Below are 142974 nucleotides of genomic sequence, written 5' to 3'. Positions count from 1 at the left end.
AGTCCTGTTGACCTGAAAACCCCTGATTTTGCCACTCTCACAGCTATGCCAGGTTCAGTCTATAGCTCTTTTAAAATTACATGCCTAAGAAGAGGGCGGTAACAGCCAAGGAGGGGTTTTGGAGATGGCTTGAGCTAATTCACCAGCTGGATGTTATTGCAGGGGACAGTCCAGGCTTGATCCTGCCCTCTTCCTTCCACTGGTGCTGGTGCTGAGCCTTTTTGGCTCACTAAACTGGGAGAAAACCATTCCCCTGAGGTAGCTGGGATACCCACTATAGTGAACTGCTGCCTTTCAGCAAATACACCTGCAACTGTTCACTTACAATGAGCTCAAGAATTTACAGAAAAATAGAAAAGTTGGGTTTTTTTCTTCTTTTTTTTTTTACTTCCGCTGCTGGGTAGCATTGACTTCGATAAGTGGTCTCTGCCCCTGGAAATGTTCTTCTGCATGGGGATGTAACGAAACCATTTTGGGATGTTCACCTTGTGTTTAGGAGGGGGTTTCGGTGTCAGTGAACTGGGTGCATGCTGCCCGTGGTGCCTGGTGGATGTAGCAGTGGAGGTGAATGCTCCTGGTTGCATTCTTGCCCATAATAAAGTCACTGCTGGAGCTTACTACAGTGGATCATGAGGTTTAACAGGTCCCTTACTGCACTTAACTCACATGGCTGGGTTGTAATGAACATGCTGAAGTGGAAAAACAGCCCTTTCCTTAAAACAAAAACCACAGGCACAGAAAACACCCTTTGTTTTTTAAAATGAGTCCATTTGCACTTGGGACTCTAATGGTAAAAATCTAACAGGTGGAACTCCTTGTTCTTCTTTCTTCCCCCCTGCCCCTCTCTTATTTTGTAACTAATTAGCAGTGAGTCTCTCAAGGTTTTTTCATGTGGCTATTTATCATTCAGGGGCTCTCCGTAGCGGGGCATGCTTTGCTCACTGCCGGTTTCCTTCAGTTCACATTGACTTGTTCTTGCTGCCCTTGGAGAGGAGCCATAGGCTCAGAGGGCTGCTCTGCGTTGAGGCTGATGTCTTGTTTGCTCCGAGCTGGAGGCGTGCTCAGCGCATAGGGTTTTTTTTCATGTGGGTGATTGAACCCTTGTGTACGAGTAACGGAGTTATTCCTCATCAGCGGATGGGGAGGATGAATGTGTTTTTCAAGGGGTGGGGAGGATACTTGTGTTTTTCAAGTGCTGGCCCATGACTTGCAAAATGTGGATGTTCTTCAGGGCTTTGTTGCCAACCTACCGCATGACCTTCAGTGAGTTCTTTAGGGCGAAACCTAAACTGTTGGTGTCAGGCAGTACTCATAGGCAGTCTGCAACAGAGGGAAGCAGAAGGCTGCTGAGAGCCTGGAGTGCAGTGAGCTGGAGCTGGAGGTATGACGTTCATAGCAGGCAGAGTGCTTAGCCTTAACGACCTGGTGCATTTTAAGGGTAGAGCCGAAGGAACTGTAAAATCGACTTTTCAGGCATCTCTCCTGTGCGCAAGAGTTTGAACTTCATCTGCACCCCAAACTGGGAAGCCCTGAAATAGTATCTTCTCCTTACATCCAGAGGTGGAAGGTGCTGAGGATCCTCCATACCATGAAGGAAGATGCTTAAAATGAACATTAATCACCTGTCAGTTGTCATTTAGCAGTAATCATTTATCAGTTGTCCCAGCCCTTATAACCTGACTAGAAAAGCCCATATGTTTCTGTAAAAACATAATGTGTGCAAGACGGTGGTTACTGAGCTCTCCCATAGCCCTTGGGTCCTACTGCCATCCTGCTGGGCTTGAACGCAGATGACGGGAGTGATGGGAGTGGTGTGGTGTGTGTGAGGTGGGGGGAGAAATAAAAGGAAGAAAACAAGAAAAATATGTTTTTGCTCATTGGACAGTAAGGACCGCTGGGCTCGTCTCCCAGGAGAAGTGAGCAAAGTACATGTTGACACATCCGTGGTAGAGCTGGGACAAAAAGCCCTGCTGGTGCTCCAGGCACAGCACGACAAGGGGCTGGGTCTATGGGGCAAGTCTCATTTCTCTGGTGGCAGAGATTTTTCTCTGTTTGCATGCTCATATTTTACAGGTAATTGGTTTATAGAGAAAACCGTTAGCTCAAGGATTTTAGGCAGGTGTTCTTGCAGTAGAAAAACAGGTTTTACAGGCGTTTTGAGTGTCATATAGTCATCAAAGTGGCTGAGGTTTGCTGTGTAATTTGTGGGATGTGAGTTATTTTGGGGGATTCGAGTCCTTTTCCAAAATGTTTTCATCAGCTCGGGGGTTTAGGTCAGACCTTCTCCGGCTTCAGTTCATTTAATGGGGAGGAGGTTAGGGACTATTTCATTTCCTAACTCTCCCCATCGCTGGAAAAAAACTAGAAGCAAGGGCAAGGCAATTCAGAGTTCTTTTTCCATGAATTAACAGACTTCAACTGCAACTCCGTTTGCCAGCCTATCTACAGAATTCCAGTTGCCTTGTACTGACTTGCCCTGGGTTTTGTAGTTAACAACCCCAAAACATTGCAAAGCCACAGTATTTTCATGGGTTACGGTGTCGTCCATTCCCACTGGTGGTATTGCGATCCAGGTTATCTTAGGTTGTGGTAAGGCTGCATCTTTACTGCAGAGAAGGCAATTTTTGTTGTTTTCCCTAGGGAGGAAGAAGTTTTGATTCAAAGCAGGTTTTGTACTTGAGGTGATTTAAACATGATCAAAGTCAGTGGAATTTTATTTAAAATAAACACGTGATTCTCCTAATCAACCCTTTAAAGAGAGCATCTGGGCAAAAAATGATGGGGTTTTGTACATCTAATTATTCACTTAATTTTTTTTTTAATATCTGATGGCGTTTCTGTTGTTTGAGGAGAGATAGGACTTTATTGACACAATTAGTGAAACAAATGATTATCACACCTTTTATTTAACCCTGTGCTATTTGATCTATTTGCTTGCACTTTCATTACTCCTTTGCTTGGTTACATTATACAATGATATCACCTTCCTGTGCTGCTGCAGCTAAAACAAAGCAAAAAAAAATCCCCTTTTGGCTCTCAGCTGCTCTCTGCTGTTTTTATTACAGATGAACTAGAAAGCAGTGTGGGGCGAAGAGCTATTTGAGTTTCCTTTCAGTGCTTGCTAGGCATTATTTCTGGGCCTGGCAATTGCCTGTGTTTGTGCAACAGTTTTCATATCTTAAAATAACAAACAAAAATCCCAGCAACTCTATTCCCAGCACAATTAGTAAAATCAGAAAACAAAAAAAACCCCAAACAAACAAACCAACCACCCCCCGCCCCCCAGATTATGATGGGTTTATACACATCAAATACTAGAATCTTTATGACTAATTCCCTGAGTATTTTGAGCCACTTTGCTGGGATGTGTTTATTTTCTTTGAATATAGAGGTGGGAAGCGTGGCTCTGCCTGATAGGAGGTCAAAGAGGGTTGTTGTACTCAGGAGTCGTGTGTTTCTGAGATGTCGGGGGTAGGAACCCGCTGATGGATTGGATTGGGCTAGACCTTGGCACGGACTCCTGATGGTGGATGGACATTCTCCTCTGAAATCAGGAGGGCAGGTGGTCCTGCTGACCTGCTGCCTTACAACCCTTTCCATCCTTCTCTTCCCTGGTGGAGAAAACACCTCATTGGGTTTAGAATGGGTGAGAAAAAGGGAGAGGGGAGGAAAACTGTCTCCTTTCTTTCCTCTGACAAAAAAAAAAAAGAAAGAAAGAGGGTTTTGGAAGGATCTGTTGGTTAGATGAGAACTTTATTTCAATCACTGGCTTGTTGTCCTCCTCCTCTCACATCACCTGGCACCTGTGAGGCATCTGAAGGTGGTGGCCCCATGGCGTGCCTATGCTCAGTGTGACATTCATTTAAATAAACCATGCAAATTGAAAAAAAAAAAGAAAGAAAAAAGAAAAAAAAAACCTAAAAACTTCATACTGTGCAAAAAAAAATCAGAAGACATGAGTTTGCATGGGAATAAACCTCATCCAACGTAGTAAGAGCTGTCGTGTAATGGCCTGTCCCTTTCCTCTCTCTGAAGGTCCCAGCCCCACGCTTCCTACTGGTCCGGAGTAACGTTTGGAGGAGCCCAGCAGCATGGTCCTTTCAGTAGCTCCCAAGGATTTTTAGGATCATGGGATGTATGGACCCCGAAAACCCGCTGGAGAACGTTGGCTGCGGATAAAAGCATCTGGAAGTTCTTACCATCTTTTACCCTGTTTTTTCCTGAGTCACCTTGTGTCATTTGGGAAGGAAGCCTCTCTGTCCTGAGGATTATAGCAAACTGGTCACTTACTGGAATACCTCCCCTTGCATTTTCTCAAGATGGAGCCGTTGCTTTACACAGCAGAAGGATATTTTTTCTTCTCCCAGAGCTTTTCCAGTGCAGCAGTGCTCATGTCCAGCAGGTATGTAGATGGTTTTCTTATTCACTAGCCAATTTGGTTTCATGATCTTTAGGAGTTCAACCATTTTTTTTTCCTTACTAGCTTCTCCTAGAGGTAAGATCTTCTGAACTCCTTGGCACCATGCTCTGAAGGTGGCTTTTCCTCGTTAGGACACAGACCCAATTTGAGAGGCTGGTTTGTGTGGAGCGGTGGGCTCAGCTTCTCCTGAAGGTTTTGATGCCCAACCTGAGCCTCGCATCTGAGGAGGGGGATGGAGGTGCTCGTATCTGCTGCTCCTTATTCCTCCTCCTGGATAGCCCCGGACTCTTGGGCAGCTGCCCGCTGTGTTTGTAACCCACAGCCGGCACCAGCTGCCTGTGGATCAGCTTATCGGGCTTCGTTGTCTGGTTTCAAAGGACATGACACGAGTGTTTAATCCATTTTTCCTCTTCTTAATTTAACAGTATTTCTGCTGAAGAATGTCATTTTGAGGATGACTTATCCTGTAAAAAAGGAGATGGCTTTACATTTTAAAACTAAAACCGTTCCCATTCAATATAGACATGGATAACTCAATAGCTGTAGTGATAACAACCAAATTTGCATTTTTATAGTCATTTACAATGAATGAGATGTTTTTGTGAAGGTGGCAAGCTTTTTTTCCATTTTCTGTAATACCGGAACCGGATCATTGTGTTAGTCTCTGTGGGTATCAACTTGCTGCGAAAATCATCCTTTTTGGCAGTTGTGCTGGTTTGGGTTGAATCCGCTCATGTGTGCTGGCGAACAGATCGCTCCTTCTACAGGGCAGAGAAAAGTTAGCTCTTTGAATTTAGCTTGTTTATTTTTACTATACAAAGAGGAGGTGCTGAAGGGAAGGGGCTGAAAATGCTTTGCGATACATTTATTCTGCATGCCCATCAGCATTTGTGAGGCATTAAAAGTTTCATCTTCTTGCTTCGTAAGCGCGATTTCACATCAGATTAAAGGAAGGAAATGGGGGGGTAGAGCGTGTGCAGGGGAGGGAAACAAAATCGGTTGCCTTGCTCTTGAATTTGTGACCCGTAGGCCAAATGGAGATGGTAGACAGAGATTGAGGAAAAAAAAGTTCTTTAATTAGCAGGAAAGTCAAGTGCCTGCTGTGCCTGTAAGAGAGGCTAGAATTAACCACGGGGATTTGGACACGGTGGGTGAAAAGCAGCGGTGTGCCAGGTTGGTGGGGATGGTCAGTGGTCAACCCCCATGCAACATAGTCATGTGCCAAGAGAGGACCTTCTCCAGGAGGACTGCCTGGAGGCTCAGCCCAGCAGCATCTGCAAGATCCCACCTCTCGGGGAGGATGGAGACCCCCGGCATCGCTTGCGTGGGCTGTGTGCACTGCACTGCTGCAGAAGCATCCCCTGGGACTGGGATGTTCAGCGTTCCACTTCCCCCAGCTGAACTGTGCTCCTGCTTTGCTCACTTGGCATGTTGTAGTCCGGCTCAAATGACGTAGAAAAGGCACTGAAAAATGATTGTATTTCTTCTGCGTGATGCCTCTTCTGTACATCTGAAGGCCTTCTCTGATAGCCAGGAGGGAGAAGAAGGGCAGTTATTTAGGAAATCAGTATTCTGCAGCTGACTCCTCCAGTGACTCCACCTGTACCTCAGGTGAAGTCAGCAAATAATTTTATTTGTTTGCTTGGGTCCGCACGTGAAAGGTGATAATGTTATGTATAGTGGTATTTAAGTTTTCTCTTCTCCCCTTGCTTTTTGTCCTTCAGCACACAAACAATTTACTAAACCCAAATAAACGTTGCTGAGATTCACCTGGGCTCACCAAGCCAAACTCCACTCTCGTTTGCTGGTTTGCAGCTCAGGTTTGGTACATCGCTGTGTGTTGGGCAGCAGAGCTGGAATCGTCCACTGAGATGCCCCTGGCTGGGCTTTCCTCTACAGCTTGGGCATCCCGGGATCTCGCCGTCTTCCCAGCCCTGCTGGGCCTTCTGCTGGTGGAGCCAGAGGGAAGCACGCTGTCAGTCTGTGCAGGATCTGGCCCTGGGTGAGCAGACTGGCGGGTACCACCGTAGAACAGCCCCAGCGAGAGCTTTGCTCAGAGCCTTTGCTCTGATCCTGTGCACCAAATTAAGAAATGACTAAAAATCCAGGGTTTGGCTGTGTCTTTGGCTGGGGTCTCAGCCTTTCATTCGGAGATAAGAGTTTTCCTTCCTTAACCTGAATTAACTTTCACGGGTGGGCAAGCCCCACGGTTTGAGCTGATCAGGAAAGTTGTTCAGCCCATTTTTCTCTCTCAGGAATACAGAACACAGCTTTCCCATCACTGAAATTCCTGGTGTTTTATTAACCACCTCCTAACAACTTCTAAGGCACCTAAGAAAGAAGGATCACTGGCCGCATGAGCTTTTTGTCTACAATTAAAGCAAACACCATTGATAGCTAAAATCCTTTTTTTTTTTTTCAGCCAGCTGTTTGATAAAGTCATTGCAAACCAGATCTCGGCTTGTTCCTGTAAGATGTGAAAATGTCCTTTGTCAGCAGTGTATTGCAGTGGAATGAGCTTTATCTTCTGAATGTAACTAGGAGCTTGGGCTTTCCTCCTTGCAGTCAAAGAAAAACCTAATTAGAATCCTGAACACCTCTAGAAGACTTGGAGCATAGGTGCAAAATGTGTTTATTGGTCTCCTCCTAGCCCTGGTTGCTCAACCTTTTAGGAAGAGCATCTCTATAATTTGATGCAAGGGAGTTCTGTGGGTTTCCTCTTATTTAGAGAGCCAGAAGAGGTGTAATCACCGCTTGTACACAGATTTCTTCATGGATCATGAGTATGAGGAGAGGCGTTGGCTACAGTTGTGGAGTACAAGTAGTGCTCAAGGTCACCCCAGAAAATGGGGTGTCATTTGCTCTGCTCCAGTCATGCACTCGCTTCGGTGCTTCTGGAGATGCCTGTTTGGAGACCGAACAAAACCTGCCCATTACCTGGGTAACCTAGAGCAGCCCCAAGGGTGCTTGCTCTCTGCGTTGCATGGCTCTGCGCTGACACTGAGCAAGGAGAAGAGCCGTGGTAGGTGTACCCCAAATCTTGCGTTCTGCATTGCCCTTTGCAAAGGGAGTCACATAAAACCTTGCAGGCACCTGAGAGCCTGCCGGTACCTGGGGGTGGCCCAAGACTTAGAGCTTGGCGAAGAACTATGTTTCGGTTGCAAATTTACAGCTGTCTTTTACGGGGAAGAAAAATCATCTCGGGTTTTGTTCAGAGCCCGAGTCTCATCCTGCACAGACGTGGGGCAGCTTCAAAGGGAGTGTAATTTAAGGGCTTTCCCCTCGGCCAGCACGAGCATCTGGGCTGGGGGGCTGCCAGGTGCATCCCTGGGTTAAAAGGTAACCCAGTTAAAAGATGGAACTCTATCAGCATTTAAAATATTTGCTGGTAAAATAGCAAAGCCTTTCAGGCTTTTCAGTCAGGGTGCAGAGCGTTGGGTCAAAATGTCCTTTAGGGGGTAGGTCTATGAAGAGATGCATGTTATTAATTAAAAAAACAAAATAAACCAAAACAAAACGCCCAAATGCTTCAGTTTGGCTGCTTGTGAGGGTAATGCATTTGGATGTGTGTTTCAAAAGCACACAACTGGTTATAAAAATCATGGATGGGCTAAGTCAGTATTAACGATGGTTGGATGACAGTGAAAAGCAGCCCTGGCACATTGCAGGGATGTTCTTGTCATGACTAACCCCTCTCACTCTCACCCGAGAGGAATTTTTTAGTGCCCAGCACAGACAAGCACTGAAATTGCAGGTTTGCAGAAGTTTTCAAATCTCTCCCCAGCTGGAAGCAAATAAAGGAATTACAAGTATTTATTGGTTTAAGAGAAAAAAAAAATAACCTCAAAGCTATAAAATAAATTTGACAATGAAGCTTTTTTTAGGGAGTCTTTACTTTCTTTATGGTTTTGTGAGTCAAATGTATCGAAGCCTGGCAAAGGAAGAGGATTTAATCTACAGAGGCTGTCTCTTGCTTGATGGTTTCCTGCTTCTAAAATTACTCCCAATTCTCTGGAATTGGGGCTGAAACTAGTTTCAGCTTTCGGTTTGTGGGCAACCTACCTTACCACTTCAGCAGGCTGGATTTGCAAGGGCTGGGGGCAGCAAATGCAAGTAAGTGCTTTTAAAGATTCGTGTCTTGGCTGCCAGAAGTCCATTTGCCACTTTAAAAATATTTACAGCTGAATCTTTGGATTTGCTTCTTCCTCTGCTTGGGGAAAATGCTGAAGCCACTGATGCTGAAATTTTGCTTCGATCTTTCTTTCCCTGTCCTGCCTGGGGGGGTTTGGAGGAGTGTGCCCAGGGCGAGGGATGCTGATAGACCTGTGCTCATCCTGCTGCTGTTGACCCAGGACCATGGTTTGGAGGATGCTGGCTTTTGGTCACCAGGCAGTGGCGAGAGCCAACCCGAGCAAAGCAAATTAATTGTGGATCTCAGTTCTTAGGTTGTGCTAAAACCTTCAACCCCTTTTGCAGCATGCATTTTTGCTCCTTAGGGTCTGTCCCTCTCTTGGGGCGCTCGCTAACAGCATCTCGGCACGTGCCATTTGTGCCCGAACTTCGTGCCCTCATTGCAGGGCATCTAACTGGGGATACACAAGACCATATTTCTATATATTTCTATAAGTAAATAAATACTTATATATTTTTAAAGGTCTGGAATAATCTTGCTAGTATGTGTTGAATGGTCCTCTATTTATCGCTTCAAGATGTTGCTCGGCGCTTACTTTCAGAATAAAGATCTTAAAGTGTGATCTTTGCTGTTTCCATGAGCGCCTGCATCTGGAGGTGCTGACTTACTATGTGCAGTAAATACTTAACTGTCTGCTGACTTACTGTGTTGCTTCAGGTTGCAAAGAAGCAGTGAACTATCACAAGACGTATCACTGCTAAAGCCAGCAAAGCAAGAGTATCTGCTCGGCTCCCGAATCCTTTGCATTGCTTTGAGAGGCTCTGCAGAGCTGAAGGTGTTGACAGGCTGTTTTCTTGGGCTCCCATCTGCTGAGCAGCATTATGTGGATTAATATTGAGGAACTCGTGGTGAATTTTGTCTCATGCCACGAAAATGTAAAGCCTCCAAAGCTGGCTGGCATCCCAAGTCTGCGAGAGGCCCTTGGAGGGGCCGTTGGTGAAGGTGGCAGGATTTGCGCCGTCCCAAAGCCGTGAACGGGACATGATCTGAAGAGTTCGTAATTAAGTTTTAATCATCTCCAAGCTGGTCTGGTTGCTGATTTCGGCCAGCAGAAAAACTGCCAGGCAGGGACGGCTGCCACGGGGCCAGCCTGCCACCAAGGGAGGGCATCTGCCCAGTCTTCTGGTCCTGCGGCATAGAGCCCAGTTCAGATATACAAAATACTGTTTTGGGCAGTTTTTTATTCTGAGGGTGTTTCTCGAGCTGGAAGCAAATCTCGCACCCATCCTGTTTTTTTCCCTGGCAATGTTTTGGGGATCCTGTGGTTTTGCCAGCTCTGCTTTTGCAGGAAACCATCATTGCGCCGCCTCCTTTTTACCTTTGCAGTGTCAAAGCCAGGAGGTCAGATTAGAAACCTGAGGCTCCAGCAGCAAAAAGGGGACCTGAGCATGTGCTCTGCTGCTGTGCAATAAAAGACGTATATATTTTTATATAGGTTATCGTAGACAAGTGTGGGGAAGAGGCACAGATGCATCCCAGCCCTGGTACTTCTGGAAGGTGGACCCCTGCCCACCGTCCAGCTGGGAGGTCTGGTTCTAGCCCGGGCTCAACACTCCAGTTTGCCTGGCCAAAGGGGAGCACTGGGGGCATTCACGAGGGTGCTGAGCGATGCTGGGACCCCCGTGCTGCCCTGGCTCCCTGCGGGCTACGGGGGCTTTTGTCGCCTTTTGGCTCGGCCGCCTCCACAGCGTGGATGTGCCCTCCCGCCAGCTGGCAGCATCCTTGTGGCAAATGGATGCTGAAGTGCTGTCACCCTCCCCGCTGGCATCATCGCTTGGTTTTTATTAAGCTTTTTGCAAGGAGCAGCTCTTTCTGCTGGGGTCCCTGTGCAGTTTTATCCAGGGCTGCATTTACATCAGCATCAGGTGGTTTTCATTTGACCTTTGCCCTGCTTAAAAATTAAATACCGAGGTATTAGGAAGAGAAGTAATCTCCAGATAAGCATTTTTTTCACTGCTCTTCTGTAATTCACGGAGGAGCTGGGCTTGTCCTGCCTGTGGATGACTAAGGAGGAAATTCTTTTTTGGTTAGGATAATGCTGAAAGTTCACTGGAATTTTTTTTATCATGGCTTTATCACTTCCTCCCTTCGAATTCCTAACTCTTACTGTGCAAGGCAGGAAAAAAATAATAGTGACCACAAGTTATGGAATTTGCCTTCTGTGGAAAAGATGCTGAACAGCTAAACAGCGCTCTCGGGTTAGCCATGGTTTGCATGGGGGATTTGCTCCATATAAACAGGCTGGGGAAGAGTCATGAATATTCTAGCAGCTACCATCTTTCAAATGTGGGGGGTTTTTTGATGTTGGAGTTAATTAATGCTCATATCTCTTGAATATAGGTGAGTGTAAGCCCGCACATTGTACAGATGGGGAGGAGGTTTGGATTTATCGCAGGTCTCTGAGAGATGGCAGGGTCAAAGTCAAGTTTATGTGTAAAAGAGTTTCTGGTTCACCTTGTTAATCTCCATACCTCCCTTTTTTTATAGAGGGGATCTGGATTTGTGTCTCTAGAGAGCACAGATGGAGTTTGGCTAGAGAGACCCTGCCTTTCGGTTAAACACGTGTTTATTCTCGCAGTGTTTGCTTCCCGGTGGTGTTACGGTGATTGCACTGTCGATCCTTCTGCAAAGGCTTGACAGTGCTGCTGAAAAGCTTTGACACTGCAAAGCATTGTTTACTTGTGAAAGTGTTATTATATTTTCAATATCTATTATTCATCTCTTGTGCTAAAAGTGACATTATATCATAAAATTGCTCTTAGATTTCAGAGCTTTGAGGAAAAGCTGTTTTTTGTCCCTGGCTCCCTGTGACAGTGCTGGGAAGTGCTTCAACCTTTGTATCTCTGTAGTCCCCTTTTATGAATTGTGAGTGACAGCAGAAAAATATAAAAGAGCGCAGAGGAGCTGGTTTTGATGTTCATAAAAGGCTTTGATAAAAGATGCAGCATGTAGACTTGATATTATTTCCTATTTTTAACTTCTTAAGAGTAGAAAGCACTCAGATCCAATATTTATGTAAAAGGGGAAAAAGGGGGGGCTGTATTTCTTCTTTTTTTGTCTTCTTTATTTTTCCTTTTTAGGACCAGGTGAAATGAAATAGAAAAGTGTCTCTCTTCTGTGCCCCAGTAAAATTTTGCTTTCTTCCATGAAGCATCTATGTCTGTCTCCCATGAAACATCAGTAAAGCCAACCCCGTGGTGCTCAACGGTGTGGATGATGCTGGAGGAGACCAGCTGCGGTTTCGAAGGCTCCTTGGTCGTAGGCTTGTATCTTCAATCTCCCGGTCACTGGCTCCAGTGGACACACAGCTGCGTTGATGTGCGTGGCGAGACGTGCGCTTCGAATAACGGGTCCCACCTCCGAGACCTGGAGACATAAAACACAGGAAAGCCAGGGCAGCTCCCCTCCTTTCTCTAAAAGTCAGATCACAGTAAAGGCATCTCTGTAATAAGTAGCTTTACTTGCTCCATAGAGATTAGAGGCTGTGTGCAGGCTGGGTAATTGGGGTTTTACTGATGAAAGTGCTCGTCATTATTTCCAGCTTCCATGTTGCAGTCTCCCCTTCAATCTCATCTGCAAGCATGGCTTGCTTGTGGTGGACCTGTGTACTCATGCATATTCATGTGCATGTACATATGAGCACATCCATAAAACTTCATCAGGTGCTTTTCTGTGTGTGTGCATAGGCATGCCCGGATAGAAAATGTGTGTGAGGAGGCATGCGGGTAGTGCGTGCACGCATGGCGTTGGCACAGCCATTTGCACGGGTGGGTTCTTCATCCATGCAAGGGCCTTCATGCTGGATATTGAGATTCCTGATGACGGTGGCGTGCAAACCTGACCTTGAGATCCATCCTCTTGCTCGACCCCGCATTTTCCATTTTATTGGGGCAAAATGCCTTTGAAACACCCTGTGCAGAGGAGAACGGGTCCTGTTATCTCCCGGAGAACCCCAAGACAGAGCAATGCTGCTGAGTCCTACCTTGCTTCAGTGCTGATAAGGAGTTTATCTCGATGGGATGAGCACAGCGATGGCTGTCAGTGAGAGGTTTGAGTTCTTCAGCAATGCGCACTCATCCAAGAGGCCGTTCAAATCAGGTGCTGGGTTTGAAGTAGCTGAACTTGGGCAAAGACATCCCAACCTCTCACCTCTCTGAGGTGAATAAGCACCTTCTGTTCAGTTCCTCATGCAGGAGCTTTTGTGTGAAACCATAAAAACAAAGGGAATTACCAGCCTTGGGTGGTGATTGAAAGATGCTGAGAAGTGTGTTTGGTTGGATGGTGTTTCCCTGCCTCTGATGTTCCTCTGCCAGCTTGCAAAGCTGGACGCTGAACATCTACAGGGTGAGATGCTCCTTTGGGATGTGTTGGCATAGCACTATGCCTGCTTGATAGCCTTGCCTCTTGTGTGCATCTTCATGGTGGTGAGTCCCCAGTTATACACCAAGTGAAAGACTCCAGGAGTGTTTAACTGGGCCCACATGTGACTTTATGGGATGAATAAATTGAAATCACCATGTCTGAAGCACAGTCTGATTTTTTTCTTGGCCCACCCATGACACCGTGTAACACCACATGCAAGAAGGTGCTGTCATCCTCTGCCGCCTGACTTGCTGGACTTGGCTGGCTTATAGCAGAAGCGTGTCGGCACATACAGGTGTCTTTTCAACTTCTGACACATTGTCCAGTTAGCCAAAAAGTTTGGGTGTCCTCAGTTGTTCTGTAAGGTATGGGAGGACTTTGCTGTGCCATTGGAGTGGGCACTACGGTAAATTGGAAAAGCTGTTGCTCAGTCCAGGAGAGACAGAAGGGACAGGTCGGGGTAGGACTTGTTGAGCCGGAGCAACGCTGTGCTGTGCCCCACCTGCGGCAGGTTGGTTGTACGGACTTGGACACTCGGAGTTGTTTGCACCCTGCCTTGGTGCATGCTGTGAAGCAGCTCAAGTGCTTTGGTTGCATTTCCAGAAGCAATCTAGCCGCCTCGCTGCGAATTGGGGAGGAGCAGGCTTTGGAGCGTGCCAGGGGCTCCCCAAAACCTGGGGCTCTGTGGCATTGAGCAGAGCTGTGCCAAAGCATCTGATGAAAGGTGGACCTTGGCTGGCGGGAGCTGGGGTTCCTCTTCTTTTGAAAGAAGCTGGGAAAGGTGCCGCAAAACAACCGCTGGAGAAAGTGTCCAGATGAAAGGTCTGGTAAGCATCAGGGTCCCCTCTGCCGTGTTTTCAGACTCTTCTGTAATCAGTTGTCATTTCGGGATCTGGGCAAATTGGACCTCAGCGAGTACGGATTGAAACTTAAACAAACAGTGACTCTTCTATAAATATTTAGCTCGCACTGTTTAGGAGCTGCTGGGAGCAGGAGGCAAAATAAATTTAAAGTTCATGACTGTCTAAAAAAGCTATTGGAGGATGGCACTCGGTCATCAGATCGGCTGGCACATAGGTTTTGGATAGCTATTCCTCCTCTTTATTTTTCCTGAAGAAAAGGATGTACTTAAGCATCCTTTGCAGAGACACGAGGTTGCACTCTTCCAGTGTTTACACAGCTGCCTTGGGGATTCAAGTCAATGCAAAGGTCTTCTTCAGTTTGGCTGGTTGAGCTGGCTGCCCAAGAGGAGCCACGGTCTGGAGTAAATGGATGGTGTTCCCTGGCCCTATGCATCTTTCTTTGCAAATTTGGACTGGTCATCTGAAGTACGTACATCTGTATGGAAGAGGGAGACGTGTCTCTGAGTGTGTGCTTTTATCTGGCCACCTCAATACCAGGACAGGGGCTTGTGCCCGGGCTGGCTGGGCTGGCTGCTGACCAAGGGGCTGCGGTCCCTGGCGGGGCTAGTGTAGACAGCTCTGAATCTTGGGCTGTCACATTGTTCCTGCTCTTGCAAAAGCCTCGATAGCGAGGAAGACCTGTCCCTGTCAGCCTTTTTTGCCTCTCAAATATGAAGATAATATCCCTTTTTTTACTTTGCAGGGCTCTTGCAAGAATGGGAAAGAATGAAACGTGCTGATAAGAAATGGTATCAGTAGCTGAGATGGGCAGAGGCACACGTGCTTTGAATAAGCAGGGAACTTCACCGTTCACAAGAGTCTGGGTTTATTGATTAAAAAGAAGAAAAAAGATAAATCATTGATTATTTTCTTTCTCCCGCCCCTTCCTCTTCTAATACAAATTGCTTGCAGTTGGACTAGATCATGGTTGTAGGTCCCTTGCAACTGAACTATTTTCTCCTCTCCTCTCCTCTCCTCTCCTCTCCTCTAACAATAAACCCAAAATATTTGGCGTGCCCTGTGAGATGCTTTGCAACTGCTCGCACCACCCTTGCCCCTGATTGCAGCGTTGTGGGGCTTTCTGTACCTGGGTGCTCGGCGTACCCTCTCCCTGTGGTCGACTGCTTTGCCTGGAAGATTAATGGCAGAGGAGCAAATGCGGGGGAAGGATGGGTAAGAAAAAGATAAATTCCTTGTTTGCTAGCTCATTGAAACCACTTTTGGGGTTTGAGAGAAAATGTCAGTGTTTGAGTTGGAGGTGGTGGCGAGCTTGATGGTTTTTCTCTTTCAATAGTTTCTTTTAGTGCTGTTCCTAATTTAAAAGGAGGGGTTTAAATTATTAATGTTTTACCTCTGAAGCAGAGGGATTCCAAAGCCTTTGGCAAATCCCTGCTAAAGCATCTAACGTAGAAAAGAGCCTCATGCTTTCTCCCAATTCCATCTTTGACAGAAGCCCCTCCTTGTGTCCACGAGAAGCACTAAATCTGTGGAGGTGGACAAAGAGCTTGATTTATGTAGAAGGTAATTTTCTCCCATGGTGTTTGGCCAGAAAACATAAAGAAGATAATTATTTTTATTTTTTGGCATAGCCTTTGCAGATCTCTGTGTTTTTGCTGGTTGCTGAAGCAACACTCTGCCATGGGTCCGTGCCAGCACTCGGTCTGGGATGCTTGGGTGCTGCCTGTGAGGGATGGGTGCCCTTACCTGGTCATTTTGGCCCTAATCCCTGCAGTATCCTGGAGGTGAGAGGCAGCTGAGGCTTCAGATATTGATCCTCACCAAAGCTGTAGTTAGAACTCAAGCCTCCCGTTAGATTTATGACATGTTTGCCCACTAAACGTCCCCATTCACTTTGGGTATTTGTCCTGATTTTGTACCAAATCTCCTTCTTGCTACTTGAACTGAAGAATAAGGTATTATAACTTTGGCTTGGGGCAACTGTCCAAGGGATATATTGGGATACACTTGGCCTTTGAAAAGAAGGACTTTAGTCTCCAGCCCTGTCAGTCCCTCTGGCTCCTGGAAGTTTTCCTTCCAAATGCTTACTTCAAACCTCAGAGAAGAAGTTTGTGTTTTTTCAGAGCTATGATTAATACCGTTTTTACGCTTCGTTGCAAAATGCCGCACAATGAATGAGACCAGCAGGGTGGTGGTTTATGGGTGAGAGGAAAAAAAAAAAATCGTCAAACAAGCGCTTTCAGACGCTGTTTTGGAAGAGTGATGTGTGTGTGTGTGTTATATAATCTCCTGCAAACTGTGGGGTTGCGTTCCTATTAAAAGGAAGGGGGGGAAAAAAAAGGCTTAAACCTCATCTATGGAAAGAATGTCAGAAATAGTTGAGAAGTTGAATAATTACAGTCTCTTTTGCACCAGGTCAGTGAAAGCTAATTTAATGTGCAGGATTGCAATGCAGTATGTCTTTGCAGTTACAGAATCACAGGATGGTTGAAGCTGGAAGGGTCAACCTCTGGAGGTCATCTGGGCCAACCTCCCAGCCCAAGCAGGGCTACCGACAGCCGGTTGCCCAGGACCACGTCCAGTTGGCTTTGGAATATGTCCATGGATGGGGACTCCACAACCTCCCTGGGCAAGCTGTGCCAGCGCTTGGTCACCCTCACAGTAAAATTAGACATATTGTGTTGTATTTCAGCAAGTTGGTTGTAGTTTCCTGCTCGTTCCTGGTTGCAGTTTGGAAAGTTTGGGTGGGTGGGTGTGTGGTTTTGCGTTGGAGTTGGCTTGAGCATGTGGAGGACGTGGGTCTACAGCTGAACCCTGTGGCTCAGGCTCGGCAATGCTTGGTTGGGGCTTCGGAGCCAGTTGGGCTTGGTGCAAGGTGCCAAAAATGGTCCCCTCGCCGGTGTGCCAGGAGGCTTGCTGCATGATGGTGGGGTCTCTGAGAGCTTGTGGTCCCTCTGGTTTGGTTTTGAGGCTCTGCCTGTAGCTGTGCCTCCAGCTAGCTCTGCTGGCTTTTGCTTCCCTTCTGTTGACACTGTGTGCTTATTTGCAGTCAGCGAGACACTTTGCCACAGGAATCTGGGACTCATTTATCAGCACAAAATGAGGCTAATTACACCTTTGAAGTGCTCATCATCAGCAGAGCTGCAGCATCAGGTACTTCTCCAGAAAGCCCCGTCTTGGTGGCAGACCCCAGGGAAAGGAGGCCGAGGGGTTTACTGTGCCCAGTGTGTCCCCATCTTGGGGACACAGAGGATGCTAGTGCACGTGGGAGGCCACCTAAACCCCTGTGGGGACAGGGGGGTCAGCACAGATTTGCTTCCCAGTGCTTTCACGTGCATCCCTCACACGTGGAAAACAAAAGCAAAGCCTAGGACTACGCTCGGGATCTGGTTCTTCTGCTTGGTCTCTAGTGTTTCCCCCTGTCCTCCCTCTATGGAAAACAGTAGCCCTTGTTTGTTGTCCTGGGTGCATTTTTTTTTTCCCCTAAGCCACGTTCTTTTCGTGCCGTTTCGGTTGCTGATAAGTGATGGGAATGGCAGCAATGAGATGATGGCTCCCAGTGAACGCTCCCGCTGTCCACAGACGCATCCCATCAGTATGTTCAGCCCTCGTGCCAGTGACAGGGTGTTTTCTCATTAAAAATAGACCACAGACAATGCCACTTCCTGAGGACTGTGATTTATCATTTAATAACAAGTGGTTACTCATTTCCTTCGGAAAACTTTCTGGAAGTGTTTTTTTGCTTTCTCCTCTTGCTTCCTTTTTTTTTAATTTCCTTCAAAGCCCTGCATTACCCTTCAGAGCCACTGCGTCTGTTAAATGAAGTGTTCCCTTTTCGAGTGGAAATCATATTTATGATTTAAAGATCATGAAAAGACAAGTCTTAACCCTTTGGGTGTGAGCTTTTCTTTGTAAACTCCTGAAGCCCTGAAGTCCAAGCTCAGCCAAGGGAAACAGCAACAGAGAGACAGCTGGGTAGGTGAGACTTGAAGAAAAACGGCGATGCTGATCCTGAATGTGGAATGGATGATCTGCTTGATCTGTCTTTAAAGAAAGTTTCAAGCAACTGCAGAACTTGTAACGTCTGAGTTGCCAGCTCTTAACTGCGATACCTCCTGGTGTAGCAAGTTCTCATGAAGGATGGAGGGCTTGTAGAACTACTAGGCAAACTCATACCAAGTCTGGTATTTTAGTGACTTTACCAAAAAAAAGTGCTGAAAGCAGTCGAGTAGTTCTTGAGGAAATCCCGACAGCTTGATAAACAAACTCGGGAAATGTGCTGAAGATGAAATCATCATAAGTGGGTACTTAAGGCACTAAAAGAAATTGTTCACTGTTGGATCAGGAAGGCATTTTGAGGGTCAGTAGCAAATTAGATGGTAGCCTGCAGAGGATACAGAAGGTAAAATGCACCCAGAGACGCTGCAGGTACTTTAGGTGATAGCATCTTCTCTTACAGTTGTCTTAATGACCTGCAGGAGTGGTTTGAAGACAAGAAATTCAATAAAGACAAGTGCAAAACACTTTCCTTGGAAATTGGATGTACGTACCCAAAATAAGCAGTAACAGGTTCACTGCAGAAAGGGATCCAGGAGCTGCAGTGAATCACAAGCTGGTTGTGAATCCACAGTCAGATGGTGTTACAAGAAAGGCAGATCTTGAATAACCCACAGAAAAATAGCAAAGGTAATAATTCAATCTCAGTTGTCATATAAAACCTTGTTTGAAACAACAGTGTCCAATCATACTTAGCCCTTCTATTTTTAATATGAAAGCAGGCGTCTTCGGAAGGTGAAGCTTCTGTTTGGGAAACTTTACTTAGGAGGAATAGCTGGAAGATTTGCATATGTTAAACCTAGGGAAAAAAAAAAAACAAACAACCCACAGGTGTCAGGCCATGGTTTGATAGGATGCTGCCTTCAGCAGTAATTTTGGAGCCAGGTATCTCTGCTCTCCTGGTGCTGGCTCTACTGCGGCTCATCGTGTGGTCAGTTGTGTAGCCACAACCTATATGTCCACACCGTAAGCTGGGACAAGGAACTGTTATTAGTATAGAAAAAGCTGAAAAGTCTCCCCAGAATTATTTCAAAGTATGGCTGCACAGTTTTGCCTGGACAACAGATGGCACGCAGGAGGAAGGAAGGAGGGCAGGGAGAAGAGAGGTGGTTGAGCACCTGGTAGAGTTGAGACGTGAAGGGAACACAGCAGGTTTGAGACATCCAGGACGGTGGTGTGAGGAGTGCAGCACCCAACGTCTCTCCAGGTCTGAGGACAGGACCAGAAGAAAATTGCCTACAGGGAAGTGCTTCTCTGGACGTTGTCTTCCAGAGCATCATCTCCGTCGTGCCTGGTAGCAGCGGGGTAAGCTGGCATTTCTCAAAGCGTAGGTTCCAGCTCCTGGTGGTGGTGGTGAAGGAAAATGAGTGATGCTGGAGCTGGCCCAAGAAGCATTAGAAACCACTTTGTTAGCAGCACAGCAGCCCTTCCCGGATGGTGGGGCGAACGGTGCTCGTCGCTGGGAACTGCAGTCGAGTCCTGCTTCCTTCTTGGCAGAGCTGCGCCGGTGTTGCCTTGGAGAGCGGCACGAAGACAAACAAGCCAAGAGAGGGTTCAGGGCTGGGCGGCTGTTTGATGTCCCTTCTGGGCCAGCGTCTCTGCAGTCCTTGCATCCAGATTTTGGCATGGCTTCTGCCCCTGTCGGTCCTGCTGAGGCCGAGTGTCCCAACACCTCCTGATGTTCTGAATCCAAATTTCCGACATTACTGCGTTGCACTTGGTTTTTCGGCCCCTGGGAGTAGTTTGGTTGACCACAAATTGGTCACTCTGTGCAGTGATGCAAGCTGATGATTTCCTCCCCTGCAGATGCTAAACCAAATACCCCTGCAACTGCCGTCTGACGGTGATGTTACTCGGCTGGTGTTTGCAGCCGGTGGGAATGTTCTGGAGCCATGCAAGCCTAGATGATTCAAGCTGATACTTACGCTTATGATTAAATGCTAAATGCCTGGTCTGTTCTGTCCTACCAGCTGTACCCCCTAGGGAAAAGAGGGGTTTTACTGCAAGAAGAAAGGATATTCTGGTATTGGTTGGTTGATAATGAGAACGCATAGCATCAAAGCTGAAACAGTGTGTGCTGGGTTTTAAAATCACAGGAGGATATAAAAGTGCCTTGAAGAGGAAGGTCATAGATAGGCAGACCTACTGGATACGCCTGGTCTTTTTTTGTAGGCTGCAGAGCTTTCCACAGTGGTTTGCAGGTTCCCTTGCCTTGCTGCATCCCTGCACAGCGCAGAGCACAGCGTCTGTGCCTGCTGTCTTGGAGCATGTAGATGTGAGCCTTGCTAGGAAGATCCAGGCTTCAGTTCTAGCTTAGTTGATGCTAAAATTCCCCTGAAAAAAAACCATATAAATGCTTGCTATGCTTGCTTGTGACATGCTAGCACTGAATCTGACTTGTGTTGATCTAGGTTGCTTAAAAAATAAAAGCAGCATGGTAATTTGTCTCAAAAAGGATACAGAGAAAGTGAAGAGAACGAGCGATTTGCTGTTCAGTGCCTTTTCAAGGCTAACAGGCTGGGGCTTACACTGGGAAGAAGTCAAATCCCCAGGCAGTTCCTACACACCACATAATATCAAAAGGAGTGACCACCAAATGAAGTTTGCTGGATGGTAAGCTTGTGGCAAGGCTGGTGTGGTAGGACTGCTGATAGTGGAGCTTCAGAGCTCTTCAGTACAGTCAGTCAAGTTGTAGGAGCATCTCAGGGACAAGCCTTTGGGCACACGGAAAACCCATCTTCTGCAAAGTGTAGTGGGTGGTTTGGGTGATGCTGAAGGTCTTTATTTTCTTGAATGCTCAGAAGGAGCAGGGTGAGCCTCGAGCATTGGGGGTGAGCTTTTTTTTTCCATGGCTCCTTCCAAGTGTGTACTTCTGGAGCATGCAGAATAATGTCTGTGAGCTTGCTGTGTCTCTTCTCAGTTTGCTTCTTCTTGGTTTGCTTCTTCTCGCTTTCCTTTGGCTGCTCGCTTCCCCAGTGGTGTGATGGATTTTGGACCAGGATTGCCTTCTGCTCCTTTTCCCACCTGTTACCTTCCTCAGTGCTCTGTTACTTCCCCAAAATGAGAGCGAAGGGAGAATAAGCACCCGGCGGGTGCTGAGCCCGGCTCTGAGGTGGTGATGGGGTGCTGGAGGGGAGTGCACTGGCCTTGAGATGTGGGGCAGGCTCACTGCTTGCAGAGCTGCTGTGGGGAGCCTGGATCCCGCTGGTCACTTTTCATGCATGGGTGTGCTATTTGCTAGCATCACCCTTCCCCTGCATTTTCCGGGTGTTTCTCTGTGCAATAACATATGTCATATTAAAAATAAAATAAAATAAAATAAAATAAAATAAATAAAATGGCACTAGCAGGAGCTCTGAGGCTTCTGGGTTGGGTTGGGTCACAGGCTATGCCTGGCTAGGATGGGAAGGAGAAACTCCCCCTGCAGAGCTGCAGCGACCGAGACTTCTGGCAAACAGCTCTGCTTGCGTGCGGTCGGCCAGGGCGCCTTGGGGTTCTGCGCTGAACCTTGTTCTGCCTAATGCACCGTCACGGCCGTGAGTCCTGCTCCCGGGGCTCACGTGGGAACCTCGCTTGGGAACGTCTCTGGAGGACGGGGTCGTGACGCCCTGGCACACCACCGTGCTTGTATTAATGAGTCCATGGGGGTAGTCCTGTCCTGGTGGCTGTGTCTGCTGAAGTCTCTGGCCGCACGCAGCCCTTTTGCCCGGCTCTTGCAAGTGTTAGGGGTTGTCCTTGGGTCCTCTAACCTTTTGGTGCGTTTTGGCTCCTCTCTGGTGCTCCCTGTGTTTTGGCTCCCTCCTTCTGTGGATTTGCACTCCTAAATCATTATTCTCAGCATATTTTAGCAGGGCTCCTGCTGGCATCTGTGCTCTTCTTCTCTGCTTGGGCTTGAAAAGCCGTGTGGAAGAGCCTGCTCATCCCTGGTCCAGGGGAGACCCCATGTCTGCATCTGTCCTTCTACCCACCCATGTCTAATGGGCAGAGGGATGTGTCGGAGGAGAGGAGCTGGGTGCAAGCGAGTCCCTGGGTTTCCCTCTCCCGTTGCCCTCCGCCTGCACTGCGGATGAAGAAGAGCCATTACGGTTGAAGAGCTTCAGGGGAAACTGGTGGTTAAAGCAGCATTTTGTGCTTCGATACAGGTGAAAGAGGGGGTCTCGTGTTAACCGATAAAAGGTTCACTTTGGGAGTGTGGAGGTGGAAGAGGCTGGCTCTGGTCTAAGCTGCGTGTTTCACAGCCCCCATCGTCGGTGAGTGCCGGGTGGGTTTCCCCTGACCCAGGCAGGAAAGCCGCTCATCTAGGGGCAGCATCCATCCTGCTTCACTGCCATCCATCTCACCTCTGCCCGCCTGCTCCAGAAATCGTTCCCGGAGGCTGACCTGGAAGCACAGCAATGGCAGGAGGAGTAGGATGCAGGATCCCAGAGTGGGAGTTGTCTGGTACCTGCGGGGAGATGTTTAATGTTGTTGTTCTTCCCTCCACGCATTTGTCCCAGGGCTGTTCGTGCCGCAAGGCGTGCTGAGCAGGTGGATACCAAACACCGTTTGTACCCAAGTGGATTATCCATCCTCTGCTCGGTTCTCCCGTGAAACCATCTGTCAGGGGGGTTCAGCACCTTGCCTGGGCATCCCTGCTGCAGGGAGCTCTGCGTCATCCTCCCGGGACGGATGCTTGTGCCTGCAGGTCTGCCGTGGCTTTGCTTTCACCTGCTCATCTCCTGGCGTGCTTGCTCGGGGCAAGGCATCGGTGTGCCGAAAGCAGGGGGCCTCTGCTGGCAGCCACGGAACGGTGGTAGACCAGGCACTGTTCTCCAACCCAGCTCTCTCTCACCATTGCCATCCCCAATTTTCCACTTGCCTCCCTCCAGCTCTGCGGCTGGGGGCTGCCGGTGACTGTCCCCACAGTGAAGCCTTGTCCCGGCACCTTCCTCCGCTCTTCCACCCTGCTTTTCACTCCCTCTCTGGCTGCTGGGTTGCTCTAATCAACTTTGGCTTCTCTCCCAGGAACAGCCTCTCAACGCACACAAACCAGGAAGGCTAAAATAACACTTCAAAATTGTTAAATAAATAGCGATTGGGCTCTGCTTAAATGGGAAGCGCAGCTTAATTTGTTAAAGGTTTTTTTGTCCTCCCTCGGACAGGGGATTCGGTCGGGCGTGTGTGTGTGAAGTGTTTCTTGTAGTTTGTAATCTGTGCGTCGTGGCCCCAAGTGGGCAGAGAAGGGTTATGCGACTCCGAGTTACTAAACGCTTACAGTAAAAGTGTAGTCATCCTGAACCTCATCCAAAGAACTTTAGTGGTTTTTTTTAAAACCTTTTTTTTTTTTTTTTTTTACTTTTTTCCCTCTCTCCTGGCAGGATGCTGCTGCGTCACTTGCATTCTTCACGCCGGCCGCCTTGTTGGGAAGGCAGAAATCCTCCGAGCCCAGCGGTAACCCTCACCAGGCTGCCAGCAGCGGTCCAGGCATTTACACCCTGCCCCATTCCCTTTCCCAGAGCTTTGTGCATAGAGCAAGCGCATCCCCTCTCCCCCAGCAAAGGAGCGGCTGCCCACGCAGGCAGAGGTGCCCGTCTTCCTGAAGCCTGAAAAAACCACTCGTTTCTCTCTTGCACCATTTCAGATCTCGAGCAAAAATAGATCAGCAGTTATTGTCACGAGAGAGTGAGGATGGGAAGCTCTGGATAAGTGTTTGGAAAATACCCAGGAAAATGGCTGCTGGCAGAGGCTCTGCTGAGGGGGAGTGGGGATTGACTTGGGTACCAAAATGCATGTGTGAGGGTGAGAAATGCATTTCTCGGGAAGGACACGGGGAACTGGCCACTTCCCAGCGCACACCTCCCTCCTGGGGCTCATTCTGCGAGAACCCGGAGTGGTGGCACTGGGGCTGGTTGTCTTCTGTGCTTTAGCGCTGAACGGGCTGTCCTTGCCAGTTCCTGCTTTTTATTCTTTCTGTCATCTCTCAGAAGAAGCTTCCCTGCCCGCCTGCCTATCCAGCCAGGTTTGGTGCATGTCTCCCCGCTGCCCACGTGCAGAATACATTAGCCTGTCTTTCCCAGGCAGCTCCAAAGGTATCCTGAGGCTCCGTCTGTTGGAAAGCGAGACGCTCTCCGAGATTGCGCCGGCAGTCGCCTCTCTTAAGCACCAAAAGGCACCGCGCTACATTAGTTTAGCGAAGGAGGGATGCAGAAATTGCTGTCGCAGCTGGGGCAGCGGTGGCTGCTGCCAGCAGCGGGGCTCTGTGCCGGGGAAGGCTGGGCAGGCGTGGGAGCGGCGAAGCACCTGCACCCCGCAGAGCTGTGCACCGAGGATGGGGTTCTGCTGCTCTTTGCAAGTCAAAAAAAAAAGAGTAACAGCAAGTGGGTTTCTTTATAGGTCGTTAATTGCACAGTCAGCTCTCCCCTGGCTTTCAGAGGGACTGTTCCTGAGGAGGAGTAGTTTCTGTGCCGGCTCCGTGGAGGTGCCAGGGCTCCGTAGCGCAGGAGCGAGATGTGGTCCTGCCGGGTACCAGGGCATCCGCACCCCCTGTGCAGAGATACAGGGATCCAGCTTTTTGGTTTTTCTGGGTGACACCTTCCCCCCTGCCCTCCCTCACCCATGGTGGGGGTGCGTGGACCTACCTCACCTGGGCTCACCTTCCTCCATCGCTCCTCGCTGCAGCACCGCGCGTTTGGGCGAGTGATGCAGGAGATGCACTGCTACACCGGGACCTGCTGCTCTTTCAGGCTCCTCTACATTTTTCTTTTTTACACGTGGATTATCCCAATCCGCTGTTCTGAATAGTATAATCTTGTGTGTGTTTTGGGAGTCAGTTGTTTCTTATTAACTAGCTGAATGGGGAAAAAATAACCTTTACTCCCTGTAGTGGGAATTGCAGGTGTCAAAATTTTACATTTCCTTCTTCAGATCCCCAAAGCCGTTCATGTAAGGATGAGTTGTGGGTCAGAGAGGGGCTTTGCCCTCCTGCCACGCTAGCTGCGAGGGCTGCAAGGGCTGTCTGTCTGTCTGAATGCGTGATGAGAGCAGAGTAAAACTGCAGTTGTGGCCTGAGTGGGGATACCCAAAATTAACATCAAAAGGAAAGGAAGGAGTTGTCTGAATACAACCTGCAAGCCTTTAATTCTTTGTGGCAGTGATACCCTGAGCTTGGTTATCTTGAGCATCAGTGTCGCTGCAGTGATGGAAGCAGCTGAGTCTGTATGGGAAGAGGAAGGTTTGATAGAAGGTATAATAATCTCTCTTAGATGTTTTAATTTTCCCCTTTTCATCCCAAACTGTAAGTGCAGAGTTTCCTCCACTTGGAATGGGTCTTTTTATGTTGGCCTGCCCTTCAGATTGGGTAGAATCATGTTTCTTCAATATATAAAATTAGTCTGGCAGTCTGGTTTTGTACTTCAGCTTCCCAAAAAGACAAGCAAGCATAAAGCAAGAAGATTTACTGCATACTAAAATGCTCCACGTATTTAAAAAAAAAAAAAAATCCTCTGTGAACATCCTGTTTCAACTCTGCAATAAAACTCACCGGTCAGTAAACGGTGGATCTCCTGTTCCCATGGAGAAAGGCAGTTGCAGACTTAAGAGGTTGCTGTGGGAAAGGGGAAAAAAAAAAAATCAAAAAGATCCACTCTTGGTCTTGCAAACAAAGGTTGCCTTGGATTGTGGTCACATGTTGCAGTTCAGCTGATCTCACTCATGCCAAAAGGGGAAAGATTTCTAGTACTTGCCTGAAGCCCACTGAACTGGTTTAGGGAATTAATTAGAAGAAAATTATTCACCTTTTTTCTTCCTAGCTAGTTTTCTCTTAGGTCCGATTGCCCTGCAATGACTCACCAGGTCAGGGGAGCCAGGGGGAGCTGGGACGGGACTACCTCCTTGATGATATATAGTCATTGTGTGAATTTAACTGTGATTTAAAATTGCACCATCAACAAATGTCTTCTGGCTTTTCCCTGTTGAGGATGAAAGGAGTCTGTCAGGTACTCAAATCTGGGATGCCGCCGCCGAGCTTTGTAAATCGTACCCAATGGCCTAGTTGCATCAAGAATATCCAGGCAGAAGCACCTGAAAGAACATTCGGGGGTTAATTGCAACCTGCAGGTACATCAAATGAACTGATAAACTGGTGTTGGTGGAAACCTCCCTGTGCATGGGTCTGTACTCAGTAAATACTGTTGGCCAGGTCGTGCTGTTTGCCTTGGGTACACCCCTCTGTCTGCGCTTGTGGGGAGATGTTCAGGAGACCCTCATATGGCTGGACATCATGTGAAATTACACAAAGTCCACTGCTTTGGCTTCACAGAGTTGATATTTAGGTAGGTATGTACGTTACATGCATTATACATGGCTTTTTGGGGCAAAGCCAGCATAACAGGTTTAGCTCTCCTCCTGGGCGGTTTTCTCAGGGTTTAGGGCTTGCTTCTGATCTTTATAAAGTGTATCAGGTCCCTGGGTTTCGGAGGGTACTTTCTCTGAGGGGTACAGTCTCAGCAGAGCCAGGTATTGAAATGCTTTCCAGGATTTTGTCACCTTGCCCGTGTTGTGTGCTGGGGCTGGCTGGGTCGGGAGAGCTGCCGGGCTCGCAGTCCCTGGGAATGCCACCGGTCAGCTCAAGCCGGGCTCTGGCCTCTGCGGTCCCCCATGTGTCTTTAATTATTGGGGGAAAAAGTCTAGTACTTGTAAGACCCCCAGACCTGTTCATTTTGAATGAGCTGGTGGTTCTTTTCTTTTTTTTTTTTTTTAAACCCAAAACATTATGGACTAGGGCTGCTGAATTAAAAACAAGAAGTGAAAATCAATTTTATTTTTTTTTTTTAATTTTACAGTGAAAAAGCATATCTCTCTTTCTTGGGTGAGACAGAATGAAATACTTGCCACTCCCCAAGTTTCCTGTGCTCCCTTGTGGCATCGCGTGCTTTGTTCGCAGCACCCTGTGCCGGAGATGAAAAGCTTTGGTGCGTGCTCCCTTCGGGGCAATGTGGATTTCTCCTCAAAACCCTCAGTTCTAGCGACCAGTTTTATAAATGCCTAAAAAATGAGGCTTGTACCTTATCTCTTGGGAGATCGTTGATGGATCCGTTTCTCAGAAAGGTATTTTATTCAGTCCTTTAATGCCATGCCACTCCCTTCATTCAGATGCCTGGAGTCTTTTATCGCGTCTCCTCTTACTCATTGCTTAGCCAAGTTGGGCATATTTAGTTCTTTTAATCTTTCCTTGTAACTCAACTGTCTTTAATCATCCTTCTTGATGTCAGAGCGTTTGATGCCCACTTCTACGGAAAACAAGCCCAGTTTTTTTTTTTTTGGTGTGCGTGTGAATTGGTTGGGAAAGGTCCCAGGAGAGCAGCCGTAGCTCCACGGCTGGTTGCCCAGGCTCATGCCTGGATTCCTCAAAAGCTCCCTCGAACATCTCGGTGTGGGCGCTGGGGAAGATAATCCGGCTCACCTTGTACGCCGTTGGACTTGGTACCCTCTGGGATTAATTAATGTGTTTTTTTGTTGGGTGTGGGCAGCAACACCCCCCCAACATTTTTCATGGGTTGGGTTTCCAGGAGCAGATTTCTCTGGGCATCTGCAGGAGGGTGCAGGTGCTGATGGTGTTTATGGAAAACGGGCCCAGAAAGGTTACCATAACCTGCGTTTCCTTCCTGTACCCGCCAGCAACAAGAACGAGAGAGAGGTTTAATTTGCTTCTACGATCTCAAAAGCAAAGCCTGGTGATGAGATGTTTTTAGGTGCCTGTGCTGCAGGTCAGGGCAATGTTCCTAGGTGCTGCCAGGGCTGGTGACCCTTTCTTGCTGCAGGTATTAGTGCTGTCTTTCCTGAGTAGTTCATCTATTTTGCACCCAAAAATAGTCATTCACAGCTTCTTATGAATGTAAGGATTGCTGCTAGCTGTTACCAAGCTGAGCACTGCATCCTTTCAGGGCAGGGTCTTCAAACTTGGCTATCTGAAGTTGAGTGCCTCCTTCCCTGCATGGAGATGTCCCCAGTTGCCCCCACATACCTCCTGGAAACCTCTTATTTCAGTGGGAGCTGTTTCAGAAAGCCTGCCTCAATCATTTTCTTAAAATAGCCAAGCTGAGGTGCTGCCTCCGAAGGGGTTAAGGCACTGGATCTCCAGGTTTGCTGGGTCTGGGCCATTGCTGTTCAGCTCGGGGTGGCATCCCTGACACGGACTTTGAATTACAGAGCACTTGGCAGGGAGTTAAAGGAGGCCAAAAGCCTGCCTGTCCCTCCCCCACCTCCCGCTCCGAGGGAATGCTTCTCATACTCTCCCAAATTTAGCAGTGCAAATGTGGCTGGGTTAAGTAGGCTGAGCGATGAGGCTGTTCTGATGGTAAGAAAGGTCCCCTTACCCTGCTCCTCCACAGTGGCTGTGTGATATATGGGGTCCCGTGGCCTGAGAGGAAGGAGAGGATGAGGACCTAGATGGTGTGAGAAAGCGGACCACCAGCACCACCACCCAGCACAGCGCTGGGGACCCGAGCAACAGCCTGACGGCTGGCTGGCTGTCCTGGGCAACCCTTGGGCTGTAACGTGGGGTGCCAGCAAAGCCTGGAGGTCACCATGGGGAACAGCCCGCATCCTCTCCCTGATGCTGCCGGCATGCTCTGGGTCATGGAGCAGGGGTCTGCTGCTGCCTCCACACCTTGTCCTCGCAGCTCTTGGCCAGCCCTGGGCGAGCACCGCGAGAAAGGCATTTCTTCATCGTCCCAGGCTCCCTGGCACTCCTGGCTGTGTTTTCTCCCATTACTCTTTAGGAGTGTTTTGAAGGATTGCTTTAGAGCTGACAGCGAACATCTCAAGAGGACCTCGTCAGGCTCGCCTCGGTGCCCCATTGCTGGGTCACCGTGGCTGTTCATCACGGGACAGGCTGTAAGGTCCATCCCTGGTGCCGGTCCATTCGCTACCGCAGAGGAACGTGCTGCTGCCTTGGCCACTCGCGGGGGCCTCCTGTCCCCTCCCCAGTTTATATATATATATATTTAAATAGATAATAAATATTAAATAAATACAAAATATATTTAAATAGATATGTAAGCTGCCATTTATATATAATTGCTTTCCAGTGCAGCCTTGTTTTGAAGAACTGAGGAAATGAAGGTTTTCGGCTGGAGGGAGGGGTCAAGGTTGGGCTCACTGACTTTTCTTTTGTTGTAATGTCATGTAGGTCTCCGTTGATTGTGAAAACGAGAGAGGAGGAGCGTGTGGAAGGGAGGTCTGATCCTGCCAGGGTTTCCTGGGAAATGAGGTGAGTGGTGACAGCTTTCAGCACTTGTAAGCCTGGAGATAAAAGCCCTCCCGGGCTTCTCTGCACCCTTTGGGTGAGACCTCTTCTGTTGAACCTCCAGACTTCATTTTTGTTATGGATTTCCCTGTATTTTGCCTCTTCAGGGCTGATGGGAGGATTTTAGACTGTTGATGTGCTTGGGGGTCTCAGAAGGGCTGGAGACTATCTTGAATATGTTGAGGTCTGTGTATCACACAGACCTTGTCTCTGGCTGTATTTGGGTTTGACAGCAGGAGACTTTGCTCCTCTAGGTTCAGAGACCTCTGCTGTGATTACCTGCTACTGAACCAGTCCCCCGCCCAGCCTCCTTTTACAGTTGCTGGAGGGAAATGGTTATTTTTAGGAAGTGCCTGACCCTGGGACCTGCTGGAGGCATCTGCATGGGATGAGTCGTTCCCTACAAGACCTGCTTCTCCGCACTGTCAGCGCAGCCCAGATGGCTTGTTTGGATGTAGGGTCTGCAAGGTGTGTGTAATGTCTGCACCCTGAGCAGGAATGGAGTTCAGCGTGCTTGATAGTGTTTTGGGTTGTCCAGACCCACTGCATGAACGCTTGGGCCTCTCCTAGGCTTCCCTTAAATTTTCCTCGAGGTTTGGACACAGCTTAAATCTGTGAGCCACTTGTCTGAGCCTGCTCTCAGCATTTATACACCCTGACTGGCAGCATAAGGACGTTCCTGAAGGATAAGGTATGATCGCTGAGGAGGTTTCAGTCCAACTGGGTCATCTCATGCTGGCTGTTGCAGTCCCAGTAGGGACCAGTAAGATGACTCCAGCCCCAGGAGCTGCTGCACTGAGACCTGGTGAGGCTGCTGGGGCTGCCCATGAGCCTCCTGGGAACCAGCCCCAGAGCTGCTCTGGCCTCTGGCTTTTTGACTATTGCGGCTTGTGGCTTCTCAGCCGCGGGAAGGTTTGGAGTGATGCTTACTCTGTCCCCATGGCAGCCTGACACCTGTAGTGGGAGCATCCGCATCCCGGTAACTCGGCTACAGTGCACCAGCCTGCAGGTGCGGTAACGTGAAGAGCTGAGACCTGCTTGTCAGGGCTCTGTTGAACAGCGTCTCCCTCGAGAGCTTTTGTGCACTTCACTGCATCTCCCGTGCAGGGGAAATTCCTCCTCCACTTCACTTCCTTTTTTTTTTGAGGGACAGGAATGTTGTTTTCTGTGTGTGTTTGCTGAGTGCTCAGCCTGTGCTGGCTAGTCCGTATTGTAGCGTGGAGAAATATTGAGTTAAAAAGGTTAAAATTTAGATGTACAAGCTGTTGTACCTAAGCAGATGCAACTCCGGAAGATTTTTGGTATGCTTTTGCTTCTGCTGATGCCCTCAGTATGTTCTCGGAGGTGCAGCCCGTTGAGAAAGAGGGATTGATGTTGATGGTCCATTGTCAAGACTGTCACCTTAAAGCAAGGAACTAATACAATTTGCTGTAGTACATCACTCTTGTTTAGTTTTAAGTGGGTGAAGAGAATGAGTGTGTATGTTTTTCTTACATATGGAGTTTCTTCTGCAATTTACTGTTAGCTTTTCTGTGTTACTAGTCATCGGAGTATTTTCACTGCAGCCCTGGAGAGAGGAAACGCTCCCTTTTATAGCGAGAGAAACACTGTCATGGTGAAGTTGTGTGGTCACTGCCCTTTTTCTGAGCCCTGGCCATGTCCAAGTGGGGGACACATACATCTTCTGCCTTCCATCTGTCTACCTTGGAGACCAGAAGATGTTGCAGGGACTTATGCTGCCCTTGGGTTTGATGCTTGCATCTGCTGCTGGTCAGTTTGGTCTCAGGTCATGCTTGGATTCTCTGTCCAGAGAATAAGGATAAACTGAGTCTTTGAAGTTGTGGTGAGAATAATTCTTTAGGGACGGGCGATGCAACAGGAGATCCTAGTGCTGTGTCTAAGCAGGGGTGATGCTTTCTGCAGTATCAGTGCAGTATCCCAGCAAAGAGCCTCATTTTTACTTGGCTGTTGGCCGCCTGGCTGGCTGTTCCATGATAAAGTTCACTCCAGCTGGCTTCCTTTCTCCATCCCTCCTTTTTTGGAAGCATCTTTGTGCTGAGCTGACACCTTGGACATCAGTGAGAGCGTTCAGGGCTCAGAGATGTGGAGCCGCCAAGCCTGTGACCTGATGTGAGGCTCTCTGCCTTCCTTGGGTTTGGCTTGCTGGGATGCTTTGGGATTCTGGGACACCGTAAGCAGGAGAATGTGCTCATCTCTGTCTTGACCAAGATAAAATGAGCGGCCTGCATGAAGTGAGGAGGGTTTTCCAAGTCTCAGTGACACAGCTAAATATTCAGCTAAATATTTGGAAGGGGTGTGAATTGGGGGTGGGTGGAGAAGGAGGTTTGTCATCTGCTTCCCGGCAACTAAAAGCAGGTGTTCAGTCAACTGGGAGTTGCCCTAAAGGCAGCGAATAAGATGCAAATGACCTGTGAAACATAAAAAGAACCATCTGAATGCCCCTTTCTGCCACTAACGAAGTTTACCTCCACCCTGGGTAATTTGCATGATGCAAGTTGATCAGCCCTGAGAAAAGGCAGTCGGGTCCAACCTGACAAGATAACTCTGTCAAGCCTAAGGGTCTTGTAAAGAGACAAATGGGGCAAAGCCCAGAGGCCAGCCCAGGAGACACAAAACACGACAGGGTGGGCTGTGGCGATGCTGCCCCTGTGGGGAGCTGCGTCCTGGGGCGAGTGGGGTGCTCAGGTGTGGGCAGCATTTTCATCAGCAACTAATTGCTAACAGCGGCTAGTTGGCACTTGTGAGGTCCCTGCAACGGAGCTTCCTCCAGGTCTTGCAGTAGTTCAGCTAAACCCAGCGCCAGTCCCCAGTACAGGAGTGTGCATAGCAGCTTAAAACCTTCTTTGATGAATGCAATCTGAGGAGTGTTGGGTGAGCAGAGCTTGCTGAGCTGCTGCCCGTTGAGACTGTTTCAAGTGCAAAACATTAGATCGGTTAGTTTAAACCTACCTGGAAGGGCTTTTAGGCTGTGCTTTGCCTCACGTTTGATGCAGTAGCAGTACATGAATCCAACCAGTTGCTGCAGCTCAAAAGGTAACTGGTTAAGCGGTGACATCCCTTGGCTCGAAACCACTGTGGATTTAGGACCCTGCTTGGGCAGCGTGGCGATGCGGAGTGCGGTGGGGAGCAGCGCTGAGCTGTCGCTCTTCCTCTCCTGCCCCAATTCTGCTGCTGATGAATTTCACACCCAACCTGGGCTTACGCCGAACCAGGGCTTTGAACGCAGTGAATTTTTTTGCTGTGATTTGGACCTGCACACATGTCCTGTCAGGCGCCGTCAGCTCAGCCCTGGCCACAGACGGCCATTCTCCCCCCATCTCTTGCTGTGCTCTCCTGCGGTGTGACGTGTCCTGCTTCGTTTTATTGATGGTTTCACTAATTTTCCCGATGTTAATGAGCACTTTGTCAGGGCCGCCCCCCTGCCAAAGCAAAGACTCCGACTCTTTCACCATTAGGGTTAAATGCTTATTTATTTTGTGGGCTGCTCCTCCCCCTTTCTGATTTCACTTGATATGTGCAGGATGTGATGATAAAAATCCGTTTGAGCTGTCTCCTATTTCAGGCATTTTTACTTCTTTACAGTAGCTTCGTGGGGTGATGAGCGTCTGGATGCCTGGATGGGGAGGTGGGAAGCAGCAGGCTGGGCAGCCCCTTGCTCTCCGCAGGCTCCATCCTTGCCCGTGTGGGCACCCAGACTTTTGATCAAAGCTTTAGAAGCATTACATCCTCTCAGAGCCGTTGCTATAAATGTGGAAAAAATAAATGGTGGCGTTGTTCAGTCTGGTCTTCCCTCAGCTTGCATTTTCCTCTTCAGGATTCAGCTGCTCCTCATCAGCGGCTCCCAGCATCGACTGGGCCAGCCGGCGGCTTGCCACATTCGGTGGTTACATGTGTCCGTGCCTAGAGAGAGCATGGCATCGGTACAGATTTGTACAGTCTCCTTTACAAATCGCATGGTGTGTATGGCCATGTGGGTCTCGTGTGTTCATGTGGGGGATCCAGTAGCAGACTGTGTATACTTAGTTGAAACAGGTGTTTTCTGGTCTTTTTTTAGGTTTTGCATCAGTGGGTTGTTCAGTTCTGCTGCTTCCTATTAAAGTTAACGGTGTCTATGGATGGTTAAATCATACGCATATAAAAAGCTGCTCTCAGAGGTGGTTTGTATGGTCTGTACGTTTTTCTTGAGTGTCTTCTCAACGTCCCCGTGCTTTTGCCTTCCTTACCACACACAGAGCTGCCCTGACCTTGGTGTCTGCCCAGGTTGTGCACTGTGTTTCCTGGGAAGCTGGAGGACGTGACAAAGGGATTTGAGCGACATCAACCAGATGTGGTCCATGGTGGGGACCTGGGGGACATGTCCTGCAGACATGTCTCCTTTGGGGAGATGTTGTCCTTGTGCAGATCTTTTTCCTTAATAAATTTGACCCTTTTGAAGAAAACCGTGTTAATTTTCTGAATTATGAAGTTGCATATTGAAAACCAATATGAAGCAGACGGGGCTGAGGTCAAGAAGGATTAATTATTAAAACTGGGGCGTATTCCGCTAATGTCCAAGTGCTCTAGGGGTAATGTTTCTTAACCATAATCCTGACTCGTAACTACCCACTCTATTGCAACTTGGAACCAGACCAGTATCGCCTTGGAGAAGGTGGCACACAGGCTGGAGCCAAGAGGCTTGAGGGGTCCATGCTGGTGGGGCTGGCAGGTGTGTGGTGCCAATGCACCTTTATGGAAGGGGGGATTAAAACTCAGAATGGAAAACACACAAACCAAACTGCCCAACAGCTGCATGTGTTGGGTTTGCATTTTTTTTTTTCTTTTGTTCACGTGCGTTTGCCTGAATTTGTCAACTGGATTCCCAAAAGAAGAAGACCTGAGAGGTCTTTAACAGCAATAGATGGAGCTCAGCTGTGGAGGAAGGGGTTGCCCTTGTGAGAGGGGGGGTTTATTGCTCCAAGCAGGCATGCTGGGAGCTGTTGGGAATGACATGGGTGGTGGTTTTCCATCTTGTTGGTCATGACAGGGAGAGCTGATGTTGCTGCAAAGTGGCCATGCGTAATGACATGCCAGGAATACCTCCTTACTGGGTTGCATCTTTCCGTGGGAAGGCATCAGATGTACGTTGTGATGGGGATTAACTCATTAGACCTTACCGTATAGATAATGCTTTACAAATGATCTTTTCCTGGGAAGATTTCCTATCTGGGCATAGTCCCAAAGAGCATAAAGTTGATGGTTCTGGCTATTTTATGTTACTCTCAAATGCCTCGGTATTTTGGATAAACAGCTGAAGCTGCAACCCTTTCCCCATGCTCTTGCCTGTGATGGTGCCGCTGGTGCAGGCAGGGCTGCTGGACAGTTGAGGAGAACCAGGTGGGAATGGGGCAGCATGGGCATTCCTCGTGTCCGACTGCTGGGAAGTTGCATACCACATAGGTTATCGGGGAAGAGATGTCTTGGCAATGGGGGAAAATGGATTGTCTTGCCAAATTGAATTTCCATATTTCTGTAACAGTTGTGCTAAAAAAAAAAAAACTTGATGCTTCTTGGGATTAATTTTTGTGTGTTTTCTGAGAGCACAAATGAAGGCTTTTAAAGCAGTTTCATTTTCCAAAAGGGGGAAGAGCTCAAGCTTGAGCATGGAGCACCCCGGTCCTGGTGTTGGCACATACTTCCCATGTGACCTCAGACAGGTCACACAGCTGGACCAAAGGTGTCCAGAAGTGTGACTTGGCAGCCAAAATGCTGGTCCGCTTGGAGATATACCAGCACGACTGTGCCAGTTGGAGCTAGTATTTAGTGGACTTCGCTGCTCTTGAATGGCTGTGGTTAGGAGTCAGGTGAGGTTATGTGTGAAATCTTAAAAAACCAGTTGGGTTTTTTTGCCCCCAATGTAAGCTCCACTTATATTCAGTGGGAAGAGGGGGAACAAATGATGCTTTGGAGCAGCCTGTTCCTCCATGGACCATGGAAAGTTTCCAGACAGTTGGCTTACATTAGATGCCTAACTTCTAGACAGCTGAGGTTAGGGAGAGAGCACTCCCACCCTTTAATTTCTTGATGTCTCTGTTGCTTGTATGTAAAATGAGTTTAATATTAAGTCCTTGTTTCCCTGAAACAGAGGATAAATATAAAATTAGGAGCTGCTGCCTGGCTACAGCAGCAGATGGGTGATTGCGTTTGGGATAACGGGCTGATCTTGGCCATGGGCAGCATCTTTGAAACTGCCAGCATACCAGGAGTTAATGAACACTCTTGGGTTTTTCCAGATGAACTGATGCGTTAAGGCTTTGAAAGCAATTTTACTGCTGCACGCCACCACAAACCTTTTTATTTTAGATGTTCCTTTCATGAAGCTTCAAATAGCACCCACATCGGACTGAAATCAAAATCTCCAGGAGAGATTAGGACAATTTCACTTGAGGTTTCTGTTGTGGTCGCTTTCAGGAGGAAAAAAAGAGGGTAAGATAACCAAGGTCAGCACCTCACTTCAAGCTGCCAGTGGAGTTTCTCCAGGGGAGAGAGGGATTGAGTTACCCTGTGCCTGTAATTCATCCCTCGTGCCCACAACCAAATAATCCAGCAAAACGGTGGTGAAAAGGATGGGAAAGTTAGGAAAACTTTTTGCTGTAAGCTGAGCTGGGCAAATGATGCTCAGAGCGGCGTTGGTGTCTCGGGCAGATTTATCTTCGGAAAGCGCTGGGGAGGGATTTTACCCAAGGTTTTACAATAAAAGTCCTGAGGTCCTTAAAGTGTGGAGTGGAGCATGCCTCTTCAGATGCACCGTGTTTGCCCTTGCCTTGGTGGTAGGTCTTAATTTCTGGGTGCAGTCATTCTGATTATGTTTTACACTTATTGTTGCTCAATATAAGTGTTGCCTTTATTTGAATTTGATTAATGATTGTTTAATATTGTAGTAGGCTTTATTACAGATTTCTATTACCTTGTATTTATTACTCTTCCCTTTCTAGAGGAGTTGTTAAATACTTCCTAGCTTTGCGATGCTTGCGTGCCCCCTTTGATGCCTTTGGACACATTATCCAATTGTGATAAAAACTCTCCAGCCCATTTTCATTCATTTTCAGTCTGGTTTAGCATTGTAACTTGATTGTTACGAAGTCACTGAGCTAACAACAGTATTACTCTATTCTAATTTATATGCATTTGACATTATTGACATTTTTGCCTTATTTGGGTTAAATCTCAAGGGTGGCATCCTGGTATTCCCTGCCAACATTACTTTCTGTCTAGTTAATGTTGGACTAGCCTTCAAGGAATGGATTTTGAAAAGTTATTTCTGAGGTTCTGCTGATTTTTGCCATGTCAGGGCTATGTGATTTTAAGACAGTCACATTTCAGCAGCAGTCTGGCTTAGAGAGCACACTGGTGCACTCTGTGATGCCCAGGAAATAATTTGCTGCGGTGCCCTAACGCATGAAATCCTTGTTTTTCCTGGGATATCTCCCATGGACCTTCTGGCTGATTTTTCTCTCGTGAGATCCGAGTTGATCGTCGTCTGTTGTGGTATGTAGGGCTCCAAGCCAAAAGTATCCACTATTTTTGAAATGTGATCATTACTGTTCAAAATAGGCTTTTTTTCCATGATCTTGTAAGATTTTGCCACTTCTCTAATAAGCTAATTTTATCCCTTCTTTGGCATCCGTACCCCTTGGTGTTATTTTGGTGTGTACTTTATATATAGCTTATATATAGTTCTGTGCCTGTACGCGTTACTGTATGTGATTTATATACAGCCTGTCTTGCCTGCGCTGTCACGGGGAAATCATTCTCACTTTCGTGGTGGGATCTCGGGTTGGATGTGCTGGGTCCAACCAGTCCATTGCCAGGACTCTCTGTGACCTGTCCCTGTTCACTCCCCTTCATCCCCAAATAAGACCATTGCTCCACCTGGGCAAGAGAAGGCAGGAACCATCCAGCACCATTTCAGTTGCCTGTATGTGAGGGGTGTGTGGTCTTCGTAGCTGCTAGGTGGAAGCCCCCAAATCTCTGAGTTACAGATGCTTGTTGGCTGCGTGTGTGCAAATGGGTGTGTGTCCACAAATGTGGTCAAAGCATATATGGGGAAAATGCCTTTTAAAATGGGGATAAAACTGCCCTGAAAGAGGAGGGGAGATGTGCTGGACCGTGACTAGGGTGTCACTGGATGGGTGAAGACTGGAGGCAGCAGCTGGCGCAGAGGTGGAGTGTGTGATGGTGGGTGGAGGAGATCAGTGGGAAGAACTCTGCACTGGATGGCAAACTTGAAAGGAAAATTCTGATTTGGAAGATCATTAATTGGGGCAAGCTGGTTCACCCGTTTCTTCTTACCTTACTTTGCTACTTTGCTTACTTGCTTTCCTAGTGTGCCTGCTAGGGACATGTGCATGGACTTAATAACTGGGTAGAAGGACTCTGACAGTGCCAACGTGCTTTCGGGGCAGAAAAGGAGCCAAAGTTAACCATAGGGTCAAGTCACGGAGGAAAAGTAGAGCCTTGTGGTCTGCTCCAGCCTGAAAGAACCTGTGGAGCGAAATGCCCACTTAATGCGCCCATCTTTTCGTCCCGCTGGAAGAGGACATTCTCATTGCACGGACATTCATGGCCTTTGTTATGGTGGCATCTGTTCAAGGCTTCCCCATCTACCAAGAAGGCGGTCATGATGTTATCTACCAAAGAGATGGAGACCTGGTCTGTTGTGACTTGGTCGGTTTTACGTATTTGCCTAATATAAATCACAGTCCAGCTGATTTGTGATGGGCTTTGTTGTAGGCTAGTAAAGGTTTCCAAGAAGCTCTAGAGTTTCTAGATTGATGACCTGAAAACAGGCACATAAAATGTGTGAGGTGTAGCGTGTGGAGGATGGCTTTTCCCTTTGAGATAGTTAGGTTTTCACTAGGAGGGGCATGCGAGGCTGAAATTATTACAGGGAAATGCTCCGTGTACCTTGACTGCCAGTTTTGAGGTCGTCAGCTAAGGCAGGCGTTATGCCAGAGCAGGATATTGCCACCTCCAACAAGGGTCTTGGTGGGTCTGGTATGACAGGGTAGACTGTAAACTGGATTTCAGTTCGATTTTACATCAGGTTGCTGGGCTGAAGTAAGAGGCAGCTCTTGGTCTAAGGAGCACTGCAGCTTGCCACCCAAAGGGCTGTGGCTGATCGGCACTGGTGGTCCTCCATCCTCTCTGCTGGGGTTGTTGCTGGTGGTGGGATCAAAACCACCATTTTCCTGCAAAGGAGGAGACCTTACAGTGTGATAAGAGGACACAAATGTGTTAAAACGTTGAGCCTGAGTTTTGTCACTAACTGTCACCATCAATCAGCGAGAGCTCTGAAGATGGAAAGGTTTCGGCAGTGTGAAGTTACTAAAGGAGGGAAGACACTCAACACGATTAGCTTATTATTCACTCAACCCATAGGCAGTTTAGGATGGGTCGGTGAGTGTATGAGCATGAGCAAGCCTCCTGAAATCGGTGGGGGTCGTATCACCAAGGGGGGATTCTCCCAGGTTGGTCCTTACATTCTCCAAGCAAGGCAGGTTGAATGTCATTGTAGCTGACTCTGCAGGAAGGCTCTGGCTGACACCGTGGCAACAACACTCAAAATTACGTATTATTCCCTTCACAGACGAAGCTAGAAGAAGAAAAATGTCTTGTGTCAACCTGGCCTTTGAAATACAAATGAGTAAGACCAACCTCACTTGTAAATGTCATGGTGTGCTTTGTGCACTCGCTTCGTAATGTGGTTGCTTTTCTTTCCTGGATAATGCATTTCCAGGCTTCTGCTTCAAGTGATGCTTCAACAAAAGGGAAAGGAGAAGAGAAGAGAGTCACCGTGCCGCGTGTGGAGTCCCGCAGGGCTGTTTCCCCACTGGGGAGCTGCGCTGACCCTGGGTCAGCTTGGAACCATTGGCACGGGCACTGTGCTCCTGTGAAAGCCCAGCTGATGGTGGAAATACCTGCAGCCTCATTTTCTTATGTTGTCAGATTTTGGGGAACGGTGCATGAAGGGGCACTGCGCAACTCTTTGGCTTGACAGCCTTGGCTTTTTCTGTATGCTGTAAGTCGCACTTAGGGTCTTTTTGTGTCCATCTATCAGGTAGTGGGTGCTTACTGCTGAAACCCATTCCTCCTGTCATAAATATGAGTTATCCTGTACTGGACCACCAGCGAGTGGCTGAGCCTGGCCAGCCAGGCAAGCTTGCTGCAAGCCAAAGCGCCGCGCTTGCCGAGTAGCCTTTGGGGTCAGCTCTTTACCGCCTTTTGCATGATGCAGTTTTGGGTTTTGCACTAACCCATGCAGCTTCTTTGTGGACTTCTTCCCTTCAAAACTGAATCATGAGGCATGTAGAGAGCCAAGACTGGAATAGGATACGTTGCTGCTGCAAAGAAGCCGGTTATGGAAACTAATTGTGTTATTTTGGGCTATACCACGAGGGGCTGGCTGGTTTTGATGATGTTTCTGTTCTGTGTGTGATTAACCTGATGGTGACAGTAAAACAAAAAATAACATTAAAAGTGAATAAAAAACCTCAGAATGATATTTTGGATGCCAGAGGATGCTCATCCTCAAAACGTAATTGTTTTAAACTAATTTGATGATTAGTTCAAGCCAGCTTTACAGACTCCTGTCTGAGTAATGGACATTTCTGTGGAGTTAATCAGAAAGAACTGCAGTTTCTTTTACCGTGAGCAAAAATAGCTCTCAGACTGAGGACAACGTGTAACAGCAATGACTGGATCTGTTGACTTAGCCAGAAATACGCAGCCAGTTAAAAAAAAAAAAGAATAATCATCTGGAAATATCTCACAGGCCTCTGAATCAGTGCTGAAAATCACTCCAGAACTTTGCTTGCAGTTGGTGAATAAAGTTATTCAGAGGAGTAGCGGGAATCTAGGAGTGCAGGAGATGCTCTCTGTGTTCAGGTGGACCAAAGAAATGCTTGTCCTCCTCATCTCTCCCTCTGCCCATCTGCAAGGGCTGAGCATCCCAGGCTGAACTTAACCCCATGTCTTTTTGCTTCAGTCTGAGAGAGGAGGAAAGAAGCCTGTGGGCAAAAAGTAGAGTCCTAGACCAAATTTTTGGCTGATGGTTTTGCTAGATCAGAGCTGTTTTCTAAGCATGATAGAGCCTAGAGAGGGCTCATCCATCCGAGCTTGCTTGGATGCTGCATGGTTGCTGCCAGTGCTGCACAGTAAGTAAATGAAGCGACCCCGCTGGCATAGAAGTGCTTGGGTGCCCAGGTGAAGGGCTTCCCAGGGTATCCCATCAAACCTGCATTATCCAGCATTTGAGGTCTGGGAGATGGACTGTGCTTTCTCCAAATCCATGCCCATCTGATGGCAGGCCAGGGCTGGGAGCGGGGATGCACTTCCCCTTCTCTGCCGTGCTCAAGGGGAGCACCGTGCCCCCCCTGCATCCCAAACCCGGGCTGTCTCTCCAGAGGGTGCATTGGTAATCCAAACTGTGTGGGTTTGACAGGTTATTAGGGTACTATACAGTGTGGAAGGGGCAGCCGTCATATGCATCCTTTCTGGCTGGTTAATACGCTAGCTTGCGGTGAATTTTTCCCCCCTCCCTCTGTTTTCAGCATTTTAGTTAAAAACATAAACAGCCTGTGTTGTGTAACAGGCTGCCGGGGCCGTTGCTCATCCCCAGTGCTCGGCCACGGAGGACACACGCAGGAGCCGATGCTCCAACCCTGTGCCCGGGTGCCTCCCTGTGCATGACTGCGATTTAAAAAAAACGTCATGGGAGCCTTCCCAGACCGAAACGGGCTTCACCTTCCCCGGATGAGCTCAGCTTTTTTTACAACACTCCAAGCTCAGCTTTTTTTACAGCATTCTGCTTATACGGGTTGGTGTCTTTCCAGGAGCCTGGAGCTGGGATAGAGACCCATGGCTGGAGCATCTGCCAGAGCTCCCTGGACGAAGCACCGAGCCTGCTGCTCCCTGGGCAGGAGCCTGCCTGGCAGTTTGCCCATAAACTGCCGGTATTGAGTATGGTAAAATAAGGGTTTAAAAAAAGGTTTAGTGATGGCAGGGCCGTGCCAGTTTTCTTGGTCGTGTTCATAAAATAGTGTTGTCGTTTAAAGGAAGGTGCTGAAATATTCCCCATAGCCCCTTGCAAACAGCCGGTGTGATTGGTGAAGATTTACTGTCCCCTCTCTCCATTTCTCTTTCTGTCTCCTGTCCATCTCCGTTGGTAATTTTGAGTCTTTCTGCTTCGTGTTTCTCTAACTTTTTGTTAACTTAAAAACTTCCAAGGTGTGCTGTTAACTTTATTGAGTTTAAATGCATTTGCCTTTGGTGTGTTGAGCGGTGCATGCCGGTTGGATCATTGCTGTTATCTCAGGTTTCCCCGTGTCTTCCCGCAGGCTGCTTTTGATTTCAAAGATGTATTTGTTGAAAAAAGGAAGATTTCCACAAAAATGCCCATCGCGCCTTCGACGCTTTCAAGCATGACTCCTGTTGAGCATCTATCCTGTTACACGTTAGCAGTTAAAAGCTGATTAAAGGAGCAGGAATCCCAATTTCAGCTATTTTTATTGCACATATGTGACTTTGTATGCACGCTACTTTTGCAGCTGGATGTCCAGCAGACTGGTTGGTGATGGTTGCAGGCACTTTTCACTGCCTGTCGTGAGTACTGCAGCAGCTAACATTGAAGTGCTGGCCCCTCGGGGAGATCAGCAGCAGTGGCTGGGGGCTTTGGGGAAGCTCTGTAGGGGAAACATGTGCTTCGTCTGGCTGAGCCCTCTCCTTTGGAAACTGGGAATAGGTCCAAATTTTGCACTCGCTGCACCTTTTTTGATCTCTTCTCTCTTCTCCTCTCGGATTGCTTTCCATTTCCCAGCCTGCAGCTGACCTGGTCTGGGTAGAAGCATCACGGGCTTCTGTGCCACACGTCAGCCTTGTGCTACCATGCTGACTTCCCTCAGTGATACCCCAAGGGACAGCAATAGTGATAGATACCCTCTCTCAGCTAGCAATACCCCCTCTCAGCTAGCAATACCCCCTCTCAGCCCAACCTTTCTTCACTGGGTGTGTTGCCCACCCTGCATGCAGACGTCCAGCAGAGTCCTTCGAAGTCCGAGCATCACCTCGTCCAGGTGGAACCTCTTTTGGACGTGAATTTGCACATGAAGGTTGGTTGAGGATAGGTCCAAAGTTTTCCCAAATTGTCGTGTTTGGAAAGCATTCCTGCTTTGTGGAAGCTGCAGGGAGTCACAGCTTGATGGCTGCTGCTGTGGGCAAGGTCAACAAGTATTGAGCGGGTGGCGTGGTGGGCTGCCAGTGCCGCCGGCGGAGGCTCCCCGACCGAGGTGTTATCCCAATGGTGGCTGGGGCGAGTCACCTCCAGCACCTTCTCCCTTACACGTGGGGTCTTGGTGGCTCTTCGTGTGCTGCCGTGTGAAATGCTCAGGGCCATGCCGGTGAGAAGGTCTCCAGAGATGCCCCACGTGCATCGTTGGGTTCAGAGAGGAGTGGTGCTTTTTCAGGTGGATGAAGCAGTAAACAGGCCAACTGTGACCTCACTGAAATAATTATTGAAAAAAAGAAAAAGAAAAATCAAACGTTGAAGTGTTTTTGAGATCTTGCAGCTGCTCCTGCCTGGGGCTGAGCCTCCGTCAGTTTGTAGTGTCTACAAGAAAGGGAGCTGGGAAGAGGAGGAGTTCGGATGGGTTCAAGTCCAGAGAAGGTCACTGAGACAGAAGAGCTATCCTTGGGAAAGGTGGGTGTAAAGCCATTTGGTGAAAGAGCAAGAGGAGGGAGTGGATTAGGTGGGCATGTTGTTTCACAAAATGGTTTGTTTCTTAGATTGCAGATGCTTTGTACTATTAGCATCCAAATGGCTCCAGCTGGTCTTTGGAGTCAGCGTCTGTTGAACAGCAAACAGCAAAGGATGTGTGGGGAATACAGCATTTATTTCATTTTTTTTGGTTGCTGAATATATTTCTCCTCAAAGTTGAGTTAGGAGCAAGACTGTACATGGCTTATTTTGGGAGCACTGTTTGAAACACAAAGCATTTATCATTTTTGCCGGCTTTTTTCCTTTTCTCTCTGTTCTTTCTTAATACTCAAACTTGGGTTTTGCAGAAAACAATAAAAAGCAACAAAACCCTAACCTAATTTCTTTTACACCCGCCGTTCCCCAGTGCTCCGGATTGTAAACCAACAGCATCGGCTACCATCTTGTCTCGTTCCTCTTCCGTGTGAAACTGCTCTTGGGCAGCAAAACTGGGCGCTGTGCTGTTTTCTGTTCCCCTGCCCTTCTCAGGCGCTGGTTTCACAACGGTTACAACGCGTTGCTGGCACCGCAGGGTGAGCCAGCAGCATGGCTTTGATCCAGATCAGCCCTGGGCATTCAATTGCCTCTCCGTGAGATCGGGCTGAACTCGCCACGTGAAGGTTATGTTGGCTTGCCGTGTTTGGGCTGGCTTCACGCCGGCCGTGGGAGGACAGATGATACCAGATCGTGTGCAAAATCAGTGGGGCACAGGGGTGATGCCTGACGTGGCTTTACCTGGCACCATTTTTGAGCAGACCTGGACGGGCCGAGCATCACCACCTCGCAGAGGTCCTGCAGTGGCAGCAGGGGCTGCAGAGCCCGTGCCAGCATCCTGCTGAACTGCAGCCTCAGGTCTTGTGTCAGCAACAGATGATGTTATTATACACAAATTACACGGTATTTCTTTTTTTTTTTTAAAGTGACTGAGTGGATTTTACTGTGTCATTTACTGAGGTATTTTCATCCTAGCTTAGATCGTTAATCCAATGAATCTTGGCTGCATGCTGCCTGATTTGCCCTTGTGGTACTCATTTTATCTGCCTTCCCCTGTCTCTGTAACATCCCCATGCTGCAATGAGGCTCCTTCATACCCTTCCCCTATATCCCTGTGTTTTAATTCTTGCGGCTCTTACACCTCTTATAGGATTCTACCATCCTCGCTCTATTTTCTGATGGTTTGGAAACTTAATTGCTTTTTTTTTAACTGCTTGGTTTTCTGCAAGCTTCTTGTTCTGCAGTGCTTCCTTCTGCGTTTGAAGCATCCTCTGCATAATCATAATATTTTGGGAGTGAAGCCAAAATAAAGAGGACCACCAAAACTTGCCTAAAGGAATGAGAGATCTGATGATCTTTTCCACCAGAAATCTTCCAGAATCTGCAATGTCTGAATTCACGTGGTCCATGGGACAAAGATCTTCAGGGAGCAGGAGCTGCACATGGGACACAGCGGGGACATGCTGGACCTCGAGGTCCTGTGTGCTGCAGGTTGGTGTATCCAGCTTTGCTTCCTGCGCAGTGCTGGTGCTCTCCCACCAGTGACTCGTCCTCCCTCCGCCACCCAGGGCCACCGGCGTCGGGTGGGCAGGAGAAGCCGGCACAGCCCCTGCTGCCTCTCCTCCTGTCGGGTACCTGCCAGGCACCTTGCCGTTTGCTTCCAGCCCCTCTGTCCTTCCCCTTAATTTGGGCTCCTCACCTGCACTGCCATGGCAGAGAGCTGTGTGCCAGCCCCTGCCCTGACTCAGCCCTGCTGAAACATCCCTGCTCCCTCGCCCGGGGCTGTGAGTTTCTGGGTGCTTGTTCGGGGCCATTTCCGATGCCCGGTGAAGTCTTTGCACTGAACTCATCACTTCTGACTTGGCACTTGCATCCCCACACCCCACAACCCGACACGGAGCGTGGTCTGCCCGCACCATCGCTGGTACTGTCTGTGCCCTCCAGCTGCAGCCACCGCGTTGTCCCTTTGAGCCTAGCCATGCAAGGGACACATGGTCCAGCTTGACTGGCGGTGGGATGCACGGCACCCTCATGCCAGCTTTACAGGCGACAGCTGATGTGGAATAAAGCCTGATCGTACAGAGTTGTCTTCTTGGTGCAAATGTGCGTTACTGCTGATAGACAAGTTGTGATGAATTTTGTTCAAGTTGAAGTGACCTTAATGAAATCATATACATTTAAAAAAATCAAATAAGAGCATCAGCTGGAGAAGATGGCTCATGGAGCTGGGTCGTGGCCGTGCTGCTCACGGGCAGGAGCACTGGTGCTGGGAGGCAAAGCATGGCCCAGAGGGTAGCATCCCTAATTTGGATCGACGGAGCGGCGGCAGAGCCACACCTCAAATCTGTCGGAGCCCTTTCTGGCAAACCACTTCAAAAAGGGTGTTTCAGTGTGGTTTAATGAACAGAAGAGAAAGCCCAGCGTGGGGCACGCACAGGTTGCAAGGCAGGAGTAACCAGCTGCAGGCATCTGTAGGAGTGTTCAGAGCTCCACGCTCCCATACCCAGTACTATGACGTGAAGGGCACCAGGAGCGACAGCAACTTTCCTGTCTGCTCACTTGCTTTTCTTTCCCACTTGAGTGTTTTGTGCAATTTTCAAAGCATCGTGTGCATGTTCTGTTTCTCTTCTCTGGACTAAGCAGTTGTCTTCTCCTTTTTCTTAGCTGGTTTCTTCAAGCAGAGGGAGGGAGTGGCAAAGTATTTTTTCAGAGATAAAATAAATGTGTTTGTCTGGTCAGGGAGTCTGGGGATGGGTGATACCTGAGAATAGTTTTTGCTGTTTGTTTGAAGCAGCTTGGAATTCTTAAGGAGAATCAGAGGTATCTCCGTTAGGATGAGCTACTTGCAAGTGTCCTGCCAACCAGGCTGAGAAACCCCAAGCAAAACCAAAACAGAACCCAGCACCGTTCTCTTCATCTGCCAGATCTGCATCTGATTTGGGGTTTTAATTATAGGCAGCTTCCCCAAAACAAAATGAGCCTTTTATGTATTATTGTCTTCCCTTCCTCTTCCTCCTTGTCCACCTCTCCCTTTTGCTGCTCGCTGGCTGTCGCCGTTCCTGCCACCGAAGAGGATGGTACCGCTGGCTTCTCCAGCCCTCCTCAGCCCTTGTGCTGGCTCTGGCACTGATCCATCCACAGCTCGCTGTGCTGTTAGAAAGTGAGCTTGTGTCCATGCTGGTAGGTGAGCTGCATCAGCTTCTGGAGGGGTTTGGTGAGCACTAGGGCCAGCCGGGGCTCTGGGGAAGAGGGGAAAGGGTACCTGGTTTTGGCAGTGATGAGGTGTTAGACGCTGAATGGTGAGTTTCAGACCAGTCCCCCTCACCCTTTGAGGTTACGTCCACACGATTTGTAAGATGAAAAAGTTTTGTGGTTTTTTTTTTTCTCTCTGTAAAGGTCAACTGCCTCAAGAGTCCTGAAAGTGCCTAGGTGTAGAAGGTCATTGACTTTTTCCCTCCAAACTATCTTGAAACTAATTGAAGCCCTCCGCAGATAAACACAGCATAGGGTATAATTTTATTTCAACAGAAGGGAAAAGTCTAGTACACCATCAGCTCCTTTTATTTCAGTATATGGTTGTCTTGTCACCCACGTACATCTAGAAATACGCTTTCTTCTCATGTGTTTACTGAGGCATTCAAGCTAAGTAAGTGATTAAGCCTGGTGGCTGCTTGGATGGTTCATTGGGCACTTCCAGGTGCTATCTGTACACAAGGATGTTGGCGATGCAGCATATGGCTCTTTTCCCACCTTTAAGGGACACATGTTGTTGCAGGTATTTTTTGATGATCACTCAGGATCTTAAAGCCATTCTTTGTACATTCACATTTATCTTTGTATTGGCTAAATTTCAACTCACTTTCTTCCCTGTGAACAGCTTCCTCTTTGTTGAATAAGCTGTTCCTCACAAACCATAGCAATGAGGTCACGGCTGTTCTGGGGGGGGTTTAGCAGCTGTTAACACCCAAGGGTGGATTTCCCTTCGTTATGCACCTTCTAACTGGCTCTCCAAACCTTTCTCACCTTCTGGGTTCCTAAATTTTTTTTTTTGATGGAGGTATGGGATCCTTTCAAGGAAAATTAAGTCTTCTGACAATAGAGTTGTGTTACTTGTATTATTTTCCACAGACCCATACAATGTGGTACATGGTTTCCCAAGGACCAAATGACTTGAAAGCCACCCTTCGAACAGGGCAGAGTAGTACACTTAAATCTGTTCTCTCTAATAGTTAATAGTTATGGTTATTAGGGATTTTCTGGCTCGTTCGTGATTTATAACCCTTCCATTCTCATGTAACTGTTGTGGAGGACAAAATCAAAGGTCTGGTTGGTGTTTGCCCACGGCACCCACTTTGGGCATATGAGGTTGGGCAGAGTGTTGTACTAATGTGGCTCCGTGGCTTTTGTCTTAAGCTGGATTGAGTCCCAATCGGCCTTGGGCACAAGCGGAGCAAGCCCAGGTCTGTCTGCACACGTCTAGGTAGACACATCCCACTTGAATCATGTGAAATCCCTGCTCATCGGAGCCTTAGAGGGACCTTCTCACCTTTGGCTGTACCTGTGAACTGTGTAGCACTGGATGTACAAAATAAACAAAGTGAGCCTGAAAATGCCTGTAATGTGAAATTGTTACGTTAATAAAAACAAAGGGAGTTGTGTTCAACCAAGGAGAATCTTGCTGTTTTGCAGTGAACGGTGTTTTCAGCCTTGCACTCCTTGGAGAAACCCCGATCAAAAGTGCTGGCAGCTGACCTACGGGACAGGTGATTGCAAGGTGATAGGCGCAAGCTCTTGCCCAAGAAACATTTTCGTGTGCATATGTGCAAAATGTCTTGTGTGAGCCATAGGAAATGCTTCCCACCGGGCAAGGCAGAGCGTGCCTCCTGCAGTGCAGATGCCGCAGAGTCCCTCCACATGGCGCAAATCGATCCTGAATCTGCAGAGATGTGGCTCAGCCCCAGCAAGAAGCACTAAAAGAGACAGGAGAGCTCTCACATTATGTCTAAGGTCTCTAAGGCCAGTGGTTTATGCCTGGCTTCTCTCATTACAGTGTCAGTTCAGGCCAAGTTCAACTAAAGGATGAGTGAGAAAGGGGGGGAAAAAACCCAACCCTGCTGTGTGTGCATCTCCTTTTTGTGCTGCAATGCACAGGTCTCATGTGGCTATTAGATTTTCATCAGTCAGCGAGCCGGCGGCGCCGTGCCGCACGGGGCTGCTGGCACTGGTGGTGGAGCGGGGCAGGCTCAGCCCTGCCCGCGGCATGGCCAGCCCTGGAGCCTGGTGGAAGAACTTGTCTTGCAAGCCTCTTCTGGACAGCAGAGGGAAAGTCACCTCTGCGTGGGGTTGCTTTTTTTTTTTTTTTCAGTGTCTTTCAATCTGCTAGTAGCATCCACAGAGCCGTGCAAAGCTGTGACTCTGTGCCAGAGCTGCCCGGGGCGTGAGCTGTGATCCTCACAGGTTGTGTTCCTGGCTGGTTGGGTATCTCCTTGATTTAATAGCAGAGATGCCAATGCACATGTGGGGGCCAGAGCTATGGGCAGAGTTTGGACCAGAGCGCTCTGAGGTCTTGCTCGGGGCTGCCCCTGCTCCTGGGGCTGAACAGCAGCAGGGGCTGCTTTGGTGGTGGTCACCTCTGGATGACAAAAGTGGAGGGATGGCAAGGATTCACAGATCCGGACCAGTTCGTCTGGTCCCCAGGAGCACAGTGACACTGGTGAGGGCAGGCTGAGAGAGTTAGGGATGTTCAACCTGGAGAAGAAAAGGCTCCGAGGAGACCTTATTATGGCCTTTCGGTACTTAAAGGGGGCTTATAAGAAAGATGGAGACAGACTTTTTAGTAGGGCCTGTTGCTATAGGACGTGGGGTAATGGTTTTAAACTAAAAGACGGTAGATTCAGACTAGATATAAGAAAGAAATTTTTTACAATGATGGTGGTGAAACACTGGAAGAGGTTACCCAGAGAGGTGGTAGATGCCCCATTCCTGGAACATTCAAGGTCAGGTTGGATGGGGCTCTGAGTAACCTGATCTAGTTGAAGTTGGTGTACCTGCTTATTGCAGGGGGGTTGGACTACGACGACCTTTAATGGTCCCTTCCAACCCAGCCTATTCCATGATTCTATGATTTCCAGTCTAGTAGAGAGAACGTCACTGAAGTGCAGTCATGGTCAAGCAGTCATGGTTGAGTAGTCAGCATGGAGCTTGTGCTTGCAAGCAAGGGTAACGCTGTGTTCTTTGACACGTACAAAAAATCGTCATGGGATGCCTTCTGTGCTACGAGGAGTGGTGTGTCGAGAGATGGTAGTAGTAACTAGGGGGAACACTTTGTGCCCTGATTTGTTTGGGAACAAATAGGATGTTGTTGTAACTAGATGCAACAACAGGGCACCTGGATCTCAGTGCACTGTGAAATGTCCTCGGGTACCTTGTGGCTCCTGGCAACATTATGCAAGTGGACTTATTTGCCACGTTCCCTGCTGTAAACCTGGGGATCATACCTAGTGCAAGCAGACTTGCAAGCAGACTTGATGAGTGTTTAAATGTGTTATTTACATCACTGTGACACTAGGAGGACTAACCGTGCCCCAAAGCCTATCATTCTTTGTACAAATGTTGAATCAAAGGCTGTCCATCCCCTAAGGAGCTTACAGTCTGGTCAATGACAGAAGGTTGTGGTTGGATACGTGTAGATGAGGGAGTAAAATAAAAATGCCAGGACACTACTGATCATCTTGACAGACGCGTCTCAGAATGCCAGCAGCCTCAGAAGTTACTGAGTTTTGTTGTAAATGTCACAGCAAAGAAGAGTTTTGATGAAGTCGATGAGGTTGGTTGGCAGACATTAGAGAGGAATTCCTACTAGACAAGAAAGGGGCAGGAAGGCAGAAAATACCATTCAATATCAAAGATGTTTTCCACTGACTGGTCCAGGAGACCAGCTTCCCAACTAGAAGTCAACATTGTAAGAGTCAACAGCAGATAGTGGGTACTGTAGGGCATAGGATAAGCCTTGAAAGTTAGAGAGCTCTTGTGTGATGAGATAGGGAAAGGGGGCAGCCTTGGAAAGGTGAAGTGGGATAGAAAACATGACCTATGTGGTGGCATACTCTTTGGTCAGGAGAAGTTAGGTTTCTCAGGGAGGGGTAGTTGTGTTGTCTGTGATGTGGGAAAGTAAGAGCTTTGATGACAATGGCAGATTTGGATGCTGGATGAAAGAGCGTCGAAGAGATGTCCTGAGACTTAATTTGAACATAAAGAGACCAGTCTGGAGGAGAGACCAGAGTCTGTGTGGGGGAAGGCTGGATATGTGTTTCTGGTGGAGATGAAGGGGAAGTAGAGAAGGATGGGACCGTGGCGGGAGCCCCAGGTCCCATGGGGAGGGAAGCCTGAAGTTGAATTGGAGGATGCTGAAGAGGTAGGAAGGGACAGATGAAAGATGCTACTGTCAGAGGCAGGTTTGAGAAGCCAAGGCCAAGCAGAGGGATATGTGGATTCTGACCTTTGGCTAAAGACCCACTAAATTTTTCAGTAAAATCATAAATAAATACTATTATTGCTTCCAGACACAGACAGGATCCTCTGCAGATAAACCGGTGCAGATAGTGGAAAGCTTTGGGTGTAACATCATCCTGGGGTGCATCAAACACAGTATAACCAGCTGGTCAAAAGAGGTGATTATCCCACTGTATTCAGCATTGGTATGGCCTCACCTTGAATACTGTGTGCAGTTCTGGGCCCCACAATTTAAGAAGGATGTTAAAGGCCTTGAATGAGTCCAGAGGAGGGCAACAAAGCTGGTGGTAGGGCTGGAAGGCATGTCCTGTGAGGAGCGGCTAAGGACTCTGGCTTTGTCTAGTTTGGAGAAAAGGAGTCTGAGGGATGACCTCATTGCTCTCTACAGCTTCCTGAGGAGGGGAAGGGGAGAGGGAGGTGCTGACCTCTTCTCCCTGGTATCCAGTGATAGGATGTGTGGGAATGGGTCAAAGCTGCACCAGGGGAGGTTTAGACTGGACATTAGGAAGCTTTTCTTTACCGAGAGGGTGGTCAAACACTGGAACAGGCTTCCTAGAGAGGTGGTCGATGCCCCAAGCCTGTCAGTGTTTAAGAGGCATTTGGACAATGCCCTTAATAACATGCTTTAGCTTTTGGTCAGCCCTGAAGTGGTCAGGCAGTTGGACTAGCTGATCTTTGTAGGTCCCTTCCAACTGAAATATTTCCTATTCTATTCTGTTCTAGTCTATTGTATTCTATTCTATTCCTATTCTATCAGAAGTGGCTTTGTGTGTGTGCTTTGGTCAGGGACCCGTGCTGCACCCCTTCCCAGTAAGGTGTCTGCCGGGCTCCGCGTGCCATCTCCGCACACTCGTGGTGGGGATGCTGTTCCCATAAAACAGGCATGTGCTGACGTCTCCGCCTGGTTACACAAGCCGACTCTGGAAAACCTCAGCTCCTAGATTACAAACATAGCAGGGCTCTGTCTGCAAAGGTGTAAGGTTACAAAACACACACTCGCACGCTCACACGGCTTAACCAAAACCACCTCATTTTTAGCAGTTTGTGAGGGTTTATTCATTACACTGTGGCAGAGGAATGCAGGAATGCGAGCAGCGTTAAACCTATTCATTTGGCGGGGAGGCATCTCCTCTCCCCTGCTCCAGCCTGCTTGGCTTTAATGATAATTGCACCTCTTGAGTTGTTGAGTTGGCTTGCCGCCATGCCGGCCCTCCCCGCGCAGATGTGTGTGGCACAGCGCTGGGAAGGAAGGCCGGAGCCCGGAAAGAGCTTAGGTTGGTGCTTTGGAGCAGGGCTGTCCTTCCCACCCGGCTGCGCCCCGCATCCCGCCCCGCATCCCGCCCTACTCCTACCTCTTCCCAGGCTCCTCTGCCGCGGGCAGATGCCTGCTTCCAAAACGGCTTTTGTGCTTCTCCCGGTACTAGTTCTGTCAGGGAGGGAAAACCTGCTGGCGCCGCCTCCCCGGCAAGCCCTCAGCCCTGCACATGGCCCCAGCTGAGGTTTGAATGGCTCCTACCTCCTTCCCAAAGAGCCTGTCCTGCAAGTCCTGGGCCACCCTGCCTGTATAGCACTGTCCCAGTGCCAGCATGGGCAGCGAGACGCGTGGATGCTCTCTTGCTCTTGAGTCCGGGCAGGGAGGAGGAGGACAGTCACTCCTAACTCTTGTGTATCCCGCTGGGGAATTTATTTTGTCTTTTTTATTATTATTTCTTTAGTGCCTCTGATTAACCATCCCCAGATGCATCTAACAGTACCCTGGCATTTAAAAATTAACTACTGATTTTAAAAGCCTTGTCGCTTTAAAAATGGGAAATAAAAAAAAAAAAGGCAGCAGTAATTTTTGTTGGCTTGTTAAGAATTTGAAAGATGCAATAAAATCGGATTTTAGGTTTATTCGCGCTGCCTGTTCCCAGAGGAGGAATGCAGTGCTCTGCACGACCCGCCTGCTTGCAGCAGCTGCTGCCACTGCCGTTCTCAGCTCCACTGCTGGAGTTTCATATAAAGGGCCTGGGAAGTTGGGAGGACCGGTAACACTGAATCCGTAATGCAAAGACTAGTGTTTGTTAGCTGGGGATGCACTGGACGAGTGGCTGGAGAGTTTGCTGGCAGAAGTGAGTGGCATGGGTACGATAGCACTGTCGACCTAATAGAAGCTGGTACAATTGAATTTGAGCCACAGAGACACACGGAAGGTTTTACTGAAGGTAGCGTTAAGGTCTGTGTTTAAAGGACACTGTTTTGAAGGGTCTATAATGAGAATGGAAGCAGCCTAATTCAGTCAGTTAACTGGGGACCAGCCATTAGCTGGGGACCCCAAGGCTTCTCATGCTACACAGCACCAAAACGGAGTCAGCTTGTGCCTAAAAGAGGAGATAAAATTAGTCATGCTTCAGCAGCTGGGATGCACTTGGGCAGTCTATCAATTGCACTTGTTTTACTGTGAAATTTTAGTTAAACCCTCTTTCCTGGCAGAACTGCATGATGGAGAGTTGAGCAGTAAAGACATTTGCGTAGCAGCCCTATGTTTAGGATGCTCAGGTACAGTGCTTCCATACCCAACTTCGGGATTTTAGGCCAAGCCACTAAGCTGCTCTGTGCCCGTGGTCCATAGCTGTACAGCAAGACTAGGGCAGAGGTGGTCTTCCATGCTCTGTATCAGGCTCATTTTTGGTCATGGGTATCGCCAGTAGATAGTTCCTGTCCAGTTTCCTCTTGGTCAAGTTGGTGGACTTCTCTGGAGGTGTGACCTTTGGACACATCATCCTCAGTCGCTATGATGATAGTCCTTTAATTGTTCATTTGTATGGTAGTTTAAGAGGATACGAGAAGGCCAAATGAATTAATATGAGGAAGGTGAGGGGATGGGATGGACAAGATGGGGTCACTAGAGTAAGTGAAGGAATTAAAGAAGAGCAAATAACTCTGTGGCAAGGTGAGAGACTTTTCTGGCTGCTCTCTCCACCTGGTGCATTCACTGCCCTGGACTGAGAAGAAGGAGTTGCTTGACAGCACACTGGAGAATACATATGGCACATAGAAATACTTTGCTTCATCCTATATCTTGGTGCTTCTCCAGTCAGGCTGGACCTGCTGACCATGGGGTGTTCTCCATGGCCACCTGTACCAGTGCCTCAAACAGTCAAGCTCCATCACAGCCGCAGACCCTGGCTTTGTGTCTGCTGCTTCTGGAAGGATCCAGCTTTGCAGCCTTTGGGCAACTCTAAGGTCCTGTTTGCTCTGATAGGGACTCTGTACAGTGAGGTCCACTCTGCACCACGTATCTCTGTTTCTCTGAAATGCCCTCTCCTGGTCATAGTTGTTTTACCCGGACCTTGGACACAGAGGGTCTGGGACTAGGCAGTAGTAACAGAACAGAAATCCTCAGCGCTTTTTGGGGTTTTTTGCTTGCAAACACCTGCAGGCATCAATCTTATTTCATGGATGGGGAAACTGAGGCACGCCTGCCACCTCCTCTGACAGCCCTTGCTCTCTTTAGAAATTCAGCATTCCTAAGCTTTAAAAACAGCTCATATTTGTTGCGGGGCGGGGGAAGAAAAGAAACAAATGATGTATTTCACACTATCCTCTGAGCAGGGACAGTGGCCACTGCTTTCCACCCCATGTGGCAGTGGGGCATGACCCACCCTGGGAAATACGGTGGTGCCGTGTAACCGCCCCAGCTCGCCTGCTGGTAACTTGTACCCTGCGGCAAGGCAGCGTGGTGGGATGGGTAGACTTGCGCTAAACCAGTCCTGCCTTCTCCTCTCCCAGCAGGTTGTTGGGCAATGTTGGATGGGTTGCACAACCTTTCCGAATTGCAGTTTCTTCATCGGGATGACGATGCTAACAGTGCTTAAGTAGTCTTTTAAGTGCTTTGAGATCTATGGAAGCGAATTAAAAGAGATATGAGAGAGGGGGTGGGGGAAGGGAAGGGATGCAAGTGTCAGGAATTTAATTGGGAAAGATTTTTTATCATAGCACCTTTGTATTTTTTCTGTTCCCATTGTTACTGTTAGCTTTCTAGAGCTAGATCAAGACTGTGGTTAATGCAAGGCCCCGAACCTTGCTTTTTCTGCTGAATGATGCTTGACATCATTACTGTGCTAACAGCCGCAGCAAGGCCGATAAAAAATATTCATGTCTCCTGGAATGTAGCCTCTTCGGGATGGGAAGAGGTCCTGGCACTGCGCTCTGCCCAGATTTAGCTGCAGATAATGGAGTTTTTCCTACCGACATCTTGGGACGATGCACGGTCGTACGGCACGGTCCTTTCATAGCGTCTTTGCCGCTCCAGCCCTCTTCCATGGGCTTTCTTGTCCGGCGGCGGGTGTTCGGTTGCCATTTCGGGGCTCGGGCGGCGCCAGCCGCGCGTTGCCCAGTCAGGCAGGCACAGCTGGTGACTCCGCACTTGCTCAGCGGTTGTTGCATCCCTCTCCCGGGATCTCCGGCTGAGCTCAGCCCCACGTGTACGCACATGCAGGGGAGCGGGGCGAGCGCCGGCAATCCTTTGTCCTCCTCCCTGGTGCTGGGGCTTGCTGGCCAGCCAGCATCAAAGGAAAATTTCCAACTCGTGTCTCTTTTCTCGGAGGCTGCCTGGCTCCGGTGTTGGCTCTCGGTGGCGTTGAAGCCTGCCTGGGAATGGGCGCGACTCCCGCATAGCTCCTGGGTCGACTCTCATTAGGAAGGGCGTATGCTTCGGAGAGGGTGAGCTGCGCCTCTCGTTTTGTTTTGCCGCGTAGCAGCCGGGCTGCAAAGCCAGGACGCAGAGCTGGGTTTCTTCCCCAGGGCTTGTTCTCACCGGCGCTCGCCCTGGCTGGCAGCCCTGGGTGGCGCGGAGCAGTGATTAATGCCGGCACGGCAGCAATGCCGTGGATGGCCGAGCCCTTTCCTGCGTGCGCTGGGCTGTTCTGCTGGACCCCTGGGTGGGTGCCCCGTTGGAGCCGCTCTGCGGTTTGGGGTGGGGGTCTTACCCCTTGCCCCGAGTTCCCCCATGCACTCTGTGGTGGTGAGGCACAGCTCCAGGGTAGAAGTCACGGCCCCCAGTTCTGGTGCTGCTGTCCTCCAGGGTCCTCCCAGAGCTGGTGGCCCCAGGGTAGCTCGAAAACCCAAACTGGGTACTTTGTAGAAAAAGAGGGGTGGCAATGAGTGCCAGAGCCAAGGATTGAGTTGTTCTGACCTCTCCAAACCAAGTGGAGAGAGCCAGGCTTCAGAAGCTCCCTGGGGCTCATTCCCAGCTTGGCAATGCCCAGTGTTACTGGCGTTACTGGGTGAAACGCCACGGTCCTGTCCCCACGTCTTCCCACTGACCTGCGTCATCATCACTCATGCTTCAGGTCCATCAGAGTGCAGCAACCAGCGTAAATGGGGTGCTTTTAGGAGGTAGGGTGTGTGTGTTGCTCACTCGTCTCCTTCGAGGAGGAGGAGGAACAGGTTGCCCAGAGAGGTGGTAGATGCCCTATCCCTGGAACCATTCAAGGTCAGGTTGGACGGGGCTCCGAGCAACCTGACCTAGTCGAAGATGTCCCTGCTCATTGCAGGGGGGTTGGACTAGATGACCTTTAAAGGTCCCTTCCAGCCCAAACCATTCTGATTCTATGAGGGCAACCCCCAGCCTGGCTAACCCGGAGGAGCGAGTGGGGTGCAGGGCATCCCCCGGCCTCGACACAGAGCGGCAGGAGCTGCGGGAGTGGAGGACAGAGGCTGACCTAGCACGCGGTGGCATGGGCAGCAAGGGGTTGTGTGCATGGCGGGGAGGTCTGAGCACTCTCCTTGCTTGCTTAGTTACAAATTCCTCCCAATATGGATGGCTCAGGGCCTTTTTAAAGGCTAATTACTGCAGACCCTACCTGTGTCTGCTCTTCCATAGCAGGATGCATCAGTCTCAAGGCCGGCTGCAGAGACAAAGCATGGGTTGGTTTTTTTTGCATCTTCCCACAGGATGGGCCTTTCTGGGCACCGAAGGACATCTTTGCATTTTTTGCAGGTTCAGCAAATAATAAAATAAATACGCATATCTGTCCCACATGAGTATATACAAGGCAGTGCAAGATAACTGCACTTGAAGGGATCAGCATCTTGTTACTACTGTACTGCTTGTTGGTCGGGGAAACTGGTGAAGCTGTCGTGTCCTTTGATGGTGTTTTAGCTCGTGCCTGCATTGTCCCTGATATATACCAAGCTTCAGCCATGGGTTTCACTTTTTAGCACCTAGTCAGAAATAGCTTGCCTTCAGTTTGCAGCCGATATTTCTAGCTGGTTCCTCTGGCGCTGCAGGATCGTACAGTAAGCCAGTCAGTTGAGAAATGGGATCACTTAACCAAATTCAGTCCAGTTTTTGGATAGCGCACATAAATACAGCTAGTCACTAAAAATAAAAGCCCATGGCCACATTCGGTGGCTCGTCCCTTTGGCAGCCGAGCAGCGTTACCATGAAATCCAGGCATCGTTCTGCACTGCTGCACTCGAAACCATTTCAGGCTGCCGACAGCGAGGGATGTCGCTGAACCCACTTGCAACGGGGAACCCATCCAGCTGATGTGACTCTCTCTTTTTTCGGTCCCCTGGGTTGTTATTCTGCAGATTCGGTTCCCCAATCCAGTTCTTGGTCTTGCATGGCAAACTGGCATGTCCTGTCACAGCTGAGAGGGAGGAACTAATGGAAACAATATCATGGGTTGGTCCCGGTGCCAAAAAGCTTGTGGGGGAGAGTCACAGGCGTAATCACATTGAAACCTTGGGAGTTGCAGCTGAACTGGGAACCTTCTTGGGCTTTGTGCCTCTCCACTCTGTGCCGCTTTCCAGGGTGGTTTGGTTGATGATGATAAATGGGAAAGTCTCCGCACCCAATTACCTACACATGCAGTTTGTTCCTTTGCACTCTTGTTTTTAGAGTTAACAGTACAAAGTGCTGGAGGTTGGGAGAGTTTTCGATACTTCTTTTCACATCCTCATCTTTTTCTGTATTTACATCCCATCCCGATACTCTGTAAGCACTGGTCCAGAGCAAGACCACCCCTGGTAGGTGTGAGGTTGGGAAGAGCTGCACTGAGTGCCAGGCTCAAGGCTGGATGCCCACACTTGCCTTTTTTGTCCTTCTTGCCCCAGATGAGCCAAGATCCCCCTCCCATGAGCCGTGTTTCTGTACGGCTTGTGTGGAGCTAGGTTTTGAACCTTTTGCTGGCTGTTTTCTCAAGCAGTGCTTGCCAGCATCCTCACTGCAGTGCAGAGATGGAGCCACCAATGTCCCTGCTCATTGCAGGGGGGTTGGACTAGATGATATTTAAAGGTCCCTTCCAAGCCAAACCATTCTATGATTCCCAATACTGTGGTCCAGCAGGTGATTATTTCTAACCAGCTTGAGGGAGCCCCTTTCGGAAAACGGGAGAGGGGTCACATCCTTCCCCTCCACAGCCTTCTTCCAGCACGTGGCACTTCTGCGATGCACCATTTCCCCGGCGCAGTGTGCAGTAACGCCAAACCCTCTCTTTTCTTTGATTCAGGGCTTTTAACAGAGCAGCGTGATGCTCCTGCACTAGCCAAATGACTTTGATTCTGCTGTGCAATGTGGTGTGCATGTGTCCAGGTTGACAGGGGTTATAAACACCCATTTCCTAGCAAAGTTTCCCTTGCGGAAGTTGAGAGTAAATGAAACCAAAGCTCACCATTGCAGTTTGTGTTTGGTTTTTTTTTAAATTTTTCCTAATGGCCCATGTGTTTTTGGCACTTATTACTGGATGCAAGGGGATGCTGCATCAGAGTGTACCTGCCATGTCCATTGCTAGCTCATCGCTCTCGTCCCAGGTGCAAGAGAGGATGCTGACACCTAGGTCCCAAAAAGGTGTTTTCCTGTAAATCCTGGAGTCAAATCACTCTAATGGGAGGTGACTTGCTGCAGACTTGTGGCCAGAGGAGAACGGATGGTTTTGAGCAGGGGTGTTGTGACCCGAAACTTAAGCCTGTGGCTGGGTCACTGCCCTTCTTTCAAGTTGTTTTCACTGGGCTGGAAGCTTTCTTGTTATGCATGGAGTTGCATCCAGGGAGGATCTGAAAGGTCGCTTAACCCTTTGCCACAAAGTGAAAGCAGAAAGGAATGATAATACAATAAATCCAGAGCAAGCCAACCATCCCCCCAAAAAAGATCCCGAAAAGCTGAAATAACCCACAAAGGAGGATGCTGGGTTTGTATTGCCTGTTCAGCAAACAGCCTGCATCTGGGCTGGGATTGCACCAAAGGTTTATACAGAAATTCAGTGCCATTTGGGATGTAATGCAGGTAACAGTGCTTTTTTCCTCTCCTCTCTCTTCCCTTCATCTTTGCTCTAATGTGTTTGACTGAATTACAGTGCAAATCCGTGGCTGTATAAATACCAAGCAGGGGAAAAAAAAAACCCAGCAGAAACCACAGGCATTGTTTAGGCAGTTCTTTGATGTAGTTCACCCATGAATATAAACTCTGTGAGCCTTGTGGGATGGTTTTGGGCTAAAAGGGGCTTGAGACTGGTTTGTTGGGTGCCTTATAAAAACACTTCACAGACGTTTCCCTTCCCATCCTTTCTCTCTTAATGCATGTGCCTTGCAGAAAAGGCTCTTGTACTCTTGGCTCCCAAGATTAAACCCCTTTTACTGCTTGAATACTGCTTGGGATCCACAGTTTGTACATATATTGAGCACTTCGAAGGAGATAAGTCCAGGTTCAGGTGCTGCCGGACCCATCTTCAACATTAGCATCTTGGCCTTCGCCGGGCTCATCGGGAACAACATGTCACTCAGGGCAGATCCTGCAGCCAGTGTCGGAGTCAGGAGTGGGACCACGCTGGCAGCACTGGGTCTGCCACGAGGAAGGAAAGGACGGGGGGATTTGGCAGCTGGACTGTTTATTTGTTTGGGAGTGCATGGGGAGGACTAGTCCGTGATGCTTGGGAATAAATTTGGCCTGATACTTAAGTACCAGCTCCCAGGAAATTGCCATCAGAGTAATTAGCGTGTGCTGACTTATTTGTACAGCGATAACAGCAGGAAAGTATTGAAGCAGGAAAAACAAACACATTATTCATCTGAACCTTCAATCCACAGCCTTTACCTGACAGTTCACTATTTGCAATACACAGATCTATTTTTAGGCTTCCAAGTCAGGCGGGCGCTTTTTTCTTTGTTTTGCATTTTGGTTTTCATTTTGCTGACATAAATTGGAAATGAATCTGTGCTTAGAGATAAACAAACACATTTCTAAAATAAATCTTTTGAATACCAAAGAGTGTTTTCTGTGGAAGTGCTGAAGCATCAGTACAAGGCTCTCGAAACTTGTGCCCTTGCAAGTGGGATGAAGATGCTGCAGACAGCAGCCGGGCTTGGCAGGAGATGCTCACTGTGTGGATGTGGCTCTGGATACTGGAATGAGATCCCTGTTTCTATTGGAAGTATTTGGTGTGACCATGAGCATCAACTTTAGTCCAGGTTTCGCTGCTCAGTGGCGAGCACAGATTAGCCAGCCAGGTTAGAATTGCCCTTTGAGATGTGAGCACGGAGGAGACAGTTTAGTAACTTGGGTAATATTATTAATGAGAGGCTGTGGGAGAATGGCACGGGGTCACAGGAGTTTGTGGTTGTGAGGCATCTGAGGAGGATGTTTGGGGAAGGGCATCCTTATGTGTATGAGTATATGGAAGAAGTGGTAGAGAGCAAAAGGTGTTTGGAAACCAGGGAAAAAAGTGGGTGTGGAGAAATGCGTGGATTCATCTTGGAATGGAAACAATGGGGATGAAAGTGTTTGCTCTGCCCTTCCTTTCCATTCCTCCCCTCTCCTTTTTATGGTGGTGTCACCCCCAGCCACCCACAGCAGGGATTCCCTGCCAGGCACTTGTGCTACACCCTTTGAAAGCTCCTCCTCTCCTTTGGCGATTAGAAATAAATAAAAAGGGTGAGGGCAGAAGACAGGCTGTCTGCAGGGGAAGAGACCTGAGGGGCCCCAGGGTTTCTCCTGGAGATGGATTTTGTGAATAGCTGAGGAAATCACCAGGCAAAGCACCTCCAACAGCCAGCAGCTATATCACAGGCACCCCTAGCTGCAGATGCAATGCAGATAAATCAGAGTTAATGTGCCTTTTTTAAATACCAAAGGCTTTTAAGTATTCAAGCCAGCCATCAAAAAGGTGAGTTACCATCTCCATATCTTGAGATCTTTGCATGGAGCCTGCATGCCTTCCTGGAAGGTGGGGCTTAGGCAAACACTAGCAAGACAGCTCAAATCAAAGGTAAATGAGTGAAACTTGTGACCTCCCTTACTCAAGATTCAGCCTGGGTGACCCAATGGTCCTTAAAGTCTTAGGAAGTGATTCCCATGCTTTGCAGCCCCAAAAGTTCATCCCCATCCCTAGTTCCTCCCTGCATGTATTTTCCAGCCACCATGTGCAGGTCCGGGGCTGGCGGAGCCTGGATTTTGACTGCAGCCTCCAGGTTTCTTAGGGAGTGATAGCAGCTCCTTGATTTTTGTGCCACAGGTTAATTCATTCTCTTAATCCTATCGCTGTCACAGTAGGGCTGCACATTATAAGCTCTGAAGGAAGACAAGGGTGAGGGAACGTATTGCAAATGCACAACCATGAACCACCACCACGATGATGAAAACTTCATACAAACCAGCCAGGAGCTGGGATTTGCTTTCTGTTTGCGGGAAGGGCTGGACCAGGGCATTTACATCCTTAGGGGTTTTCAGCTCTCTTAAGAGAGGATGCAGTGAGGGACCACGTCCTGGGACATGGTTTTGAGGCTTAGAGGAACCCAGGAGATGTGAAAATCCTGGAGTCGAGAAGCACAAAGGGAACCTGGAAGCCTAAATATGATAAACAACGATGGGCGTTTTGAGGCGTCAGAGTTGGGAGCTTCATTCCTTTAGCTCAAGTGCCTTTAGTCTGTGGGCATGGACCTCCTTATGCTCATTCAGCCTGTGTGAACAGAGAAATTAAGGTGTTAACAATAATAGAAGCAAAATAAAATAATAGCAAGGTATAAAAAGTCAACAGATTTAAAAAGTGTGCGTGTGCATAATATGCATATTCATGTGTACATAAAGCTAGATATTTAAGACTACTTTTACGTATCTGTGACTTAAATATTTTTTCTGAGTTACAAACACTTCCCAACCTATAAAATTTAGGTGGTCTCTCCCCCGTTTGGAAAAAAAGGCAAAATTTTGATGTTTATATTTTCACATGACTCCAGAAGCTAGAGCTTTTGAGAATTGTGCTAAATCTTGAGAGTCTGGGTGTCTTGAGAGCCATTGTGGGTCTGGATGAAGTTGCATGGTGTTATTTGGTGAGGTTCATGTTGAAAGAACGAAAGAAAGAAACCCAAGACAACACAGCCCTCTCCACCAGCAGAGCTGGTGAAGCTCTATGTGCTATGCGTCATGCAAACAATGTTTTAAGTAGAGCTGTGTCCTCTCTTCGGAGGAGGGTAGGTTCTTTTCCTCCTCCAAAACAGTTGTGGGGGAATAAGGTCAACACAATCATCTGCATCATTCAGATCCCAAACTGGCCTCCCACCAGCCTTACCATAACGTTGATGGGAGATTGTCGTGGTTTGCCTTTTGATGATGATGATGATGATGATGATGTGTCATTACTGCTGCTGCCGGAGACAGTTTTGGCAGGCCTCCATTCTCAGTATAGGTTAATTAGCCCTTCCACTTCCACCTTCCCCACCCTCTTCCTAAGCCATTAAGACCAAGCGTGGTCAGAAGTAAATCTCCTTATTAAAATATTTAGAGCCTTTCTAATACCAGATGCTGGAGAAACAGTTCTGTAATCCTGTGGGCTTCACAGCATTTGAGCTGAGTGACTTCAAAACACCTGTATTAATGTAATGTAAAACTAGCTTGGAGGAACATGGATCAGCAGAAATTAATGGGTTTTCTTTAACAGCTGCTTTTACAAATGCGCCCAGCTCTGATTCACATCTCAGTCATCACTGGCACTGCTCCTCCGACTTGCTCTGCTGACTCCTGATTCAGGGGCACCAGAAATGCTGATTTGGGATCCCCAAACTATCCCCTTGCCATCTCTGAGTTCTAGGGAGCCACAGATTTGCTGAGAAGATGTGGTTCTGCTAACCAGTTTTTTGAGCGATGGGCAGTCTGCCGTATTGCCTGTGCTCTTCTTTATGATCCTTCTGAACGTCGTCTCTAGCCCGGAGGCATGATTTGATATTTATCCTCGTGGCTTCTGTGTAAGAGAGCAAACCATTAGTAGATGGGGCACTGAGGCACTGGCTAATTGAATTGCTGCTGCCACAAGCCGGATCACAGGGAAGAAGAGAAAAAGGCTCCTGGTCCAGTGTGTCGTACATTAGGTTGCAGTGCCAGTCTGCAGGTGTTGCAGCTCTGGGCTAAATCACAACTGTGTCTGGGAAAACACATTAGCTATATCCAAGTGGAGAAGCCCAGCAGCCCGCAGGTAACTTGTCCGGAAAAACTACCAATAACCAGTGAAATCTCAAAAGCAGGAATTAAGGAACAGTGTCAAAACACAGCTGGTCTCCACTGGTTTTAACTGCTGTTTTAACAAGCTCAGAAAGTCACCCTGCTCTGATAAATGGCTGTCCTCTTGCCCGCTGCAGTGTGACACCTGCAGAGACATCTCTGGCTTGTTCCCACTGCCAGGGATGGGAGGACCATGGTCCATGACAGGGATTTCTGGCATAAGCATCTGGGGAAAGTGATTCCTTTCTCAATTTTATTTCCATTTCTGCATCCACTGGTAAATCTGGCTGCCAAATGTCTGCGGCCAACTCTGCCAGAAAGCTAATTGAAGGGACATCCCTCCAAACAATGGCTAGCGCTGGAGAGACACAATTGTCCCATCTCCTCAGCTCCTGGGAAGGGGAAGGGAATACGTGTGCTGAGAAGAAATCATTCTGACTGTGAAAGAGAACTTAAATCCCCTTCTCTCAGAGTTGAAAAAAAACACACAGGAAAGTTTTGTGTGCCTTTCGTAGAGTCACAGACCAGCCCAGGTTGGAAGGGACCTTGAAAGATCATCTGGTCCAACCTTTCCTGGGAAAGGGAGCCTAGGTGAGATTATCTAACACGTTGTCCAGTTGCATCTTGAAAACCTCCAGTGATAGGGACTCCACCACGTCCCTGGGGAGGTTGTTACAGTGAATGATTGTTCTCACTGTAAAAAACTTCTTATATTGTGCTTTGTTTCTTTCCTATTGGTGTAATTTTTTTACTTGCTTTTGTCTGGTTGTGATTTTCTCCAGTTCATTGGCTGGAAAAAAAAAAATTGGTGTGGTTTTCTTGCTTTCACTGTTCTTCGGCAAAATCCAAGTCTTGGTAGTGATGGGGTGCAGAGGACCTGCGGATGGGGCAGGGATCTGGGACTGGAGGGGCCCAACCGCTGATAATTGGGCCTCTTGTTCTTTGTACCTCATTGATTTCTAGGTTTTAAGGTCATGGTGCTTGTTCAGTCCAACCTGCTGTATAACAGAGATTCCTCAAATTAGTTTCCACTCTGGGTTCAACAGTTGTGGGTGGACCCAGACATGCATTTTTGGGGGAGCAAGAGAGGCAACGTGGAATCCCATCTTATTTTAAAATTTGCCAGTGCTGGATCGTTGGCCTTGCCAGTTGGAGGACTTCTCCCCCTGTTAATTACCTGCAGTGTTGAAAAACGGTATTGTTGTTCCTGGTTTGTTTTCTGTCGAGCTTCAACTTTCAACCTTTGGTCTTGTTATGCCTTTGTCTGGTAGACTGAAGAGCACTCTTCCTGACAGGTACTTACAGGCTGTGAGGTACCTTTTAACTTTCTCTTTGATTGACTTCCTTGAGCTCCTTGGTACAAGCCTGGTTTTGTTCTTGCGGCTGTCCTCTGAACTCTCTCCAGTTTTTCCAGCATTATCCTTGAAGTGTGGGTACAAGTATTAAACCTCGCACTCCCATCGACTGTGCCAGCCCAAGGCCCAAAGATAACAGGGCCTCTCTGCTGGTACGTGACATCCCTCATTTCTGCATCCAAGCGTTGTGGACCTGCCTTGCGAGCTCACCTTGGGCTAATTATGCTTCTTACCTCAGCCAGTCCTGTAGGTCTCATATGTTTGAAAAGTTTCCATGTTGCCATTTCTTTAATACGCCAAGCGTCTCATTAGTCTTTTTGATGTATTTTTTTCTTGGTTTGTATTCTGAAAGGAGTTTTAGTCCAACCTTTCCACTGTACCAGCCACATGTCAAAAACCTTTATATAGCTGAAAGCTGCTAGGAACGTATTTTATAGAGCTGGGGGAAGGAAAGTGGCTCACAAGAGGGAAATAACACTGAGATGTATCTCCAGTGCACGGTGGGGCAGGACAGACTGCATGCCACTGGGCTCCAGAGTCCTGCAGTTTTTTTCGACCTCTTCAGCTCTTGATGGATCACTTTCTGCCATGGAGATTAACTGTGGAGATGGTTAACCTGCAAGCTCTGTACCAGCCAAACCTGCTGCTGCTGGCTACAGAGGGTAGCACCCATGCTTCTTGCTGGGAAGTCATGGGTCGGCTGCCCCTATTGAGGGTTTGGGTCAGTGCTAGCATATTTCTAGATGTTAGACACAGAGGGCTGACTGTATTTCCAAGTGGGGTGCTTTTATTATCAGATTTATGTTGTTTCTTATGTATAATGACTCAGAGGAAACAGAGGTGTTGATCTGATGGGAGAACCTAGAAAGTCTTTTGGTAATAACATCCAGATGTTTCCTTAGCACATCTGCTTAAGCCACTGTTGAAGTCGGTGCCTTCAGCAGCCCTGCTGGTGCATTTTACTGCTTGCTGCTATGTGTGATGATAATTTATTAGTAATGCAGGAATGGAGGAGGGGGAAATTTAGACAGCAGCAGAAGCAGGGACAACCAGCTGCCAAGGAAGCGTGGGAGAGGAAGGCAATCCAGACCGTAACCCAAATTATTCTTGCTTTTACCATTTGGGTAGGGTGTTTGGAGGTAGCCTTGCATGTAATTGTTGTATGTACTGTGCCCAGGTTTGCCTGGTTACAGGTCACTGTGTACCTGTGCTGTTGCAGCTCAGGCACGTGGGCAAGACATTTGTCCGTCTGAATGTTGACTTCAGCCGAGAACAGGGCAAGCTCCTCTTGTGCAGAGACCGATGCGTGAAAAGATATTCCTGCCTGTCCCCTTATTCATGGGAAGCTGTTTTGCTCCCTGATTGTATCTGCGTTTAGCACTTCAACACTGCCTTGCTAATCCCTGTGCCAGGATTGTCAGCATGCGGTGTTCCTCCCAGGGAGGGTCAGCTTTGGGACAGCTCAGCTGCCTCATGCCAGGGCTTCAGGCAGCTGGGATGCTACTGGAAGCTGTGCTTTTAATGTTACTGTGTCAGCGTCATGCCCTGCCCAGGGGAATATCGCTGGCAGCCTGAGGATAACGCACCGTAATTCCAGATGCCCTGAGCCATGCAGTCTCTTTCTAGGCTGCACATTGCAAACGCTCGATTTATGGTCACAGCCCTTCCGATACGTGCCCTGCCCTAGTGTGCGCTGGAGCTTCTCACGCTGCGCTGCTCTTTCTGCCTCTTCCTTAACAACTTCTGCTGGTGGCTTATTTTCAATGTCACAGAGAGCGTGTCTTCAGAGAAGACCAGTTTGTGGTGCTCGTTGGAAAGTACTGACGTGGAGACCTGGTCTTGAAAGGTGCTCAGCAGCCACAAAGTCTTTGAATAAAAAAAGAATCTCGTCACCCAAAATTAGGGCTAGTGTGTCACCTCCTTCCAGGGGTGGTGAGGTGACGTTGGAGGTTGTGCAGGTTAAAATGGGGAAAGAAGGTGGAAGCGTGTGGTTGGGGTGTGGCAAAGCACTTCAGTGCGGAGGAGACATTGATGTGGTAGGTGTGTGTGAGATGGATGGCCCAAAGGCGTAGATCTCATCCTATTTGTGTTTCTTCCTCTCTAATGCATGACACAGCATCATGCATGACCTGGCCAAGGATGGGCCATCAGGGGCGTTTGGTTACATGGCAGGGAGCAGGCCTGGCCTAGTGATTCACGGGATGGAGATGGACGCGATGAATAGCGTTGAACAACCCAAGAGGAGCCTGCAGCGGCTTGGTACGTGTGTGTGTGGGCCTTTAGAGAGCCAGGGCCCCAAAACGGCACAGCAGGTCTTGGAGCAAGGGAGATGCTGCAGCATGTAAATGCTTGACACGTAAATACAGAAGGCAGCAAGAGATGGTCAAGAGAGACCCATCTCTGGAGTTGTGGATGGTATTGCCAGCCTCATGTCTTGCGCCCTTTTTCCAATTCCCATCTTCCTAGCTGTCCTTCCCATGCTCCCAGGGAATGCCAGAGCCATTTGGTTCCACCACACTAGTTATGATCTTGTTTCCTCTGGCAATGAGGTGATCCACCACTCTCAGCTTCCCTACCAAAAATATGTTTGAGCTTTGGTGGCTTTGTACCTCCTGTGCCACATTCTGTGCCCAAGGGAAGATTTTTTTCAGCAGTACAGACCAGCTCTCCTGCTTCTCCTGCCAGCCTGTCACTCCACTGTGGGTCTCTGTAACCAAGGACATTAAATCTGGCTAAGACCAATCATCCATTGATAAAAGAGATCTCTTCTTTTATGAGGCTAAATTACAAGTTATTCCCAGCTACCTCTTAAACGTGAACTAGTTTCTGTGTCACCTACCCTGGCAGTCCTCCTTGGTTGCTGGGTTGGAGTTTGCAGTTTGTTCCTAATGAGATGGGGCTGCCGGTTCCATCTTCTGCAGCTTTTGCCATCCAAAGAAGCCTTGCAGACGTCTCCATTGTGTTGACTCTCCATCTCTTTCAAATGTCCCCTGAAAGCAGATGAAGGCTTGTTATTTCTTTCTCAGGACCATTATGTTGGACTGCTTGCATCTGGCCAGTGTCCACAGGAGGAACTCCTGGACATTCCAAAAATCTTTGATTAAGTACCTAGATAGTGTGTTTCTTTTTCTCTCTGTACACAAAAACCTGCTATTTTTGACAAAACTTAGAATCTAATCTAGATCTGATTTTTGGAGTTTTTTCTGCCTCCTCATAGGTCCAGTATTTTATACCCAGTGGAGCATTGTCTGCGTTAGTATTAATCAACACACAATGTAGTCATTTTGCTAGTCTATGTGAATCTGTAGTTGAGCACTGAAATTGTTTTAGGATAGAATTTACATGGAAAACTAACTGTATTGCATTGTGTATTAAAATCCATTTAATTTGATTAAAGTAGCTTGGTGTTTCCTTTGTTGGCATTTGAACTGACTGGGAATTTTTCAGTAATATGCCACTGTCTTGAAGTTGAATGCACCCTCAGGAGAGAGTTGGCTTCAATAAATCCTCCTTTTTGGGAAAAGTATGGTAAAGTTTTGGAGAGGGTTGGCTACTGACAGTACATCTAAACTTTCCAACTGTGTTTGTATTTTGGTTTGTATTTGAAATGACTCTTTGTTTCTGATGCAAGTTACAATGGAAAGTGTAAAAAGTTCATGACACTGAAAGGAAATTTGCCAACTGTTGAAACAAAGTGCTTCAAATCAAAATGAGTTTGAATTTAGCAACCTTCAAAATTTCAAGGTTTTTATCTTTTTTTTTTTTCTTCCCCCCACTCATTTAGAGTGGGGAAAAAAAATTCAACATCTTGAAACCCTCCAAGGATGATAGAATTGGTTTTTTTCAGCTTTCTTTGACATCCCTTGTTCATCTCTACTTGAGTAGTATCTTCTGTTGGCTGAAATTGCAGGCAAGAACAAGGTGTTCTTCTGTCAGTACTGCAAGGTCAAGGTATCCCTTGAAGGGTGAACCAGACATAAAACCTGAAAGTTTGTCAGTCTGTCCTGATCCAGAAATTAAAATTGTGTTTTCTTTATAGGTGCAGCCACTGTTTGGATGATGAAGCTTGACAAGCTGCAATTTGGCTTGGATTACAATATTTCAAAAGACTTTCTGAACTCGCCAGACAACCCTCCCCCTAGACTTTGGGGACAGGGGAGCTTAAGTTTATATCTCCAATGTTACACACAGGAGAAAGAACAGAGTTGACTGCTTTGCACAAGTAACTAAAGTCAGTGCTTTGTTGCTGTTCGGAGCTCTTAAAAGGAGAAAAGCCTGGAGTATAGCTCTCGTTTTAGAGATGGATTTTGCCTGGGAGGAGAGTGCACAAGGGAAGAAGATACAGGAGGGAGGAGGAGAGGTGATGCTACAAGCCGGCTTCTTGACCTCCAGAGTGGGACTGAAGCTTCATAACAAGGTAAAAAAAAAACCCAAACCAGCCAAATATTTTCCCTCCTTCCCACCTCACTCAAATATCCATCAGACAAGAAGTGGGTGAGTCCAGGCATTGACTTTTGATTGAGTAGTTTCTCCTGCTGCCCCCAACCACCCTCCTGTCCCTTGCCCACTTCCAATGTCCTGTGTCACCTGTTCAGAGCCCATTGCAGAGGCCAGCAGACACTTGAGCAGGCTTCATGTAAAAATGATTAGCGAATTTCTACAGTCTTACTTGTCCACATATCTAAGACTTAATTTTCCAAGCATCTCTGCTCACACACACACATTAAATATATTGCTTCTGGAGGAAGCTTTGTGCCTTTACTTTATGCCAGAGGAACTTGCTGCTTTATTTTTGGAAGTAAGGAGGTCAAGTCCCTCACACTCATCTGCACTGTTTGCAGCTCCAGCTCCAGAGCACAGCAGTGATGTATTTTCCAAACTGATGAGATACTGAGAAGAGTATGAGAGCTGAAATAAATGGGCTTACCGCATTGCCTCGTACAGAGCCACATGAGGAGAAGGGCAGGAGCTGGAAAAAATAGAGCAAAATTACCTGGTTTCAATTTACCACCTTTGGAGAATTGAAAAATGTTGGTTGCAGAAAAGAAAGTTGAAGCTTGATTTATTTTTTAGCTTCTCTCCTGCTGCAAACGTTTTTCCTCATAAACACGTGTGGCTCCTCGCTTGTTGTGCCCTGGGCTCTGGAGTGCTGGAAGCATTCCTCAGAGGAGAGGTCTGGCCAGGATGGAAGAGGGGTGTCTTAAGCTTGGTCTGTTCTAGTGGTACAACTCAACGGGCATGAGGGATACGTGGCTTTTGTCTGCTGCACTTTGTGCAGTCCAGCTGGTTTGTGTGAAGGCTGTGTGGTGGTGAGGGTGGAAAGGGTTCATCAGACTCTCCCTCTGAGGTTGCTATGTGTGATGTTGCCATGAAGGCCATGCCAGCATGTGCGTATAGACCTGTATCATCATGTTAACATTCCCTAATAAATTTGGCAATGATGAAAAATGCTGAATTGAACTCCATTGAGATTAAAATCCCCTCGTTTTTTGCAGATTAGAGGTTTCACTGCTCCCCCTCACCCCCATATCTCAGCACTGAGCTGGAAGGACCATCTCTTAGTATTAGCAAGAAGTATTTAATCTCTTTGACTCATTCAGTCATTGGTTTAACTGCTGATATTTCCAGTGAGAATGCCAATGACATGGGTAGATCTGGTGATGGAAAGATACCACTGGCCAGGAAGCAACATTGATTTCACATCAGTGAAGACACTATGTACGGCCAAGTGTGTAGCTACTACGTTTCTACAGCGGGTTTGAATCAGAACGAGGAAGGACATTTTCAAAGTCTGTGTCTGGCCGAGTTCCTTGGAAGCACCACGTTGAAATATTTGCAGGTTAAGTGTGAGTTTCTGTTTCAGAGTGGACGTTTGGATGTTAATCTTCAGTTTAAGAGTAAAATTCCCCCATTTAAAGGTGATGGTGTGGGAGTGTTGTTGTGGTTTAAGCCCAGCCAGTAACAAAGCACCACGCAGCTGCTCACTTACTCCCCCGCCCCGGCCACGGTGGGACAAGGAGAAAATATGAAGAAAGGCTTGTGGGTCGAGACAAGGCCAGGGAGGGATCACTCACCACTTATGGTCACGGGCAAAAGACAGGCTCAACTTGGGGAAGAAACAAAATCAATTTAATTTACTACCAATCAAATCAAAACAAGGATATTAGGAAGTAAAACCAAACCATAGAACACCTTCCCCCCACCCATCCCTGCTTTCTGGGCACAGCTTGACTCCTGGATTCTCTACGAACCCCCCCAGCGGTGCAGGGGGACAGGGAATGGGGGTTGGGGTCAGTTCCTCACCCCTTGTCTCTGCCGCTCCTTCCTCCTCAGGGGGAGGACTCCGCACTCTTCCCCTGCTCCACCGTAGGGTCCCTCCCATGGGAGACAGTCCTTCACGAACTTCTCCAACATGAGTCCTTTCTGCAGGCTGCCATTCTTCCCAAACTTCCCTGGCGTGGGTCCTTTCCGCAGGCCGATCTTCAGTCCCAGCCTGCTCCAGAGCGGGCTTTCCCACAGAGTCCCGGCCATCCTGGGGGGCCTCCGCTCCCCCGCTCCCCTCCGTGGGCTGGGGGGGACAGCCTGCCATCTTGTCTCACCACGGGCTGTAGGGGCATCCCCTCCTCCCCTCCTTCTTCACTGACCTGGGGGTCTGCAGAGGGGTTCCTCTCACATTCCAATTCCCTATTCACTGCAGGTTCCCCTTCTTAAATCTGTTCTCCCAGAGGCTCTACCACCATCACTGGTGGGCTTGGCCTGGGCCAGCAGCAGGTCCAACTTGGAGCCGGGGAAGGTTCCAGCAGCTTCTCACAGGAGCCGGCCCTGCGGCCCCCTCGCCCGCTACCAAAAAACCCCACCACACAAACCCATAAAAAGTGTGTAATACATGTTGAACAGCAGCCATGCTGTTGAAGATGAGAGGGAATAGAAGTGGCTGTACACAGTGAGACCACCTAGTTTGATATCTCCCTCGATGATAACCAGGAGAGGAAAGAGCGTAAGAAAGCGCTGTCTAGGCGTGAGCCTTCCCCACCAGATCCTCCCCGCAACCAGTGGTTAGATGTGCTGAGTGCTTCTTGGGAGTGCTTCTTGGGAGTGTCCTTGAGTTGTCCCCATGGATCAGATGCTCCCGTCACAGGTTAGGGAGTTCATTACTCTGAGCAACCCAAGCCATGCGATGTCTGGCCCAATATCATGTTTATGCGGATTAGCCCAGGTGACCTGAATCAGAGGTGCTAAGTTGGACTTGGCAGGGGAACGCTGCAGCACTGGGCGGACCAATGGTCCTGCTCTAACGACTAGGGCTTATCTCAGGAGACTGGAGTTCAGCCCTCGGTCCTGTGTGATTCTGTCACTTAATCACTTCCTTCCCTGGAAAGCATCTACTGGCACTTCATACAGAGCACCGGTCATATCTGTGGGTGTAAGTTCCTGCATAATGAGTAGCGTTTAATGAGTGGAACAGAGCTTAGAAAATCCCACGCAGCCCCATCTTCCTTAGTTGTGTAGTACTGTTGTCTCCTCGGTGCTTCATGGTCGGAGGAGAGAGATACATCCCCTTGTATCTCGCAGGAACCTCTTCCAGGTCTCCAAAGAAGAATGGAGTGTAATTTGGCACTTACTATTTATTTCATTGCATCAGCTTTTCTGAGTCTGGGAGTGCTCTTAGCACAAGCAAATAAATTACCCGTCTCATTTTGCTGCGTGCTCTGCAGCCAGCCATATGTTTGAGCCTGATAGAGATTCTTATCTCACAGGCTAAAATTACTCAATGGAGGATGACATTTCTTATCAAGGGCTTTGCTGAATCAGAGAGGGCCCTGGCACCCAGCTCTGAGACACCGCTCCTCATTGTCCAGCCTCCCGGCCCAGCAATAAATGGATTTGTGTCTGTAGGTCAGAGGCGCTTGCGTCAAGGTTTTGTTGCAGATCCGAGGATTGTCCACGTGCCTGGGAGGACGTGGGATTGAGGAGGGGAAGCGAGGCTGTTCGTTTAACTAAAATGGAGGGGCCTACAGCTGTGCAAACACAGCTTTGCTTGGAAGGTCCTTGTATGCATAGCTGATAACTTCAGGCTTCACAGCCAGTAGGAGCCAGGGACCCTCTTCTCCTGCTGCACACAAAGGCTTTGCTTCAAATTAGGTGGTGTAAATAACCATCCCCTCCTACCAGCAACCATAGCTTTTCTCCAGACTTACTCACAGCTTGCATAAAACTTCGTCTGTCCATCCTCCCACTTCTTTAATGGATGGGTTGTTTGCCTTCCTCTCTTTCCCTTTCTCTCTTGCGTGCTTTGGAGTTTTTCTGGTAGCTGCCAATGATTCAAGGTGTTCTCTGGGTGTTTAGTAGGTAGGAGAGAGCCAGGGAGAAACAACTGCTCTTCCTTAGAGCTTCTTCCTGCACAGCATCTTCCCTTTGCCTTCTCTTTGCCTCTTTGCGGTGCGGAACTGACAGCATGGGGCATTCGGCTTCTGCAATGGATCTGGGCAAAGCCCTTGATGGAGAGCAGAGGGACCTGTTGGTGGATTGTCCTTTCCTCTAGCTAGGCTCTGTCCACAAAGGCAGGTTTGTCCCTAGGAGCCCCCCTGGGCAGAAAGCAAGGCCAGCCACCCACCCAGCCCCCCAAGCGTGGTCAAACTCTCCGTAGGAGGTTCCTGGAAAAGGCAGCTCTGAATTAGCTTCTTTCTTTTCTCCTCGCAGGAGAGTATCTTTGCCATGTCAATACTCTCTTACAGGGTTGTACTAAGGACAGGGCAGGGTCATCTTCTCAGCTCAGAATAAATCTGGTAGAATGCTCTCCTCCGTGGAGAGAGACTGTCTGAAAGTGCACCGTGGGTTTCTTCTGCTAGATGGTCTCAGGTGAGTTTTTCAGTTTTTCTGTGACAATAGCAAGTTACTTCACTCACCTTTTAATTACAAGTATCTCCAAGCTGTCTTGTGGCAGCCACCTAATACACAGCAGGAGGTCAAGTCCCAGGTGTGCAGCAAAACACTTTATGTTGGTGTAAGGTTGACAGCTATGCCAGATACAGTGAGGACATTGTGGCTGAGGGTCCCACCATGAGCACCCTTGCCAGCTCAGCCCTGGCATGCTCTTGGGAGTGTGGGACGGGTCTCCGAGTGACACTGCCTGGAGGCGACTGCTTCATTTCAGATAGCCAAACTGCCAGCACCGCTTTCTGCAGCATCCCGTGAGATGCCTGGAGAAAACAGCCCTCCGTGGTGTGGCGGTGTGCCAAGACTGTGCCATGAGTGACTCCTCAGGGAAGCTCTTCGGCCATTTGCAGCAGCCGTCCTCTTTGTCAGCCTGCAAGAAATGCTGAGACTGATGGGTGCAGCATCCCCAGGGAGCCCCGTCCCCAGGGCAGGGCGGTGGGGGTCAGAGTGGGACGGTGCCACCCTCCTCATGGGTGGCACCGTCCCTGGGGACGTACAGCCTTCCTCCTTCTCCTGAAACAGCATCCACAGCCTGATTTTGAGTTTTTTCTGTGTCCTGCCTTCTGCTTTCTGTTACGCAGCCCAGCACCCATCACAGCTCACAGCATGGGGGTCCCAGGCGCCTCCGCGTGCCATCATGTGTGAGCTGGGTCCCCCTTCCTTCGGCCTTTCTCTCTTCACCATATTCCTCTCCGAATCACGCTGAGTCGGCCCGGCCTCACTGCACTGACCTCAGGCTGTCCCGTCAGCCCCTGGCCCTGCACCACCACCGCTGGTGCCCAAATGCTGGTCACGCTGGGTTGGAGGTCTCTGGGGCGGTGGGTGACCAGTTGGCCCTTGGGCTTCCTTCCCTGGCCAGGTCCACACGGCATCGCACCACCCCAGTCAGGTTTTTCCCCGTTACCTAGCTCCTGCTGAGGTATCTGTTTATCGCCGGTTTACCTTTGGGTGCAGTGCTGTCCCATCCTGTGGAAATGGGTGGTTGCCTCAGGGTGGATTGCAGGCAGTCGTGGGGAAGCCCTGTGTTCGGGGCTGGTGGCCAGCTGGGGCAACCAGCCGGTGTAGCCAGGTCACTCCCAGCTGAGTCAGCCTGACTTGTCCTGCTGGGCGCCTGCTCTTCATCCTATTGCAGTATAATGTTGGATTTGTTAAAAGAAAGAGGAGAGGAGTTTCCCTCTAACTGCTGACCATGTGTTCTGTCTGTCCGTCATCTCAGGCATTGAGCCTTGCCGTGGCTTCTGAATTGTTGCAGATAACCTTGGCTGAGTTGGTTTCAGGCAGCGTACCCACAGTGTGCACCCCGCATACCCACGGTGTGCACCCCGCATACCTGCAGCATGCACCCCCTAAACCCATGGTGTGCATATACTATATGCTAACAGCATGCACCCTGCATACCCATAGCAAGCATCCTGCATATCCATGGCATGCAACCCACACACCCACAGCATCATGGCAAGTAGCCCACATACCCACAGCATGCACCCAGTGTACCCATAGCATGTGCATCTCAAGTGTGTCGAGATTACGTGCCAGGTAGCGGTGCTTAAGATGATGATGAGAGCTCACATCTTTGCTTTCAGTTCCCAGATTGAGTTTGCAGTTGGAAAAAAAACCCCAAACCTGTAATTTTGTTTGTCAGCTGAGGTAATTCTTCTCTAGAAGCCACCAGAGCACAGTCAACCTGGAACCTGCAGTGCTCTTGCTAGAAACCATTTTCTGGGTTAGGCTTGCACGCTTATAAGAGGAAGGTTGAAGTGATTCCAGCATGTGGCTGGGACATTGTCAGTGCCCAGTTCTGGTCTTGCTGTGGCACAGCCTCGGGTGATGTTGCAGCAGAGACTTATGGAGCAACCTGTTGGGGCTGTGGTTGACTGGCTGGTAGCCATCCCATGTGTATCTCTGGGAGCGCGGGAATGGGGACTGGAAGGGCTGAACTACCAAATATTCCCAAATACTTGAATCACCAAATCTGTTCAGCACAGCTGCTGCCAGCCAAGTAGGAGTCCTGAGTCTAGAAGAGCCTCCAAAACATCTGCTCCATGCTCAGGGCTTCCCAGTGCCAGCATAGGTTCATGCATGCGAAGCAGGACAAGCCAGCAGAAATGCATTATACCATGGGGAAGAAGCGGACAAGCTCGGTCCCTCTCATTTTGAGCAGGTCAGAAAATGTCTGTTAGAAGGGGAATCTTCAGTAAAAGTTAGATGGCAACCTCTCCTCTATAGCTTTGGCATCTTGCAAACACAAATCCTGTTTTCAAAGGTGGTGTGTATAAATGCTGTGTCCTGCACCCTGTGCTTGCCTGGCCAAACTCTCAGAGCTGGCTTTTCCCCATCCAATTTCTGTCCTCACATCCAAACTGTGCTTGATCATCTTCCCACCTGATTTGTTACAGTGACAAACAGCTCATTTAGGTAATTGCCATCTAGCTTTAATTAAGATTCTCAATGTCTTTTTATCCAGTGGAAAAAAAAAAAAGGGTTTAATCTTGATTCCTTCAGAGTATGGGAGCATGCAACCGGGTGCCCTTGACCTTGGCAGTGATTTAAGCGCACGTGGGCGTGCTTTCCTGATCTGAACCAAAGTTACAGTAAATCTTGACAACTCATGGCAGGAGTCTCATCTGCATGAAGCTCTGTGTAAGTGAAGGAAACACTGGCAGCTCTTGGAGCCAAGAGAAGGAATGTGCAAATCCTGGCAAGGACGTGAATTACCGTGGAGTTCAAAGTCTGACATGCTCCTTTACGTACTCTATCTCAGTTGTCAGAAGGGAGTTAGCTCTTAAAATGTGATGCTTGGGATGGGGATGGGGTTGTTACGTGCTTTCTGAACTTTGCCAAATGTTCAGGTGGGTGGGTGCTGCCCTGTCCCGCAAACTCCAGCTGGCTGAGCATCACGGGATGCAGGATGAAGCTGCGCTGGAGTCACTCGTTTCCTTTGGTGCTGCAGGAATAACTTTACAAAGCAGGCAGTCCGTAGCTCAGGAAATATTTTTCTGCTGACCGCATCCCTAGCTAGCGATTGCCCTCCCCCTCTGGGAGGCGAAGGCAGGAAGAGTGAAGTTCTAGCTGAAGGTCCTCGGTTTTCAAAATTAGTCTGATTTAATATTTTTTTTTAAAATACTTTTTCTGCAGATTATTTTTTAAGGTATCTTTTACTGGAGTTTGCAGAATGATTCATTTCTTTTGAAAATTTTAAAGAGGGAAGTGTCCCAGTGATGCTGTGCAAGTCCAGAGGACTGCATGGGATGCAGGCAGGTGGTAATGCCAGGAGGAAGGCATTACAGGTCAAAACAAATACAATTTATGCCAAGATATCATGAAGAAATTCAGCCTGGTGAGGGCATTGAGCAGCAAAACACCTTCCCAAGGAGAGACGGAGCATCACTGCTCTGGTCGTGTGACACAGGGAAGGATCCAGCTCTCTTCCCCAGGGGATGGGCTGGTGCATCTTTTCCATCTCTAATGTCTCTGCTTCCTCATATCTGATATAAATAATTTATAAGGATCGAAACGTGATCATGGGGCCGTCTGTGCAGGAGAAAGGCTAAAGCCTGGGGCTGGGCAGCGTGTAGGGGACCTGGTACCTAATGCAGAGCCTGTTCTTCGTGGGCACTATGCCAGGTGAACAAGTGCTGGATTAGTGCCTGAGCCTTACTAAAGTCACCCCACCCGGTCTTTTTGTCCTTTCCATCCTTTTCCCCCTTATTTTCCTTTTTCTCCTTTTTTTCATCACTTTTTTTTTCCTTCTGTTTTTCCTTTTCTCCACTCTATGCCACAAGGTTCTGCATGTGAAAAAATGGCAGCTCTTTTTGCTGGGCAGTAGGAGTTTTCAGCTGTAATTGGGCTGCGGGTATTTTGGCCACATAAGAACTAAACAAAGGGGCTGTCATTTCTGTACAGGTCTGGCTTCAACTTGAGGTTCAAAAATCACCTGTCGGTGCAGAAGGGAAGTCTGCGGAAAGCTGTGCTGGCAGCGGGGTGAGAGATGGCTTGAGGTGGCAGTAGGTAGAAGGATTTTTCTCCATTTTTGAATTCAGTGTATATAAGTAGCCAGTGAATGTAAAACCCATGAGGCGTGGTCTTGAATACCTGCGATGCAGCTGCAGCAGAGTTTAACTGCCAGGTCCCAGGACAGTTGCACGGGTGCTTCAAGCTTTCTGGAAAGCAGCACAAAGTAGAGCCAAATCTTGCTAGTTGTGCTGCTCCCTTGCTTGGCAGACTTGCTCCTCACCTGGAGCTCCAGAAATTGGGGAAAGACAATGCAGAGTCCTTTTGCCATTCAAAAGGGTGGGTGGGTTAGGAAGCATAGCAACCAGAGGTGTTCATCAGATAGATAATAGAAATAGAGCCCAAACTCCAGGGGTGGGCTCACCTCCAGGAGAGATGCCTTTATCTACCCCAGTGTCTCATTGGAACACCTCTCCTATGAGGAAAGGCTGAGAGAGTTGGGGTTGTTCAGCCTGGAGAAGAGAAGGCTCCAGGGAGACCTTCTTGCAGCCTCTCAATATATAAAGGAAGCTTGTAAGAAAGATGGAGAGAGACTTTTTACCAAGGCCTGTAGTGACAGGACAAGGGGCAATGGTTTTAAACTGGAAGGGGGTAGGTTTAGTTTGGTCATGAGGAAGAAGCTTTTTATGATGAGGATGGTGAGACACTGGAACAGGTTGCCCAGAGAAGTTGTGGATGCCCCATCCCTGGAAGTGTTCAAGGCCAGGCTGGATGGGGCTTTGAGCAACCTGATCTAGTAGAAGATGTCCCTGCCCGTGGCAGGGGGGTTGGACTAGATGATCTTTAAGGTCCCTTCCAACCCAAACCATTCTGTGACTATGATCCTTCAAATCCTGCAAGTTGTGATCCCCTATTGCAATTGATCCATTTGCATTAACTGACAGGGAAGAAACATGGCAGTTTGTCTCTTCAGCAGCAGAGACATGCTCATGCCAAGAAACCACTGGCAGCTGCTGTGACTTGGAAGTGGCAGGTTCAGCAGAAAGGAGGAGGAGTGGATGAGCCCAGAACCTGAGCATCCTTTCACCTGCACAGGTGAGCTGGGTCAAAGCACCATAAAAGGCCATGGGCAAATGTCTGTGAACCTACAGAAATATTCTTTTGGACTATCGCTCCTCTCTGGGTCTCTGGGGAAACAGGTTGTCCCTCCAAATTGGATGGGAGTCGAGCATAACTACATTTAAAAGTGGCATTTGCTGGCTTCTCTCTCCATGGGCTTTCTCTTGGCATCTCTTGCTCTGGTTGTTGAGAGATCATTTAAATGGGTGATTGCTCGTCCCTGTGCCCGAGTGGCTGGTCTTGTCAGTCTTCCTGGTGTCACTCATGGGAGTAAATTGTAAATACGTATCTTTTTAAACTCAGGGCTTTCATTAGATAAGACGCAGCGGCACGGTCTCCTTTTTGTGCCATCTCAAATTTACCCTTCAAACAGCACACGTAATCTTTCAGCACCATTTCAAAATATTGCAATAATGTTATTGTAGACTCAAGTATTATAGTTATTTGTAAGAGCAGGATGCTCATGGTTTCCTGGGACTCTACGGTATTTTTGTTTTTTGGCTTCTCTTTGAGACTTGTGTAAACCGCTCTTTATTTTCAGCAAAGCATCTGTTTTAGCTTCACGATTACTTTGTCTTTTAGACAGTACGGGGCCTCAGAGCGTTTCAACCTCCTGCTTCCCCTGCCTTGTAATCTCCCCAGGGTTTGCCAGGCTCTTTCCCAACATGAATGGGGGGACGCAGGGGGAGGAGAGAAAGGGGGGGGGATTCACTTCCGATGAAGTCAGCTGAACTCTGTCCTGCAGCGGGCGAGCTGGGAAGGACTGGCCGCATCTGCTGCTCACGATGCTGCCAGCGCCGGATTAGGCAGCGCAGCCCTGGGCTGGGAAGCCGGTGGTGACTGCACTCCCCCACTGACGACCTTCCCATGGGAAGCTTTTCCCGACAGGAAGATGCATGAAGTTGTTAAATACTTCCCAGTGTTTTGCTAAAGTTTCCCTTTTCTTAATTTAATTTCACTTTGCTTATGAGTTAGGTGATTATTTAAAAAAAGAAAAAAACCCACACTTTTTTGACAGTTTATGCATTTTTTTCACTTTGAAGCGTCTTGTTCTACCTTTAAGTAGATAAAAATCCTTTGGTCCATCAGAAGTGCAGTTGGTATCGGCTTTGGAGAGCACCTCCATCTCAACGAATTACTTTATCCCAGAATAAAGAGGTATTTTAGAAAAATTCAGGTCATAGGTTTGAAAATGTTCCATCTGCTTGAAAAAGAAGAAAGAAGCGTGCACCAGGCATGTCCATTCTTTCCTCCCAGGGTCGTAACTTGGTGCTGCTTTCTTTTTGCGTTCTTGGTGATGGTTTGCAGAGTACCACCCATGAGTCCCCTTCAACAGCAAAGACCTGCTGTGCTGCTCAGTCCCCATGCATTTGCCAAGGTCCTGGGCTGCAGCAGTCGTACAGCTGAATTACTGTGATGAGCAAAGTACAGAAGAGAGGGGTCATCCCCCTTTCCACTGCAGAGTCTTAGGAGACATGAAACATCTCAGCCAAACGCAAGGAGGATTACTGCACAGGAAAGCTAGGGCTTAAGCACCGCCGACCGAGGATGTCCCAGCACCTCAGTCTTGAGCTGGGTCTACTCCTGGGACTACTGGAGCGCAGTGAGGAACTTGGACTGCCTTGCGCCAGCAACTTTGGGTTTCTCTGAGCGCCTGCTCCTGAAGGTGGTGAAGGACTTTATGTCCACGAGAAGACATGGCGGGTGGCAGAAGCCTTAAGTAAGTAATTTGGTACCATGAGAGCGGGCAGGGAGGGAAACATGGAGGAGGAAGGAGACTGCTCTTCCTTCCCGTGTCTCTTCCTGTCCCCCTCCATCCCTCCATCCTTCCTCTTCCTGCTCAGCGCTCTGCCTCCAGGACTCAGCCTCCACTTCGGGGGGTCCCACCACTCCTCCTGGTTAGGAAGCCAGTTGTGCTGCCAATGGATGCTGACTTTTTGAAGCCCTGCTAGGTGTTTTGGTTTGCTCATCTTAAAGATTAAGCGTGGGAGCAGCTACAGCCTGAGATGACAGTAGCTGACAGTTACATCTGACGTATTTCAATTTTTGTTATGCTCCTGCAGCTTTTTTCACAATAGTCATATGAAAGGTCCGCTTATATCACTTCTGCCACGGTAGAAATGGCTAAAGAAAACATTTTGTTTGTTTGTATTGAAACCAGTACAGTTTGTGGCTTTTATGTTTTTTTGCTGTTTGTTTTTTTTATCATCTTGAACTCTTGAGCAGAAGGTAACAAAACACTGAAGGGCAGAGTCTTATCTCTTCTACATCAGTGCAAAGATAGGATAACTACTGTCATTTACCATGGGACTGCATCATCTCATTTTCAGACTCAGGCTCTCTTTTTTAAATAAATAGATGAAGCCCTCTGCAAAAGCTGGAGCTCATTAATTTTCCATTCCCTTTTCTTACTCGTTAAGGTATGTTGCATTATAGTTATTAGGAGGCAGGTCTCCTATAGCACAGAAGTTGCATTGTCATTAAAGACAATTTTTTAAATTCTTCTGTACAAGCAGCTGCATCAGAGGGATAGATGTAGAGGGTTTATTCAGCATCCTGGGGCAATGCCAGGATTGCATCCACACAACTGCAGCTTGCACAGGTGGACCAGAGGTTTCACACATCTGGCTACCCTGCACGTAGCCATCAGCACTGTGAAGTTTCAAGACTAGCCTGGAAGCTGGGGAGGTGGCAACCTGAGCAGTGCAAGGGTGCCTTGGTACCCCTGCAAGGCTGGTCAGGATTTGGGCACTGGAGCTTCTCTGGGACATCAGGGATTTGGGAAAGGAGCTGTGAGTCCTCATGTCCTTTCCTTCTTCTGGTGGCTGCTGTGGTCTCCTGCTGCCAGGCCAGTGTACAGGAGATGTCCTCCAGCACAGTGGTGGCATTTGTCCAGCCTGAAAGGGTAGTCAGGGGCTTGTTTGCTTTCGTAATTAGTTTGACTAAGAGGTTGCAGATTGGGGGAAGGAAGGGCTTGATTTCTCATGTCTGCTTTCAGGCGCTGGGCTTGTCTGGTGGGGAGGCAGAGGGTTGTATAATGTCTTTTTACAAGTCTTTGTGTCTCTGGTCATTAGCTAGATGCAAATCGTAAGATTTTGAAATTGGCTAAAGTTTGTGTGGACTAAATGAGTCAGACGTTTCCCCCTTTGCCATGGTCTTCCTGCCTGCAGATCAGTGCTGGGTGCGAGCTGGTGTGCTCAGGGCTTCGCTTGCTGCTCTGCTCCAGCAGCTCCAGGTCAACTGGAAACCGTTTCCAAAGCCTGCGTTCCTTTGATCACCGATTAGTGAACTCAGCTATTTAAGGTAAATGTTACAGCTTTCTGGGAACTGTCACCTGAGTTGCCGCATAAACAGTGTAAAATTATTGTCAGGGAGCCAGTCCAGCTGACACAGGAATGTTTTCCACTTGTGTGGAGATACAGAAGAGGACCTCTCGGTGCTCCCGGGCGTTGAGGAATTCAGCCTCACAGCTTTTCTGAGAAGTGATTTTTCTGCCTGCTTTGTAAACCGTGAAAACGAAACACACAGATGAAGAGATTTGCCCAAGATCGTGTAGGATGTTGCGGCGCTCGAGATGAGAATCTTCATCTTCTGTGTCCCAGTTTTGCACTCTATCTATTAATACACAGATGCTATTTTTAGCCCTCTTAAGTAGCCATGTTGTTTGCAATTAGCTTTGCTAGTAACTGCTCTTCCATACGCTGCGGGTCCCACCAGCGGAGCAGCACACTCTTCAGAGCAAAGCTAAATACAAGGGCGGCTAAAGGTATTCGTATTTCAAGTTGGTCGTTGTTGAGCAGACACGTGTCCTTGCAGCTCTTGTGATCAGGCAGCTGCCTAAATACAGCTCCTGTACCTTGGTTAAGGACGAGGTGTTACTACTCGGGGTTTCCGGGGCGTTACCTTGCTGACCTTTGAAGAAAGTGAAGAAGCACGGTCTCTCCCTCTCCACCGTATGCTGAGTCAAAGCTGCTGCTTTCAAAGAGAGATAGCTCATTACCTAGAGCTGGAAATTTAATTAATGGCTGCAAACATCTTAGATGACGGCTATATTTACACTCCGGTGTACAATGAGAATTAGTAGTTACTGTAGGAATGGGGAGGTGCGCTTGGAGCAGCTGGATGAAACTGAGTGACGGAACCAAATCCAGAAGAAGATTGACTGTAGAGGAGGTGACGCTGAGCTGCAGTTCTCTTACATGCCACCAGTGGCTGCGACTTTGCTCCATAAAAAACACAACACTTCACCAATTCCAGGGTAAAGGTACCATCTAGGCAAATGGACACATCAGTGGTTAAGAGGAACAGACTGTTTTCACACATTTTTCTTAAGAATCCAGTCTCCAAACTTTGAAGCCTAAAATAAGGCTCCAAAAAATGTTCTCCAGCTTGTAGAAAACGAGGAGCTGGATGACCGCAGTGCTGTGTCACCTCATTGCGTGCTCGCTATGTGACTTTTGCACCAGTGGTGTGTAGAGCAGAAGTCGTAGGGGCAGCCAGATGAGCTCACCCTTCAGAAAATGACCACGTCAGAGGAGTTATCAACTCCAGAGCTGTGACTTCTTGTGAGAGCACTGCTCAGCTTCCTCCAGATCTGCAAGATCTGTGCAAACATCACCACGTTTTGCATGAGAGATTTTTTTTCTCTCCCTCTTTGATATACATATATTGAGATAGTTATCTTTAAGGGTGCACACACACAGGCAAGCCAAGCTGGTTCACTGAACATGGGTGCAAGCCATGTATGCTTAAACCAGTGGTCTTTATTCAGGCAAAGCCCCTGTTGATTTTTCCTTGCTTCTGTAAATTCCAGAGCCTCCATCCAAAGCTGGCGGTGTGCATTTGTTTGCCTTTGTATCGTAATACAGATGGGCAATCCTTGTAATACGGCTACATTTATTTACCGATAGAAATGTGTAGAGCTGTGATAAGTTGTTACATAGATAATTATTATTTTTTTTTTCCCCCTGCAAAACTGGCTAGGCTAAATGCTGTGTTAGACCAAGTTTTCAATTCTCTTCTTCTTTTTCCACCAAAATTTTTTCACCAAAAATTATTTATAGCTGGCAAAATGGTCTTTTCGTTTGCAGGGATCTCCTAATCTGTGCCTAATTTTGTATCACATGTGCTGCAAAAGCACTGCTAGGGCTAGATTACAGGTATGGCTGGTTCAGTTCCTACCCAGTGCTTTATTTGCATCTTGACAGTAACGTGGCGTTTTTTTCCCCCTCTTCCCCTGTACACTGATTTCCTATGAAATGTATATTTAGACACTTAAAAGGCATATGCAGTTTTGATTGTACAGCTCAAGAAAGGAAAAAAAAAACCAAACCACGCCCAAAACCCAGAGTGAAACGCTCTACTAGAAAGGTCTCAGAGCAGCAGATGTGCACCTAGAAAAGCAAGGAGACAAGAACTGGACCCCGTCAACAGCCTGTTTGTTTCAGGAGGGTGACCCCACCTGGGTCCAGTTCTTGTGTCCTGCAGATAAATTCAGATGGAGGGAGGTGGATGGGAGGGGCTGGGAGGGGAGAGCCTGGAGCAGCACAGCTTGCTCAGCCCAGTCTGGGTGTATCAGGGAGGTGATGATCTCTTGGAGCTGAAGGACACTGTTCATTCAGGAGCAGATGGATCTCACTTGGCATGACTGTGCTTAAGCTGGAAACGAGAAGAAAGTTTCTAATCATATAAGAAGAGAGGTTTTGGAGAAGCTTTTTCATAAGAGTGGTGGGAGTGAGGTTTTTGGTAGGTTTCTGGGCAGGATTATGTGTTTGCCTGAGGTAGATTCAGATGGAGTTCATGCTCCAGGGAGGCCTTTCTCAATCCTATGTAAAAAAAAAAAAAAGAGAGAAGAAAATGTATATAATGAAAATGAGTTTGAGGATTCAGGAGAGAATAAGCTGGCCTGGTTTTATTTCTAAATGGCTGTCCCCATACAAAGCCTGTGCTCAAATGAAGGAATCAGTTTTATTCCGAGGTTGATGGTTAGTGCCGAGAGTGACTGTCCGAGGCTGTGGTTACATGGCCATTTTCATCCAGTGTGAGTGTGCCGATGCCAAATGGGCTGGTCCTCCTGACTTTCCTCTCTGAAACTGGTTTTCAGCCCATCCCTGGTGTTGGTGCTAGGGTTCACACGACCCTGCAGCGACCTAGGTCAAAACACTGACTTGAACAAAATTTAACCCAGAAGAAACTGCCCCAAGAGTGGGATCCCCAGTTTAAGAAGGACATGGACCTGTTGTAGCTGGTCCAGAGAATGGCCATGAAAATGCAGAAAGGGCTGGATCATCTCTCCTATGAGGAAAGGCTGAGAGAGTTGGGCTGCTCAGCCTGGAGAAGAGAAGGCTCCGGGGACACCTTCTTGTGACCTTTCAGTATATAAAGGAAGCTTATAAGAAAGATGGAGGGAGACTTTTTACCAAGGCCTGTAGTGACAGGACAAGGGGCAATGGTTTTAAACTGGAAGGGGGTAGGTTTAGTTTGGACATGAGGAAGAAGTTTTTTATGATGAGAGTGGTGAAACATTGGAACAGGTTGCCCAGAGAAGTTGTGGATGCCCCATCCCTGGAAGTGTTCAAGGCCAGGCTGGATGGGGCTTTGAGCAACCTGGTCTAGTGGAAGGTGTCCCGGCCCATGGCACTGGGTTTGGGCGAGATGTTCTTCAAAAGCCCCTTCCAACCCCAACCATTTTGTGATTCTACAAAATGCTGTCCTAGCCATGACAGAGCTTTTGTTTCCCAGTCCCTCCCAGGTAGGAGAAGATGGAGGTGGCCGTGTCGGACTTCACGCTTGGGTGTGGAGGTATCAGGGCTTGGGGCATTTGGGTTGGTCCCCATGACTGTGCCCTTGCACCTGCTGCTGACTTGCAGGCAAGCCTACAAAAGTGTTGTGCCCACCCTTGAAGCTCCTTGCCCACAAAGCCTTGCAGCTGGACTGCAAGGACAGCGGATGGGCTCCTCTCTGCTGGTGGGAGCCTTCGTGGCAGTCTGCGTGAAATGCTTTGGTGACTCTGAGATGTTGGGGCAGGGTGATTCACACCCGGGGTTTTCTCTTCCTTTCTGCCGTGTGAAGCTGGGGAGGTGTTTGGAGTTTTCTCCCCTCTCCGCCCCCGCTCCCTAGCTACCCCTCTGAAATCTCTGAGACACCCATGTGATGACTCAGCCCCCTTGGGAGACCCTTGGGGTATTTCCCCTGCCTCCCCAGCAGCAATTTCTCTGGTGAGAAAGTCCTTTAAGGCTTGGCCTCGGCTCTTGTGGCTCACCATAACCCGCCGAGGCGCAGGCAGGCAGCGAACGCAAAGGTCATGTACAGCTGGGTGCGAAAGAGCAAACGTGGTCATTCAGGGTTGCTTTCATCAAACAGATTTGAAAAAAGCTGGCTTTGTCTTTTTCTTTAATTAATTGCACCATTAAATTATTTGCAATTTAGTTGCTGAGCTTTAGTAAAAACAGAGTTAGATGAGGAAGCATCCCCCGTGTTCAGGATTGTTTCTCACCTGGTGCGTGGGTGGGTTGGGGCTTCCCTGCTGTTTGGGATTTTATAGACACTGACCCCAAGCAGCTCTTTCCCAGGGGCTGGGTCCTTAGTTGGACCCACACTCAACTTCCAAGTACTGCTTGTGGCAAGGAAATAGCAAGCACAAACCCCCAAACTGCCATATCTTCTGTAAATTTGAGTCCCAATCCCAAAAGCTGTGTCACGTACCGTCTCTGCCATAGGTGTTTGCTGCAGCATCCACCAGCGGGAAGGGTCATGTTATGGTTTGTTTAGTGGTACATCACTCATACTCCCTATGGACACTTATAGTTGTCTTGCTCCTCCTCGTGTGCATGTTTCATCCGATGACCCCCAAGCCAACGTTCCCTCTGCCACTTTGGGTGCTGTCTTGCTGCCCAGCTACTGTCCCTTTCCTTTTACTTCTTTAACAACATGTTCTGATAGGTTTTTTTCCCCTCTTGTTTTGTTTACAGATTTATCTGGAAAGTATGACCGTCGGGAGCAGCTTACTCACCATTAGATAAGTATTACAGATGACTCATGCTAGCGTATTGATAGCTGTGTGACTGAGATGAGTATGTTGTTTTGTAACAGCTGTAGCATGATGCCAAGAGCCAGCAACCTTAATTCCACCATCCGTGCTTTTCCGTGAGTGCTTTGGTTCTCTGGCACCTTTTCCCCTTGGTTTGTCCATCTGAAGGGTTCACAGAGAGGTTTTGCTTCCCTTGATGGGGTACAGGGTATGGGGCAGCTCTTGTGATTTCAAGCCACACTTCAAGCTGTCACCTTGAAATGAAAGCTAGTGTTGAAAGACTGCAGCTTTGTAGCTATTCTCCAGAGCAACATGCAGTTTTTGTCTTTTTAATAGATGCTGTTAGTGGCTTTCCTCGATTCTTTGTGGTTTTTGTTTTTGTTTTCTTTCCAGAGCCATTACCCCCTTCTCCAGCATGACAAACCAGAAGGTGCAGAAACAGGTAAGGCAACTGCTGTTGCAGCATGTTAATTTTGAGTCATTAAGGGTGAAATACTGGCTGCAGTAAAGTAAAAAACACCCTGGTGACTCAACGGCAGTGAGAGTTGTACCCAATGTGCTCGGCTCCATAAAACTGACTGGAATAACTATATTTGGGGATGAATTTGCAGGCTACCCAAAAGCGTGCACACAAACTTCCCTCTGCTTCCAAAATCACTGACATTAAGGTTGTGCGAGCAGTGAGTGATGAGATTTAAGAAGTGATGAGCAAGGGGGAGGAACCTATCCTTGGGGGAGATGCAGAAGGAGCTGAGCTGTGAAGGTGGGGGATACATACAGGACGGCAGGAGCTGCTGGGGAGGTGTTAACCCAAGTGACTTGGCAGCGGGCTGGGGTGGCTTTAGCTGGAGGTGAGTAGATAGCTTGGAGGGGTGCAAAGGGCCATACAGGAATGAGGGAAAAGGGAGTCAAAAGGAGACATTTTGAGAGGGAGCACTGCAGTGAGGGATGTGCCAGTGATGGCAGCGTGCATAGGTCCGCCTGAAGTTCCTGTATGTGGGGTCACAGGGGACAGCTGATGCCCCACCTGGACCACACACTTGGGCTTCATGCCATGGCATAAACTACTGAAGAAGTTTGGTTTCCACTAAGGTGCTGGACCATGATGCTGAATAGCTGCGGCATGAGCCGCACGTCCCTTTCGCCAGTGCCAGCCTGAGGCAGGAGCTTCCAGTGGGGCAGCGAAGGTATATTAGGTGCTGCGCTCGATTTCTCAGCAAACATGAACCAGAACCCCAGTGCATTAATACAGAAGAGAAATCTGGCTTGAGGATCTGTGCTTGTGTCCCAGTCGTGTGACTTGGGTCTCTGTGTTTACTATGAGGGTGGTGAGACAGTGGAACAGGTTGCCCAGAGAAGTTGTGGATGCCCCATCATTGGAAGTGTTCAAGGTGAGGCTGGATGGGAGTTTGAGCAACCTGATCTAGTGAAAGATGTCCCTGTCCATGGCAGGGAGATTGGACTGGGCGATCTTTGAAGGCCCCTTCCAACCCAAACCATTCTGTGCTTCTATTATTTTGATGCTTTGCTATGCTTATTGGAAGAACTGATGTGGGATCCACTTTGCAAGGTGTTTTGTGCTGAGGTCTATATGGGAGCTTCTGTTCTTCAGGATGTTGTGCCACTCTGGGGTAAAGAGCTGTGTCCTGCTCGTGCTATAAAAATAAATTGCATTGCAGCTGGCTCCAGGAACCATTGTAGCAGAAGCCCCTGCGTGATGGCTTATAATGTAGGCTCAATTAGGTCCCTGCCTGGTAAAGTAGAAAATGCCTTTAAGGCCTTCTCCCTTTAGACTCTGTATCACATATTCGTGTGCCATGAACTGATCTCAGGACTAAATTGTTCTGAGTGACAATCTGGCATTGCTCTTTGAGGAAGGAATGGGGGTTTGGCTCTTGGGGATCATGTAGCATCAGCCAGTGAATGCAAGGGTGGAGGCATCAGGAATTTTACTGGCATATTCTTCCACTTTGGGCATGTCCTCCTACAATGACATGCCTTAAAAACCCCCAAACACCGATGAATGCTCTTAACCATTGCTTGGTGGAAATACTTTTGGGGTAGAGAAATGAAAACATCAGCCCCTGCCCTGCTCACCTTGCATCTCTGGGGTCAGGATTGCAGCTCAGAGGCAAGATCTGGTGCTTCCCCGTGGGCGGCCTCAGCCATACGTATTCAAATCGAGCACCCAAGCATGTCGCCCTGCTGCGGCATGGGCTGTAAGATGCACGGGGGCTTTCCAGCCCCACGGGCCATTATTAGTAAGAGGGTTCGCGCATGGTGTGTCTTTTGGTTCAAGCTGTGAACTGCCAGCGGACTCTAAATTAAACTGCTGCTTCTGAGCCTTGTAAATAATACTGCAAAAAGTTTCCGAGAAGCGTAATAACTTCCCTAAATATGTATATTTTACGTCTGAAGATGCTCAGGCATACATTTGTGCTGAAAGTTTGCTGAGCCCAGTAGGGGATGTGTACTCTGACTCTCATTTGGGAACCTCGAGCAGGTAGCAGATAAGGATAAGGAGGTGATTGCTGCAGTTTTGCTTCTCTCTCTCTTTTTGGGTGGTGAGAGGATTTTGGGGCATGCTTGTGGGTTTGGCGGGTAGGTAGAATGATTTAGAGCAACGCGAGTGACCTGCATGGTAACTTTGTGCCAGCTGAGTGACTAGATCAGGGATTACAGGTCCCAGGGCACCCAAAATCCAAATAGGTTTTTAAATCACACAGGTCATTTTAAAAGAGATAAGTTCCTGAGTGACTCAGTAATGCCTACCAATGTTCCTGCAAATGGCTCATGAAGCACTTTCAGTCTCGTAACTTCTGCCAGAGGTAAATGTGTATTAGGAGGATATTAGCTGCCCATGTGGTGTTTTCTGTCTTGGAGTCTCAGGGTGTTTTACTAAGTTGTCTTAATACAGCTATGCTGAATGTATCACTCAAATCTGCACGCTCTGATAACCATCCTCAGGTGAAAAGAATCCCGATGGAGCCGTTTGAGATGTTGCTGCTCCCAGTTCCTATCTGCCCTGGTGCCAAAAGCTGCTACCCGCGGAGACAGGGCTATGGGTCGGGCTAGGCGTGCATCTGCACCTTATCCACTGTTTCATATGAGCTCAAAACAGCTTTGCTTACGGGGAAAGCTGGAGCACAAGGTGGAGAAGCCAAACTGTGGCATATCTGTTCTGCCTCCCCTTGCTAGAGGAATGCGGGATTAACCACTGGAAGCACACCAGGGTGGAGGCAGTGACATCTCAGATGATGAAGTTAGGCTTTGAGAGCAGTTTTGCCCTCCACTTCTTTCCATTTGACTAGTTGGTGAGATGGGAGTGATTGCATGGCACACACCACCACCACCTCCCCCCCGCCCCCAGGTAGGCTGGCAGTGCAGTGTTTGGTTTCTGCTGTAGTTGGTGGAGATCTGGTCAGCGTTGTCCATGGGGTTTAAGGTGCGATGGATCTGACGAGTAAGGTGAATTGCACTTTCATCTTCCCTGTCTGTGTGGCAGACTCTTCACCGGTTACAAAAGCAGCCTATGCTGACTTGTTCAGATGCAGATGCCAACGCTGCAAACACCTTTCTTTGATCAGATATGGCATGCCCCTCGCCATCTCACTTAGACTAGATACATATGCTTTAGATGGCTATAGGGTAGGTGAGATGAATCCTACACCTGCTGTAGCAATTCTTGTGCCCCAGGCTATAATGGGCTGTTAGGGGGATTTTTAAAGGAAGTTTTGTGAGCCCCTCTTGCAGCAAGACTTAATTTCCATTCATTTCTGATGAAGAAGGTGGTCAGATCAAGGCCAGATGAAGAAAACTCCTATAGGTCATCGGCAATTTGGCAGTGACTGTGTCACTCGCAGGCTCCACACCCGCTGCAGCTGTGACACATGGAGGTGATGGGCAGGCAAGGGCAGGACTTCAGGGCATGGCACAAGGACTGTTTGGGAACTTTTCAAGAATGTTGCTTGAGGCAGTATGGGTAAAGCAGGAGGTAAATACCATCCTCTTTCCCAAAGATTTAATTAGTTTTGTGGCAAAGCTTGCTTTGGGTCTTGGCTCAAGTGTTCCATAATTTTAAGACTTGCTGTTTTGATGCTGGTACGTAAGTTACACAGAAGAGATTCTCAGGTGTTTCACCATGTCTGGGCAAATTGTGCTGGGCAAGTGTCAGAAGATGCTTTGATGAAACCGTAGTGGTCTATCATGAATAGGCTAATCGGTGGCCATCTAAGAAGCAGACGTCTGGAGTGTATTTTAAACAGCATCAGCGTTGTGTGATGGCTTTACGGGAGAACATTGCAACTGATGGGAAGGCAACAGGGGAATATTTGACACTTAAATCAAAGGAAAGTGACAGGCTCAAAGTCTGCCCTGACATCTCACCCCAGCACACGTCATCCTCTAGGTACTAGGCCAGTCACGAGAACCCTGTTGTCATTTCTGCTCCCTCTCCTTATGGTCTCTCCAGGGTGTTGCTGTGCTGCTAGCAACGTGGCATAGAAATGCTTGTTACCTACCATCAATAACCATGGAAGGGGCCTTGTGAACTTCAGGTCACTCACCGCAATGAAGGAGCACGTTGAGAGGGTGTTGCAAGGTTTCATCTTGGCTGATCGATTCAGTGTATTTTCACCATGGGCGAGGTCACCACCTCCTCTGCTCACATTTCCCATTCCCTCCTGGAGGAGCTGGGTTTGACAAACGAGACATCGCAACATCAGGCTCTGCTGGAAACATCCACGTGTGAATGGGAGGAAAACATCAGTCTCTGCAGTGCCTCCATCTTGGTAGTGACAATGAACAAGGAAGAGTTTTGTCGGCCGTTAGGATTGTGGGCACTGTGCTGGAGAGGGACGTTCGGTGGCTTTGTTTGCCTGGAGGTTTGTAAAGGTTTCTGGGTCCTTGTGGGCTGTGATGCTATGAAGAAAGGCTGAGAGAGTTGGGGTTGTTCAGCCTGGAGAAGAGAAGGCTCCAGGGAGAGCTTATTGCCGCCTTTCAATATATAAAAAAAAGGCTTATAAGAAAGATGGGGACAGACTTTTTACCAGGGCCTCTAGTGACAGGATTAGGGTGCAACAGTTTTAAACTGAAAGAGGAGAGGTTTAGATTGGACATGAGGAGGAAATTTTTTATGGTGAGGATGGTGAGACTGTGGAACAGGTTGCCCTGAGAAGTTGTGGATGCCCCATCACTGGAAGTGTTCAAGGCCAGGCTGGATGGGAGTTTGAGCAACCTGATCTAGTGAAAGGTGTCCCTGTCCATGGCAGGTAGATTGGACTGGGCGATCTTTGAAGGCCCCTTCCAACCCAAACCATTCTGTGATTGTATGATTTTCATTTTGCTGTGGGGTGGTTTCATGATGGCGGGAGGAGGGAGAGAGGGAAGGCAGCGGTGCTGGCTGCAGGACTTGCTTTTGTGTTAGCATCCCCGCAAGCCCTGCCACCTTGGTCCTCCCTTCCTACGAAGCCAGTACCCTTCAAGTGCTTGGCCAATGCTGTCATTTTATTCTGATGGTAATTCTGTGTATCTAATGGTTGTGGCATGACAAAACTGGGGGGATCCCACAGGATGCCACTTAACACTGCCAGCTTGAAATGAGAGGGAGAGGCCTCCTTTGCTTGGGCTCTGCTCGCCCATATCCAGTTCTTCATACTGCAAGGACTGATGGCATGGGGTAAGGCAGCCACTGGGATCGGTGGGTCAGAAGGGGGAAAAATAAGCAAATGAATTCCTCCCACTGCAGCAAAAGCATTGCCTTAGGGTCACGGTCATGGAAGAAGTGGGGAAGGTTTCATTCTGCACCTCACTCAGCTAGGACCCCTGTCCTGCTGTAAAAGCCACCTCTTTCCTCCCATTTTTGCCAGCGTTATCTCTGTCTCCCACGCACAGTAGCCTGTCACAGCATGTGGCATGGTGTTATTTGGGTGAGGACGCCTCGGGAGTTGGGCAGGGACTATTTCTGCCTCTCCGATAATGTGCCGTTGAGCCTGCTTCGTGCCAAGAACACTGATGAGGATGGGCAGCGGGGCCTGCCAGGCTGAACACCAAACTGTGGGCAGTGTTTGGGAGGGGGAGACACAGGAGTGATAAGGCAGGCTGTTAGGCATGTGGGCTACAAGTGGCCCCTTGTCCCCCAGGATACGGCGGGGACCTGTCCTTCTAGCACATGTGTGAGCACCTGTGAAATTGCAACGGTCACTTGTTACCTCCAGGAGTCACCTGCACCAGTCTGGATGCTCAGGACTGGAGAGATTTGGGGTTGCTTTCTCATTACGTCCTGTTGTGCCTAGGTTGAGGAGCTGCAAAAGGAGAAGGCAATTAAAGTTAGGTGCAAAATCCAACCTCTGGTTTTCCTGGGCCGGCTGCTGCCTCTGGAGGTGTATGGGCGCTGTGAGCATGGGGAGCATGGGCTGATGGGCACTTGTCAAGCAGTCTTGTGCCGGTGCATGGGGATGGTTGTGCCAGTGAGCTCTGGCCACATCTCTTTCTGAGTCCCAGCACCCTCTCTCCTTTTTAGATGGTCTCTGGTGCAGGTGGACAGGGGCTGGCACTGCCATCTGCATGGGTTATGGTGGCAGCAGACTTCCCCCCTGCAAGGGGAATTTTCCCTGGCTGCCGCAGAGGCTGAGCAGTTAGCTGATAAAGCCCAGCCCTGGTATTGCAACAGACCTATAGATGTATCATGAACAAGGAGAAGGGGAAGCACCTGGAGACACATCTGCATCGGACCATGTCTCACGACTGTCCCAAGTGGGCAGCAACCCCAGCCAGTAGGTCCGCACGGTGCCAGTGTCCTGCCTGTGCGGACTCGCCAGCCTGGCTGCCTGTCCCAGGCAGTGCAGGCAATGTCAGCCTGGGCACGAGGCTGGTGCTTGCTTGCTTGTGTCTTAAAGCCTTGATCGCTGCCTGATTTCTAACCCCCAGCCTCCCCCAGCTTCACATTTTTCTTTGCATTTGGAGTTGCAGCCTGAAAACACTCGAGCTAAACCCTGTGCCCTAACGGTTGCTCATCTGAAAGTGTGGAGCCAGCTCGCAGCAGCTGCTAAAATAGCAAAACTGAAGTGGGGAATGAAAAGTGAGACGGTGATTAAGACCCTATTTCCTGTCGCGGCCCCGCAGGGCTCCCGCCAGTGATGGAGACGTTGGTGGCATTGACAGCGGCGGTGTGAAACGTCCCAGCCATTGGCCTCGGGCTGGCTGAATCACTCGCAGGCTGTCCTGTGCTGCTTAGTTATCTGAGTACTTCGTAGATGTTGGTGAGCATGCTAGGCTGGGTCCTGGGAGACGAGGATCCCGTTTTAGGAAGGGGGGAGGGTAGGGAGCCCGTGCAGGGTGGTCCTGGCTGAGTTGGGGTTGGAAGCAGACGTGGTGAGACCCAGGCCAGCCCCGGGGCAGGCTAGTGTTTGTTGCTTTGTAGTATCTAGAAGAGCTGAAAGAGTGCACAGGATCTGGGGACACTGGGGACATTGGTCCTCTAGATTTTTTCTGCCATATCTTCCAATAAGTTGCTTTAGACCCACCATCTAGGACTGGACAAGAGGAAAATGCAAGGGAGAGAAGTTGCTGCTGAAGGGATGGTGAAGCTCCCTAGCTGGTTCTTTTTTGTTCCAAGGGTACACGGGGTTGTTCACCTGTCCTACTGTTTGGCCCCTCGTGTACCTAGATGTCATTAAAAGCAAATACATTAGAATTAGTTTGTCTTTTTTTGGCTTGCTTGCACCAGAAGTTTGTGCAAGCAGAAAACAGCTGAATGCAAAGGAGATGTTGAGCTGATGGCTGTTCCTTTGAGGACCCTATTTCACATACACTCAGTAACATGCAGTGTGTGTTTGTTAGTGCCAAAGGCAGCTTCTGGTTTCTTTCTCACCCTGGAAGTACAAATCGCTGCTCTCCCGTGTGTGCTCCAGCAGCTCCTAGGTCTATGCTGTAGAGGTTTGAACCTGATGTGTTTCAGCATCCAGATCACATCATTGTAAACTGTGTCCTTTCTGATATCTAATGGAGCAATGATGTGCAACGCGGAGATGGGACTTTCCTATACCACCTCATTCTTTGGAGAAAGCCAATTGCAAAACCCACTACAAAGAGGCCAGAACTCCATCAGCCGTGACATTTGGTCTGTGCTTAGTGGTTACCCATCTGATGTCTCAGCAAAAGAGCAACTGAAAAAGCCCTTTGCTGCCAGAGGTGGTGGCAAGTAGAGGGAAGGATGAGAATGGAGAGAAGGTTGTTGTCTGGGTGCAGAGCACCTGGAATTGGCTCCTTCTCCATTTTTGCAATAGGAGCTGTAGCTCCTTCCCCTCTCCATGCCTCCCTGTCATGGTTGTAGCCATGTGGCTCAACAGAGGCAGCACTTGACCTGGTGTGCCAGGGGCTCACAGTGAGAAATTGGGGTTTCTGCTGTGGTCCCACCATAGGCACGTGGCCCAGCAAGGAGGACCCTGGGCATGTCCCCTGCTGGGTCATCTCGCAAGAAGCTGCTGCACACACCAGAAGCTGGTTATTGCAGCCCTTTGGCAGGGTGAAGAGAGGCAGGCAAGCCAAAATCTGCAAGCCCACCTCCATAATTGCGGTCTCCCTCCAGGTCTGGCCTGCCTGAGGGAGTGCAGGAAAGACATCCATCTCTTGTGACAATGCTTGTGTGAACTTTTGTACCCCTCAACAAACCAGCACCTATTTCTTTCTGAGTTTGAAAGTCACAGCAGGTCCCATCAACCCTGGTGCTAAACCCACCAGATTCTCTCACTACCCTTTGCTGTGCAAAGGACAGTTGCCGCTTAATTCGGCAGTGTGAGGGACCACTGCTTGAAACTCAGTGCCATGTGGCATTTGATCTTTTTGGCCTCTCTCAGCTCTTGGGGTCACCAGCATCTCCTCCAAGACTGCCTTTTCCTCTGCATTTGTGCAACACCCAGCGCCACCGGCAAGGCTGGGACAGGCTTCTATAGTATGGAGGGCATGCGAGTGCCCTGCTCATATCGGATCGGTACTAAGGAAATGTAAATAAAAATGTAAATGCATTTTTCGCAAATCAGGTCAGCACATGGGAGAGGGTCTGGCAGTGGTGGTGTCAGGGAAGGTGTGCTGATTCACAGCAGCCAAGGTAATAGCCCTGAATTGGTATCCTCTACTCCCATTTTTTTCCTCTGACCCCAGAGTATTTCTCTACCAGTGTGCAGCCTGGGGCGTGCATGGCCCACATGTGAAAGGCAAGGAAGGGGGCAGAGGGGACAGCTGGCCCCAAGCCTGGCAGAGCATCACACATCGTCATTACTGTGCGAGGAGGGGGAGCTTGCTTGCAGAGAAATGACTTTCTGTGCTCACAAAGAGACTCATGTGATATCCACTGCCATGGGGGAGAGGGATATTTTGCACTCCTGATGCCTTTCATCCCACAGGAGTTCAAAGTGCTTCTTAGACTACTTTCATAGTGCTGCGAAAGGGATGAGCAATAGGTTTTGCGTGAAACGTCCTTCCCTGCCAGGAGAGCAGCACCTACCGCTGCAGCTGTGGTGCTGGGAGCTGGAGCTCTTCAAATGCACCCACTTCTGCTGGTGAGCAAAGCAACACCACAGCCTGGCATCCTTTTAGGGGTCTGGAGGAAGAGCTGCCCAGGATTGTTTTGAGTATTTTAGGAATTATTTTGAGGGAGGGTGGCTTAAATGAGAGGAAATATCACAGATATGGGAAGGTAAACAAGTGGTTCTTGAGCAGGGAGGCCAAGGATGGCTTTGAGGTGATAGCAGGGAACAGACTGCAGATGAACTTGCTGTGCAAAGTGCCATCATCCAGATATAACACTCTTCTCTCTTTGCCAGAGAGATCTTTCATATCACGCTAAGGAGGAAACAACACTCGCTTGGAAGAAACAACATAGCCTTGGTCTGGTGGCACCTGGCATATTCCCTAGTCCTGGTTCCCCAGCCCAGCAAGGCTATGGAAGACCTGAAGGATATGGAAAAGACAACAAATTTGCTCCAAGGATCAGAGGTGTGTTCTTCTGGGATGATCCAAGTGCCTTCAATTAAACTCCCCCAGCCACGAATGGCAGTTTTCCTGGCATCTGCGAGTCACAGCACAGAAAGGCGTCAGGCTGTGCCACGGTCCTGCCTTCCAGGCGGTGGTCTCAGGGAGGGGGAGGACGTGGCAGAAGTGGAAGAGCTGGTGGAAGAGGAAGGATCTGCCACAGCGAAGAGACATGAGAGGTTGGACAGGGTGGTCCCAGTGTCCATGCTGGGCTGCAGAAAAGGGCAGGCGTGGGCAGCTCGCCGGTGTGTCCCCATCTCATCGAGTATGTCGTCCGAATGCCAGCTCTGCATCCTGCGGTGCTTTACAAGAGCTCTGTGGCCATCCGCTAGCACATCTTGGATGGCTTCTCATCTTGGATGAGCCCATGTCCACGACCACATCCATCAAGCAGCACTGGCATATGGAGGAGCATGGGAGCTGCATGGGAGAGCAGCCGGAGGAGCCCCTGGCTTGGGCTGAGCCATCTCTGGTGGCCTCCCGGCCGCTTTGTGGCTTTGCTCAGTCTGATCGTGGAAGATGGTGCTCACACCTTGCAGTGTGTCCAGCCTAACCCAGGTGCTGCGGGCCACGCTTTGATGTGCCTTGCCTTTGCCAGCCATGCCAGGTTGGCTTCCTTTCCAAGCCCACGTTCAGTGTGGCGAGTGTCAGCAGCGGAGCCAAAGGATCGCCGGTGTGAGTTGGACTCTGTTTGCAAAGCCTGCAAGAAGACGGAAAAGGTCATTTTGTCTCAGGGGCGGGAGGAGCAAAGGGACATAAGGAGTGATGCCACGTGGGTTTGTCACGTTCCCTGGAGGAAAACAAAGCATCTCTGCGATGACAGGAGAGCAGCAGGGAAATAGCCGAGAGATGAAAACCAGCTCACCCCTTAGCAACCCTCTCTTGCATCTCTCCTCTCGTGTGTCTCTTCACCACCAACAGTAGGGAATAAAAAGGGAAACAAAAAAAAAAGCAGCGAGATGGGTTTTGAACGGATGCCAAGGTTGATTTAATTAGATGTATTGAATTCGTTAACTTCTGAACGACATGGCTGCCGCGCGGCACAAATGACAAGCTGCGAGCGGCGACGGCAGCGCAGCACTGACCTGCCAAAAGGTTCAGCAGAGCAGAAGGATTGACCTACTTCCATCGGCTCTGCGGGGAGCACAGGCAAATGCCCTCCGCTTGCTGTCTCCATGCTCCCTGGAGGGCTGTGTGTCCCTCCGTGCAGGGGAGAGCTCCCCTCCTGGGCTGGGGGGGCTGCCAGGGAGTCCTCCATCACCCGTGGACTCCAACACAAGCCCGGGGCTGGGTAAATGGCCATGTGCCCATGGGAGGCAGCTCACTCGGAGCAAGGGCTCTTGCTTTGTGTGCTGACTGCTGGCTTCTGGCTGACACTGATTTTCTGCTTCTCCCACCTATCGCGCCCTTAAAAAATACTCCAGTATTCTCTGATAATGGACCTAAATGCTGTTGCAGCTGATAAGGGTGATAAAATCACCCATGCACACTGCCATGGCAACCTACAGCAATTGCTCTCTACTCTTGATGTGTCTCTGCTCTTTGGTGTGAGCGCATATGTGTGGTTTTGGCTGAGACTTGCCTGGGAATCACCCAAATCTGGAAGATTTGGCTTTCATTATGAGCTCTGCCATGGATGTGGAGCCAGCAGCTCCTGGCCTTGCCGGCCACCCCTCGGAGCAGGGCATGCTTCCCCTTGCACCTTGCTGTGAGCCCTGGCAGTACAGATTGCATCTCAAAAGAATTGTCAGCACCGGGGAGGAGGCCTCTGAATAAGAAATTCGTTTCCAAGTGAATTTAATAACGGTTATCAAGAGTAACCGCTGGGTGTCTGCTCCCAGCCCCACCATCATGCACGCGTGCGTAGGTCCTGCCGAGCGCCAGGGTCCTCCCTGCAGACAGTGACCACAGGATCAAGTGTAGAAGTGCTGCATGAAACCATGCTCTAGGTTGTGTTGAAGATCGCCGTGTGACTAAACGAGATGCTGACATGGGAGGGAAGCTTAGACACACCATCAGTCTCCCCTGATTATTATCTGTGTTAACCCCAGGTTGGCAACACCAAATCTACCACACAGATAGTGGTAGTCACTCAGCGTGGTAGGGAACTTTCTATTTCAGTGGGGAAATGAGGCAAAGCATATTGGGGAACTTGTCTGAGGTCACGCAGAGGAGACGACCGGGACATTGTTTCCCACCACCGAAGCTCTGGCTTTTTCCTTTTCCCGCCTTGAGTGTCATTTCTTCTTCTGACCCCACAGCACCCCTCAGCCGGAGCAGAGAAGGGTCGCTTGAGCGGGGAGATGAAAGAAGAGATGTTATTTCACTGAGCAACTTCAGGAAATTATATGGGAAGAAGAAACAGAGGACAGATGGAAGGAACCCAGCTGTCTGCTTCTGCAGAGAAGACGTCTCTTTGTAGCATTGAGGCTGCTATCAGGATTCATGATTCAGCTTTCAAGTTGGTTGTTGATAGTTAGGATGTTTTCATTTTGACTTCATCTGTTGACAAGGTGGTAAGAGCCCTGCGAGGACGCGTATCTCTCCATCAGGTATGACTAATTGTATTGGGACAGCCGCGTGTGTGATAACACTTCTGTTTTTCTCTAGAACAGCTCCATTACAGACTGCCTGGTAGCCGAGCCCTGGCGAGTGTTTTTGCAGGAGTTTTGCTGATTGTGCAGCCCAGATAACCTGTGAGTGAGCAAACATGGAAAGCGTTGAATATTCAGCTCAGAAACCAGAAGCAGACTTGTGTCGCTGCTTGTCTGAACCGAGCTTTTAACTGTGTGTTGTCAGTGCTTTTCAGGAAACTCATCTTGTCTGAGACACGTCATCTGGCGATGAAGTGCTCCAATTTAGGGACAGCTACCAGGAGCTCTGCGAAGGCCAGGGCTCATGGCTAGGCACTGGTGTCTTTGCAGCTCAGTGCTGTGCTTTGCTTTCCCCATCTTCTCCTTGGAGAGCAAAAGTCGGTCCCTTAAAAACAGATGCATTTTTAAACAAGAGCCAACAGTGTGATTTCTCCTAGTCTTTCACTTAAAAATCAATCTGTCCAAAAAAGCCAGCGCGTGGCAGGAGCTGGTAAACGTTTTCTCTAGATGTTCACTGCTGTTGATCCTGTTGCTGCAGGAACCCAGGAGTTTTGGTGCAACCTAAGGGCTGAATTTGAACTTCTTGTAGTTAAACTGGTTGACCCCTGCTCCTCAGGGTAACAGTTGTATGTATGCATGAAAGCCACCGTTAGGTCCCTGAAGAAGTGTGTCAGCACAGATGAGCCTCTGACCTCAATATATCAGCTCAGTGGTCAACAGCCTTATGCAGAAAGAGCTTTGGTGTGCAGCTCTTCCACTTGGCAGAGCTTAAATCTTTGTATGGATTACAACAGAAAGCTCCCTACAAGAGGCTACACAGGCTTAAAGCCATGCTTGCCTTTGGTGGAAATCATTGCTTGCTCCTCAAGGAGGTTTGTAGTCATGTGAAAGCTGCACTAAAAGCATGGGGGTGGGCAGTCTGTCCAACAGACGGAGGTAGCAGAGATCATCTTGACCCTTCCTCTGCCCCTTTTCCCAAGGAGGGAGGCAGGTTTTCCCACCTGCAGCAAGGCACCCCTTCTGGTTTAGGAGTGCAAGACTACCTCCGTCATGATGCTGCCATGGGGCCGTAGTTTCTAGTTGGGCGTTAGAGAAATCAGTCAGTAGTAGTCAGAAGGGTGATGCACCAGGAGATAGTCGGTTAGTGCAGACCTTCTGAGGGCCTTGACTTCTCACAGTAAACTCACTAAAGGACCGTTTCAGTTTTCTTCTCCTCTCCTTGCTATGTTGCCTTTGTTTGTTCTTGGAGGACAGGAGTTACCTAAGGAGCCCTGGGCACCTGAACGGAGGGGCAGAGCTCGGGACATGAACTTGGCAGCTGAGGACACCAAGGAGGAGCCTGTGCTCCTGAAAGTGTGAGAAAGCTCTGGACACTGAGAGAAGGTCCATGGCATCATGGCCTTATGACCGTGATCTGTCCAGGGTGAACTCGCCACAGGTGAGGCATCCCTTGCAGGGGCTCTTCCATGTGTCTGCAGCTCTTTAAAATAAGGATGTTGTGCCATGGACAGGAGCGACCTGTCGGCATTGAGGGTGGTTGCCCTCACTCCTGTTGGATGCACCACGGCGGGGAGAGGAGGCATGCTGGCTGCCAGGTCGGCTCTAAAAACGATGTCTGTGCAAAGTCCGTCCTTGTCTGGACTCCAAGGGGCTGCTGCGCACAAGGCCTTCACACAGTTTCCTTAACAGGCTCCTTTTCACTTTTTCCAGGGACTTGCACTGTGCTTCGTTTCAGAGGGATCCAGTGAATTAACATATTGTTGCTGCTGCCTGGGTAATTGCATGCCCAGGGTCTGCTCTGCTCCGACACAGTCTTCCCGGCTTCCCAGACAGAAAGCATCCTTCTCCTCCAGCGAACAAGGCTGCAAAGTATTGCCCTGAGACTTTGCTCAAAGGATGGAGGAATGGGAGGGTAGACAGAGGAGGGGGAGGCTGTTTCTGAAGACATATCTGGCTTTCAGACCTCACCTATCAATGAGGAGGAGGGGATGGGTTTTTAATCTTTATTTCTGTAGCAAGGTACTAATTTTGACTGAAGCTGTGGTTTCTCTTGCTGATTTGTACAGACCTTGGTAAGGGTGCAGTTACAGAAATTTAGGCCAGCACAAGTCACTATGGGGGCTCAGAAACTGCTTGAAATTAGCCATCCTGGGTCACACAGGAGTTTCAGCAGAAGTTGAAACTGAGTGATCTGATACCGTCTTCTGTACTGAAAATAAAACCCTATGAATAGGTAGATACAAAAATGCTTACTGGTCTCACTTCCAAGTACAAAAAAAACCACATGTGGATAAACCCTTAGAGCCCTCTAAGGCTCTGTGAGAACAGACCACATCTCAAAACATGTTGGTGAGCCTATCTTCAAAGCTGGACAGGTTTCTTAATGGGGATGCAGGTTTGCATTTTTAAAAGATGTTATTTGGTCAGGGCTGACTTCTGGTGGGGAGCTGGCATCCCTTAGGCTTTGATCTCCAAAAAGAAATGTAGTTATGTGCAGTGTGAGGAGGGCAACTTTACCCCCAGTATGGCTTGGCTGTAAAGCAGTGGCATGAAGAGGACAGGGAGCATCAAGACTCAGGGATAGAGGGGAGGAGGTTGGTTTATGGCTCTCCCGCTGACCTCCTGGGTGACCTGCGACGAGGAGATGAACCTCTCCCCTTCCACATCCTCCTCTCCTGCCCAACCAGCGCATGTGACAGTTGCTTCATGGTTTGTGTGGATTCTTCTGAGAAGCCAGAGCTCAGCGGCTCTATCTGTAAGGTCCCTTTTCATCTTCTTCTTGGTTGTGACATTTCCTGTCTCTTTGCCACATAAGTTATTTTGACTGGAAGCGAAACATTGCTCCAACACTCTTTATGACACAAGGGATGGAGACGGGGGGAGGCCGTGCTGGCAGTGTAGCTTGCTCATCCCGCGCCAGAGCATTGCAGCTTGCGGGACAGAGAGAAGGCTTCTTGAGGCATCTCTATGCTGTGGAATAGAGGCTGCAGCCTTGGGCGGTACAGAGAGCCTTTTTATAGTCGGCGTTATACACAAGGCTTAGGAAATCCTGCTTGTTCTGTAAATATGGGGTGTATACAGGAGGGAGCAGGTGTGACTGCCCTCCAACACTGCTCTTGTGTGTGCTGCAGATGGGACATGGACAGAGGTTCCTTGGCCCCTGATGCCCAAACTGAGACAGACAGTCGCATATGGGTCACTGTGGGACTGCATGTAGAAGTGGGGTTTGTCATGTCCTGAGGGGAACATAAGGTGCGGTGCCTAGCGGTGCCTTCTGGGCCTTCATGGTCTTGGGATGTGGTTGTTTCTCTCAACTCTTTCGCTTGGGGGATATCACAGTACCTGAGCACTGAGTGATTCCCACCCTTTCCTCCAAAGCCTCTCCACTGGTGGCAGTTAGAAGATGACTTGTAGGACTGTAGGATAATTCAGGCTGAAAGGGACGTCAGGTGGGTCCGCTGTGACCAAGTTGCTCATGACTTCATTCAGTTAAGTCTTAAAGACTTCTAAGGATGAGAGTGCACAGCCAGCTCCATGGCTTGACTGTCATCACATGGAAAAAGTTTTTCCTAACACCCAGTCTGAACTACTCTTGTTTCAAATAATGTGTGTTGTCTCTTCTGCCAGACACTACGGTGGAGAATGTGGCTCTGTGTTCTCAGTAACCTCCCCAGAGGTGCGGAGAGCTGCTGCTGGATCCCTCAAAACCATTTCTTCCCCTGGCCCAGCTCCCTCAGCCTCTTCTCTCCAAGTGAGTCCACCAGTCCCTGGCCATCCTGGTGCTCCTCCACTGCACTTGCTCTACTTTGTCAATGTGTTTCTTGTACAGGGAGGCCCCAAACTAGATGCAATATCTAGCTGTGATCTAATGAGGGCTGAGATCTCTTGCCTGTGCTCCTGCTCCTGCAGCCCAGGATGCTGTTGGTCTTTGCTGCAGTTTCTTTCCTAAGGTCCCAGTTGGCGTGCGGTCCCGATGACTGCCAGCCCAGCCCTCGAGCGGTGGCAGAGCTGCTCAGCTGGGATGCTGGGCTGTGCCTCGATGATCTCTTACATAGGACCTGTCACTGGGCTTGGAAAGCCTTAGTGTTTCTCAGCGGCCAGGAGGGAAGAGGAGCATGGAGCAGCCCTGGGGTGACAAAGACCCCTTCTCACTGCTAATGACATGGGCTCCCACCAGGAGAGGGACCAAGCCCAGGCAGATAACGTGATGAACTGAGTTCTGCAGAAAAACACAAAGAGGTGTAGTGTTATAATTACCACCGTCTCACTTACTCATCTGTAAAGCAAGTTTTTACTCGCTGCTGTGCTTTCCGTGGGGCTGTGACTGTTGATGGCCACGGAGAGCTGAGGTCCTGCAATACCAGTGCAAAGGGTTGTTGAACAAATCTCACTTGCTGTGCTCACTGCTGGGGACGAAGCACAATTTCTGGTAGCCATGTGTAGAGGAATTGTATGTATATAGGTATGTATACCATAGTGAAACAAAATGCTGTGGTTTCATTCTGTGCTGCCAACAGTTAGTGTGTGGGTTTCAAACCAGCAACCTATATTCTTTAAGATCCACGAGCCTTGGGAAAAGATCCACTTTTTTATCCTGTACTAATTTAAAAAATGCTGGGGTTTTTAGTGCAGTGTGGTAGAAATAAAAGACAAAAAGGAGAAAGAAAAGACAGAAAGACCCGTACAATCATTTTAAAGGTTTTCTGCTTTTCTGTTCATGTTCTTTTCAGGAAATGAGACTGAGTATATATGGGATGGGAATAAAACCACATATCACAAGCCACTGTCGAGTTCATAAAGTGACCGCATTGAAAAAGTAGTGAAAAATGTGTTCTTACTAGTGCCTTCCTGGCCCATAGGAATCCTGGCTGTGGCTTGCAATTGTAGTAGGGTGAAGATTTGCATTTTCAAGTTGGCGGTTTTCCTTTTTACTCTTCCACTTCCTACAGGCTAATTTGGTGCTGTGTTAATTGTGAATCTGGAATGCAAATCAACTCACCTGCTTGTTTTTCTTTCATTTTCAGGTTTTCTAACTATGGAAGCTCTCCTGAGGAGCTGCATCACGCGCTGCTGCCCCCGGGATGGGATGCAGAGGTGGGAGTGAGGAGGAACTGCAGTGTGCCACTGCAGGTTGCTTTCGTGAGGAGAGAGGCTTTCTGGTATGTCATACAGTGCCAAAAGCCATTCTAACCTTGACAGCAAAAATCCTTATCCTTCTTGTGGTTTTTTCCAGGACAGCTGATATTTCCTGTTAGAGATGCTTTGTATGCAAATCAAGGTGGTACAACAAAAAAAGTCCTGAAAGCAATCACACTGATAAACTCAGACCACCGGGGAATTCCTGCTTATCATTTTTTATCTTTTCTTTTTTTCAGTTCTGTACAAGATACTGCTCTTTCTTACAGTCTTTAATGTTTGTCCTGCCAGACCTCTTGCTTATGAACTACAGTGCTTCTTGCGTTTTGCAGGGCTCCACGTCAGTCTGCATGAATAAAAGGCAGTAAGTGCTGGAAATTGGGGTTAACAGTCCCTCTGTTTCAGCTTTGCCCTGCATTGCTCTGGTGCTTTCTGATGTTCAAGCTAGCCAGCTAGCCGTGAACCTCACACTACAGATTGCCATGTGCCTGTAGTGATGATCTGCCTGGGAAGGCGAGCCCAGAAACCTTCAGGAAGCTCAGGAAAGGAAGGAGGAGAGGTAGAAAACAAAGAGAAGCCAGCAGAAGTTTACTTAGTAACTTAAACAGGAGCAGGATTTGACCCTCCTGAGGCATCTTAAGAGATGTCGTGCTCAGCACTGCTCTAGTGCAGTGACGTGAGTTGGTCACCTCCTCGCTCCAGCAAAGCAAACTGGCATCTGCCCAGCCTGTGCCCTATAGGTATCCCTAGAAGCGCAAAGGGCTGATCAAAGCCTTGCTCACACGAGGCTCCCACCGTGCTGCCAGCAGCAGCATCGCACTGATGCTACAAGTTGTGAGGGTGAAAAGAAGACTCTCAGGAAAACGACATGTCAGAGCGAGAGAGAGCTGCACAACTGCACGGCCTGGAGAATATTCCCATGTGTGTCCAGAGATACCCGCTGCAGCCCGGGTCTTGTTGAATCACACTGTGGTTGTTCTGGCCTTTGTGTGGGTAACGGTGATAATCGTTGTGTGTGGTGTTGGGTTTTGTTATTTGGGTTTTCTTCAATGTAAAATTAACAGCCAAATTGGCGTTGGCAGGGCAGCAAGCCTGGTGAGGCTTTTATCTACCCTGAACCTGGGGACAAAAGAAGAGAGGGAAATGGCTTGACCGGTTTCGCGGCTGTGTGCGTAACGGTCCCGGAGTTCAAAGCAAAGGACAGAATAGTGAGATACCCAAACCCGCCTGGGCTTTGACTGATAAGTCGCATTTCAAAGTGAAAGGCAATCCTGAAGGGGCTCTCTCGAGTGGCTGAAGCCTCCAATGCTGAGTCTTCTTTAAAAGGGGATTTCATAAGGAGTAATATGAACAGAAATGGCTCTTTTGTGGTTTTACACATTCCAGGCATGCCAGGACTGTTCCTGTCAAGGATGGGCAGTCTCTGGGGTTTTGGGTTCTTTTTTTTTTTTTTTTTTTTCCCCCAAAATATTTGCCACAAACTAGCAGCTCAAATGGTGCAAAATAAATGAGGGTTGCAAAATCATTACAGTAGCAGTAATGGAAACTGTGAGGCTTATACTTAAACTGGCTGTGGGGTTTCACCACGTTGTCTACGCTGCTGCGCTGTTAGGTTCGCTACTTTTGCTGGCTGTGATGCTTCAGGATGGATGATTTGAAAGCAGAACTTTAACTGTTGGTTACCCAGAACCTCAAAAAACAGTGCTTTAGGCTTTTTTTCAGAAGCAATACCTTTTCAGCTGAACCACTGTTAAGTATGAATCCCTTTAGTGTCGGTGCAGTTATGTAGACATAGAGCATCTTCACGTTATGGCAGCAGCATTAATTGCTGCAGATCAGTGGGTACAGAAATGGGATACAGCTACTCCTGCTTCAGGTGCTCTTATTTTTATTTCAAGCAGGCTGCGCCAGTTTGGATTGCACCTGTACACTTCAACAGAAACAGGATTTTAATTGATGTAAGAGCTTCCACGCACAAAATGACGGTGCCTTAAACCTTAAGGAAGAGCACCTTAACTGTGCCTTAAAACAGTCTGAAGTTTCACATGCGGTAAAGCACTAGATGGTTTGTGTAGACCTGGCCTGGTAGGTGGGTGTTTAATTCAGAAACCTACATGTCCTGTTCTTCTAGACATTTGTGCTGCTCCTGTTGCCGTAGTCCTCTGTGCCATGTAGGTAGCAGGAGCTCACGGATGGCTGAGAAAGCCACGGCCAGAGGAGTTACTGCCATCAGCTCGCTAGCTTGGGTGCCACAAAGAGTATGGCTATAACAGCGTGTAATGAAGTGTGGACCTCAACCCCCCCGAGACACCCTACGCAAACACTCAGCGCTTTTATCAGCAGCACCATGCTGACCGCTGCCAGCTCAGCACCTTTACGAGCCAGAGTTGGACCTTTACCTGCTCCGCAGATGAGACTAATCCCTCCGCGGGGGGAGCAGAAAACTGAGCCAGGCTCATCCTGGCACAGGCTGAGCCATGGGGGCATAGATGTCCGCCCGGAGAATTTGTTTTTCAGCCTGGGTTTGGCCATAGCACGAGTGCAGGCAAAGGGTGAGATGCAGAGGGTGAGAAAGCATCTCTTTGAAAGCGGCAATAAAAGAGACACTGTTGGAATGAACCTTCTGGCTTGGTTTTATTAAACGTGAATATGGTTATTTAGTGATGAACAGGAACGGGAGTGGAATGAGGACGTTGTGCCTGAAGCCCCTTTCCACCCTCCAACACAGGTTGATGTTACAGAGTAATCTCCAGGCTGTCGCCTGGGCTGTTGCAGGTCTGTGGGCGAGGAACTTTAATCACCGGGGTTCTCGTCAAATGCTGCACTTGCAAGATACAAGAAAGAAAAAGCTCGTGTTAATTCAGTGCTCAACATAAATGTTTTTCACCTGAGAAGAGTCTGGTCTTGTAGCCCTCTGGGCTGCTTGCCATTTTGGGTTTGTTGCCATTTTGGGTTTATTTCCTTTAAAAAAAAAAAAAAGTTTTCTTTACCCCATCAGTGCTTCCAACCACAGAAATTTGGAAACAAAAAGCCAGAAGGTGTAGTCAGCAGCGAGCCGTCTTTTTACTGGGCCTATCTCGCAGGCTTTGAAGTGGATTTTGCTCTGGTTACTCAGGGTCTCTGCTGTGGAAATACTTATTGCTGTGAAACTGTAGCAAGCTTTACAAGTGGCAGAAGAAAACCTACTTTTATAACCAAATAAATGTGTTTTCCTTACAAGTCACACAAATAGGTGTATGTTTGGAAAATTTTTGTTCTGAACCAAAATAACTCTTCCACTGTGTCATCTAGAGTGGGAAAACGAGTGGACCTTGAGTTGCATTTTAATGCAGATTTCATCCATTTTGCCGCAGCAGAAGGTTACGTTGAGATGCTCTGTTATCCTTCTGTCAGTGTGTCCTTGCCTGATGTTTTGCGCTTCAGAATCTCCATTTTCCCTCTTTTTGATTGTTTGAGAGTTTTGATAGAGTGGGCAAAAACACATAAAAATTTTCATGTCCTTGGGAAGGCTATGGCAAGCTATGCAATGGTGAAGAGATGCTGACAACCTGTAGAAGAGCCAGGTTTTGACAGCATGGGAAGTGGTTAGTACCTCATTTGACATCCTTGCATCAAAGCTGGACAGTAGTCTAGTCGAGATGCTCTGTTTGAACCACAAATTACTGGGCTTCAGGCAGAAATCACTGGATGAAATTCTGTGGTCTTTATTAGGCAGGAGGTCAGACAAAATCATTTAGCTGGTTTCTCTTGGCTTTTAAAATTTATGAATCACATAGTCAGGAGGGTTTTTTCTGAGTTTCCATGAAAAGTTTGCCTTGGTAGCATGCAGACAAAACCCATCTGTTCTCTCGTCCTTTCATCATACTGTGTTGCTTTCGAATTGTCCTAGTAGGAGGATGAAATTGGGCGTGTTACTTAAATTTCAGTATAGCTGGCAAAAGCAACTGTACCTTGATTATCATGGGCCTTCCATGACCACAGGAATGGATGATGCCTAATGCCAGCCCTGATTTAACAAACATCTGAGGACCAGCTCATCCCTGCAGCATAGCCACCAACTGTCTCTTCTCTGTTCCCTGTGGGAATTGTGCACCATGGGATCCTGCAACAAGGTGAAGATGGAAGGAAAGCTCGTAAGGCAGCATATGTGCTCTTGTTAGTGGCCAGATACTCCATCTGCAAGCCACCAAACCTGGGGCTGCAGGAACCAGCAAGAAAGTAAGAGACACCTTAGTTACTTGGCTGTGTAAGAGTTCCTGGACTCTGGTCCTGCACGGCACCTTGTTACAACAGGGGAATTTGGGAAAGCCCAGAGCGATGCAATAATGGAGAAAAGAAGAGGAAGGTCATGTGGCAGAAACATAATGAAAATAAAAATGTGAAATAATGTCGCTTTCTTTCCCAGCGTGCAACTGGGATGAAAATGCAGGCGTGAGCAGAGCACTTGCTAACTGCAGCCCTTTCCTCCCTGCCAAATGTGACTTGTAACATGGTGCCACCCAGCACTTGGAGGTTTCAGCAGTTCAGTGGACATCCCTGGTTGTATGTCCCAGGCTTGGCCTGTCTTTGCAGCAGCTTGGGCCAACTTTCTTTTGTAAGAAAGAGCTCCAGCACCCTTCCTGTCCTACAGCAAGACTTCTATCCAGACCTCAGCAAGGTCTCAACAGGGGTTTCAGGCTAATGTCCGTTTTTTATTGAGGCCCTGGTATGTGTGATGAGATGGTTTGATGCACCCAAGGCTGCTTTCTGTCACTTTGCCAAATGGTGTGGGACAACGTGTATCCGTAGGGCATAAAGTCCCCAGCTTTCCATGTCAGGGAACTGCAACCAGCTGCTTATTGGGAATGGTCCATGTTGGCTCCTAGTCGTTGTTCAGGAAGGTGCTAATTGTCATGAGCCAAGAGGGTGCGAAGGAGCAGTGTAACAGCAGACATGATTTGACTGCCAGTGTCTGGGAATATTCCTTTGCATTGCTCAGTAGTAAGGATGTAATCAGCCCTTGTAGGCTACTATCTGATGAAATAGCACCAATGCAAAAAAACCCCACTCATTTATGGCAGTTGAATGTATTGCAGTGTAGTTGGGAAGAAAGAATTCAGGTTCTGCCTAAAGCCTGAGTGAGGCTCTCTGGGGAGCACAGTATCAGGGAGGGAGTTTAAGGGGTTGTGTGTAATCGTGTGAAAGTGAGCTCTCGATGGAGTAGTGGGACAGAAAGGTTCTCTGTAACTCTGGAGAGCAAGTAGCAGGGAGGTGACTTTGTCCCTTTAAAGGAGGGGACACTGGCTGGTGTCTGCACTTGAAGAAGGGTGGGGAAATGCCACGAAGGATTCAAAGGAGGGCCACAAGTGGCTTGGGATTGCCAAACCAGAACTCCAGGCTTGAGGAGCTCAGTTTATTTGGCTAATTGGGATGAAGGCTGGTGAGGGGGTGACTTGATTGCCATGTCTAGTGGAAGAAAGCTTCGATCAGCAGGTTTGGGGTGCAGAAGGAACTCTTGGAGGTTTTATGCCTTTTTTCAGATTTTAGAGGAAATCACGTGTCTAATAGGGTTGCAGCTTTAGTCTAAAATACTGGGCTTACTAGGTAGAGGTCTTGGGTGTAAGGAACTGATCTGCAGTGTACTGAAGACAGGACGGGCCATTTGGGTCTTTCTGCCTTTATGCTCAGAGCTCTGATACTCCCTAACACCTTCCTCTCTCCATCCCTGGGATAGGGCAGTTCTCCCGCAACGCTGGGCATAGTTTAAACTATCAGGTCAAAATGCTTTGGAGACATCTCAAGGCAGGCATCTAAAATAGATGGGTTTCCCACTGGTAATGACTGTTGTCCTCCAGCGACCGTGGGGGGAGGCCAGACAGCTGGCTGAGACGTGGACTCCTGCACTTTGGATGTCTGAAGCTGCGCAAGACGAACCCCCCCTCACCACCTGCATGAGTGAGAAGGAGCTACTAGAACAAAGCACCTAATGAAGAGCTGTCTGACGCCATCCAAGACGAAAATAATCCAGAAACTTTAATCAGCTCTCACAAGCTGAGCAGTCCCTGGAGGTCCCGTACCGAGCCTGACCCACTTGCTGGGTCCCAGTGGTGCGGCACCGGGCTCTCCTCCGTCTGCCTTCGGAGAAATGAAAGGACAGCGATCTAAAAAGAGACAAGGAGGCACAGGGGAAGGCGATGAGTGGTAAGACTTTATTAAGAACGAGTTGGGCTATTTTGATCATTATTATGTGCAAACCTGCCTTCTGCAGCATTGCTTTTTTTGAGCGGCTCAGAAAGAAAGGAGGTGTTGGGAGAGATTTGTTTTCAACCTGATCAAATGATTTCCCAGTTCCCTGCCTGCACCCCTGCCTGCTGCATTCCCATCTCTCCAGCCGTGCCATGTTTGGGAAGCAGCTGTGAGCGTGTGTCCTCGGGGCTGAGCTCCAGCACCGTAACTGGCCTGGTATCAAGGGGCTGCTCCCATCTCAGGCTGTAGCCTGCTTTGCGGTGATGGAGGGAGGGTTCTTGCCGCCGGCGAGTAGCAGCATGACTGTTTTGCCAAATGTCCCCGTTTGCTGGCAGGAGTGTCTGCAACGGAGGCTCATGATGAACCCAGGGTCCCGTCCCTAAGCTCCTTAAAGGAGATGTGACCACTTTGCTACGGCTTCAGATTGGGGCATCTAGGCGGACAAAGCAACGGTGGGTAAAAATCAAATCCAACATCTCTTCGAGAAGATGATAGCAGTGGACTATTTGCAGCAAACCGTAATCCATATTCCCTTCCAGGAAGGTGTTGCTGGGAAGATGATGCCCACATGCTCCCTGGAAGGGCTGCTGAACTGCCAAACACCGCGCTGTCACCCTCCTGCGTGTACCCATCCCGCGAGCTGCAGCTGGGATGCCGTCAGCCCTCGCCGGACCCCAGGAGGATGCGAGGTGCTGGCACTCGCGGGCGTGCCGAGGCCTGCCTGGCTGGACACCCCCGGTGGAGCGATGCTCCAGGGCCTTTGGACAACACTCCAGCAAAGTGAGAGCAAACCACCTCCTCCCTGGGCACAACACACCTTGATTTTCTGATATTTTTTCCTTTTTTTTTTCTTTTGGCTGAGTAACTGAAGTACAATCCTCTTTCACCTATTTGACATTCATTCACTGATGGATGGCCAAAGGTCTTGCATGGTTTTTAACTGATAGGGTGACAATGTGATTATAAACCTAACATTCGTGGCGTATTTTTGAGCCATCTGAAAAGTGTGAGTCATTACGGAAAACGTGAGAATGGTGGGGTTTGTGGGATAAATTTTTTTAATCCCTGAATTTCATTCCCAGTTTTGAATGAATCAACTGTATTTCATGGGAGTGAAAAAGCTGGGATCTTTCCCCTTTTCTTGCTGCAGTGTTGGCTTTTTGTTTTGCTTTGCTTTTTTTTTAAATCAAAATGTTTACTCACATATGAAGATTTCCATATGTTAAATGGCTTCTGATAAAGAAGTTGATGGCAAAAGGAAAGTGATGGTGAGGAGAAGCCAAGCATTGGGTTTTGGTTTTCTCCGATTTTTTCCTTTTTATTTAAATTTCAGCAAAATGGCAAGCATTTCATTTTGACCCACTTTCAAATCACATTAGCAAATAAATACAGAATGGGAGGTGTGATCATGGTGAACTTCAAAAATGCAGCAGGTCAGGACAGGATAGACTAGCAGCAATCCTGCTCTGATGGTATGCCCAGACTGGGGTGTTTTAGTGTACCTTACCATTTTTTTTTGTTACCAGTAGCAAATTTCCAGCGAGTGGAAGGGGATGAGGAAAAAGGAGCCACCAGTGCTCCTTTCACCATTTTCCTTGGCTCCCTTTCAGATGACAGCAGCGTGCATCTCACAGTCACCACGGCTGCATCAAGCACTTTGTTTTTATGTAGAGCCCATCAGTGCAGATAAGTGCAGACAGAGAGACGGGTGCTTGCTCTGGTCCCTGAGCTCTGGAGCCTGCCACTAGTGCCAAGGCTGAACTCAAAAAGCCTTGCTCGGAGGAAGGGTACATCAACTCCGGTTAGCAGCATGGGAGCACGGTTGCAATGCTCCCGGGGCCGAGTGAGCTCACCAACAGCTTGCTTGGCCTGTGGGAAGATGGACCTTTGGCTGTGATTCATCCAAGATTTTGCTAAGCTGCTCTTCTCCACAGCAGCTCTGCCTTTCTGCTTACAGGGATGGCATGCCAGCAGCTTCAGCTGGGTTTGGGAAAGTCACAGAATCATAGAATCGTAGAATGGTTTGGGTTGGAAGCGACCTTACAGATCCCCCAGTTCCAACCCCCCTGCCACGGGCAGGGACACCTTCCGCTAGACCAGGTTGCTCAAAGCCCCATCCAACCTGGCCCACAGTTACTGTCTTCCTGAAGAAGCAGCAGGAGAACCACTTTTTATTTACCTAAGGAAATCAGTGCTTCTCCATTGACCTTGACGTATTCGGGTTCATTTGTGCCAGCCAAGCAGCTGACCTTTCTTTCTGTTGAAGCCTGTTCCCAGCACACGCAGGCTGCATGGTTCGTGTTTGGTTCAGGAGGGCTTAGTGGCCTTTCTTCATCATTATCAAAAGAGTTGACTTTCTGATGACTTTGGCATTCCCAGTTTTGGTCTTACAGCAGAAGCAGCAGCACTTCTTCTTCCATGAGTCCTCAATTTTTTTTTGGCGCTTGTCAGGTGCAGGGAAGGGTGATCTTCATGTAGCAGCTCTTGAGACCTTCCTCACAGGCACCCTCGGCCAGTACCTAGGAACACTGTAACATGGGCTTGTTATCTATGAAAAAGGAGGGATTTTTGAATGGTTGATATGTGGGAATATTCCAGCTTCTGCCTGTCTCTGCTTTTCTCACTGTGAGATTCAGACACTCTCTCTATCTTCTGTCCATATTCCCATTTTGATGGTAGGGAACAGGCCAGCTGAGCAGCTACAGAAAAGGTCTTGAGCAGCAAACCCAAGAGGCATGTAGGATGCTGGTACAGCTCCCCAGTGTCTGGAGTGATGCTGCTGGGAGTGCCCAGCCTGGGGCAAGCATGGCACTGACACTGTCGGACTAGCTCTCTCCTGCCTGCTTGGGACCCTGTAGCCCCAGGGTACTGAGATGTTACCAAAAAGTAGTGCTGTCTCAGCCAGGTCAGCAAAGAAAACAGCACTCTCCGCTCCTAACTGGAGGGAGATACGGCTTTGCTTTGCTTTTTTAGAGCTGCCTAGAGTTTGTGCACAACCCCATATCCAAAGCCTCAGCTCCCTCTTCTCGGTGCCTGACCACCAGGTGACAAGCAGAGGTACAAAATCCCTGTCCCCAGCCATCTGCAGAGAGAGAAGAAGAGATACCCAGGGACCAGCCCTGGCATCGCTCCCTGAAGCTGGTGAAAGTATTACTGCTTCCAGCTGTCCTGCCTGTCCCCTGCCTGTCCAGTCGGGTTTATTAGCCTCTGCGGCAGATTGGGACTGGGAATCAAAGGGATAAAGCGCAGTTTGGGGTCTGTGAATGGTTGCAGAAACCTGGGGCAGGGAGATGGGAGTGAGGAGTGATAATGTGCTAAGCCACTGCAGGTGCTGGATCAGTGGAGGGTGAACCAGCCCCTTGCTGCCCACACCACCAGCAGGCTCCCGCGGAGCCGTGCGATTCAAACGGCAGAGACCTGGGGGGAGATTTGCTCCTGTCTTTTGGCACCTCCTCTTGCCCTGGTTGGCAGCCGTCGTTGGATGTGTTTGCCTCATGCCAAACCTATTCAGAGATGCTTAATCCTCTGCAGCCACCCAGCTCGGTGTCGTAGACTTCCTTCCAGGAGCCAGATATGTCAGTACCATTATACGTGTGGCTTTTGAGTGACTTGTGCGAGGCCAGGCAGCAAGCCTGTGGCTGAGCAGGTGTTGAAATCCAGCTCTCCTAAGCTTCGGGTTGGCAGCCTTTCCACCAGGAAATCCTTCATTTAACTTTCTTCCACCGCAGCAGATGGGACTGCATCGGTGTAGGAGGGAAATCTCCGTGTGCTCGTGCATCTCTTCCACCCTTCTTCACCTCCCCGCACCTCTCCCCGAAGGCACCTACTCTCAAGGAAAAGAAATATTACTTGGTGTCCAGGAGAGAGGAGAAAGGGAGCTGGATTGCCTCTGGCACCATGCACCAGAGAAAAGAACAGGACAGTTTTGGGCAAGGTTCAAGGCAGGTCGTGCAAGTTTGCAAATGGGTCCCGCAGGGCTTCATTGCTGTCTCTTATACGTGAGAGCCTGTCAGGTGTAGCAGCAGGTTTCTGTGCCACCCCTCACTTCTCTCTCCTTCAAAGCAGGAACAAGCTGCCCTGGAACAGGCTGACCTTTGGCATAATTCTTTCTTTTTTTTTTTCCTCCAAGTCGGGGGCGTTCAAGTGAAAACCGAGGAAAGCTAAAGCAACCTTAGCTTTTTGTCAGCTTTCCTTGCAAGAGTGACAGGGCTGTTATTCTGCTCTTGGCATTAAGCGAGAAATCAATGTTACCGTGGGAGCAAACTCCCAAACAGGTGGCCATCACACACATATTAACCTGAACCAGCGCAGGAGGCACCACGTCCCCCCGCGGACCCACCAAGGGGAGAGGAGATCTCGTCACCCTTTGTTTGTGCTCAGAGTGCGGCTGTCCAGAGGATGGTGCCCAAATAGATAAGACTCTGGGCACAGATGTCTGGTTTGATTATTCCTTTCCTTTTGCTACAAACCATATGGCAGTACGGGCAGCACAGATAGCTGGCAATCAAAATTCCTGGGCTCCCTCCCTGACTTCGCCATTTGCTCATTTAATTTTCAAAGCGGTTTTCATGCATCAGCAAAACTTACTGCCGTGAACCTCCCCACCCCCTTAAAACAAGAGCTTTCCCTCATTACTGGAGGTGCTTTTCACAATAGTAACCATATCTGGCTTTGCTATTGCAAAATTAGATGCACTTAATGCTTGTAAACTACTTTTGCACTAACAGATAAAAGGCGCTACAGACAGGTTGCTAATCAGTTTGATTAAGTAGAGCGCCTAAAGTTTGCCACTGCTGCTGGAGCATTGCAGGCTGATCCATCTATAACCGGAGGAGTAAGATGAATTAGGTCCGATAAGGATTGTTTGGTTTCTGGTCCGTCAACCAGTGAATGAAATGACTCGGTGTTTATATGCCGGGTCACAGAGAAAAGTTTCTTGCGATTGGAAATGATTAGGCACACTGATTAATGTTTCCAGTGCTCTTTGATCCAGAGCTGCCAGTTGGAATAAGTCTTGCTGCACAGAGACATCCCGACTGCCTCGTAGTGAATGTGCAGGGGGTAGAAAATTGACTGAAAAAATGAGGGTGGGGATGGGAAGGCTCTGCCGTAAGATATGCTCTTTTTCTATTGGGAACTCCAGGGCTGCATTCTTTGAACCATCCTCTTATTCCTGGAAGTCAAGGCAGTTTGTAACTCGCATTGCACTTGTCAGGTTTATTCATTTTAAAGAAAACGTTCAGGAAGATTGCCAAGTCATCTAAACTTAAAGTACTGATAAGGACCTCAGGGTCTGCTAAGTTAAGAAGAAAGTATCCCAGGTTCAAGAAAAGCTTTAAAATGTGGCACTGAGTAGTCTGCAGCTCTTGTGAAACTGTTGATCTTTCTCTCGGTGTGGAGGTGCCATCTCCTGCATACCCTCCTTGTGATGGGTATTCCTTCTTTTGGCCAGAGGATTTCCCATTTTTAACCCTCAATTAGGATATTCCCCTTTTATTGTAGGTGAGATACTTGAAATAGTTTCCTAAGAAGACACAGGGAGATTTGCTTGGATAAAAGGAAGAATCCCCACCACTTCTTATCATTCCCACATCACCACACTGTCTTATTTTGTGTCTCTGTCATACTTTGGGTGTTATAGTTGAATCTTGAACCAGCTGGGAGGCCATAAACATGACTGCGTTGCCCACTACATTTTCTTTAGTACCAGGACTGCAGTGTTTGTCACCCTCACTGTCACGCCTGTCATCCGCACTTGGTCCTTCTGGGGTGATGTCCTCTTTTGTGCAAAGTTGCGTATATCAGGATGGGATTTCTAATAAAAATCAAAATGCCCTGGTCCCAGACTAACCAGTTAGCAGGTGGTGAATGGGCACTCAAAAGAGCTCTGGAAAATTTAAGGTGAAGACCCTGAAATGCTTGGGTAGACCAAGGAGCTGAATTGCAGATGCCCACACCCAAGGGCATTGAACCATTCCCAAATCACTGTCTGCTCACTGTTTTAGGAGAGCGCCCAGATCCGTAGCGATTTATCTCAAAATGCTTCTACTGCAAACCCAGGTGGTTCAACAGTTAGAGCTGCTTTTGTTTACAGAAGAGAAGAGACAGGAGCTGGGGCTGCCCCCTCCTCAGGCCACCTCATGGCTCATGGCCACCTCTATATTTGCAGGGAAGGGAGCAGAGCACTGGGTGAGCACTGGGCATCCTGGCCATCCCACATTTCTCTTCGCTTGTGTTTGTGCTGAAGACTCCTGATGTTATGAAACATAGGAAAACTTTTGAAATACTGGAAGTGTTTAGGAGCTGAGAAACCAGTGTATGAAAAATGGTGCCCAGTGAATCCCACTGGGAGTGTAGGTCAGCGTAAGGAGGAAATTGCAATGCTATTTTTACCAAACTTTGCTGGTTCTTTGGGTGTGCCTGCTTTTCCCATGTTTTACCAAGCACGAGAGCTTGCGGAGACCACCACTGAGCAGTCCCTCTTTAACATGGGAGGCCCGTATCCCATCTCCCACTTGAGTCTGTCACCTGCCTGGACACCTGCTCACCACCATTTCATATCTCCATACGGGATCTGTGCCTTCCCTGCACTCACAGCCCTGGGACCACAGCTGGTCCCCATCCAAAGCCTCTGCTCTCTGATAGTGCATGAACTCATCCCCAAGCCGGGCTGGCAGCTTTAGCGTTTTTCTCCTCTGCTCAGCTGTTTTCACACAATGGATTGAAATCTCATCATCTTTCAGTTCTCTGACATGTTTGGTTCCTTTCAGCCAACTTATTCAGCAGAGGGAGGATGGACAGACAGTGATCTGCTGGACCTCGTTATGTGGGAAACCGTTATAAATATGACCATACATCAGTTTCCTGCCTTTGTGAAGTTGCGTTTCATGCCTGTTTTCAAGCCTACGTTGTCTTCCTGTGCATGGCCTCAAACAGTTAATATCAATTTAATTGCAGATTTTTTTCACAAAAATAGGTGCCTGCTCTGCCTATTTTCTAATTTCCAAGCGGCTCCACAGTGGCTGCTTGGCTGCTGCCTGCCCTGCTACTAACGCTCCCGCTTTCCTTCCCGGCTTGCGTGGCTGCCCTGGCGTGTTGCTGGGACAGGGAGCCGTGACGTCGGGTCTCCTGGAAGCCTGCCGATGGGGCCAAGCAAAACACAGCCGGGCATCACCCCAAGTACCTCAAGGACGGCTGCACCAAGCGGGTTCCCATTGTCTCAGACGTCTCCTTGTGCTTAATAGCGACGGAGGTGTCTGTATTGCTCTCACTTATGGCAAGCTAGGAGCTGGGGCCAGGGAAGGGAGGAGTTTGGGATGAGACATGTCTCCAGCTCCTCAGGGTAGGAATCGCTGCTTATCTGAAGCAATTTTGGAGAAGGATTTCTATCTGAAGCAATTTGGGAGAGGTATTTCGGGTGTGGCTTCCGCGATGGAGACGATTTCACGCTGGTGGAAGGCACCCCAAAGGTGTGCCACGGTGCTTGGTGGCCCCGATGCCTCGTCCCCAGGTGCAGGCTGCCGGTGCTGCTCCAGCTCGCTGCCATCCTGCTCGCTGCCTCCCACCGAAGCCGGCTCTCCTTTCCTCCTGCCCCCGCGTGCAGGACAGGGAAGGGCTGGCGTGAGCGATAAACCCACCGTCCTTATCGTGTCTATCCCACTATGGATCCTAGCGGGGAAACGGTGGGTGGGATGGCGAGTTTAAAGGTGCCCAGCCAAAAATGGCACAGCTCAATCGTTTGCCTTGTTATTGCTACCACGGTTAACCCTTTGGTCGCTGGCCCTGGAGTTGGTTGTCTGTGAGGCTCTGTTCATCTCTTGGACTCACAGCTCAAGCCTTGACAGGGGCTTCTGGTAGGCTGAGACCTTCGGCTGCAGCCAGTTTTGCCTTTACCGGTAACAGTCGCCTTTTTTTTCCTCGCTTTCACGGGAGGTTGCTGCACCCACTCGGAGGCTACGCCATGCATGCCAGCTCATGTCCAGGAGTCAGAAGGGCAGGGCTTGTGCTTTGGGCTGGCACATGATGTGGAGCATGAAACAAGTCAGTAGTCAGGGGAAGCATGGCCAGCGAGGAGCAGGAGACTCACTGCCCCTCTGGGCAGGGTTAGACTGGGCAGAAACCTGGCAAGGAGGATGTCTGCCAGGTGTCCAGGTTAGGGTGCAACGCAGGCCATTAAAAGCCTGCGTATGTGGAAGCTGGAGCTGCTGTCTGAGCTAGCGAGAGTTCTTTAACTCTTTGTATCTTGGACACTCACGGAAAACAAATAGTGTTGCATCCTTACTGCCTTCTGCTCCAAATTGAAAAGTTCAGGACAATTTTTCCCCTGACGTAAATACAGAGCGAAGTATATATTAAGAAGAAATGGAAAGGAATCACAGAAACAGAGACAAATCTAGGTTGGAAGGGACCTCCCAAGACCATCTGGTCCAACTTTCTGTTGAAAGCAGGGCCTTAGATTAGGTTATTCAAGGCCCAGTCAAACCAAGTCTTTAATATTTCTAGTGAGGAAGATTCTACTCTCTTCAGGCAACTGATCCTGCTCTTCAGTTGCTCTCACAGCAAAGAATTTTTTTAATATTCAAGTGGAACTTCCCTTGAAGCCACTTGTGCCCATTGCTTCTTCACCTGTAATAGTGCATCCTTGTGAACAGACGCGTCATCTCCACAACTACCTTTTAGGTATTGGAAGGCAGTGATTTGGTTTCCCCACCCTAAGCCTTCCCTTCTCAAGGCTGAGCAAGCACAATTCATTCAGTTGTGAAGTTCTCCCACCCTCTAATCTTTGTGGTGCCCTCTGGACGATCTCCAGGCTTTCAATGTCTCTCTTGAACTGGGAAGAGAAAAACTGGACAGCGTGTTCCAGGTGTGGCCTAACAGGTGCTGAGCAGAGTAGGAAAATCACATCTCTTCATCTACCAGCAGTAGTCTTACTAATTCAGCCCAGGATGCTGTTGGCCTTTCTTGCTGCCAGGATACATGGCTGGCTCATGTTCAGTTTGCTGTCTGCCAAGACACTCTGTGCCTTTTCAGCAGAGCAACTGTCCAGCCAGCCTGTGCCCAGCTGGTGCTACTATTTGGGATTATTCTATCCCAGGTTCAGGACTTGATGTTTATCTCTGCTGAACCTCATGTTAAACCTCATTCTTGTTGGCCAAATCTCAACAGCCTGTTGAGATCTCTCTATATGGTGGCTTTTCCTTCCAGCACATCTACCTCCTCTCCCAGCTTAGGCTCATCCTCAAATTCGGTGATAGTGCATTCAATCCTACCTTCCAGATCATTTATAAAGCTGAATTACATTGACTCCAGAAGAAATTAATTTGTACCCGGCTGTCAGCATGACTCTGAGCCTTTAACCACCACCCTCTGAGCTCAACTGTTTAGTCAGTTTCTCAGCCATTTTGTGTTTCATCTGTCCAGTCCATATCTTAACGGCTTGTCAAAAAGGATTTTGAGGGAGGCTGCGTCAAACACCTTGCTAAAATCAAGGTAGATGATATCCACAACTTTCCCCTCATCCACTGAGCAAGTTGTTTGGTCAAGCATGATTGACCCTTCAGTCTATCCATGTTGGCTTTTCACAGTCAGCTTCTTGTCATTTGTGTGCCTGGAAATAGCTTTTGTAATGACCTCTTCCATAGTTTTCTCAGGGACTGAAACAAGGCTGACTGGTTTGCAGTTTCCTGGATCTTCCTTTTTTGCTCTTTTTTGTAGGTGGACCTAGTATTTGTTCTTCACCAGTCTTCAGACTGGAAGACCTCTCTCCACACAAAGCTGTTTACTCTTTGTTTTTCACTTCCCCTGCCTGCATGGGGGAATAATGTGGCTGATACCAGACAAAATGCTTAAGGCACTATGAATGACAACATGCAAAGAACAGAAGGTCCTTGTGTATATTGATACCAGTCCAAATTAGTTAAACAGGACAAATTCTGGGCTGGAAATGACAATGGTTCATGGTGATGTCCAGTCATGACCTAAATTTTAGAGATGCTCTTTTTGATGGTGGAATAATCCTGTCTGCAGATCTAGGTGAAGTAAAGTGCAGTTCTGTGTAGCATGAGCTATCATTAACATTATTCTTTCATGTTTTATTTAGCAGGGACCAGTCTTTGGTCTAGCATGCATTCAAGTCAAGATTTTGGCCTCTCTGCCAGTACCTGGAAGCCAGATCCCTCAAGAAGGAGAGAGCTTGGTTTCACAGAACTATTGTGATATTGAATGCTGGTGTGTGGTACCATGATGGGGGTCATTAGATGGAGATGTCACCTCCTGAGAGGTAGTAGAGTTCTTTTAGAGGTCAGTTATTAGCTGAAAGGTCTGTGTGAAGTTTGCACACAGCAGTGTAGTAAGTAAGTGGCCTAGTTTTGGACTGATATTGATATCAATAATTATATCTATATCAATATGTGTTTAGTCAATGCAGTTAGTCGGCACGATTACACCAGCTGTACAGCAACATACACTCTCAGACCTTTATGTTTCTTTCATGTTGCAAAACAAGCTACACACCTTTAGCCCAGGCTTTCCAGCTTTGAAATACCAGGAGTTATCCAATGATACCATAGTAGTTGCAATGGAACCTGCTATTTTTACGGTTTAATAACCACCACATTGACTAAGACTAGGAAATATGTGCTCTCCACTGCCAAAGGATGGGGTTTTCTGCTGCAGCTCAACAAGTCACCATGTCCTTCATATATCAGCTGTTGGTGGCTCACAATCTGACTTCTGAGAAGAGCAACAGGAGAATAGCAAGGGCTGAACATGAGATTATAGGAAGACCAGGGAGGTTCACGTGAGACCTCTGAATGGTACTACCCTCCTAGGCGGTGATCTGCCAATGTACAGCTGCGCATGGGTATCCTTCTTCCACACCTATGGATTCAAATTTTAAAGTGTAATTGTAATTACAATTGTAATTGTAAGGCGATTGACATGACATTGCTTAACACTGTTATTAATATTCACAGAGCAGGTAGCTATCTGCCGTGTTAGGCTTCTTATATCTTCACTAATGAAGTATATCCTCAAGCCTTCCCTCTGGGTGGGTAGAAACCTGACATCCACCCAGGTTCTGTTAATACAAACCCCAAGTTATTTCAAGATGGTAAGAAGGAAAGTGTGCTTTTTTCCCTCCCTTTTTCCGGTCTTTTTTTTACTAGAATTACCCATTTCTGGTCAGGCTGGAAAGGGCCAATAGAAAACAAGATACCACTGAAACAAGTCGTTGCTGCACCCATGGTCAGTATTACATGTGTATACTTCAGTAGTCAGCTGAGTTTAAATAAATATGCAGAACTCCTGGTTTTGGCCAACCAAAAAGTGACAGCTGTTTGCGCTGGTGTTTCCCCCGTGCTGCGGGCTGCCTGCTGGTGTTGCAGAGGTGGAACCGTTCGGGGTGTCGTTTGCTTGAGACACTTTATCACAGCTCCTGACGAGCTCTCCCTCCATCTGGCTGCTTACAGGTTTTCAATGAAGGGCCCTGTTCACACATACAGCAACTCGAATTATCTCTAAATAAACTAGTATATGTGGAGAGTAATTCATGAGCACTTCCAGCACGATGATAAATGGCAGGCAGGGCCGGCACATACAAGGTGGCCCCTCAGGGCTGTGTCTCCATCAAGTTGTGCAAAGATACTGTAGAAGGGTGTGGAAACATGACCTTAAAATAAGAGCTGTGTCTTTTGAGGCCTTAGCAACCAGGCTGTAAGTGACAGGCATGCAGTATTTGATCTGTCATCTCTTGTCAAATATTGTATCTCCAGGACTTGACAGACACTTTGGGTTTTACCCCCAATTCCTTCCTGTGTGACTACCAATCTGCTTCCTGAAAAACAACAGTTGTCTTAGCCCTTAAATACACCTTAAACAGTCAGTTCTGATAAATAATAACAATAAACTCTAAGAGTTTATGTACTGTCCTGCTATATTCCAGCCCTTGCTGACATGATTCTTGACCTGCAGTTGAGCTTTGCCTTAACAGAGGCCATTCTTCTGCCATGACCGAGAGAGAGGAAAAGCCCGCAAATCCAAGAGCCATAGGAGGCTGTGGCCAGGTTTATCCCAACAGGTTAAGCAGGGGCAAGGCATAGCCCTGAGCACTGGTGTATACCTGTCCCTACTGTAAGCTGTTAGCACAGCTCCAGCCTACACCGCCTAGTGCTTCTCCAGACAACGCCTGGGCACCATCTGGGGACTCGCACTGGCCAGGGGCCATCAGTAATAGTAATTTGGCTGCAGCCGCCTTGTTCTGGGGAGGTGAAAGGGCTTAGCTGTCTGGATACGAGCTGCTGGGCAGTTGGCTCCAGTGCCAAGGAACAGTCCCTGGCTTGTCTTATTTACATGTATGGACAAGACGAAGGCTTTGGGATACAGGAGCCTCAGTGGTGAGGTACAACATATGTGAATTTTGCAATTCTGGATGCAATTTTGAAATACATATTTCCGTTGAACTTTCAGGTACTGCTTTCAAATACTGTCTCTATTGAAAACCCAGCACTTTGCTGAATATCTAATATTGCTCCCATATGGCAAGGAAGAGAAGAAACCCTACATCTTCAGAGAGCAGACATAAAATAATGTGAAAGAAATGTGAAATGACTGGGCAGGAATTTTGTTCTGGTCTACAGAGAAACTATAGGAGTTTCATAGATTGCTGCTGATAAAATTAAAACGCATGCTGTAGCTCCCTGTTTGTGAGAAGAGAGAGAAGAAACAGAAGGACAGACATATCAAATACATGGAAATACCAAACAGAAATGTCAGGCAACCTGATGTACAGGGTCTTACTTGTCACGTAGTAATGCCTAGGCTTTGTCTGTACACATCTGTACCAGTGTCTACTTTTTTATTAGGCATAAAGTCATAGTAAAAGGCATCCACTGTAGTCAAACTGGTCATACTTGCAGTTTCTTTTGGAAAAATTACGCTTTTTCTGCCTTTAAAATCCCAGGTGAAATGGATACAAATAAATAAGGAGTCTTGCCTCTAAGGAATGATGTTCCTGGGGAAAAACCTGTACTGTCATCTGAATCATAGAATCATAGAATGGTTTGGGTTGGAAGGGACCTTAAAAATCTGGTTCCAGCCCCCCCTGCCATGGGCAGGGACACCTTCCACTAGACCAGGTTGCTCAAAGCCCCATCCAACCTGGCCTTGAACACTGCCAGGGATGAGGCACCCATAACTCCTCTGGGCAACCTGTTCCAGTGCCTCACCACCCTCATCATAAAAAGTTTCTTCCTTATATCCAGTCTAAATCTACCCTCTTTCAGTTTAAAACTGTTACTCCTCATCCTGTCTCTATGCTCCCTGTTCAAGAGTCCCTCCCCATCTTTCCTGTAGGCCTCCTTTAAGTATAATCAATTCTGTCAAGTTCATCCTGCATGAGCTATTAGTCCTGGAATCCAGCACTGCTGAATTATAGATGAAATGTATTTTGGTCCATTACATCCATGCATTGCTTCTACTGGGGAACCCAAAACTGGACACAATGCTCCAGATGCAATCTCATGAGTGTCAGATAAAGGGGAATTATGACTTTTTTCAACTTACACAGTTGTCTCATCCTAGAAAGTAGCCTCGTTGGTCAGCCAAAAGAGATCGACAGCACTCTGTTTGTGTGCACTGACCCATGATAGGTTACCTTCAGAGGAGTTAGCATGTCTTTGGCTAAGGCACTAAGGCTAGAAATGTGTCTGACTTGAAAAATAGAAGGTGGACCTGGGCCCTGTTTGTATACGTTGGTCTATCTGCATGACCTGTTGATATGGAGTCCCATAAGCATAGGGCGCATGGTCAAGACCAAGCATGTGACAGGATCTAAAGGCAGCAGGATTTGTCTGGTATCTCAGAGGGCTTGGGGTGTAGGATGGTCCTTTCTCAGTCCTGAATGTTCTTTGTACATGGTTCTTTATCCATCCAGTCTTTTGTATCTTCTGCTTTTTAACAAAAATAGCCCTGAAGGAAAGGACATGAGACATGACTCAGGTGTCTTGCTATAGCTGAACTGCTCTAGCTAGTGGAGCTGCACAAGGGTTTACAACATGTTTAAGCTGAAGTGAAGAACCATGTGAATAAATTAGTAGCCCTAAAGTGCTGAAAACAAACACTTCAGGGTGAATTGAGGAGATAGGGAAAAAATGCACCCTCTCCTTGCCCTGCATCCTCTCACATCCCGTCCTTTGACTACGCTCACCAAGGTGGGTGAAGGGGGATGCAGGAGGTTATAAAGCTCTTGCCATGTTCCCAAAGTCTGAAATCAGTTGACAAAATGTGCACAGCCACAGAGCAACCTGAGAGCCTCTCTTCTCAGGCTGGGAGGTCTGAGTGCTGCCAAAGGCTTCTGGCCCCCTCTCCCAGCCTGATGCTGTGAAAGAATATCGTTTGGCTCCATGACACTGCGGGTCTGTTGAGTTGTGCTTTTATGTTTCTGCTTGGATGTGTGCACAACTCAAAAGCAGGTCTGAGGTTAAGTAAAGCCCCTTGCTTGGTGGGGAACCTTGATCAACATGTCACAGAACGTGACAACTTCCATAATGGTTTTTAAAAAATGCATATGGGATTAGCTGCCAGCTTCCAGGGGAGGGATATGCGGTAACCAGTTGAAATATCTAACTTCTGGGCTCTGCCCTCATCTCCGTAGCAGTTTTGAACAAATCGTTTGATTTCTGTATGGCAGCCAGTTAATCTTTAATACTGTACTATTTATCTAACATCTTTGAGTGTTGTGTAGCTTATTGAAGGGCTTTTCATGTCAGAGACTTAATGTAGGCGTTAGTGATTTTTTTTTGGTTTTCAAATTGAAAAAGAGCATCTTTTTTTTTTTCTTTCTCTTTTTATGGACAGATGTTTAATACTTCCGAAAACTTACTTCTTTTACTGTGTCTTAATTCAGGCATCTAAAACCATGGGCCATTTTGAATTTAGGCCAAACACCGCTGCCATGGCATGACACATTTTTCTCTTGGTTGGGCATACAACCTAACTTGGCACAGATGAGTATGGAGGTGAGAGTGATAAAAAGATGGGATGTTACATATCTTGGCTGCAATGATATAAGAAAGTTTTGTCCTGTGTACATTAGTTGTAGCACACTCATGTTCCTCCAAGACAGTGGGTTTTGCTCTTTATGAAAGACCTATGTAAGCATGAAATACTGGAAATAAAAAGAGAGCTGAGGGCAATTCTTCAGTCATTATGGATTTTTATTTCGGGCGTGATGTGACCGCTGGGGTCAGTAATAATACCCAGAGTGGGCCTGCTTTTCATATATGCTAATAAACAAGTGTTGGGATTGTGAGAGACTGAAAGAGTCAGTGTCTCAAACATTGTGATGGGGCAAGTTCTGCCTAACGACAAACTCTACATAACAACCAACCCTGCATAGCAAAGAACCACAGGTGAAAAGAAGCTGATCAGCACAGGACATCAGCAGCAGGATGGGGAGGAGGGCAGGCCCGAGGGTGCGCAGCTCCCTGTTCTGATGTGCTGTGCTGATACACTGAGCAGGGCAGCTCACCACGCGTGGCTGAAGATCAGACAATGGTTGTGTCTGCACGGAAGAAGTTACTCCCCAGATGACCCCCAAGCCCACCAACCCATTTCCCCAAAGGTTCTGAAAGCACAAACCGTGCATGACACCTAATTAGCCTAATGAGTTTGAGTGCCCACCTGAAGGAGGGGCAAGGATGATAAAAGGACACAAACTAAAGCCCCATGGGGTGTGTGCCCACTTGGAGCTGGACCTTTAGACAGACTGCACCAACGCTGGACCCAGGGCTGGTGATATCTTTCTCTTTCTTTTCCTTTTTCTCTCTCTGTCTTGCTCCCTCTTTCTCTTTCCTTTTCCATAATCCCTACACCTCATCCCTTTAAGACATAAACTGTTGACCAAGTCTGGGACTAGGAGTGGATCCCTAGGCTCTTCCCTGAGAAGGAGTCTAGAAAGCAAGGGGGTCCGCTCTCACCCTTGTTACCCAACAGGAGGGATCTCCTTATTCCCTGAATTGATGTATATGGTTACCACGGGTTACACAGTTTACTGAGGTAGCTCCATGCCAATTCCTGTTGTGAGAAACCCCGCCACCTAATGTTATACCTCCCAACTTCAGTTTGCTTCTGCCATAAATAAAATGTTTAACTGATCATTTGGTGTTGCTTCACTTTATTTTAACCTGAGGGAATTCCAAATTCAACACGACTCCCTGGTCTGTCCAGCGTGGGTCATGACAGGGGTATTTACATGGAAAGAGGAATACTTACGATGCACATCAAAAAGTTTTATTAGGTAGGCAGAAACCCAGAATGATGCCATGTCCTGCTTACCACCTTCTAAGGACACCTGCTAACATTTTAGTCATTTGCCAACAATGTCATTTGCTACATCCTTCTTGGTAATACACTTCTACACATTTTGGAAGATTTTAGAGTTGAAATAAAACTGGTTCTCCCATCCCCACTGGACTTCAGTGCAGACGAGAATGAGAATCAGGTAAAAGGCTTATGAAAACAACTATTTTTGGCTCAGCCCTGATAGGACAACAGCTCCGTTGTTCCACTCTGATATTCAGTCAGTGTGACTCATCTGTAGAGGACTTTCTGGCCCATTTTATTTAAAAATGTGCTCTATCCAGAGAACTTACTGGGGCTTTCTAAAACTGGAAACACTGAAAAAGAACAGCTTGCTCGTTTGTTGGGTGTTGGTTGACCTTTTCTACACCACCTCAGCTCAAAAGGTGGAACGTGCTGTCTAATGCAGTGAGGCATTTTCAACCAAAAGAGTGTTTTTATGGAATTTTTTTCCTTCTGGAGAAACGGAATAATGGAGAGGACAGGTTTCAAGGCTCCCATGGAGAGTGAGGTCAGGTGTCCTCAGAGACCAGGTAGGTGATGGCAGCTTCAGAGTGGGAAGAGTTGTCAAAACTGGAAGAGGCCACTCTGAACCTCACCATGGCCTCTGGTCATACCTAGCTAACCTCTGGTTTCAGAGGATTTTCCAGGTCTTTGGGACTCCCAAAGTATGAGAACTGCTTCCAGGCTTTGAGGGTGCCATGACTAATACAAATGTGACGCTCAGCAGAGAGCCTGGAGACATTTCCTCCTTGAGTTCCCCTGTTATCTAGGATCCAGGAATGCCACTTTCCCCCAAACTGGGGAAAAATGAAAAATGTTTTCTCCAGTCACTCAAATACCAGAAAGAAAAATACACTTGAGAGCAAGGGTTAGGGAGAACTCAGACTTGTCATCCTCCTGGTGAGGACATGTCCCTTCCTTTTCACTTGTGTATTTTCCCTGAAGATATAATCATAGGCTGCAGTTGGACAAGGTAAGTGCCTACTTAGTGTAAATCTGTGAATAATCTCTCCCTCAAGGACTTTAAGTACCAGGTTGAATTAGGACTTTAGAAAGGTAGGTGAAAGCTCCCTTTGCCAAGAGGAGCTTCCATGCATGGAATCTGGAAGTGGTCTGATGTGGACATCAGTGACCTGCTTTGTTAGCTGTACATGAAATCTAGCTCTGCTGAAAGCAGCCACAAAACTGCCATTGATTTTAAGAGATTTGAATTTCATCCCAAGTATGTTAATTTGCATTACTTTTTCCTTATACTTTTTCCTATTACTTTTGTTATGTAGGCATGGAGGACTTTTGCAAAATATTGATATGATTGAGACACCCTTACCGTTATGGCAAGGGGTGGGCAGATGCCACTGTGGGAAGACACATTTAGAGTTTTGGCTGGCACTTGGAAATGCTTTTCATTTTTTCCTACCTGCCTTGCTTCAGCTTTCCAGGTTAAACTTGTGCATGAATGACAGATCTTATTATTTTGAGTGTTCTGTGGTTTTTTTCATTATTTAGATACTGAACTTGCAAAACATTCTTCTTAGCAGGGCAATTTGTTCTCAACTGGATCTTAATGAGACCAGTCCCCTCTTTCCTGGGAAAATATGTGCCTCTGGTGAGAGAAGCCCACCTTTCACAAACCACAGCTAAAACTTGTTTTTTTTCAGTGAAACACAAAGCACACAGCTGCTTGCAAATGTCAGTTTTTCTTAGCATGAAGCAAATGTGCATTTTGTAAATGTGGGACACAGGCATATTTTGATGTGGGTCTTGAACAGGACTTCAGTATAGGGATAGCTCATCTTTAATTTATAGTTACATGCAATTGAGCCATTCCAGGAAAAGCCATTTTGTGGTTCTTGGGCCAGGGAAGAAGGAAAAAAATCTTCTACCCTAAACAGAAACAGTTACAACATGCAGCACAGACCTTTGTCCCCTAAATAAAAACTTGGCGTAAAGATCTTGAAATGTATTTCAGGATTAAGATCACTGAGACATTGATGCTAAAACTCTTTCAGGTATCACCTATTCTTTCTCTGGGAAAACTAGAAACATTCCTGTTTGTTTGCTACCTCTGTTGCCAGAAGCAAGTGAAGTTAAATCCAGTTGGCAGCCGGTCACAAGTGGTGTTCCCCAGGGCTCAGTGTTGGGGCCAGTTCTGTTTAATATCTTTGTCAATGATCTGGACGAGGGGATCGAGTGAGCCTTCAGTCAGTTTGCGGGTGACACCAAGTTGGGCGGGAGGGTTGCTCTGCTCGAGGGTAGAAGGGTCTGCAGAGAGATCTGGACGGGCTGGATCAATGGGCTGAGGCCAATTGTTTGAGGTTCAACAAGGCTCCGTGCTGGGTCCTGCACTTGGGTCACAACAACCCCATGCAGCGCTACAGGCTTGGGGAAGAGTGGCTGGAAAGCTGCCCAGCAGAAGAAGACCTGGGGGTGCTGGTCCACAGCCGGCTGAATATGAGCCAGCAGGGTGCCCAGGTGGCCAAGAAGGCCAACGGCTTCCTGGCCTGTATCAGAAATAGTGTGGCCAGCAGGAGCAGGGAGGTGGTTGTCCCCTGCATTCGGCACTGGTGAGGCCGCACCTCGAGTCCTGTGTTCAGTTTTGGGCCCCTCACTGCAGGAAAGACATGGAGGTGCTGGAGCGTGTCCAGAGAAGGGCAACCAAGTTGGTGAGGGGCCTGGAGCACAAGTCTTATGAGGAGCGGCTGAGGGAACTGGGGCTGTTTAGTCTGGAGAAAAGGAGGCTGAGGGGAGACCTTATCGCTCTCTACAACTACCTGAAAAGAGGTTGTAGCGAGGTGGGTGTTGGTCTCTTCTGTCAAGTAACTAGTGATAGGATGAGAGGAAATGGCCTCAAGTTGCGCCAGGGAAGGTTTAGATTGGATATTAGGAAAAATTTCTTTACCGAAAGGGTTGTCAGGTATTGGAACAGGCTGCCCAGGGAAGTGGTGGAGTCACCATCCCCGGAGATATTTAAAAGACATGTAGATGTGGTGCTTAGGGACATGGTTTAGTGGTGGACTTGGCAGCGCTAGGTTAACGGTTGGATTCAATGACTTTAAAGGTCTTTTCCAACCTAAAGGATTCTATGTTTCTATGATTCTAAGCTATAACCACATGTTTTAATCTGATTATACCTGCTGCAGGAAATTCCCTGGCCTCTCTTGTGCCCAGAGTTGACTCAGTTGATCAAAATGGCATTTCTGGCCTCAAAGTTCATCAATCATTGGAGCCCAACGGAAAGCTTACGGTAGTGTGGTATGTTTACAGAGGGACTTAGAGTCTTTTAGGAGTTGAAAGACTGTAAGAAATTACTGTTTTATAAACAGTAATTGATTCATGATTTCCTTCCACACGAATTCAACCACAACCAAGGACGAGGTCTGTCTTGGTTTTTACATGGGATAGCAATGGGGAAGATGTAGGTAGGCGGCATGTAATTATAAAAAAGTGGAGTTTTATCGGAACTTTGTGTTCACTCTTGTAAAAGAGCTATGGGATTTTTTAAAGGTCTGTGCAGGTTGGGCTGTAGGGCACCAGCAGTAATGTTACCTTTGGATTGTGTTGGGGCTTATTGCTTCTGTACCAACAGTGGGAATAAGTTGCTGGGTTATTATTACCTTGGCCTGGAGTATCTCAGTGCCTTTGATCAGCATTTGGGTGAGAGAAATTTCATTGTACCTCTTGTTTGGTACTGAAGGTAACAGTGTACTGCAAATACAGCTGCGTGCTTGGCAGCGCGCTGCCTGTGTGCCTACCTCTTGTTCAGACCAGCTGGCTGGTCTTGCTGAAGGCTGTTACCTCAAACAGCAGAGTTGTTCTGCAGTGTAGAATATTCAGCCTTTACTGATGCTCACCACATCTTCTCCTGGAAGGAAAATGGATACTTGACTAAGCTGTCAGAAACTGGCTTGTCCTAAATCACAGGAACAAAGAAATCTTGTAAGGAAACTGCTGCCCTATCTTTATCAGCCAGCCTTTCCTTATTTCCATTAGATGCAGCCTTGCTTATGTCTCTGACACTTGGGGAATATTCAAATTCTGCTCCTCTTCTTTTTCTTCAGACCAAGTGGCTTTGGGTCTGATCCAAAACCTATTCAGATTGAGGGGAGTCTTTCTAATGCTGTGGGCTGGCTTTGAATCATCTCCCTCGCTTGCACTCCTTTTGGAAATCAGAAGGCACACCTTTAACTTATTCTTAGAAAGCTGGTCTCAGGAAGGCAGAAATCAAATAACTTCAGTATAGCACCTGAATGCTCTGCTTGAAACAGGTCTGTCAGAGAGTTGCTCATCCCAAAGAAAAAGATAACAAAGGAAGGATTTCCTCCAGGATACAATATGATTTCTAATATTTTCTATTAAATACAACCCAACAGAAAACCATAGAACACAAAGCAATCTTTTTTATGCAGCTTGCTTCCTCTGCCCCGCAGACAAATTCCGCTGGACCAACTTCTTACACCTCTACCTTAACCATACTTGCTGTAATAAAAGACGTATGAAACTAGTCAGCTTTCACCATTTAATAGATGTCAACATGGTGAAATGGGCCAAGAGTCTGAATCAGTACTGGCAAATATCTGTGGGAACTAAGGAAAGGGGCTTCACATCTTACCCCAGAACCAGCAATGAATGATTTTTTTTTTTTTTTTAATTACTACCCTTATCACTGAGGAGGTGTCTTTTATGGAAATAGAAGTTTTCCCTATTTCTGGCCTACTGGCCAGAGGTCTAAATTAAAAGAGCAGCTGATCTTGAGAAGTCCCAAAGGGATGGAAGAGCACAAGGGCAGAGGGTCCTTGATGGCTTCATGGGGGAACAGGGAAGCATAGAGGGAGCCTGGAGGGACTGAGGAGCAAGCTCCATGGTCCCTCCTCTGTGTCAGGATTTATGTATGGATCGCATGTGCCATTGTAGCCCGACTTTGCAGCAAAGCATCACTGAGGCAACTACTGAAGAGGACAGCTTGTGAGAGCTCCTGGCCAAGGGCAGTTGGCAAAAGTGACAGTTACCACCAGTCACTCCAGGTAGATGGGTTCAGCTGCTGAGGGAGCACCTAAGCTGGATACAGGGATAACTAAAACTTCATCTGTTCTCCATCCGAGCTGTACCTCTTGGTGCCAGGTGGGTCATGCATGAAGGGTAGTTCTGATCCTCAGATCAGATGGGGCTTCTTGAGAGCTCTGGGCACTCAGGAGCTGGAAGAGGGAAACCTGGGAAAGCTGCAAACTCATCTTCTGCTTAGGCTGAAAAAATTTCAGTAAGGGCAACTGTATGGTGTGGATGGCAGGTTTGAGAGTTAGCAGGTAGTGCAATAGGGAGTGTGGCTGTGTGTTGTTTCCCTCCTTTCCCTAAAGAAAGAGTTTCATGTCTTTAATTCAGTACTTGCTAGAATGAATATTGTTTGTGCCAGAGAAAATCTCAGCTGTCCTCTTAGGTGTCTGGGCTGGGACTGGTGCTGATTTACTGCTGCTCTTCAGCAGGGGACTTTGGAGACTAAACCTGACCCCTTCAAGGCTTGGCAGAGGGGTTACATGTGCACTGTGTCTAGCTCTCGAAGGCCTTGACTGGAGCCTCCAGATGCTACTGAAATGCTTACATATAAGAAGAACAAGGACTTCTTTCCATCTTCTTGTGCTGAGTGGGATGTTAGCTTTTGGGAATGGCTTCTGTGTCTGCCTGGAGAGTAACACGGAGTGATGGGGAATCTCTAACAAAGCTGTGGATGCTCCTGTCCTTTTCCATAGAAAACCTGAAGTCTAATAAAAATGTTTATTTATTGTTTTACCTTGGTTCACTCTCTTAGCTCTTCTTATATTGCAGCTACAGAGGTATTACTTAAGAATATTGGATGTGGTCAACTTTGAGCATACTAAGTATGTTATAAAAAAACCAGCTACTGTAAAAACCTTTAAATAGTTCTGACAGTCTCCTAAAAAAGAGGAAACTTGCTGTTTTCTAACCAGTATTTTCCTATCATGGAATAGAATTGGGGGATTTTAGAGGATGACAAATTGACTATGAGTCAGTGGGGCAACATGGTGCTAAAGGAATCTGCTCTACTGGGCTGCAGGCAGTGTGGAGTGTATTTCAAATACCAAATAAAAAGTACCCAGACACTCAATTTTCTGCTTTCCTCAGCAGTGGCTGGACCACAGGGTTCAGTTTGGGGCTTCATGTTATAGAAGAGGACAAGTGGCAGTCTGGTGAGGAGATGACAGCAGCTGTGGAAAATGAGAATCAGTATTTTTGCAGAGGAGGGACGCTGGCCCGATGGGAAGAGAAGTGAGCAAGGACAGCTCATGACAATTACACACAGAAATACTCAGACTCTGCAGCAAGGCACCTGATCATCAGAGGTGCTCTGTCTCCAGGACCCTGTTCTGTATGGGATTAGAATTGCAAAAATACGTTGAATACACAAGACGGTATCAATCAGAAAATGGAGACCTGGCTGCTTGTTTCTGTTTGTTATTTTGCTTTTGCATCTGATCAAAATTGCAAGAGGACTGATATCATTTCCTACATAGCCAAATACAGTCAGAAAAGCATCCTGGGTGGTTTAAGCCCAAACTCCTTGGGGAAGAGTTAATCTGGAGGGCACATTTTTATTGTCTTGACTGGCAAACAGCTGATCTGACAAGAAGCCTGTGCAAGTGTACAAAAGTATTTCAGAAGCTTCTTAATTCATGGCTCATATCTCAGTTAGTGCCTCAACAGAACAGTTGCTCTACAGTAAATCTTTCAGCATTTGAGCCCAGCTGCCTCTGCCCTTTTCTAACAATAAAGATGAGGGTCAGTTCTTCTCATTAGTCAATAAGAGCTGAATTTAAAAATAACATGCTGATGTTGCTGCACGGAAGTGTTTAAGTTGGATTAAATATGAGGGAAAAATAAATCAGGGAAGAGCAAGCTACAAAGGGAATTGCAGATTCACTTTCCAGTCTGAAAGATTTTTAGGGCAGGGACTGTCAATTATTTTGTTTGTACAACAATCACAACTTAAATGGGGCCTCTAGCTGCTTCCACAACATAAATTATTGATGGTGTTAGGATCCACAAAAGACATGTGCCTAGCTTTAAGCACAAGGGTAATAAAACTGAAGTCTAGAGGAATCCTTTAGCTCGAAGTTAAATATGTGCTTATGTTCTTTGGACTTCTTGTGACTGCTTTAGATGCTCATGTACCTGATGTGATCTTGAAATAATGAAGCTGGCCGTGCTACAATAGAGGATACAGGTCTGAATAGACACACTTGGAGGTTCCAGATAATTCTCATGACCTCTCGGAGAACCTCGGTCCTGTTGACTTCACAGGAAACCACTTGAAATAGATAGTCCTTATCCAAAGTGACAGCAGGTACACGATCCTAATAAAAGAAACATGGGCCCGTTGCACATCATCCTGTCATTGCGTTACCTTGCCTGACAAAGGAAGGCGGCACACCGTGATCTGAAGAGATCCGAAGTGACACAGCGCCTGACAAGGCATCCTGGTTGATGGAAAGGGAGCTGGGAGGTGGGGAGCATGGGAAGGGAGCAAGGCTGGAGCCACCCAGAGCTGTGGCTCCATGCTCGCTGGTTGCTTTGTGTTGGGTGGTCTGTGTCTGCACTCTCGGCGGCAGATGGGAGTTTGTGAGGTGCCAAACTGAGCTTCGACTAAGCAGGAATAACAAGAAAGAAAAAAAGAAAGAAAAAAAAGGTTAATAATCCTCAGGCGCTGGGGCCTTTTTGGCTTGCTATTCTTCATCCCAGCCTTCAAACAACCTGCGCTACGGCAGATTGCAGGCTCTTACAGATTGCCAGCCCTTGCCTTTTGGAAAAAGCCTTGCTTTGTTTTTGGCTCAGTTTACACTCCTTTTCAGCCATCTCTCCCTTGCTTGGAGGTGGGAGTTTGCAGTGTATTATGCATGATGTTATTTAAACCTCTGTGTTGATCATGGTTTCTATGGGGCTTTATTTTTTTGGTTTTGTTTTATTTAATGTATGACCTGGCTTTGGGAGCAAGACACTGCTGGCTTGGCTGTCCTCACTGCTCAGGCAAAAGGGCAGAGGGAGCTACAGGAGAGGAGCCCTAAGCCCTGCAGACATAATGCCACGGTGATCAGCAAAACCTACATGATTATGCCTGGCTGTTTGTCCTGCTTGGGGCCTCTGTTTGTGCTCTCTGGATTCTTCAAGTTCTCTCCTCTGTTCTCCCTTTCACACACTTGCCCCTTCCTGAGGGTAAGTTGCAGGCAGCCTGTGGGAGGCAGTGCCGGTGCTTCCAGCCAGAGGAACACCCTTTTGGGAGGAAGAGCGTGCATCGAAGGCAACTAGCTGCTAGAAAAGAGCTCTGGATTTTGCCTTTCCTTTACTCTTCCTGGGCAAAGGAAGCCGAGGCGTGTAATGTCTCCGGTTCTGCTCTGTATCTGAAGTACCCACTTGCAGTACAGAGCTGAGGGGCAAGTTTCCATTTCTTACAATGGAGTTGTCACCATGTGGCTCTTTCTTTCAGGAACAAGGTGATGCAAAAAGCCTTTGGGGTGATGCACAGCAGGACCCCATGAAAGATCTGTCGCTGATGAGGTTCCTGCACCTGGAGCCCCGGGAGGTGGGCTCTGACCTCCACAAGCAATGCTCTACTCACCCCAGTGCCTCCTGTTCTCCTCAGCAGGAGACGATGCCTCCAAAAAAAGTGAGATTGTACGTCGGTGAGAGGCAGCATCTCCCAGCTTTGCCAAGTGCTCAGGAGGAGGTTTGGCTCTGCAGAAAGATGGGCAGTCTCAGGGCATCCTGTGCAAGGCAGCTCCTGCTCCTCGGGCCTGGAAGGGGATCCTTGGCTGAGGCTGGTGGAGCCCATCTAGAACTCCGCTGGTTCAGGAGACCCTGCTGAGCACGAATGGGTCAGAGATCACCCATAGGTCTGAGACTCCCAATTCTTTGAGTGCTGTCACCTGAAGAGGAGATTTCCTTTCTTCCAGCTCCGGGTTGCTTCCTCAAAGCCTTTCGCTTCAGGAAGAGTCGTTTTCTGAGGATGGGTGTTTATATGTCCTCCATGGAGCCACCATCGGAGTAGCGCTCACAAGGCGCTATGCCATGGGCAGAGCAAAACTGATACTCAAATAGAAACTGAAAGAAGAAAAAAAAGACGAAGGGTGTTACGCAGATCAGGAAGCCTTAGATGATCAAATGACACTGTTGCCCCTCCACTGAATTGTGTGTGGGGGTGTGCAGTTTGGTTGTGCTGAATCAACCCCACCTCGGGTAGAGATGCTACCACCCAGGGTAAAGAGATGCTCTTTAAATGAGGAAGACTTGGGACCCGCGCTAATCTGTGTGTTCCTCAAAAAGCTGGTGGAGACCTCAGGGACATGCTTGCAAAAGGCACTGCTGCTACATCTTCACGGCTTCTCCATCCCCCAGGTCCATGTGCTGCAGTGGAGATTGTCTCCCAAATACAGAAAACCTCCATGCTCTGGTGTGCTGAGCCGCCATGGCTTCTGCTGTAAGGCCATCACCCACCACTTGTCCAGGTGTTGTATGAAACTTGCCAGCTTTCAACCCTGGAAATCAGGTTTGCTTTGTCAATCTTTGCAAATCTTTTGGCGCATCACTGGTTGAGTAACTTCTTGGCTGCACTGGGCTGACTCCTGAGCTCACACAAGCCAATTAATTTAAGATGGAGAACCAAAGAAATTTGAGGTTCAGACTGCAGGTTTTTTTCTGATTTTGGGGGCAACCATTTCTTGCTTGCCTAGAACAAATTTGGGGTCCAACCCTCCCTTTATGATGCTGCTGTAGCCCAGGCAAGGGTTAACTTCTCAAAGTCACCCGCCCCACTGCCCACCCTGCAACAGGCTTAGCTTGCCCTTCCATTGTTTGGACTAAACCTTCCCAGATTTACTTACTTCCTTTTGATGTCTGGCAATGTTTGTTTATTAGCGCCAGTGGCCTGTGTTAGCTCTGAGTAAGTCTTTGACTAAATCCCATTCTCTGCCTTTCCTCCTCCCTTCACGGGCTTGTGAGCTGATAAACTTCAGCGCTGGCTTTCAAACCCAGTGAGGTTAAACATGAACTTCTTTTACACCTGCCTGCTTTCCCAGCTAATGGACTCTGGTGGCTGCCGAAAGAGGAGTCCTTTTATGGCAAAGAAAAGGCTGCAAAGTTTGATTTCCTTTCTGGTTCGTATGTTCGAGAAGTGGGGTTTTAACTCTTGGAGAGGGAAGGATTATTTTAGTGAATTCCCTGCTGTCCTGAGGTCATCTGCCTAACCACAGCAGAGAAATAATAACAGGACAGGTATTAGCCGGTAAGTCACATAGTGTTATATATAGTCCACCAAGCACTATTTTATTATTCCCCTTTTTTCACAGTGCTTAAGTACCATTTTGGGAGTCAAGGTTTAGTCAGCTTCAATCTAAAGTATGAATCAAAAGAAGGAAGATGAGAGCTGTTTGGGAAATGATAAGTACTTCCTATGGAAACATTTGCATTAGTTCTGTTTTTCCTTTAATCATGGGAAAATTCCATTAAAAGAACAAAGCCTACCCCCCCCAAAAAAATCCCCATGTTTTTTCACATTTTTAATATTTGAAAATTTTTGTTTTTCTGTGTGTCTATCTCAGGGGAGGAGGTATTAAAAAATCCCCTACGACTATTTGTGCTTTTTCATTTTAAGACAAAAAAATTCCTGACTAGCTTTCGGTCATGTTTTTAATTACAGACATAAGCCCTACTCTCAAATTCTATACAGGTTATGTGCTCTGTGTTAATATGATTATAAAATAAGGCTACATGATAATTATTTTAAAGTAAAGAATCTTTGGCTTTTTATTACTCCATTATTTTGTCTTCTAAAATGCTCTTCATCTGCAATGATTAATTCTAGAAATATTGGTATCTAAGAGTCCTAAAACGTCTTGTGGTCGCTTAAATATTCATTTTACAGGATTTACAAACCCATTGATTTTTAAAACTGTGTTTCAAGGGTATATAGAAATTCCAGCTGGGGCAGTAACTCTGTGGTGCTAATCAGCTCTTTTCTATGCAGTTAAAAGTGCCTTTGCCAAAAAGAACTCACATTCAAACTAGAGGTGATTGACAGGTGGCAAAGAGGAAGGATTATAGAATATGAATTGCAGAGGGAATCCAGATTGCACTGGAAGATTGTAAAAGCCCAGGGAAAGTTTGCGGTCATCCGGAACTGAATTTACCATGACAGTCAGGTGACGTAATAACAGCCCTCCTTTTTCTCTCCCCTCTAGTATTTTTCCATCATATGTTTTGTCAAACTGTAGCATTTGGGGGAAAGGCTTTTAGCTCGTTTTGGCAATGACTCTTTGGGCAGTGCCCTTCGATCTCTTTTGGTGTGGCAATGAAAAGAAAGACATCCGCTGAAGGTTTCTGGGATGGTTTAAGAAATGGTCACCCAGTCCCTCTCCAGCCCCAGCCCAGCAGTGCAGGGGAGTAGATGCCTGCCTTTCTGCTCCTCCGTTTCATAGCCCAGGTTCCCTTCTCCATCCCAGCCCCACAGCAGCTTCGTCACCAGTGCCCCATGCCAGCTCAGAGCAGGAGATGCATGCTGTGGTTGTGCCATGAAAGGTCACCAATGGGATCCACGGGGATGCTTATGTGCCTGACTTCCATCTATCGCAGCAAGTATCTGGGACCTGGCCACCAAGCCTGCAAACCAGACTTCTCAGGACATTTAGGCCCTGAGAAGGAGAGCAGGCTCCTATTTAACTAAGACCAAAGCCTGACACTGTCCACCTGCAAACAGATATTTCTGTCTACTTAGAAACGTTTTGGTTTTAAGAGGTTTCTGGTTTAGACAATCATGGTTTTCTCCAGCCCCTCCTGTGGCCAGCCTAATGCCGAGATGCGCACAGAAATATTCTGCAGAAGCCTGGAAACGGCTCACTTCTTACGGCGAGCCTGGGGGCACTATTTTCCAATAGGTCAATATTTCTTAGAATGTTATGATAACCGGTGACAAAAAACCTGTTTACATGGAAAACAGTATTGACATAGCTAATGTAATTGCAAATCCCAAGTGCATCCCAGCACAAATCTGCATATAGACACAGTTCTTTGTAAATGAACACCCTATTTCCATAGCAGGCTTCAGAGTAGGCACAGCTTTGCCTTGTCTTTAACTAGAGTTGTGAGTCACGGAAAGGTTTTGGTTCTCATTTTTGCATGGACAAACCCCAGGCTCTTGTATGTTCCAAATATCTTCCTTTAAACATTTATTTGCTTGTTGCGGTGCTGGACTGCTTGTGCCCTTTGCCTGAGCAGTCAACCAGTTCCCTTTGAAGATGTTTACTAATTAAATCAGAACAAAGATGGAATGAATGTTAAGCACCTTCAAACACTTGTTGCATGCTTCAGTCCCATGACTGTACTTCACAAGCTGCCGTAAACTCTATGCATTTCAGAATACACCGCATAGTGATTCCTTGAATGGATTCTCTTTTTTAAACCTGTTTTTTAAACAGGTTAAGGAAAAAAAAATTTTTTTTTGGCTTGTTTTGTAGTCTGTTTTTCACATCTGCAACTTTTACAGTAGGAAAGGTGCACAGTTTGTTGGATCTGGCAGAGCACTGAGACCCAGCGCAGTCAATCCCAGCTCCAGCTGTGGCTTTAGGAAACTTACTGGCTCTGCTCCTTTTCCTTATCTGCCAAGCATAAGCTAGAACCTAGCGACATGAGTGCAAACCAAAACCCCAGCTACAAGCACTGCCAGCTTCAAGGGTATCCAAATTCTGAACAACCCTTATTTTTAGGATCTGGGGTAAAGTTGCTTTCTCACTCGTTTGGGTGTGACGCACTCGTGCTGATCTCAATAGCTGGAGATCTTTTTAATTAAAGAACAATGATAAAAAGCCACATAAAATGGGTTGCATCAAAGCATCATTATACTACAAATGCTAATTATTATAATTATATAAGATTGCTCACGTTTATTTTCTAGGTGGGAAGGCACACCAGCTGACTGGGTTTCAACCTATGGCTTTTTCAGCAAAATTTTAAGGAGTCAGATGTCTTGCCTAGGAGTTGTTGTCCCTTGCAAGCTGTATAGCTATGGTCAGTCTCTCACCTAATGCAGCATCTCACTCAATGCATGAAAATTGACACGAGGCACTTTCTTTGAGCAAGTTCCAGTCTTAGCTAACACCACAGACATTCTTTGGTCTTCCTGTCTCAGGGACGCTTGGTCTTTCCCTCTTCCAGACTGACAAATGCTACTTTCTCTGGGGACGTAATGGAACTGCTCTTAGCACAGACAATGTCCTAGAGGTATGCTGGTACTTTTGCAGCATGTTGTGTAATCACCTGTACTTAGCCGTACCCCTGGGATTATGTCAGGATTTCAGGGTTTGGTCCCTTCCAGAGGAATAGTATTCCCAGCATGATCTGGTCCTGCCGTTAGCTCCATGCGGGAGCTGGAGTATGATGTGCAATAGCAGCAGCTTCCTTTTCCCCACCAAGAGGCTGGTGAGGAGGCTTTCTGGGAGAGCAAATCTGGAGCCATAGCAGGTACTGTTTGGTTGCTCCAAATAAATTACCCAAGGGAGCTTTGTCAGAAAGCTGGGAACACATACAGCCCTAGGAGCATTGCTGTGGTGTAATGGCCAAGGTGGAGAGGACCCATGCTGAGCTGGAAATGGTCAGGAGGCATAAGAAAGCACAAGCTGCTCAGGGCACAAGAGGAACCACTTCTTGGTTTGACTGCTGTTTCAAAGTCTGCAACCGACATTTGTTTCACACTGACAATGTTATGCTAATCTATACTTTTGGTGAGCTAATGAGCAGCCCCAACACACACCTTAAAAAGTCAAGACTGGAGTCCTCGTCTCTATATAAACAAACTTTGGGAGAGGGCTGAAAACATCTTCTTAGGTCCAAAAAAATGAAACAAAGCAATTTTGAATCATTCTCAATTAAAAATAATTGAAGGCTGTTAAAAATCCTGTCTAAAGGTGATGTGTTTTCTGAATAAAAATCCCTAAATGAAATAGTTCCAAAACTGGGGGGGGGGGCTGTCATTTTTTAAACTAAAGCAATTCAGTGGGTTAGATAGAAACTTGTAAAAAAGGAGTTGTCAACCCCAATTTCTATTTTTTGCTCATTAAAAAAAAAAAACACCCCAAAATCACATTTGGTTGAAATTTTTGCTTATGTTTTCTTCTGAGGCTGGTGAATGCAGGGGAATGGAGATGTGAAAGACAACTAGATTAGCATCAGTTGAGTGTTAAAGGTCTTGAGTAAATATCAGATGATCATAAGATGAATTACATTGAAAGGAACCTCAGGAGGTCTCTGGTCCAGACTCGTGCTCAAAGCAGGGGCAGCTCCGAGACTGGGCTGCTGAGGGCTTGATCCAGTTAGCCTCCTAGAATGGAGGCTAACTGCACACTCTTCCTTCTAGATGGATGAGATTTTGGATACTCCACAAGAGCCCATGAGGTGCTGAGTGTAATTGTTTTCTCCTGGAAGTGCCAAGAGAGGGCTATGGAGTTGCCCCACTTCTATTCTCTGCCCTCATCGGTCAGAGCCTGATACCCTACTGTACATAAAGCTGGGGAAAAGTAAAGTCAGGAAAAATTCTATCTAGCTGGGGAAAAGTAAAGTCAGGGGTTTTGCTTAGTGTTTCTGTTCAACAACTGTTTTTCCTGGGGCAAAAGCAGTATCATACAGAGCCAGGTACGGCGTCACAAAGCTAAGGGCAGTGATTTCAGAGGGGAAACTGAGGGAATGGGACCATCTGATGAGACAGAGAGAGAAAAAAACATTCTGGGCATAGAGCACTAGCAATGTCTGCTACCTTGCTGCTACGGTGTTTCCTTTCCTGCACTGGAAATGAAAGCACACACCTAATTTTCCATAGGCTTACCTATTGTCTCCAGGACTCAACGCTGTACAGCAAAATTCCTTTCATCTTTTAAGCAGAAGATTTTCACTATGATTAAAGATGCATTTTCTTTTTCTGCCTATTGAAGGGAAAGCTGAACACTTATTTCCATTCTTTATTTTCCACACTACTGCTTTAATACAACTTCCTCTTAATATAAGGCAAACCAAGAGAAAAACCACTACTGAAAACTCAGATAGTTCCATGAGTAGCAAAGCCAAGGAAATTTCATTTCCTATAGATTTGTATCTTGAGGTTGAATTTTTGTGCGGTCTCTCTGGTGTCTAATCATAGCTGAATCATAGGACGATTTAGGTGGGAAGGGTCCCCTTAAGGCGTCTAATCCAGCATCATGGTCAGAGCAGGGCTAACTCTGGAGTTAGATCAGGTTCCTTGGTTTCTTGTTCAGCCAGGTTTGGAAATCTCCAAGGTCGGACAGTGCCTGCCCTCTCAGGGCTCTTGTTGCAGCACTGAACTCTGAGGTTAAACTATTTTCTTTTGTCCAGCTGGAATAGGCCCCATTGCAAGTTGCAATTGTTTCATCTTGTCCTTACACTGTGCATGTCTCAGAAGGGGCTGGCTCCATTTTCCCTATTTTCCTTCCATCGGGCAGTAGAAAACAGCAATGTGATCTCCCTGCCCTTAGCTTTCTCCTCTCCTGGATGAAAGAAGCCAGCTGTCCCAGCCTCTCCTTGTACATTATGAGCTTCAAAGCCCTCACCATCTTAGTGCTCTTTGCTTGGACACCTTCCAGTTTATCTACCTCTTCTAGTGGGGTGATGGTCCCGAAACAAGACACAACATAGTTTTTTTCTTTATGTGATTTTTATTCTTCTTCCTCATCATTCTATTTGCATAACTTTTGTGTCTTTGAGCCTTCCACCTCTCAATCAATGTATTTAATAATTTTTAAACTGATAATGGGTTTTAAAGTTATTGCTGGGAAGGAAAGGCCACCATATAAGTACACCCAATCTTACACAGTGTGATTACATAGGCCTCATATTCTTGGGAAAGAAGGCTGAAAGAAAACACCAGCAATGATAACGTATTGGTCTGACATGGAAGGAGAGAGGAAAACCCGGTGAGGATTGGACAGATATCCTTCCAGATCAGTTGTGTCTGTAGAAGAGGTTACTTTTCTGAGGTATTTGTCATGGTTTCCTGCTGGTATTTACTGACCTCTCAGACAAAATTATTTCTTCTAAAATCAGCCGGGTTAATCTAGACACAGAGTTGAGGCTGTTTCATCTAACCTGGTGGACGCTGCTTTAAGCAAATGCAGAAGTAGAATATCAGCGGATATTTTGGGGGATGCCCTGCTTGGCACTCACCCCTGTTTGAAGGTATTGAGCCTGCAGACCTGCCTGCTAGGCTTATCTCTA

The sequence above is a fragment of the Haliaeetus leucocephalus genome, unplaced genomic scaffold, assembly GCF_000737465.1.
Source record: "Haliaeetus leucocephalus isolate CR32 unplaced genomic scaffold, Haliaeetus_leucocephalus-4.0 Scaffold555, whole genome shotgun sequence".
In the NCBI taxonomy this organism is placed as follows: Eukaryota; Metazoa; Chordata; class Aves; order Accipitriformes; family Accipitridae; genus Haliaeetus; species Haliaeetus leucocephalus.
Note: the sequence above shows the minus strand (reverse complement) of the source record.